A 141,280-nucleotide genomic window follows, 5' to 3' on the forward strand; every position below is an offset into this window, starting at 1 on the left:
CATTCTCAGACTGAGATAGATAGATTTAGTCACTTTTTCTGATCATAAACAAACTACATCCGTCTTTCTTTCATTAACCTGGCCAAACTACAGGCTTAATCTAAAATTTGACATAATTCAAGTTGTAAAAATCAAATCATCACAATGGCTCCTACTGTTTCAGTTGGCAGGGACTGTAGGAATCCTCGTACAGTATGTGCACTGACTGTCTGGGTGACCTATCAAGTTTTGTTCAGACTAGTGCAGATGAAAGATCTTGAAAATGAGTTGTCCTGGACAGATTTTGGTGATAATTACACTACAAATAGTGCAGGGTGTTCTTGCTTTACTAAGGGAATGCTCTGTTAATAAGCCCTGTTGGCATGCAGGTTCGTACACAAATGCATGTGTAGATCTAAACATGCATATAGCTGTCTTTTTGTTTGTTTGTTTTGTTTTTGTTTTTATTTTACTAAATCATGCATGTTTGTTTGTTTCTTAATTTTGGGAGGAGATCCATCGAAGCCTAAGGCTTCTTGATCTATCCTGTCACATTTGTTTTATGCTGCTGTAGTATATGTCCAAATAAAATAAAATAAATACATGCAAGCTATAAGTATAGGCTGCAACACTCTTAAGGATTATGTGCAGTGTTCCATCGACTTCATAAAAACATAATACAGGATGATCTTTCACCTAGAGAAACACACACTTACATAAAGTCACATACACAGTCACCAGTTTGCACAATCTGCTATAATAAAAGGCAGTGGGTATTCTTAAAGCTTTACAGACTGCAGAGTCTACAAGTGACCACCAGGGGTTTGCAAAACTTCTCCAAAGCTCATTGGTTACTCAAATGCTGCATTCAGAAAAAGCCAATCAGATTGGCTGGTATGGGTTGAGTGGCACGTGGAGGTCCTCCCCACCAAGGCGGAGTGAAGAGAGGGATGTTGAGGGGGAGGGGAAAAAGGTCTATTTACAAATGAAGTTTAAAGCAACATCACCAACATCACCGGACAAGGAAAGCAAACCTAGTCTCTGAACTGGAACTATTTAAAATCATTTGAATATTTAAGGTTGGCATCAGTACATGATTAATTTTATGACTCTGTCACAAGAGGAATATATGCAAAGGAGATAAGGTTGTCTCTTTCATGTTTGGTAATATTCAGCACCTGAATAAGAATTAAAAAATTAATATAATATAATATAATATAATATAATATAATATAATATAATAAATACACATACAATAAAAATTCCCATGGTAACATTTAAACATGTTAAACATGCTCTGTTTATGGTCCATAGTCTATACAGTGGGTGATACAACAGGTTAGTTGCAAACCATTCAGCTCTGTGCTCTTTTCTTTATGTATCTGAATTTTTTTTATAATTAAGCTCCAAGTTGACAGTTTAATGACTTAGCTGTCATCAGATCTTCATCTTTCCTTGCTGTATGAGGCCTGTATTTGGAGCTATGTGAGCACAGACTCGGGATCAGTTTACCATCCCCCAGCCCGGACTTTGAAACATCAGGGATGGTGAAAGTAGAAGCTGATCACGGATCAGCCTCAGAGCAAAGTCACCGTTTCTATCTGGGTGCAGGTTGACAGCTCCTCTCGCCCTGCCCCCACCCTGTTACCTAGAGGCCCGGCTTGTGGCTTGTGTAAAATTCTTATTGGCCGGTTTGTTTGGTGTGGGCGGGGCGGGGGGCGGGACCGAGAGTATTGTGATCTCACAATCAGCTGTTTTGTACGTTCTACATTCTGATCCGAGGATCAGCTGGAGGCAGCAATAAACAGAAGCAAAATCTGCAGCGGAAAAAAAAATAGAGGAGAAAAAAAGCTGCAGATGTTATGATCTGAAAACATCAGTGTAAAATTTTTACACGAAGCCCTTCTTCTAAGAAGAAAGCCTTTTATTTTTGTATAATGGTGTTTTAACTACCTCACTTAAAGGCTATCTAAAGCTATGCTTTAAGAATTGTTGTCGTTTCTACTGTGTGTGAGATCTCGTTTACAACTTGAATAACACTGCAAAGGCAGGTAAGCTACTCTTTCTTTTGCTTTACGTGTAATAACGGGTGTCTTTTGTGTCAAACTATGTGCTCAGAGAGGTAGCAAACTACATGTCGCTGCCAGTGAAGCTGCTGCATTCCTCACAGGCTTATCTACAGAAAATATCCATCAGACACCGGCCATCATGAAATCATAGAACATGTATTATTACGGAATTACATCGCTTTGTCTGTCACTGACTCATCACATAGGCTATCTTTGACTGCTGTGCGTTATAATTGGTAATGGCCTATTATTAGGTCATGAATAGACTTGAAAGCCGTATAGCGGTCCAAACCAAACGGTTTAATTAGGTGTATTCGACGTCCTATGTCCCGAAAAATGACACCAGCCTGCATACGTGTATTCCTACAAGACGCCAGTAGCCGTCGTTTTGCAAATTGCACCAAATGCTGATGTGGAGTCAAGACGATGGCGGATGTTGTTGATGTTTTTCTGGCACATACATTCATAGCCTATAGTCACTTATGCTGTTCAGTGAAGTAACATTTCCATTGTATTGTCGTGAGCCTATGCAGTCGATGTCTTTCGTGCAGAGTCGCTGAGCCACAACTGTCATTGCTTTGACCCCTCAGCTGCAGAGCTTATACGGATAATTCATGTTTAACCTGGATACCCTACACAGAAGGTCTCCTCTCGGCTGTCGACAGTCTGAGGTCGAGGTCGATGTACAATTTTGCTACATAAATCCAGGGTATCGTTGTGTATTCGAAATGTAAACAACGTCGCTGCGAGCAGCATATTTTTTTTTTTTTTTCATAATGACAGTGGATTCAATTCCAGACGATAACGGTCGACAATAGCAACCATTCACATATCGACTGATTTCTGCATAGTGTTGCAGACCGTAGATCACACATAACGAGCTATATAGGCCGCATATACGCTGTCATAATTTTATATTTTCGCTGTGTTTGCTACTCTGACTCCCCCCCCGCCCCCCTCCGGTCGCCAAATAAACTGGAGCCTCTCCGTCAGCGTCAGTGACGTAGGCGTGACGCCACATGCGTCTTGTTTTTATTTCTCGAGGCCCCTCCCATCCCGGTCCGCCCCTCCCACTTAAAAAAAAAAGACCAATGTAAAAATAAAGATTCAGAATTCAAGATCCTTTCTGTGCATCAGGATGCGCGTTTGTGCCTGTTAAAATCTTGCTTATGAAGTGGTTTTTGAATAAAAGCTCAAAATATGCACAGGGTTAAGGCATTCTCACTCTCTCTCAGGGTCATGAGTTGGAGTAATCCTGTGCTCACTGATCAACAAGAAAAAAATGAGCCAGAGTCAGCCTAGAGGGCTAATTTTCACCGGTTAGAACAGGGAATGATAGACTAAAACAACACGTGTTATCAAATTAATATTTACATGATAAACCAAACCAAACCAAACCAAACCAAACCAATAGCTTGAATAACAACAAATTGGGGAAAAAAAATTTAAGAGAAACCTGATCAAGAGAGCTGACTTATTCAGATTATCATGCCAACACTGTATTGCGTTTTCAGCAAATGTTTACCCATCTGCTTTTCCCCGTTTAACAGATGTTACTTCAAAGGACATTTATCATGGCATGTTAGTGGCTGGAAGTTGTTAGATAATGCTTATACACAACCTATGCCATATATTCATGAACTTTTTTCTCTAGGATGTAAGCCATATCAGTGGCTGTTTGTACTCTGTTGACAGTATCAGTGGCTATATTTACACCAGTCAGATAACCCTGAATTAGCCTGTACAGCCACCAAAAAGCTTATTGAGGATGTGTTGCATGTAGTCCACGTTGAGTGTGTGTGTGTGTTTTGTGGATGTCTGCTGCACTTTTGCAAAGCAGCCCTCAGGCCCTCTCACTAAAATTTTGTTTATCTGGATTTATTTGTCATGGTCTCATGACTTAAGTTTCTATTAGTCTGGGAATGCATTAAAAACAGTCTCAGTGTTGAGGATGGACTGCAGAACCTCAGTTCAGAGCAAATTCTTGGATTTTCTCAGCAAAACCTCACAAATATAACAACTGTGGGGCCTTTTTATTTAATTGACTGGATAGAATTTTTAAAACATGACCTGAAAATGGAGTCAGACTGAACCACCTAGAGTATTAATAAAATACAGTTGAGAGCCTGCTATTTACGGTAGAAGGTTCATGATGATTTATTTATTTATTTATAGAAAAAAGGCTTCTCCCCTTTCAGCCTTTTGCCCCATTTTCTTCCCACTTTTATGTCTCTCAATTTCTCTTGTTATTTCAAGCATATGCCCATTCAAACAGATTCCTTGACAATGACTATATTTGTTAAAATGACAGTTATTCCATTTTATGTTAGAAATCTCAGGAACCCTTTATGCTCGTGGTCACCATGCTGATTCTCCAAATAAGGACAGAAAGTGTCGGCTTCCCAAAAAGCTTTCATGCATATCTGTTTCCATGTCTCTTTGCTCCATGTATAAAACCCTGTTATGCTCTCTTTGTTTCACTTTCTAGCCTGTGCTACTTCAATTTTGCTAACCTCCATCAATTCATAGTTCATAGCTGGTGAAATAGATGGGTGTCAACAGCACATATTGTATTTAGATAAGGGTTTTTTTTTGGGTCAGGCCATGGAAAAAAATAGGTTACGATCTTGAATTTAAAGCTCTACCACTTTGAAACTAGTATACAAATAAACAAAGCATGTGGGAAGGGACAAATTTAAAGAGACATCTCTGAGTGTGTCAGCTGGAATGGGCAGATGTTTGTACTTTGTGATCTCTTCAGTCACACAGTTTAAGTAAATAGAACTCAGCCTTTGAACATGTAGGGGTTTGCTATGGCTGTTCAAACATCTGTTCAACATTACATCATCATATTCACATTTAGGTCAGGCACTTGTCCTTTGCTTCACTATCTTCTGTCCTCGCGTTTCTGTCCTTCTTTGCATTTTAGCATTGTGCACACTTACTTTGTTTGACTTTGTGAGAGTCTGGCTCTTTGTCTCACCTCCTTCTACCTCCTCCTCCGCTTCTTCTCCAGCCTGTCCATCTGTCCTGAGACTGTGCTGATTGGTTGTCTAAATGTCTTCATGGGGGAAGGGAGTGCAGCCATTGTCCACCAGCACCTTGCTTGCTTAGAAATTTCTTTCTCCATTAAACACATTTTCATTAATTGGGACATATTGTAGTTTAGTGTTCCTCTATGAATGTGTTTTACAATTTAGGTCACATGCTGTCAGGTGTCAAGTGGAGATATCATATTATATACCAACTATACATCAGCACTGCTGTGTTGAAATGTCATTAGGAAATTTTAACTAGGTCATTTAATTGGATTGAATAAATGTTGTTCATGACTTTTTCAAAGCCCATTGAACAAACCTAAAGTGTTAAATAAAGCCTTAAAGCTGCAGTATTTCTATATTAACAATGGATCAAATGGCTATGTGAAGCTGTCAAAGCTGACAAACCCATGGATAATGGAACCAAACCCTATAGTTTCCCTCAACTCTTAGAATTTTACAGCCCTGAATTTTTCTGCTTAGATTCAGCCTCACCTCTGTAAACATCATCCCAGATGACTTTGTTTTCAGTGAGAAAGCTCTGATAAATCATCCGTCTGCTACATGCTCAGAACCAACCAGGAGACAGACAATGTTAGCCATTAGCTGGTGGCTAACATACTGGAGAATTTAGCAACAGAAAGAGTCAGATATTTTCCTCAGAACTTGGTGGAGAGCGAAACAGACAGGAAGTCTTGGACTAACATTCTTCAGGTGGCCATAGATATCAGATAGTTTCCCATTTCTTGATTTCAATAGCGTTAATAGTGACAATATGTAAATTTTAAAAAACTTGTTCCTTCTGCACACAGCCTCCAAGCTGTTAAATTGTTTTGAATTAAAAAGGGAAATTTGTTGTCATCCGAGTTGACCATAAGATTTCCAGCCATTTCAATATGCAAGCTACCTCCAGCAATATTAGTGTGGAAAAATAAGCAGCTTCTGCTTTTAATGGCACACTCTAAGTGTCAACCTGTCATTTCAGCACATCAAAATCCTTTAAGGCTTGAGTCCAAAAAAAAAAAAGTTCTGACATGTAATATGTCCTGAAATAACCCGGAGAAACTTCTTACCACACACATTGCTCACTCACGCTGCTTATCTAATGTCCTCTGACTAACCACCAGGAAGTTAACCCAATAAGCATCTTCTCTTTTTTTAGATGTCTTTTGTAAAAACAATGTGTTGACTGTGATACACCTTATTATCTTATTACTACTAACCGCACCCCACCCCTCTCTCTGTCTCTCTCTCCAGGCCTTTGCTCCAAACCAAGTGAAACCTTACATTTGCACTACAGAAGCCTGTCCACTCCTGTTTGTCAAAACCGAGATCCAGCAAAGGGCTTCAAGTGAAAAAAAAAAAGAGACTCAAAAGATCAGACAAAGAATTGCATAAAACAGCAACAAGCGGTACATAAACACAAATAAGAAATTCAAAAAGGCAGCTACAGCTTTTTCTTTTGTGGACAACAAAGAGCACCCAAGTCATCAACACTTGACGGTACAAGCAGTCATGTTTCAGCGGCTGAGCAACCTGCTGTTCGGGGAGGTAGAAGAGGTGGCAGCCGAGCTGAAGGGACCCAACCCCTGTGTGACGGAGGCCGACGAGGAGGGATGGATGCTCGTCAACCTGCCTGGTGAGTCAGGCGGTGGATTGGAGGTTCTGGTGTGGCATTTTAAGGCCACACCCAACTGGGAAATAGTCAAATTATGTTTTATGTTCAAAGATTTAGGTAGCTGAGAGATACATCTGTTCTCTTTTGCATGTCTATAATACTGATTAACATTTAAAGTGTCGAAGTAATGATGGGGTGGTTTGAAGAATTAGTCAGGGCGTGGCGCAACTACACCCATATGGCTGCCATACCAGAGGTGTTGTCCGCCAGAAGATGGAAACACATGGTTCTCTGTGAACATGCATCTCCTTCCTCTTTGTTTATGATCTTAATCATGACAAAGGGAATTAATGAGTATGAAAATTTGCTTTGCCTGTTCAGAAGCCAACCAAACATCAAAAGCAACATAAAAGTACCTCTTAGCAGAGTCCAGATGAACATTATGTCACTGACATAATCACAACCTTAGAGGGTCAACACAACTAATGATGTGACTCTTTTATGTTTTGTGTTTCCTTACCCCCTCTTCTTCCTCTCCCCCAATTTTTTTAAACACCCTTACATTCTCCACACTGGTATGTGTGCGCGTGCGTATGTGATCCCTTTAAAATTGCCCCTTCAACCCGCATGACTTTTTGAAAAACTACCACACTTGCATCATTTTTGCAACTCCCCCCTTCCACCTGTCTTTATTGGCTGTCCCATCCCTGATTTCATCGCTGCCATGTGCTCAGAAGAGTCTGACTGCATGATGCAGGCAGATGATGAGACGGGAGCCCCATTGATTGCACAATCATCCCCAGACAGTAACCTATCACATCATCAAGACACACATACAAGGACTGAATGCCCGGCCCCTCCTATTCCTCACCCGTCTCACAAGCGCCGTAGAACACATAAAGGTCAGGCGCGAGTTGCGTTAGCATCATCAGACCGCCTGTCTTGCCCCACCACTAGCCCATCAGACTTGGGTGCCACCACACCCGTGACCCTGCCAAGGCGGGCCAGACTGTCCACGCCCTCCTCCACCCCATCGATGTCCCCTGGCTCTGGGAGTGAGTGTGGGGGCAGTGGGGGTAGCAGTAGGGCAGGCTCAGAGAGAGGCTGCATGGATGAGAGCTGGTTTGTCACCCCTCCCCCCTGTTTCACTGCAGAGGGAGCCACAGCAGAGGCCAGCCCCATGGAGGACCTGCTCATCGAGCACCCCAGCATGTCTGTGTACGTCTCCCCGAACAATTTGTCCATGGTCTCCAACAGCAACCTGTCTGTGGTGGGAGAGGAAAGCATTGTCAGCCTGGCGAGCAGCGTGAGGTGAGAAATAACACTCTTTGTGCTACCTCCATTTCACCTTCACCTCCTTTATCAGAATCAGCGTGGCTGTCACAAAAATCACACCTTCTCTCTTCTTGCAGCAGAGTGGCTGAACCAGCTGCTGCCCCCGCCACTCGCAGCACTATGCCCACCAGGGTGAGCCGTGGAGCAGCTGCCCAGGCTGGTGCTCTGGCCAAGGTCACTCAAGTGGCAAGGGTCCAGCGTAGCAAAGCCCGCATTGAGAGGCGCCATCTGAGCCGCAACCGCATCCAACGCCAAAACCGCACCAGGGAGCAGGTCCCTCGTCACGCAGCCCACGCCAGAAACACCTTCCTTCACCAGCCCAGCAAGCGTAACTTCTGCCACTAAACTCCCAAGCAGCCGGGGGATCGTATACTCTGAGGGCATTAGACACACACCCAAGACACACATGATAAAATAGTTTCACCCACAGCATATTTTCTTTAAATTCTTCACATTAGATCCTATTAACTCAGATACCAGTAAACCAGTAGCTCTTATCTTTTGGTTTATACACAAACTGACTTCACCTGGTAGTTTTATGCCCCGTTGTGCTGTTATGAACCGAGCCCTCTGAGTAGATCTGTGTAGATCTTTATTATACTTATTGTCCATTGCAGTATCCAAACAACTAAAAAAAAGTCTTCAAAATATTTACAAAGATTATACTTAGTAACAATAATATCTGAAAAACAACAAAAATTTTTTAGATCTATTGATTTTCTTTCCTATCTTAGTCAAATCTTTTTTTCTCAAGTCTACCATTACATCTCCCCAACACTTTGTTAAATTTGACGACAATGATTTGAAATTGAAATAACCAAGTGTACTTCCCTCTTTAATGGAGGAACAGACTTCTCTGGAAACAGTGCAAGACAGAGACAAGTTAAGTCTTAGCATCTTTTCAGCAGAAACAACTCATCATGTCTTCAATGCTTTGAATTTAAAGGGGACTCTAGCAAAATATGACTTCACTTTTATTTAGAAGAGGTGGAAGGATATACCGTGTGTGGCGAGAGTGAGAGGAAGATCACTACACATTTGTTTCTCTCCAGTTTGCTTTGCCAATATGCGAAGTGAAACACAAAGGCAGGGAAACATGGAGCAACCTGTTTCATCATAGGAAGTACAATGTTGTGAGATTTCTCTCTTCTCACTTTGTGAAGGTAGAGAGTAAGTAGACGATGGTGAAGGTGTGAGCAAAACAGACTAAAGAGTAAAAGAAATGACATGATTTAGAACTAGAACTAGAACTAAAATGAATGTGGTTAATATGAAATGGTCATAGGAAAGTGTTATGTAACCCTCAGAGCAGCCTGTGAATGAGTTAAATTAAACATCGGACTGTATTGAAGGGCCTTTAGAAAATGCCCCTTGATTTCATCTTTCTTTTAATAATGAATAAGGTAGTTTCTTTTTGTGCAGGATAATGAAAGGATAATGAAGGACAGTGAAAGGATGCAGGGTTTGCCTTTGGGTTACAGGGTCTGGAAGGTTGTAGTAAGTAAAGAGCGGTATTGATGGCAACTCTTTATTTTGTTTTGTTACACAGTTTTCTGCTCATTTTGACTTTTAATTTGTAATATTATTTTATGGTCTCTCTCTGTGTGGTTCTAGCAAAGAAAGAACAGAAAGTCCCGTTCCTGTCAGACAAACAGAAAGTACACATTTGGTTTTTAAAGCCAACAAATTAAAAATCACTCCCCATGGATCATACACAGCATGGTGATCATTAAATGTGTGATCTGTAAACTAAAGTTATGTGCCCAGCACACGAGTCATGTTCATCCACAGTGTGTGCTGTGATCTTACGTTATCCATGTGAACACCAAAAAGAAAGTACAATCTATTTACACATCAGTTCCTTACATTAAAAAAAAAAGTCACTGACTTCCAAGGACGCAATTGTTAGGGAAAAAAAAGGGGAAGTAAACATCTCCTTAAAGCCCAACAACAAGCATCTTCCCCCTACATCTTTCTCATGGACGTGCGACACATTTTCTACTAACATCTACTCCATTGTTGTCTTTCCCTTTGTCCTTAGCACATCCAGCTCTAACAGTGTCCACTTAAAGATCTAGCTTACTGATATGTGTTCAACAACAATAGTAAACAATGGTGCTGAAGTGTATACTAATGTTTGTAAATTATCTGAGACATGGATGTAAGTTTGCACTGTCATACATTTTGTGAGTCGAAGTTTTAGCAGTGTGCTGTGTGCTTGTTTTATTTTTTGTTTTTCTTTTGTGATTTTTTTTCCATTTCTTTTTGTTTTGATTCAAACTGTGTGTGAGAAGGTGTACTGACACGTTAAATGCTAGAAACTCTTTTGAAAAAAAAAAAACCTGAATAATGGTCGTTTATTTCTCTTGTAAATATTACAAAACAATTTATAACGCTCCGTTAGATGTCAAAGCCTCTCAGGATTTGAGTCCACAACGTTGTGTCCAATGGGACTGATGAGAATCCTCTCTCTGCCTCACCTCTGTGCTCATTAACAAATCAAGAGGGCACTTCAGTGGCCAAAAGTGATGTTTTTTGCCCCCAACTTCAGTCTCATCTTTGTTGAGACGCACCATACAAGCAGCACTAGACTAAGAGTTGATGTGCCATGGGAAAACACTGCCCTCCAGAGGGTCCACTTAGCACAGCACTTGTATGGATGCTGGTGAGGATACAGTACAATGACCTGATTTTAGCATCTGTACTGGTGTGTTGGAAGGACAGACTGAGAGTTTGGGGATTCATTTGGTTTGTTTGGAAAATGCAAATGTCTTTTCTCATTAAATCATCTACAGAAATAAGAAAATATTTATTTTCCCTTGAATCACATACCACAATTATTTGTTTTTTTTTCCATTTCTGCCAATATTCATATATATATATGTTAATTTATAATATAATTATGAATATTTTTGTTTTTGTTTTGTTTTCAAAGATGACTATTATGTATCCTGTTGATTCCTCTAAACAGTGAAGGGAATGCATCTGAGGTGATGAGTCTAATATGCACACGCAAATAGTGATCTCTCTGATATTTAGGCTTCCACCTACCCTATGGGCTTACTATTCTGTTTGTGCCTCAGAGGCTGAATTTTGTTTGCCTGTTGATACAAAAAAGTACATACAGAATGAAAACAGAATAACAATGAGAGATCACAGGTGGATGTGTGTGTACAAAATGTAAAGCTCACCACAGATACATCTGCCGGTGCAAATCTGTCTTTTTTTTCTTCAATTTTTTTTCCTTCCTTTTCTCACCAATGTCATGTAAAAAGGCAGTGAGTTCTCAGTATGTTGTGTGTGATTATTGATAGGTGTGCTTGAAGAGTGGATGTCATCCAACAATGGGAAGAGGGAGTGGTCACCCACTGTGTGGAGCCTAAATGACATGGGAGATGTGGGCAGGGAAAGGATGAGGCAGGAGACAAATAGTTTATATATTTAAAAAAAAAAAAAGAAAATTAAATTAAATGTATCAGAAAAAATACAATAGAATATGCTTGTATTTTCCCATATAGTTATTAGAACAGTTGTTCACTAATAGGATGTTTTAAATGAAAAATGTTGAATGTCTGGGGAGAATATGTTTTATGTTGTGCCCTGAAATGATGGCAGCTTAAAAACACTTGGGGTTTTGCCCATGTTACATCTCAATTAGTACACCCCTCCCCCCATAAAAAAAGAAATATATAGACTTATAAAATTTGGTGTATCTGATATCTATGGTGATTGTGCCTTTCACTATTTCTGCATGGTTTTTGTGATGTACTGATTTTTTCCATCCCCAAAGTGGGCGGTTGTCCACTGACAGGCAAGACCTATGCAAAAGTCAACGGATGGGTTTCCCAGCATCCATTCAGAAAACACAGGTACCCGCCAAAAAAACAACAACAACAACAACAACAACAATAAATACTCAGGTTAACACCTGAATCTTGTGTCATTATTTTCATGTGGGAGAGCAGAAGGGAATGGGATTAGAGCAAAAGGTGTATGATTTATTTTCAGTAGTTGTAGAAGAAGTATTCAGAACCTTTACTTCAATAAAAGTAACAAAACCACAGTATAAAAACACTTAGTAGTAGTTGAATCTTTAACAATACCGCATATTTAATGAAGTGGACTTTGTAATTTGCAAAGTAACTATAGCTATCAAATATATGTAGTGGAAAAAAGGATGATATTTCCTTTCAAGGTCTAGTGAAGTAGAAGAATAAAGTAGCTAAACGGAAATACTCAAGTGAAGAACAAGTGCCTAAAAAATCTAGTAAATGTACATTCCACCACTGTCTACCTTTGAGTGTGAATGTAGGTTGAAGTTTACAGTAGGCAAAAAAAGGGAGGAGGTGTACCGAAAGGAGTGGTAGTGGAGAGTAAATAAGACTGAATATGGGTGGAGTGATTTCATGTACAACATGGACTTACTGTGTATTCTCTCAGACTATAATCTTGACAGGGAGAAAATAAAAAATTAAGCAAACAGTGAGAGACATGTAATATGATGTGTGTAGAAAAGGGTGATAGCTGATAGAATAGCAGATAGTCTGTTCCTCCATTAAAGAGCAATAGAATCTATTGTTGCAGCAGAGTGGTCACCTTTGACGTTTCTGTGGGTTTAAGCAAGTCCTAATTTCCTCTTGTATTGTACACCACCACTGGATCTTCTGCTGCCTATTTATAAGCAGGGGAACAAGAAAAGAATAAGGAAAATTCCCACCATTAATGCGTAAAATCAAAGTTAACATTCAATTTGCTTTTTGTTTTCATACCAAAAGGCTTCTGCGCCCCCCCCATAAAACCAGTGCAACAAGACTAACCACCAGGGGGGACAATTATTCACACGTGATGATCTGGTATGAGTGGATTTTTGCCTAACAATAATTTTCTGTCAAACTTCTTATGATTGTGCCTGAGGAAATAATGACACTGCAATGTAATAGGGGTCAATAATAGTACCCCCCAAAAGATCCCCACCCCCCGGTGGCTAATCTTGTTGCACTGGTTTTTGGGAAGGGACAGGAGCTTTGTAATTGGAGCAGGTATTCAGCAGATCTGCTGCAACCTGTTTATCCAGTTCACGAGTTAAAAAAAAAAAAAAAAAACTTATCGGAGGAAACTTGGAGGGCTTGCCTTCTTGGAAAGTTTCCCCACTGCCTTGCAATACAACAATGCATGGGAACTGGTTTAAAGCACCTGTGCTGAAAGGAGATTTGGCCATCAGCTGTGGAGATGAGATAGGATCTCAATGCCCCCTATCTACCGTGAAGCAAGCCTGATATTGGTATCAATACGGCAATATTTTAATGAAAACTCTTTATTTAAAAAAATCTCTCCAAGTTACCCTTGGTATTGAGAGCACAGTCGAAAGCGTAATCTAAAGTATGTGGCTTAATACCATCCAGTCATTTCTCTGACAAGTCATACAGGTTGTGCGGAGCTGTAACGTGAAGCCAACTTCCCTGTCTGCGCTCGGGTGTCGTGATTCACGAGCTCTTGTAGCCTTGGTGACCGAGAGCTCCTGTCGTCTCACCTCAGCCAATTCCCTGTCTTTAAAGAAAAAAAAACAGTCAAAATAACACCTTGGAGGATGGCTTTTATTTAACCACGCGTGTTTTACAGCAGCGGTAAGTAACGCTGAGTTAGCTTTGAGCCGTTTGTAGCCGCTCGACTGTGCAGATTCAATGGAAAGATGTTGTTAGCTTGTGACGGCAGATACGCAGATAGCGGCACCTCTGGGTTAGCTCTGCGTTTGAGTTTTAAACGATAAGAAAAAAACAGAGAAACAAACCAAAAAAAAAGGCCCGCTGTTGTTTGAAATAGCTTGTTTGAAATAGCTGTTGTTTTAACACAGTTTATGGCGTTTCTGCGGCGCAGACAGACAGAGGCGGGCATAATGTGTCAATATTTACAATACGCAGCGTTTGCTTAGTGTAATGGCCGTGCAGGTTAAATCGGCGAAGGATATATCGCCAAAGGTTAAACAAACAAACAATTAAAAAAAAAATGCTCCTCCAAGGAAAATTCGTGTCGAAAATCGACTTAACTTGCACGCTCTGTTGTCCTCTGCAGGTGGCGGCTTACATGACTGGAAAAATGCATCATCATGGGAGCTGCACAGTGTCTTGGCCTATCAGAAATATTTACTAAGAAGAAGCAAGTGCAGTGATCTTGTTGTAAGGGTGCTAGTATCACAGAAGGATACTACAAACCCTTGTAGGATAATTCTGATATAATAATGGGATTTTAAACATCCCGTTAAGGTCGTGAGGTAATTCTTCATCGAATCACAGCAACACTAGTGGTTCGTAGATTTTATTTATTTTAGAGTTTTATCATCTGGATGACAGTGTAAGGTGTGTGGCTGATCAAGCCAGACAAGAAATATGGATATCCTACCCTAATTCCCTCACACCCTTAAGAAAAAAGATTAGGTTAATTGTGTGACTGCAAGATCACCAGTAGCCATGCACAGTCCTGCTCCTGAAATCATGGCAGGGTACCCAAGTGGATGCGTGGTGGATAAAGATGCAAATCCGGAGACAACCCTGGGGAGTGCCTATTCTCCCGTGGACTACATGAGCATCACCAGCTTTCCCAGGCTGCCAGAGGATGATGTGATGTCTGGGGAAAACACCCTCAAGTGTCGCAAAGATGAGGACAATGTCCTGAGTGAGCAAGATACAGGTCAGTCAGACACCATTCTACAAAATACCTTCCACAAACAGAGATGAATGTCTATAGGTTTCTGAACGTGGATTTATCAAGCAGCACTGTTTGTCATTTAAATCTTGAGCAGCTGTTTTCACCACTCACTGTTACAAATCATTTTCTAAAGGTTGAATTTGAGCCAGGGCTTTTGTCTAGTCTTTGCCTTTTTGTTTGTGCTGCATGTCCCAGACCCTGATCTTTTTCTGAAGTCAGCTCGCCTCCAACGCCTCCCTTCCTCGGCCTCTGACCTGGCCAGCCATGATGTTGCATCCCTGCAGGAGACCAACAGAGACCCCTTCACAGAAGACTGTGCTTGCCAGCGAGATGGACTGACAGTCATCATCACAGCCTGTCTCACTTTTGCCACAGGAGTCACTGTAGCGCTTATTATGCAGATCTACTTTGGAGACCCACAGGTAAGGCTGTGGGTGTGTTACCTGCTGATGTACTTTTGTAAACATGTTGCAATAATGTTGCTCTTCTTTACTGATTAGGGATTGTGGGTGATTTGACACGCTTCCTCCCACACAAGCCCAAGTCTGTCCAAAGACCTATTATTAACAGTCCCTCCTTTCTGCCTCTGTTCTTTCTGTTCATTGCAAGATCTTTAACCAGGGAGCGGTGGTGACAGATGTGGCTCAGTGTACATCTCTCGGCTTTAATGTTCTGGGGAAGCAGGGGTCCAGTGTAGATGCTGCCATCACTGCTGCCCTCTGTTTGGGAATTGTCCACCCGCACACCTCTGGTATAGGAGGGTGAGTGACAGAAAACACAATCTCTTCTAAACAGGAGTACCAGTGATGTTCTTAGACTTTGCTGGATACAAATAAGGAGACAACTTAATGCTCTGTTGTTTTTTGTAACAGTGGTGGAGTCATGTTGGTGCATGACATCCGTAAGAATGAGACGAGGGTTATCGATTTCAGAGAGACGGCACCATCTGCCATCCATGAGGAGATGATGCAGACAAACCTTAATCAAAATGTACGGTATTTTTCTGGAGTACTCTTTCTTATACCTGTCGCAGTTTATTAATAGAGCAGAGGAAAGTGTCACTGTTATTTTTATGTAACAAGGTTAACACATGCTCACTATTCTTGTTGTTACATTTCAGCCTGGCCTGCTCGTGGGAGTACCAGGAATGCTCAGTGGGATGTATCAGGCGCACCAGCTCTATGGCAGGTAGGGTAGCTATAATTAGTTCAATCTTTCTTAATGCTATCAGTAGTTGCAGTCCTTGCTCTGGCTTCTGGATCTTGTGCGTTCCTTTATTCTTTCATATTGTTTGTTTTGCTTTATGGCACTCCAGTGTTTCAAATGCTCTTTTACAAATAAATCATAATACAGTTGATTATTTTCCTTCATTTTGTCTGATGCTTTTGAGGCAAGAATAGCAAAAGCTGTTATTTATATCAACTCTGACAAAGCCTGTGCCTGTTTCATTGTTCAGAACTAAAGGGGTGAGATTTCTTGGTGAAAGTATCACCAGCTGTCTTAAAAGACATGTTTTTTTTTAGCCAGTGTTGGGCTGCAATTACTCTGATGCTGTGTTATTATCACTATCCTGATGCCTCAGCTGCAGAGGGTGATGTTACAGCACTATCTGGCTTGCTTTATCCATTTATGGAAATTAAGCATTATGCTGGGCTATTGTGGTTTATCAGTTCGGCAATTGTTTGAATTTTAAACATTAGTAAACCAAGCCAAACTTACACAGCCTTTAATTTCCCCAGGATGTCATGGAAAGATGTGGTTACCATGGCAGCAGATGTGGCCAGAAATGGATTTAATGTTACCCACGACTTAGGTAAGTATAATGAAATGTAGTATAAATCGCAGGCTGAAGACACTGTCACTAATATCACTGCTCATGCAATTAAAAACACGCCAGCGTTATCTCACTGCCTCAGTGTTGTTCCTCAACAACATGAAGTGAAGTCATATAAAGATTAGATCATGTCATCTTCCTTTCTTGTCTCTCCGTAGCTGAAGCTCTGGCTAAAGTTAAGGACCAAAACATCTCAGATGCATTTCGGGAATTGTTCCTCCCCAATGGCCAGGCTCCTCTCCCTGGATTGTTCACCAGGCGTCTTGATTTGGCAGCCATATTGGATGCTATTGCAGTTAAGGGGATATCGGAGTTCTACAGTGGAAACCTGACGCAGGAGATGGTGGCTGCAGTAAGTTTCCCCCCTCTCTCCAACTATGATTATATATGAATTATACATGAATTCTGCATAGTCTCCATGGGGAATCATTTTTATGCCTCAGACACAAAGTGCCTGTTGTACTTTGACTTCAGCTTTTTGCATTTTCTTTGGGGTGTGGTAATAATTCAGTATTGTCATATTCTGTCAAACTCATGATGTAAGGTAATTGTTACTCATAATTGTGTGGTCTAAATGATTTAAAGACAATACGTATTAGTTACAGTAATCTCACAAAGTGAGATCTGAAACCAAATAAGGAATATTATTTGAAAATGAGTTTAGTTTTAGTTTTTATTTAAAGTTCAGTTCAGCACAAACAAAATCAGCGTATTTAATCATTTGTTCTTCGCATATGTAAGCAGATATTGTATCCATATCAATATATTTTTGATTTTTGTCATATTATTTCAGATATTACTGCTGGATTACCCTTGTGTCAGTACATTTGTGATTCTAATACACAACTAAGCATGTATCTAACTATATGACGACAGTGTACAGGATAACTGGTCCACTTTAAATTTAAACTCACCATGCATTTTTAATAGGTGCAAGCAAAAGGCGGAGTGCTCACAGATGATGACTTTGGAAACTATAGCACAGTCTTACAGCGGCCAGCAGAGGTCAACTATCAGGGTAAATGCCTGTTTCATTTATTTATGTTGTCCCTTATTTAATGGAACTGCTAATACCTGAGTGCAGTCTTTCACAATCCTCAAGTGAAATAAGAGATTTCAGTTTCAAAATACTAAAAGTCAATTTTTGACCTAGATAGTTTTTTTTATATCAGCGCTGTTAGAGAAAAAAGCTGACATATTAGTATAAAAGTAACTTGACTTGACCTAAAAAAGTTCTACCACTGTTTCTTTAAATACAGTATGTCCTTCAAATATGTACTTAATAATGACCAAATAAACATGCACTTTGACGAGGTGAAGTGTGTAAACACTCCTGCCCTGAATATTTTGTGTACATAAGTATGGGCTGTTGTTAATGTTTCCATTATTATGTGTATTCTGTTTTTCTGTACTTCATCCTGCTGAATTTTACCACAGAAATTACTCAGTTTCAACAAAGAAATGATTCAGTTTCCTTATTATGATTTGTTGTTGTTTGAAGGACATCATGTGATGGCAGCCCCAGCCCCACATGCAGGCGTTGCCCTGATCGCTGCTCTCAACATCCTGGAAGGCTACAACATCACCAGCCAGGTTCCCAGGAACAGCACCTACCACTGGATTGCAGAGGTAGTGTACTAACTGTTTCACCACTATACAGCATTAACAGAATACCAAATGCCGCAACTGATGTGACATTTGTGTTGATTTACTATTACTTTCCCAGTCTGTGAAGATAGCTTTGGGCCTGGCTAGTGAGCTGGGAGACCCTATGTACGACTCTTCTGTCTCAGAGATTGTTGCCAAGATGCAGAGGTAGAGGTCATTCATCATCTTTACATATATTCATCCTAATTCATTGAGGCATTTTCATTGAACTCTGAACTTTGTCGTGCCCATCTCTAAGCAAATCACAGGCCTCCCTACTTCGCCAGATGATCAATGACTCTCAGGCGTTCTCTGTCAGCCATTACACTCCATCATTTACCTTGGAGAAAGGTGCAGCAGCTGCACAGGTCATGGTCATGGGCCCAGATGACCACATTGTGTCAGTCATGAGGTATGTCAAAAATTAACTCAGCTGCAATAGCACATTGTGTGTTTAAGTACATCCCTGTCATAGATAAGAGTGAATTGATATTACTGGACGCCTTTTAAAATAAGATCTTTTTTTTTTGGCCGTTGTAGCTCTCTGAACAAACCATTTGGCAGCGGGATAGTGACTCCTTCAGGAATCCTTCTGAACAGCCAGATCCTGGACTTCTCCTGGGCTAATAAAACACAGAGTTCATCACCTAACCCAGTAATTGCGCCTTTGTTTCTTTTGGATTGATTATTAATTTATTTCTCATTGAAAGACTTATTATAGCTTCTCTTGGTTCTCATGGTTTTTGGTGTTGTTCACTCTAGCACAACAGCCTCCAGCCTGGGAAGAGGCCCATGTCCTTTCTGATGCCCACAGCAGTGAGGCCAGCCGTGGGGTTGTGTGGCACATATGTGGCTGTTGGATCTTCCAATGGAGAGAAGGCTCTCAGTGGCATTACACAGGTTATTTACACATTGGAAGCATTAATTACATTCATGACTGATTGTTAGACTTTTATCAGTGTGTAAATACTCGTTTCTAGAATTGTATTTTGGATTGGTCCTGTTGTTCAGTCAAATTAAATATTTTCAGGCACATTCAGCTGGTAGGACACTCCAGGGTAGACCCGGAACACACTGCAGAGATTACATATCTTTTCTGGCCACGGAGATGGATGGATGGATTTACTTATGTTGTATAATTCTATCTGTCTGTCTGTTCTGTTTTCTGATCCTTCACAGGTGCTGATGAATGTTTTGTCTTCACGTAAAAACATGAGTGACAGTTTAGCGTATGGAAGACTCCACCCACAGCTGCAGCCCAACACCCTCCTGGTGGACTGTGAGTTTTTCCAACTGTTGATCTGTTGTGTAGTTTGGCCCTAATATATGATAGAGTTTTTTCAAAAAGTGGGGGTTATCAGATTACAGTTTAGTGTACACTATGCAAATCAGATGAGTTGGTGGGAAGGGTGCAAATACCTCTGTTGTCATCAAAAACAAAGGTGGCATACAGTGTACAGTGGTTACAGGATTACCATGGTACAGTATAATGTTATGACTCTTCTGTTCCAGATTCATATTTCTCACTGACCCCAGGAATGATAAATATCAGTTTCTGATACATTAGCGAGGTGATTCAGTACAGAGGAAATATCAGGATGTTCCTGGATTTGAAGTTTTGGATCTGGTTGAGATCTACATATAATATGATAATAGTTTTAAATTCTCAGTTAGGGCTATTGGACATGCGCTTGGCTTTGAACATGATATACTGGGACCTGTGTGACTGAAAGTCCTCATAGACATACAATGTAAACACACTGTGATTCCTATACCTGCAGTGTGAACTCAAAATGAATGGTATTTTCCTTTACCAGATCAACATTTGAATAAAGGTGTAAAGTAAGTCTTATTCAGTTTTAAATTTATTTTTAATTGTTCATTCTACCCACTAACCTTAGATCATCCTCCCTCTCCCACTTTCTCCTCCTTTCTTACAGCTGAGTTTCTGGAGGAAGACGTGGAGCTGCTGCAGGCCAAAGGTCACAAAGTTGAGAGAATAGATGTTCTCTCATTGGTGGAGGGCACCCGGAGAACCAATGACCTCATCATTGGTGTGAAGGACCCTCGTAGTGCTGATGCCTCTGCCCTCACTATGTCCAACATGCCCTAGTGTGCCCCATATTCTCACACATAAAGAAGGGGTAAGAGTAATACTATGACTGTTAATGAGGGAGTAAGGAGGCTGCTCAGAAGTAAACAGCAAAATACTGTTGTTTAACAGAAACAAAACATTCAACAAAAAGACATACATCTTTCTCTTAGATCACTTTGTAGGATACTAATAGGGATCCACCAATACATTTGTGTACTGACACAGGAAACCATCAAACAGCACCATTTCACATACTGGTGTTGGTCTTCCTTCTTTCACAGCCTCAAGTAATGTTCTGTCCCCATGTAATATCCATCCCCTTAACAGCATCAGTCAAAGTCTGCAGTATATATTATATACAGCAGGGTGTAGAAATGCAAGGCATGTTGATAATATCTGATGCTTTCCGGTTCAATTTAAAGAAAGCAATAAACTTAAGAGGTGTAGGGTGGATATACTTAGTGGATGTAAGAAAAAGAAAATAGGAAAATGTAATGGATTCTGAAGCCATTCTTAAAAAATGATGTTGCACTCTGAATTTATGATTAGGAATTCTGAAGTAAATTTTTGGCAAACAAATGGATTCTCTGTAAGAATAATATTCATATATTAATATAATAATATTAATCAACCCTCTGCTTTCTCATACCTTAACTAGACGATCCTAAACTGAACACTGACGCTGAACCATTTACTGTCCTGCTCCTTATATGGTGTGTCACTGTGACTGGATGTTGTTTGGTACAATCACTGGAATTTTAACTGTTGCCAACAGTCAGTGGCTCCATGGGACCATGTTAAGTCTAACACATTATTTACATAATACGTCCACTACTCAGTTGATTTCCTTCAACAAAAGGATTTGCTTCTGTTTAACAGTTGTTAAATATCACTAAACCTACAATCAGTGTATTTATATATATAATTTAAGAAACTTGATTTGTTGCATGAGTTTGTTCTCATTTAAAGCTTGTGGCATAGAGCTTTTTTAGCTTGGGGATACTTGTTTTTAGAATGGGAATAATCTGGTTCTTTAGAGATGGATTGAATGTAATTTGTCTATTTTTATATGAACATTAATTTGGCTGTATACATTATTTCTCCTGGTGTAACACAATGCATTTGACCAGCAGATTTTAGATAAGGCTGTCACGTTTATTTTTTATTTTGTGTAATAGTGTATTTATTTAAGGTATTTGAATTAAGAACCAACTGCTTTTGTAAAGCATTGCATTCTAAAAATGGCTGGAATGAAGTCCAGAATGGCCAATGCTGACTGATCAAACATTTCCTCAATGTTATTGTCTCTCTTGTTGGGTACCAGTGCAATATGACTATTGTTGCTTGTTTCCTGATCTGTAGAGTACCGTGCCTTAAGGCACACATTTGCACAACACCTGATGTTTAATTCCATGTGCATTTGTATTTGATTTTAATAAAAGTCAGCACTGTTCAAATCCAAGAAATAAAATGTTTGCACACATCCTAACGCTGGAGAGTGTTTGTCATTTTGTTCTTACATTTGGACCACCTGGCCTACTTTAAAATAATTAAGTGATACTGCTCTTACCAGATATTAGGCTTACATATTTTTGGATGACTGGACATTTAAATCTGAGGTGATGTATTTTAGCAGTTCCACATAACCTATTTATGTATTAATGAACAGTTGTGCCCAATAATGTGCACATCAGTAAAGATTTGGCTGCATACCTTCATATAGAATATTGCAACGAGACTCAAATTTGAAATTTGAATTTGAGTTATTTTTGAACTACTTAATTCTTAACTTTTACTGAAAGGAATGATACGCCTTCCTCAATTCGGGATTTTATTTTGGAACGCACTACCGGAAACGGTATTTTTCCGTTCTCCTGGCTTGAAGTCGCCTCTGACTTGCTTGTGATTCATGTTTTGTTAGCTAATCTGGCTAGCAGATGTCGACTGGTTGGACTTATTTTCAGATGAATATATGTGGTAAGGCTTTTCTTGTGCGTAATTTGCTGCTGATGATATTTAGTATGTCAGAGTTAACGAGTAGGGAAGCTACTCAGCTGTGGCCCAGTTCACTGATGATGAATTACCTGCAGTTCTTCCCAGCTAACGTAGCTAGCGTCCGCTAGCCGGAGCTTTCGGAGAAGCCAGCAGGAACCGCCTTGACGTTAATTTTATCTTCTTTCATTGTGCACTGTCTGTTAGAAACGTATTAATTTGAGTTGTAAGTAGTCCTCATACCGGCATGAAAATGCAAAATGACACAGAATGCGGAATATTTTTCCTCGCCCTGCCGATTTTGAGCGTTGAACGTTAGCTTACGTTTGCGTTAAGGCCCTTGCTACCGCTGGGCCGATCATGTTAACCTAGCTGCCCACCGTTTATGGTAGTGTATTCACTCTGTGTATGTGACATTTATTCAGATCACACAGAAGTTTAGATAACTCGACCACCTTCAGTTCCATTTGTAAAAAAGGTGACACGTCTGCTATTATAAGTTTAGCATCACCGGTCACAGTGATGTCACGCAGGTGTGTCGTGTGTTTAACGTTATCTTATTTACTTTATGGGGATTTACAGTAAGAAATATATAATGTTTGAACTTGTCTCACCTGAAGCTTGCAGGGAACGGAGTGCAACTGAAAACCTGTGGTTAATTATCCAGCATTTGATTTATCAATAGTGTGCTTTGAATTTCTGACTGTTTCCTCTTTACTGCAGCAATAGTGTGGTACAGTAGGTGTTTATAAGGTGCAGTAGTAATTTGTGTGTCTCTGTCATGTGGAATTTCAGCATGAAACGGTTCAAACGCCACTCCTAGTAAGAGGGGAGGATGGCACATCGATGCACTCCACCTGAGCTGTCCCAGAGGACAGAGTACCTGGAACCAGATAATGATTCCGACAGGGACTCTGGTGTTGGGGATGATGCAGGAGAGGATGCTGACAGTTGCCATGGAGCCGCAGTAACACAAGAGGAGAAAGTCGACAAGCAAGATGGCATGGAAGAAAACAGCGGGGAGGGAGAGGATTTTACAGTTTTCGTTGCCTTTCAAGGGAATATGGAGGATGAGGACTTCACACAAAAACTTGACACTATCCTCAGTGGGATACCTAACATGCTTGATATTGGTTAGTGTTATTTTTTAACCCTTATTTATGTTGGAACAGACAGCATGTGTTTTTTGGCAAAACAAACAAATAGGCTACACATGACCTGCTGTTAGTCTAGGACAGGGGTGTCAAACCTGTCCACAAAGGGCCGGTGTGGCTGCAGGTTTTTGTTCCAACCAAGCAGCAGCACACCAGACTTGACTCATTTAATCAACTGATCTCAGTCTTCAGACAGTTGATTGGTCAAACTGTGTGCTCTTCATTGGTTGGAACAAAAACCTGCTGCCACACCGGCCCTTTGTGGACAGGTTTGACACCCCTGGTCTAGGAGTATGTTCACAGATTTCCATCCTCTGCCTAATTGAATACAATGCTTTAAAAGAACATTTGCCCCTTTGGATCTTTCCATGTTTTTTTGTTCACAGCATTGAATTGCAGCACCTACAATTCAGTTTGAAACAGTAATTAATAAAAGATGATGCACTAATGTCAAAGTGTGATTATATAGGCATGTTATAGTTAATAGGGTGACAACTTCCATCTGTTATTTTGTGTTTTATATTTGTACCAAATTTAGTTCAGATTCTGGAGATTTGATGCTGAAGAATATTTGATTCTTTTGATCAGTGTCAAAATATCTGAAGGACGTCCATGTAGACACTTTGTTGTAAAATAATTTATAACAAATTTTAACGTACCCCTACTTCTGTGTGCTGTTGTATATACCAGTATAGTTTTGTATGCCCATCCTTTCCTTGTACTTCTCTAACCAGTATTATCTGGAATTCTTGTTCATCTTGTTTGCACTATAATTGCAACTTGTATTCATTCATTGCCCCTCTTCAAGGCTCTGAGAGGCTACAGCCACAGCATGTGGAGCCGTGGAACAGTGTGCGGGTTACCTTTAACATTCCTCGGGATGCTGCTGAGCGACTCAGACTGTTGGCCCAGAACAACCAACAGCAGCTCAGAGACCTGGGGATTCTCTCTGTGCAGATAGAAGGTAACAGCACAGCCTTCAATCCCCTTGTCACTTCAAAACACAATTCATGAGACAATGGCTTTGTTCTTTTCGTGTGTGGCACTTCAGAATTAAGGACATAAACTGAAATTGATGTTCCCTCTGTTGACGCTCAGGGGAAGGAGCCATCAATGTGGCAGTCGGACCAAACAGAGGACAAGAAGTCAGAGTGAATGGACCAATTGGAGCACCTGGCCAGATGAGAATGGATGTTGGCTTTCCAGGTCAGCCTGGTCCAGGTACTAGTTTACAAAATTGATTACACATGGTCTCTGTATATCAATTACACTGAAATTGTACTTTTGGATAGTGGTAGTGATTTGTTAGTTATGTTTCTTTTGGATAAGGGTACTGTAAGTAGGTAATATGCAGACATCGATTGTTTCGTACATCAATAAAGTCAAAATTAACAAGCTGAAAATGCAGTAATTAGTTATTGGCTATTTAGTATGTAGTCACTTGATAAATATTATGTATTTTCCTGTTGCACATAATGATTTAATATGTACATATTTCCATAAGGAGGAGTAAGGATGGTTAATCCACCAATGGTTCCCACTGGGCCTGGCATGGCAGGTCAGGCTATGGTACCAGGCAGCAGTGGACAGATGCACCCTCGTGTCCCCAGACCGTCTTCACAGACAGGTTCAGGCCTTTGTTTCTTTGTGCATCAAATGATACATGTTATTTTAAGTATGTTATGGCTTGGACAGTACAGTAATAGAAAAAATGCATCTTCCTCTCTCACAGATATGATGGACCCAATGATGCCAAGTATGCCAGTTCAGCAGCAACAGCAGCTTCAGCACCAACAGTCTGCTCCCCATGGCTCAGGCCCCATGCCTCCTCAGGCTGCCCATCACATGCAGGCTCTGCAGGCTGGGAGACCACTCAACCCTGCTGCACTGCAGCAGCTACAACAACAGCATCACCAACAGCAACAGGCCCAGCAGCAAGCTCAGCTCTCACAGCTTGGACCTAGACCTCCATTCAATCCATCAGGCCAAATGGCTCCTGGCTGGAACCCGGTTCTCCAGCAACAAGCAGCCCAAGGAGGCCCTGCCTGGAGAAAGCCCCCACCGCAAGCTCAAATGGTTCAGCGCCCACCCTCCCTTGCTACAGTTCAGACACCCAGCCACCCTCCGCCCCCTTACCCATTTGGCAGCCAGCAGGCTGGGCAGGTATTCAATGCCATGGGACAGGGACAATTACAGCAACAACAGCAGACAGGAATGGGTCAGTTTGCTGCCCCCCAGCCTAAAGGCCCACAGGGTGGCCCTGGTGGTGTCACAGGACCGCCCAGACCCCCTCCACCCCTTCCACCAACTTCTGGACCACAGGGCAACCTCACTGCCAAGTCCCCTGGTTCTTCCTCATCTCCTTTCCAGCAGGGTTCACCAGGGACTCCTCCCATGATGGCTCAGAGACCTACAACTCCACAAGGTTTTCCCCAGGGTGTAGGTTCACCAGGAAGAGCAACCCTCGGCCAACAGGGTAACATGCAGCAAGGATTCATGGGAATGCCCCAGCACGGACAGGCTGGGGCCCAAGTTCACCCAGGTTGGTTGCTGTTGTTAACTGTTTCTTATTTGAATGATATGCACATTAAAATGTGTTTTTGGCCATTGTAAAATAGTATTCTATGTTAAAGTTATTAGGAAATGTGCACTCTAATGTCTAAAATAACAAAATCAATCAATACTTATTACAGGCATGCCGAAGCGTCCCATGAGCTTTCCAACCCCAAACTTTGTCCAAGGTCAGGTGAGTGCTAGCACTCCAGGAACACCTGGTGGAGGAGCCCCTCAGCAGCTACAGAGCAGCCAAGCGATGACTCACACAGGTAAAATGTCTACAACACTGCAGATGTCTAGGGGTATGTCTTAGTTAAATGGTGTGAAATGATTAGAGACCTATACTATACAAACATTTTTGTTAACAATCCCTTCAGTTTGATTATTACATAAGTGAAATGGTTGTCAGGTTACTGGTAATATAAACTACTAACATCATGAACCTTTGCCACAGCTTCATCTAACTTTTGTTTAGATAAGTAATGTTTTGAGTTCACCATAGACTTGTTGCGATCAAGTAGTGTAAGACAAACCTAACAGTGGTCTTATCAATCTTTGAATTATTTGATTTTAAATTGGAATGCCACTATAATATTTTACATATCTTACCCAAGTTACTCATGCTATTTCTGTCACAAGTGGTCCATTGCTTCATCCAACATGCCATGGGTTGACACGCAGTTAGCAGAAGGCATAATTGCTTATTACCTGTTGTGAGACCCAATATTTATTATATTTTTTTTTTCCTTCTCCGTTTTACATTAGGAGCTCAGCCGTCAGCCTCCACACCAAACTCAATGCAGGGTCCACCCCATGCCCAACCCAATGTTATAGGTGTACAGAGTAACATGGCTGGTCCACCCCCTGGTACAACTGCTGGGCCTAGTATGGGCCAGCAACAGCCTGGCCTCCAGACCCAGATGATGGGCCTCCAGCATCAGGCCCAGCCCGTGTCCTCCTCCCCCAGCCAGATGGTTCAAGGCCAGGGTGGAGGTCAGACTGTCCTCTCAAGGCCTCTCAGTCAAGGGCAGAGAGGAGGAATGACCCCACCTAAGCAGATGATGCCTCAGCAAGGCCAGGGGGTGATGCATGGGCAGGGTCAGATGGTTGGAGGCCAAGGGCACCAGGCCATGCTCCTGCAGCAGCAACAGCAACAAAACTCCATGATGGAACAGATGGTTGCCAACCAGATGCAAGGCAACAAGCAGCCGTTTGGAAGCAAGATTCCAGCTGGAGTCATGACTGGCCAGATGATGCGTGGCCCTTCTCCAAATGTCCCAGGTAACATGGCTCAGTTCCAGGGTCAGGTTGGCCCGCAGCCGATGACTCCGCAACAGCAGCAACAAATGGCTCAACTCCAACAACAGCAGTTACAACAGCAGCAACAGCACCAACTGCAACAGCTTCAGCAGCAGCAGCAGCAGCAGCAGCAGCAGCAGCAACAACATCAGCAGATGAATCAGCAACAACCCCAACAGGTTCCTATTGCTGGCAATCCTAATCAAACGATGGGCATACATGGGCAGCAGATGAGGCTTCCTGCTGGTCACCCCCTTATCCAACAACAGTTGCAACAACAACAGTTACAGCAGCAACAGAAACAGCAGCAACAGGCCATGTTGCAACAACAACAGCAGCAACAACAACAACAACAGGCAGTTCAACAACACCCACATCCTCTGGGAGATCCCAGTAGTGGAACAGGAGACTTAGGTGTCCAACAGATGGTCCCTGATATGCAGGCACAGCAGCAGCAAGGCATGATGGGGGGCCCTCAGCACATGCAGATGGGAAATGGCCACTTTGCAGGTCATGGCATGAACTTTAACTCGCAGTTCCCAGGCCAGATGCCAATGGGGGCACCCTGTGGACAGCCAGGTGGCTTTCCTGTCAGCAAGGATGTTACACTGACTAGCCCACTGCTGGTCAACCTGCTGCAGAGTGACATCTCAGCCAGCCAATTTGGGCCAGGAGGAAAGCAAGGAGCAGGGGGAGGTAATCAGGCCAAACCCAAAAAAAAGAAACCGGCAAGAAAGAAGAAGCCCAAAGAAGGAGAGGGACCACAGCAGGGAGAGGGACTTGGGTAACAATTTGTATTTAATACAGTTTAACTTTTACCATGGCAGACAGTTGAAGTAAGCTGTATCACTGTTGCATTAATTCTTTGACTCAGCCTCATCTATTTGTTCTCCTTCTTAGGGGTCTTGATGTGGCTGGTGGCATGGAGGATTCCGAACTGCCAAACCTGGGCGGTGAACAGAATTTGGGCCTAGACAACTCTGGCCCAAAACTCCCTGATTTTACCAACAGGGCTGCAGGTAAACACAGAATAAAAAAATTCTCCAATTATTTTGTCTCAGACGCGGAATCTTTAGTTGTAGCGACTTATCTATTTTTTTTTACTTTTCATCATTTGTACTTGTATCTGTTTTGTGTCCCTCTCTACACTTCAAATAGGCTTTCCTGGCCAACCTGGCGACCAGAGAGTATTGCAGCAGGTACCCATGCAGTTTATGCAGCAACAACAGCAACCGCAGCCACAACAACAACAACCACAACCACAACAGCAGCAGCTGCAGCAGCAGCAGCAGCAACAGCAGCAGCAGCAGCAGCAACAACAGCAGCAACAGCAGCAACAGCAGCAGCAGCAACAGCAACAACAACAACAACAACAGCAGCAGCAGCAACAACAACAAATTCAGCACATGCAACAGCAGCAGATACAGCAACAGCAAATGCAGCAACAGCAACAAATGCAACAGCAAATGCAACAACAGCAAATACAACAACAGCAGCAACAATTACAGCAGCAGCAGATTCAGCAACAGCAGCAGATGCAACAGATGCAGATGCAGAGTCTCCAGAATGCTCAAGGGCAGCAGGGGATGACAGGGCCGCAGACTCAAGGTCAAGGCCAGCCCCAGATGCACCCTCATCAGCTGCAACAACCACAGCAGCAGCAAACTCAACAGCCAAACCTGCAACAGCAGGTATTATCATTATTATTATTTACATTGATGACAGTGGTTGATATCAACACAGTGGTTAATGATCTATTCCCATTTAATCTTCATCTTCATTTTAGCAACAGCAGCAGATGATGATGATGCTGAAGATGCAGCAGGAGCAGGCAAAAAATCGTATGTCCATCCCGCCAGGAGGCCAACTCCCTCCTCGGGGGATGGGAAATCCACCTGAGGTCCAGAGGCTTCCTGTCTCACAACAAGGCAACATGCCCGTAATGATCAGTCTTCAAGGACATGGAGGGGTACCACCGTCACCTGACAAAGCCAGAGGGATGCCCCTGATGGTGAACCCACAGGTAAGGGCCAAGGTCAAGTGCTGTGGCATATATAAAAATGATATTGGCATTTACACTTCAAACTCCGAATTTCACTTGTTTTTACAACTTTTGTATTTGCTCACCGTTTTAGCTTGCAGGCACTGCGCGGAGAATGTCCCATCCTGATGTAGGTCAGGGTCCCCAAGGCACTGGATCTGAGGAGGCCCCTGCAGGGGCTCACCCTAAACAGGACAGGCCCGGTGGCCCAGAAATGGGGGTGCAGCCTGGAAATGGCGCCCAACAGATGATGGCCAATCAGGGCTCCAACGCTCACATGATAAAGCAAGGCCCTGGTCCAACGCCAATGCCTCCGCACACTGGAGCCAGTCCCCAGCAACAGTTACCCACTCAGCCTCAACAAGGTGGCCCCATGCCTGGCCTTCATTTCCCTAATGTCCCCACAACCTCACAGAGCTCCAGGCCCAAAACCCCCAACAGAGCTAGCCCCAGGCCGTACCATCATCCTCTCACTCCAACTAATCGTCCACCCAGTACTGAGCCCTCTGAAATCAACCTTTCACCTGAGAGGCTAAATGCCTCGATTGCAGGGCTGTTTCCCCCCAAAATCAACATTCCTCTGCCTCCCAGGCAGCCTAACCTAAACAGGGGATTTGATCAGCAAGGTCTTAACCCAACAACTCTGAAAGCCATTGGGCAGGCCCCTCCCAGCTTAGCTCTATCAGGCAACAACAACAGTGGCAGTGTGGGTGGAAATAACACTAACAACAGTCAACAGCCTTTCTCTACTGGCACTGGTGCAGGGGGAGCAGGTGCTAAGCAGGACAAGCAGCCTGGAGGGCAGGGTAAAAGGGCTAGTCCTAGCAGCAGTCGGAGGTCAAGTCCAGCTTCTAGCCGCAAATCAGCCACCCCAAGTCCTGGAAGGCAAAAGGGGGCAAAAATGGCCATCACATGCCCTCCCCACCAGCAGCAGTTGGTCAACCCTCAGGGGCAAACTATGATGCTAAGCCCTACCTCAGTACCCCCAAGTCCAGTATCAATGCCTTCACAAGTGACGGGGGGCATGGAGACACAACAGACTCAGAGCCCCTTCCATGGAATTCAAGGTAACCCTGCTGAGGGAGTTAGGGAAAGTCAGGGAATAATGGCAGCAGAGCAGCGACAGATGCCTCAGCCTCAACCCCAACCACAGCCTTTGAGGGAATTATCAGCCCCCAGAATGGCAAGTCCTCGTTTCCCTGTGCCTCAGCAGCCTAAACCTGACATGGAACTGCAGGCTGGCACAGTTGATAGGCAGATAACACATGCGGCACCTGTGCAGGAGTCGGAGGTCTCGCCTGCTCTCAGGGCAGCTCCAACCTCCCTCAACCAGTTACTGGATAACTCGGGTATCCCGAACATGCCTCCTCGGCCCATACAGAATAATACTGCTAGGGATGTCATGGGCAAGGACAGTCCCAAGTCTGCTTTGGATCCAGACAGACCATTCCAGAGTAATGCCCAGAGTACAGATGGTTCAGCCTCCGTTCCTACCACTGCCACTATAAATGAGCCAGAAGCTAAACCCAGACCTGCTGTTCCAGTCCCTACCAGTAGTCCTAACTTCCAGCCTGCTTCAGTTGCCAGCTCACTCCCTAGCACTATTGTGAACTCCAGTACTACCCTTAGCCTTAATCAAAGCCCCATCACTAGTGTTGGTGTCAGTCCCAGTCCGAATGTAAACCCAACAACTACTCTTTGTAATACTGTCAGTACTAACACTAATACCACCCTGAGTGTAAGCCCCAACCCAGTAACTTCCAGTCAGAGCACTTCTGCCTCAACTGTTAGCACCAGTTCTGCTCTAACCCCAGCCAGTTCGGCTCTAAAACCAAATCCCAGTTCTAAACCTGTGACAAGTGTTCACTCAGTTATACAAATCCCTGCCTCCTCTAGCAACATTTCCCCCAACCAGATCACTGTCTTTGTTACATCTAACCCCATCACCTCTGCCCCCACTCCTCAGGCACCAACATCTATGGTTTCCACCATGGTGGCTGTCCCTAACAAGAACGTTAGGCCGCAGGACATCCAGCAGCCGACTCATGTCCCCAGACCTTCTCATATCATCACCGCCCCACTTCACTTTTCTATCAACCCACTTTTTCAGGTCCCAGGTGCATCTGTGGCTCCTAATACCACAGTGGTATCACAGTCAGTGACCATGGTGGGGCCTCTCCAAGTGTCCACTACAAACATCCAACTTTCTCCTGCCCCAAGCTCCACCCAGTCCTCAGGGGCTAACATGACCAGCACTCAGCCTGCCAGAAATGCAGTTGGACAGGTCCAGATTGCTACTAGTATGTCCTCGCCATCCCTAGTTGGTACTCTCACAGCTCCTCAGCAAGTTAACCCAGGGGCTCTCAAAACAGAAAATCAAGGTGAGGCAGGCTCTGCTCAGAAATCTAGTCCCCCAGTCCAGCAGCCATCTCCCCATCCAAGCCCTTCAGCGTCATCTCCCTTTCAGCCACCCCTGGCTTCTCAGCCTCCTTGCTCTAGTCCTGGGTCTGTGAACGCCATTCGAAAGACCCCCGTGTGTCCATCTCCAACTGCCCAAGTAAAAAGCAAACCTGCACAGGCTGCTGCTGTTGTTTCTGGTTCAGCTGACTCCCAGCAGAGTCCTGTGGAGAGGCCTGTGCAGGGACCCACTGTGGCTGTGCCACCACAAGTCTTTCATCCCCCTGCTAATCCTGCCATTCAGATTGAAGCACCAGCTCCCCATCCTATTGCTGCTGCTCCAAACAAAATTACTCCACCTGTGGTCTCTTCTCCAATCACAGTTCCTGGCCAAGTTGCTGTTGCTACTCAGATTGTCACCCAGGCTCTAGTTCCTGCACCAGCTACAGTGTCAAGCCCAGCCTCGGCTGTAAGCTCTCAAGCTCCTATTGTCACTGTAGTTAGTACTACCACAGATGCTGCTTCTGCTACCTTGATCTCTACGGTTGCTCCTATACAAAGCCCTGTACCGTCCATTGTTCCGATTGTTGCGTCACCTGGATCTACACAGGAGGTTCTCCCCACCGTATCCTCTCCAGTTGCTAACCCCATCGGAGTTCCACCAGATCAGTCTGACCCCCCAGCTGTGGAGCCTCCAGTGCCACCAGCTACAGCACCTCATGAAACTACTCAGACCACCGCAGGTAAACACATAATTATGAGCTAAAAGAATCATTGGGTATGTCTGCATGGATCAGGTAAACAGGATTAGGACCATATTCTGGTCATGATCCTTGGTCAGGTCAAGCTGATGACTACACATGCCTCAAGTCACTGCTGTGGTAAGGGTTAGTTATTACATTTGCAATTAGTGATACATGTTTCTTACAAATAATTTGCTTTATATCTTCAGATGAACGTGTCAGTTGAACTAGTTCATCCTTTTTTCCCCAGCACCTGTTCAACAAGAAGTCCCACAGTCGCAGGAACCTGTTGCCAGTGAGAAGACAGGTAAGTGTGGTCATCCTTGTTTTAGAAGTTATGTCTGTTAAATAAAAAACAGTCAGTTCATATGATCTTCTATGTGTCCCGTAAAAGTAGAAGGCATGGAAATAAATCTTGTTTTTGTCCTATTCAGGTGAAGAGGTCTCAACAGGTTCTGAGCAGGGGTAAGATTCCTCATAACATCTGTGTTCTTTTAATTACTGTGTTGTTGATTAGCTTGGTCATGCTTAATGTGCTGGGGTTTATTAAGGTGTCCCTTACTACTGATCTCTGAAAAGCTGGCCTAGTCTTAAAACCGGTGCTCTTGAAGAAGAAATGCTTAGACATTTCTAACTCTACTGAAACTCAGGGAGTTCATTTGGTTGGCCAAGGGGGTACATGGTGAAAACAATGAGCCACGTGGCCCTCAGCACTTGGTATGTATCATTAGCATGCAACTAAATAAATATACTAATGCATGTCAGAAGTTTAAATAAAAAACAGCCTATCTCACAGAAAATTGTACTGCTTCTCAGACCTTTATGGCCACATCTCTTTTCCTGGGGATTGTCATAATATGGTGGGGAAGTGAAGCCATGTTTGTTCAGCACAGTTTATAGTTTACCGCTGTTTTTCCACTTCTATCACAGATGGGCAAAGAAAAGAAAGACGCCCATCAACTTAGTCCCAAGGTATGTATTTTAACATGTTTGCGCTGCAAAGACACAAGCAGTGATCATGTCGACGTAGTGGATGCTGTCGGGATGAAGACGGACAGTATCTGTGGTAGACGAGGAAAAACAGCAGTCCTGAGTGGTATTATATCTTTCTCTGAGTAGAGCAGAGTTAACTCGCACCCCTGCATGTTTAATAACACATCCTTGTGTTGTCCTTCCTTCCTTCTCGTTTGTTGTTTTTCTGTCTGGTCCTCCCAGAGCTGCTGTGGAGAAACCCAAGGGACCGAGCAGACGCAGCTCCCGGGCAGAGAAGGAGGTGGAGGAGGAGCCAGTAGCAGACAGTGGCATTAGGAAGAGATCAGCCAGGCCTGGAACCAGTGCTGCTGTAAAAGGTAAACACACAAGAAGCTTTAAAAGACAGAATATGTCAGTGTACCAAAGCTATACACATGGCATTTACTACTTTTTCCCCCTAATACATTTGTATGCACTTTTTAACAGAAACTGGAGCAAGCCCCACCCAAGCCAAACGAAGGAAGTCTAAATAGGCACAGCTGCGGTTGTGGTAACCTGTGAACTGTACTGTAAATGTTTTTGTTTTCGGCTGTGAATCATTTGATATTGGTTTCTCTGTCCCAGATTATGAGTTTTCATTGGAGGAGGAAACCATGTACAGATTGTTTTAAAAGGAATTATTCTATTGTTTTGTCCATGCTATTATGTGAGATTGTAGTTAGAATGTGTGCATACAGTATGTGTTTGTGTGAATGTGCTTTTTATATTAAATGCTGGATTAATCATATGAAGACTGATAATGGAGCTTGTCACGATTGTATAATTATGTTGTAAAACTGAATTAAATTTTCTACTGCTTTTGTTCTGTGAAACTGTGTAATATGATTTATGTGTTTTCCTAAGGCTGCAATAATGTCACACAGCAACAGGTCGTCTGGATTTCAGACCACAGTAATTGTGCTGATGCTTAATCAAAGAGAACATCCAGGCAGGACTGTCTTACAAAACCTGAATGCAGGCTACCAAAAGAGAATAATCTGAAGGAAAACAGCAGAAAACCACATTCTTTAAAAAGAGATGAGTGGACACAACTTGTCAGCACCTGTTATACAGCTTAGTATTGGTATAGAGACTTAGCCTAGCAATAAACCTGATCATTTTTAGCTTGCTTATAAACATTGGAGCACTTCCATCCCTCCATTTTCTCATGTTACTGAGGAAATGAGACAAGATGAAGTCATAAACGTGTTACAAAAGAGATTTATCAAGCTACCATTGTATATGGTTACACTGAGAGGTGATTTACATCTAAAACCAAGAGTGAATACTAGTTTGCACTGTAAAACAGAACTGTTGGGCTTTAACCTGCTTGTACCTAATTTCTCAAAAGCCTTCAATGAGCTGCCTGTGAAGTAAAGCATTACCTGGTTTTCTTTAGAGAAATACATAGTATTACAAAAAAAATTGAATGACCGACTAGTATATTATCATCATTATTATTATTGATTACTACCTAGTTGGCTGTGTACAAGCACGGGGAATTGGGGCCCTAATGAAACTGCACAGGGCCCAAATGTTTCGTGCATTGGTTCAGCAGAAACGTGTATCATCTGTGATTGTAATGAAATAACACTGAGAGGATTTTTTTTAAAGAATAAAGCGTCCACATCTGCTTCTTAGCGGACATTTGGATGCTGGTTCAGGTGGGGACCACGCGGAGCATTTTCTGTGTTCAGGTTGGTGTGAGCATGCGCAGTCGCTAAACGTTGGGACTCCATTCCAGTGTGTCAGTGAGGGTTCCCTGAGCCTCGCATCCCGAACAGCTGTCTACTGTGTTAACTTCACCTGCTTTTTACAAACAAAAACAACTTGACCATGAGCGGGGACCATGGACACGGAGGCTCTCAGGTAGCTCTTTGCCAATAATTCGTTGTGTCTTTTTGCGGTCAGTTTAAAAAAAAATCCATGGCAATAACTGACATAACTGACAATATATTAGTCGTCATGATAAGAAATAACGGTTAAGAAACGTTAGTTAACGTTACAAGTTAAGCTTCTGTCATTGTCCTTCCAGTGAAAACTTTGAAATTACGTGGAGCATTTGCATGGTATTGTAGCAAGATATAAACGTATTTCTAGGGCACATCTGTATGCCAGTTGAAACTTGAATAACCGAGCTACCGGCATTTTCAAAATTGAAATATTAAAAACATCATTTTTCACAATTTTCAGGTCAATTCTGGATCCAAAGGAAGCGGTAGGTCCTCTGATGAGGATTTTTATTCATACTGACTCTGATTTCCAGTCGGAATCGTGATCTGTCTACTGTTAGTTTTTAAAGGACAGAAATGGCGTCCCAGAGACTAAGTCCCTTCTCCTCCACTCTCTTGCGGCTATTGTTCAAAAAGAGGGTCTGTAATGTGCACTTGCGAGCCTCGGATTTTTAATCTGATAAGGTATTCCGAAAGGGCCTGGCATCGTGTTTATTATGCATGCTTTAGTTTGACAGTATGTACGTGCAATTATAACGAATTTTGGAGCCGAAAGTAGCAGAATTGGGGCTGAGGACTTAGTCTCTGCGCCATTTTCTTTTTCTTGTATGAAGCAGCCTGGGCGCCGATCAGTGAGCCGACTGTCTGCCGTGATATGGAGGCGAGAGCTGGGAGCTTATCGCCTCTCCCTGCCCGTATCTCACCGCCTGCTTCACTCTTCCTCCATCTCTGTGCAAGACACATTTATCTGCACCGCCGACAGGGAATCCTCACGACATGAGTGTAAAACTTTAAGTCGCAGAAAAGAAAGTTGCTCTACATGATTAAAAGCATATTTCTTGAGCAGTCATTTTTGTTCAAATTATTATAGCCTCCACACAAGAGTATCCCTTACTCTTAGAAAGTTGAGAGCACTTTTTTTTTGTCTCTAGGGCTTAATTTGTTGCCTGATTTGCTGGAAAGAAAAGCAATCTGTTTATAACTGGGATGTGTGTTACTGTTTAATGTGACAATAGCAGATAAGGCTGTTATTAAACTGCCATGACAACAGGGTGCCATGAGGTGATGATCCAAGCCAAGCCAGGTCTACCTCAGGAGGGATTTCACTCAGCAGGAAGTATTTTTAATAAGAAGACTCATGTAAAATTGTTATAGCCTAATCATTTCAGTAGCTCCACTGAGAGAATGAAGACTGATTTATCTCTTATGTATTATCTCCTCATATTTTCTATTAAAAAGAATACATCACAAGCTGGATAACAGCCTCCTGAAAAAAAAGCCCCTGTTGTGTTAAATAATAGAGGTGATGAATATTGTGAGAATATAGCTGGAGTATTACAGTGATAAAAACTAAAGCTAGGGTAGGCAAATCCGGCCAAATAAAAAATATTTGTCCCCACAATGACAGCTGTTTACTATAAAAGTTTTCCTTTTATAGTTTGCATCAAAGCTTTTACATCCTTTCTCATAAATCTACTGTTGATAGATTTACTACTGGTTGCTGATAAAAAACCAAACAAAAAAAACAAAACAAAAACCATTTACAACAGCACTTTCAGTCAACCATAAATGATTATGGTCATTTTGCCAAATGAGTATTAATTAAACTGTTGTAGCTCTGTTAGTTCTCACTTATTCATGGAAAAATGACACCTGCAATCTTAAAACAAACTGATCCTAAACCTGCACTAAAGCATGCCAAGGGAATGATCATCTAGCAGTATCAAGTTCCTTTTCTTCTCTGGGGCAATTAGCATCTTCAGCATCACCTCAGAATATGGTTAACCTGCAAAAAGTCACTGGGTGTGAAGCAGGGCACTCAGGGCTGATTGGAGTGTGACTTTCAACAGAAGCGTGAAATATAGATAAAATATGAAGTATTTTTTTCTCTGTCAGCTCACGTGAATACACTTTCTAGCTCAAATAGAAGCAAGGAACTTCTAAAAATATGAGTGTGGACAACTAAATGTAAAAGATAGATTCTCTGATATGCACAATAGGCAAACATATTTTTTGTTCTGACTTTTTTAATGCTATTAAACAAGCTGATCTCTCCTTTGTGTTGTAGACACTCACAAACATAAAGACAGGCACAGAGACAAGGAACACAGACACAAAGATCACAAGAAAGACAAGGAGCGAGAGAAATTCAAGCACATCAACAGGTAGGATATCTGCATCTTCTCTCCTTTTTTGTTTTGCTGTGATGACATGACACTACTCGCATTGATGAAATTATAATTTTTCAGTGTTTCCTCTTAACATGTACTTATCCTCACAATACTTTATTGTTCTTGTCTTTTTTTTTTTTTTTTTTAACCAGTATGAATTCTGGTGGTTGTAGCTGTCATAACTGAATCCTAAATGAGAAGGATAATGACAAATGTCTGTGCATTTGGACACAGATTGTGCCAGCATAGATTTTATAAAAGAGTCAAGCTTTTCAACAAACATAAAAGAAGCACAAAGGGTACTGCTGATTTAACTGAAAGTAATAGAAGCCTGCCATGTTAAATCAGCAAACATACATCACAGGGACTCCCTAAAATCTGCTTTTATGAATGACATCTGCGGAACATTTGTAATTTGAACTAGTGTGGACGTTTGCTATGGTTTCCTTTTGTCTGGCTGAAATACTTGTGGGCTGCAGTGTATTAGCAGAGTCACGACTTTGGCCATTCCTTTTGGCAGCTATCCACAACGCTGTCACCATCTCTCAGAAATTGTTACATTTGTATTGCTGGTGGTTTGCTGCTTTGTCGATGACATCTTTTGTGTCTATGCATCGGGACCGCGTCTGACCTCTTGCGCTTGATCTCTGAGCTCTGTGGCTTCTGTGTTACAGCGAGCATAAGGAGCACTCGGAGAAGAAACACAGAGACAAAGAGAAGCTGAAGCACAGCGACGGCAGCTCAGACAAGCACACGGAAAAACACAAAGAAAAGGACAAGGAGAAAGAGAGGAGGAGAGAAGAGAAGGTTTGTTCATAGTCAGTCTACTTTTTATGAAAGGCTGTACAGGCCTGTGGCGAAAATATTACATTCTGTTGTTATTACAGAATAAATATATTGTTACATGAACATAAAAGCTTTGTTTTCTCATGATCATAATTATTTTGTGGTTTTGATATAACTCTCGTGTTTATTGATGTATTCCAGTGTCTTCCAGAGATTGTCCTCATGAGAAAACAAAACAAAAAAACTAATAAGCACACAGATGGCTACTCCAGCCTTCTATGAACTTTAACTATAAGTAAAAGTTTAAACATTGTTGAAGTGTATTTTGATTAACAACCCGCAGGGAAGTCTAATATTTTTTTATTGTCTCTCACAGATCAAATCCTCCCATGTAGACAAGCCTAAAAAGGAGAAAGAAAATGGATACATAGGGTAAACAGCATTACTTTGTTGTATTTGATATGAAATGAAATTAAGTAGTTATAAAGCAGCCTTGGCCATAAATCATTTAGGAGAGAATTAGCTGTTTCTTGGTTATGATTAATAGGATTTTGCTTTGCTAATATGCAGTTCATTATCTTCAATGTCTTACTTAGAGACACGAGCCCAGCTGCCGTTAAGAGCGAGCCTGAAGACGACAACGGCTTCTACCCCTCTCCCCAACACAACTTCAAACGAGAGTATGACTGTGAAGAGTGGGTATCATCCAAGTCAATCCAAATCACTGTAGTTACATTTAAGAATTGATTGTCTGTAATTCTGCATTATGAGATACAATTTGATTATCGATATACTGTTTGCAGATTTGAATACAAGAAGCCCAAAAAAGTCAAGACGGAACATGACAAAAAGGCAAAGAAGAGGAAACATGAGTACGAAGAAGATGAGGAGGAAGAGGTTCATTTTGTTTTTGCACATCGTTTTGATGAATACATTGTCATATTCTCCAGGCTGGAACTTCACTGTTTATGTTCTCCATATTTATTCTGTTCTCTCCACTTGTTTTAGGACATCAAGCCCAAAAAGAAGACAAAAGAAAAGAAGGCAACAGATGGAAAGAAAGCCAAAAAAGAAGAGGAGAAGTGGAAATGGTAAGATAATTTTAGGGACAAATTGTTCTTTTCCTCAGGAAACAGTTAGCTGTTATAAACAGTCACTCAGATACCATATTTTTCTTTTTTCTTACCAGTTGTATTTTGATGTTTTGGTGATTAGGTGGGAGGAGGAAAGATATACTGATGGCTCCAAATGGCGCTTCCTTGAACATAAGGGTCCGGTATTTGCACCCTCGTATGAACCCTTGCCCAGCAAAGTCAAATTTTACTATGATGGTGAGCCTGTCTGTGTAAAATAAAAAATAAGTTGCAATACATTATTATCTTCGGTCAAGGTTACCAAGCAGTTATTCTGTGTTTGTAGGTAAGCCTATGAAACTTAGTGCTCCTGCTGAGGAGGTTGCTACATTTTTTGCCAAGATGCTGGATCATGAGTACACCACTAAGGACATCTTCAGGAAGAACTTCTTTAAGGACTGGAAGAAGGTGAGGAGATAAGACACAAAAAATATTCAAGTGTGTTAATTTGAGGACACGAGCCAGAGTCTTCAGAAGGTGTGAAGTCCAAGCATTTAAAGTGGGCATGCTTCAGATATCTTCTCTTCTATTTTAGGAAATGACATCAGAGGAGAAGTCAAGGATCACTGACCTGAACAAGTGCAACTTCAGTGAAATGAATGAATACTTCAAGGCCCAATCAGAAGCTAGGAAACAGATGTCAAAAGAAGAGAAACAGGTAGACCTGCATTCACGCACACTCTCCCAACCCTGAATAATCAAGAGACCTCTCGTTGCACTTTCATATTTTCATGCACTTTACAGAAAATCAAAGAGGAGAATGAGAGACTCCTGCAGGAGTACGGTTTCTGCATCATGGACAACCACAGGGAGAGGATTGGAAACTTCCGCATTGAGCCGCCGGGCCTCTTCCGAGGGCGAGGCGACCATCCGAAGATGGGCATGCTCAAACGCCGCATCAGACCTGAAGACATCATTATTAACTGTAGCAAGTGCGTAATCTCATTACCGCTGTTATCACTGACCTCTCTGCCTTTAATTTCTCAATTTTTATTTAATTTTAGGCTCCATAGGAAGAACACAAAACCTGTGTAAAAGCAGATGTTTGATATTAGTTTGAGTTCTGAGATTTTACCGCAAGCTGGCCCTGCCAGAAGGCCCTGAGCTTATACGAAAGAACATTGTGAGACTAGTGTGTGAATTACAAGGGCAAGGTGTGAACATGTGCTTGTGAAAAGAGAATACATTACGGGTGCTTGTGAAGGGTCGGTCAAAAGGTCACATTCACACATACATCTCACGCATGTAGTCCTGTTCTTAGCTTCAACTTCTTTTTTTTCTTCTGCTGGCCCTTTATCTTCTCCTCCACCTCCTGTCATGTTGTAATTGTTGGATTTATTTATAAGAGAGTGGGAATCATTTTCTTTTTATCTCTGTCATTCCATGTCTCCAGGGCAGTGTGTGTATGAGAGAGCGTTTACGGAAAGGCTAATTTGTTGCATTCAGTTGCCATGGCAGGGATACCGGCGAAAGAATGTACGTGCTGCATGTGGCATGTACAGTACGGCAGATACTCAATTACATGCCGGCACTGTGTCAAAGGTAGTCTTCCTGTCCTGCTGTGTGTGCGCAAACAATAATACTACTCAGGGAGAACATGTCAACCTCCACATACCAGTTACAGTGGGGACATTTCTGATAACTGTAGCTTATTGTAGTTACTATAAGGAATGCACAGTAATCAGCGCACAGGTAGAAACCCAGCCTGAGTGCAGTTAGATAACACCGCACCCAGAGAAATGCTCCAAGCTGTGGGAAATGCAGTGCTTACATAGGGGAAAAGGTGTCAACATGTTTCTCATCTGTTTAAATCTGTTTCCTTTTCTCTAGGGACTCCAAGCACCCTAAACCTCCCCCAGGGACAAAATGGAAGGAGGTTCGCCATGATAACAAGGTGACCTGGCTGGCGTCTTGGACAGAGAATATCCAAGGCTCCATCAAGTACATCATGTTGAATCCTAGCTCCAGGATCAAGGTACCTGTGGTCTCAAGACTGAGCCTCCAGCCGCAATCTTGTCTTAATCCTAACCCTGAGGTTATGTATTTTCCCTTGATGAAAAAAAATAGCTGTTTGTATATGTTTGTGCAGGGGGAAAAGGACTGGCAGAAATATGAGACCGCCCGACGGCTGAAGAAATGTGTAGATCGCATCCGAAACCAATACAGAGACGACTGGAAATCAAAAGAGATGAGGATCAGGCAGAGAGCTGTGGCGCTATATTTCATCGACAAGGTGAGTAAAATACAGTGGTACTGCAATGATAGAATACGAATACTGATTATAATCTGCAATATTTTAACTAGTTGATGAATCTGAAAAGAAGTGGTGGGTGTAGAATGGAATCTACCATCAAAGCAAGGTGACGTGACCTGCTGAAATTTACAGTTTTAATTTTTTACGGACCAATTCAGTGAACTTCATCCCACTGGTACAGGTGAACCAAGGGTAGAGAATAAATCCTGAGAACATGTTTTACCCCTGAATCGAGACAGTGATCACAGTGGATGATGTTTCCCTTGTAGCTGGCACTGAGGGCGGGTAACGAAAAGGAGGAAGGTGAGACAGCGGACACAGTTGGCTGTTGCTCGCTGCGAGTGGAGCACATCAAACTGTACCCCAAAATGGATGACCAGGAGTACGTGGTGGAATTCGACTTCTTGGGAAAAGATTCCATCCGCTACTACAACAAGATCCCTGTGGAGAAGAGGGTAAGAGAGGGAACGAATAAGAGAGGAGAGGAATGGAGGGACAGATACATTAAAGAGGGTGGTGCTGACTGTGCATTTTGACAGTTCTGTGAATTTAGTGTTAATGAGATAAGAAGTTGCTACACTGAGGAGCATGTTTTACTGAAATCTTTCCGCCTACTCTGCCTCAGAAGGTGGTCTGTTTCCTGCTATTACCGGAGTGTATTCACACACAGTCACACTCCCATACATGCACACGCTAGACATGTGCTATTTTCAGTCACAAATTCTTTGCACATCTATTTGTAAACACTTCCTCTGTCCATCCCTACTTGCATAAAGAAGTCCATACAAAATACACACCATCCTACAATAAACCACCTGCACTTTTCATTATGAACAGAAATATTATAGCACCCCTATCTGGCAGAATTGTGTTACTGTATACAACAACACTGTTAACTCTAAACTCTTAAATGTAAGCGACTTCATGCTCAGTAAATCTTTGCTGATTTATTTACAGGTTTTTAAAAACCTTCAGTTGTTTCTGGAGAACAAGCAGCCGGAAGACGACCTCTTTGACAGATTGAACGTAAGAAACACACACGTCGATGCTTGCATCCAGGGCCTCTCTCTAACTGAACTGTTTGAATTAACAATCGTAATCACTTGTGTCACTCTGTGTCGTCTGCTTCTCCCACCTCTGCTGCCTTTCTCTGTGTCTCCTGCAGACTTCTATTCTGAATAAACACTTACAGGAGCTGATGGATGGACTGACAGCCAAGGTCTTTCGTACCTACAATGCCTCCATCACCCTGCAACAGCAGCTCAAGGAACTTACCTCCCGTGAGTGACAGCAGCTTCAGCCAGTTAAAAAAAAGGCAGCTCACCTGAATAACAGACATGTAGTTTCTCAGAACAGCTAGATGTAATAATGACTCATTATGACATTTCACAGTTTTATTGTAATTGCGGAATTCAGCAAGAGCTCTCTGAAATGCAAAAGATGTCTTATGAGGTGGATGAGATGACTAATAATTGTGATATGATTTGACACAATTTGCCCCTTGATTCTGGAAAGAAGTCTTCCTATAAACAAAAATTACACCGGACTAAACTGTGAGATCGCATTACAATTTGTCAATGTCAGTATAAGACTGAAAGATAGAAGAAGAATTGGTTTGGCAATTGCATAAACTATAATTAGAAAAAGTATTGTTTGGAACCAATGCACATTGCTGTCTACTCCAACAGGCGATAAAATCTATACAAAAAGTCAGTAATCACTCTCTTCATGTTCACATATACATGTATATGTGTAACATGTAACAGTTTGTGGGTCGTGTTGTGTTTGTTAGCAATGGAGATGCTGTGACACCAGGATCTCTTCGAATTTTATATCTGTTTATTTTGTCAAGGGCACCTAATAAAGCCAAACCTCCATGCAAATAAACCTGCTCGCTCCAGCTCTTCTCCCGCACAAGAGTGGTACAAAGGGCCTCCTAATAAAATATTCAGCATGGAACATAATCTCATGCACAACAAAACATACCTGACAGGGACAAACAATAAAGCAGAACTGTCACGTAAATAATACCAGCCTGCTCCAGGTTTGCCACAAAGGAAAGAAATGAAGTGCAAAATGGGAATGTTAGCTTTGTTTTCTGTGACATAGGGGAGAGGTAAAGGTGTGAAGTTGAATTTCATCTGGGGACTGTTCAAGAAGTTAAGGAGGTGGAGCTTTGATCTTGGACCTTACACATATGCAGTATAGACATTACACACTGGGGGCCTTCCCAGTCAAGTAATAACAAAATTTTGACAGATTTTCTATATTTACCTTAAGAAGAGGTCACTGTACAGATGGTCCAGTTACAAATATACTATACCTGTATGTAACTAAAACTTATTGTGCCTTTAAATACATAAGCACCCCAATGTTTGGATCAGTGATTTCAAATTTCAATGGTTTTAAACTTCTCCTACCTTGTTGTGTTGTTGTTGGGTCTCCAGCTGAGGACAGCATCCCAGCTAAGATCCTGTCATACAATCGAGCCAACCGGGCGGTGGCCGTCCTCTGTAATCACCAGAGAGCTCCACCCAAAACGTTTGAGAAGTCCATGCAAAACCTTCAGACCAAGGTAAACCCCGTGTTCCACATTGCTTCGGTTTTGTTGTCCCCGCACAATCAGTGATGTCTTGGTGTCAAATTGGCTGCTTTGCAGAAATTTTATTTTTTTGTGAAAGATGAAGATATTCCCTGTCTGCATGATGAAGATTATTTTCTTCACTCAACGTGTGTTTGATGTGATTGCAGATTGATGAGAAACAAAATCAACTTTCTGCAGCCAGGAAGCAGCTTAAAGCTGCCAAGGCTGATCACAAGGCTTCTCATGATGACAAGAGCAAAAAGTAAGCACACCTGAGAGTGTCACAGGTTTATCTGTTACTTACTTATGTGGGCCATAAGGCTATGGCTAAGGCCATAAGGTTTTATCTGTGTATTTCCTAAATATCAAGTTTATGATGTTTAGCGTTTCAGTTTTTCAGTCCATATGTATCATTCTCCCTCTGTCTCTCTCTCGTCTCTGTGTCTCTGTGCATCTTGATCTTCTGTATTTCTCTCTTTCTGTATCTGTATTTATTCCTTCCTCTGTCTGTTTTTGCGTCTCTCTCAGGGCTGTGGAGGTGAAGCGTAAAGCTGTCCAAAGGATAGAGGAGCAGCTGATGAAGCTCCAGGTACAGGCCACAGACAGAGAGGAGAATAAGCAGATTGCTCTGGGCACCTCCAAGCTCAACTACCTGGACCCACGCATCTCTGTTGCATGGTATTTATATGATACGCTTGACGTTGTTTACCTGTGTTTATTATCCGCCAACTATTATTTGATTACCGCTGTCACTACATAAAAAAAAACCTGTGACATTAAATGAGTAAACCACCTACTGTTTAATAGGCCAGCTCTCTCTGGGTGGGTGGGTGTGCGGGGGTGCATATCTACCTTGGTGAAAGGCAGGAAATGCTCTTGCATTGTAGGAAAAGGAGCAGCACAAGCAAAAAAGCTAACGGCTGCAGTAGCAAAATAAGAGGAAGAAAAGCGTGTGAGTGCGACGAACAATGGGGTTTGTTTCTAAAAGCCAGGGAGCGTCCCCAAACAGCACTCCTTCCTCCATGTGGGAAGTCAATGAGAAGCTGTCTGTGGCTGAATGGAGGGCCAGACCACAGAGAAGGGGAACAGTGGTCCGCCCTCCCTAACCCATGCCCCACAGCTATTTATGGAGAGCCTCCTCCTCAAGCACAATGGATACAGGAATGCTCCATGTTTTTGCCTGGTTGTAAGGCATAAGTAACGGGGTCCCCCCTTATAGGGTGGTGCATGGGAACCTGGTCTACACTGTAGCTGAATGTGTGTGAAGATGTGTTACAGAGATGAAAATGTTGAGTTGAATCAGGTTGATTGGTAGCCGGGCTGGCGTATGTTTTCGGTCATGCAGAGGGTATAGTAGGTTCAAACAGTAAAGAGACTGGCTAAAATAATCTGTTGTACTTGCTAGATCAGGTGACTTGGCTGTTGAGAAACCTCATCAAATTAATTACAAATATATTACAGTTACACCCTCTGCCGGGGAAATTAACTGTTTTTCTGTTTAGATAAGTTTGATTCTCATAAGAAAGCTAAATATGTTCACGTGGGTTTACATACATTTGTTATATATATATATATATATTTTTAATATTAATCATTAGCAGTTCAACCTGAGCTGTTTCTTCACCACATCTTTCAGTAACTCCTTCGTCCCTGCTACTTTTATGGAACAGTAGTCTCTATTAACACTGCACTCGACAATCAAGTTCACTTAGTGTGATTACCAGGATTTTATTGTAAACTTCTTGTATCACTTGTATAACTATTATTGCATGGAGTTCATGCCAGTCCTTGGTTTTAAATACATTGCTCTATTTGTTTAAAATCTGTGAAATAGTTGATGTGCACCTTGGTGCGTAATACTAGAATATAGAAATGATCTTCCTGCTTTTAAAGTAAGTTAAAGTCACAAGAACTGAAAACATTTAACACCATGGGTTTCTCAGCCAAAGCGTGAACTCCCACTCTAGGTTGAAAATGGTACATGGTTGAGCCAAGCTCTTCAACGTGCCTTTTTCACTATGGATATTTTGACTTGTCACTGAAGAAAAAGCAGATGTTTTACTTATAACATTAACAGTGGCTCTGTTCTGTCCAAGTGTCCCAGAAAGCCATAACAATGTAACGCAAGAGACCGTCCTCACTGCAGAGACTTTGGCATGTCCTAACAGGAAAAGCACAGTTGTAATCAATAACTTTAATAAGAAGTGCATTCCATTTAGGTGAACTAGTTTCAAGGGTTGGTGTTAAGCAAGCGTGTTCACTGTCATGACTTTACTGGGACACTTGAAGTTTTACCGTAAGTTCAATATACTGTACGTACGGACTGTCTCAAAAGACACCGGATTATAGAAGATGTTATACTAGTGTGGTAATACATGGTGGACTCTTTCCTTCAGTATAAAAAGTTGTAAGTACAAGCAACGGTTGCTAATAAAATCCCTACAACATTAATGCAGTACATATGACCTAAATAGTTTTTTTTAATTTTCTTTTGACCTCTGACTCATTGTCTAGTCTTCATGGAATTTCCCAGATGTGAATAAAGAGTAGTGGATGCAGACAGTAGGTGGATGAGCTCAGTCATTTTTAGTGTTTAACCGGTCCATCTTCCCTCCTCTTTCAGGTGCAAGAAATGGGATGTTCCCATTGAGAAGATCTACAACAAAACCCAGAGAGAGAAGTTTGCCTGGGCAATTGACATGGCTGAAAAGGACTACGAGTTTTAAACGCACTTAATGTGGTACCTTTTCTACCCATGCCTTTGATTGTAAAGATGGTTTGTAGTTGATGTCAATTGATTCCACTGTGTGGTTACTGCAGGGCTGCGAAAGAGGAAACTAAGACATTTTTTTGGAGCTGTGACCACAGATTAATAATTGTGCTGTATATATATATATAGATTGGTTATGAATATAGGAAAATAACTCCTCAGCTATTTGACTAAGCTGTCAAGAGGCGTCACTCTTAAAAAATAAAACAAAAAAACACAGTAGTGTGTATGTAGCTGCAGGTATCTTCCCGTGATCAAACAACTATAAAGACATTAGTATTATCTTTTGTCAGATACGACTGTACTGAAATTTTTAAGCCATCAGATTTATTGAGAAATTCTATATTCTCATAGAATAATGAATTAAATGTTTGTATGGGAGACTGTGAAAAGGGTCATGAGAGAGATAATAATATGATGAATTTCAGCTTGTGGAATTTTAGTGTGAAAGATTGGCACAATAAAATGAGCCTGATTGACTGATGACAGTGCAAAGAATAGAAATCCTAGCACTATTCTCATATGATTATTAGCACACAGAATGTCATCTTGTTTCTTTCCGTTTGATTTAGTTGTTTATTTCAGGGATGTACATATTTTTTTGTCATTTTTCAGTAATGATTTTTTAAAACGTGTGCTGTATGCGTTTGCTGTATGCAAAAGCTCTTCATTGCTTGTATGCAACTCGTGTGTATGTGTGAGTGTGTGTGTGTGTCAGTTTCCAGTTTTACAGTGAGCAAGATATAAGATTCCTCTTGGTTACTTGAAACAGCTAAAGTGCAGTGTAATGTTTTATATGTCAGAGATAAAAAAAGGAAATGTTTTCTAAGAGGGTTGTGGATTTTGCCAAAAAAAAAAAATCACAGACGTTTATCATTGTAGTGTGCTGTTTTTTTGTATTGCTGTGATTAAGCAGAAGGTGTCTTCTTTGAATTGATTTGAAATGATTTCCAAATGTGAATGGATATTCTAACTTTTGTCATTAATATTTCCTGCTATTTGATCATTTATCACAAAACTTCTGAGCGGCTGAATGCTTATTCTTTTGAGCTTTGTAGTCTTCAGAATAAAACATCAACCTGGTCCCTTTTGTCCTTACTAACTTTTGTGTGTGCAAATGGGATTGAAACAGCAGACTCACTCATTCCCTGAGTATACAAAGAGAAACATAATCCTGTCAGAGGTAATCAGCAGCAGTCAAATCAAATTCACAATACTGTCTAAAAAACAATTCACGTATCAATATTAATTTCTATTTTCACTCATATTCAAATAGTTATCTGTTACTTTACAAGTTGTGATAAAGGTTGTATTGAGCTCATAATAAAGTACAGTCTAAGCAGAGGAGCTGCGTCTTTAAGAGGCCGACAACAGGCGCTCCTACTGGAGGGGTGAGATGAGTTAAACAAGTGGGAGATATACGAGGTTATACCGGAAATAGGGTCATTGTCGCAAAATAAATGCAGCACGTCGTTCTCTGCAACATACAACTCTTAATAGTTACATAGATGTGGAATTTCAAAACACGCTATATGTGAGAAAAGACACATAGCGCTAAATTAAAGTTGAAGATCGTGTTTTAACTAAAGGCAATTGATACAGCTTTAAAGATGGCAAAAAAATAGAAAAAATAAATACTTAGCAACACGTGCCAAAAACTAAAAAACTGTCAAATACACTGACAATTGTTATAAACCGAAGCCTCTGGCTGATGTGCAGCCACTGATGTTAGATGATGAATGTTCCCAAGATACAGCCTTAGAAATCCGCATATGCATGAAGCAATGCCACTGTATTGTGAGTTTCAAAAATGCATTCATGACAGGGCGTCAATGAGGATCAGGAAACTTCATGTTTCCTTCGCTCAGCATGAGATAATACTTTAAGGATAATTTTAACTATAGTAACCTTTACTTACAATTCAGATTTTAAAAATACAGTATGATGTGTACTTTCATCCACCTGACATCTCGTTTGAGTCAAGGAATAATGAAGTTTGTGAAACTGGTTGAAATTTTTATTATTATTTTATTATTTTACCCAACACTGTTTACACCAAATTTCTTTTACTCTAATGTCTTTGACAGTATAAATTTCTAAAGTGCTAACTACACCAAAAGCAATATTGACTTTGCAGAAACTCTTTGTTATAATGTAATGCAATAATCCTCACTGTCAGAAAACAGTCCAAGTTCTTTGACCGTTCTTTTATTGTGAAAACCCGGAGCGGATGCCTGGTGTTTGACTCTGGGCTTTTGACACCACTGGTGGTCGGCTTTGGGGGGAAGGGCCTACGCTGGCTGGGTCTGAGAGCAGACAAACTTGCGTAGTCTTACCACGGTTCTCCCTGTCTGCCTGCCTCTCTCTATGGACGGCCAGAGGGGAGAAGAGGAAACTGGGATTGTTGTCGGGACCGCAGCGCTTTTCCAGGCCCTAGCGATGATTTAATCACGGAAAACCGGGGTGCGGGGGGAAAAAGGAGAAGGAGAAAGACGAAGAGGAGAGAAGGAGCAGCATCAGTCGTTGGAGATGTGCCGTCGGGCCGAGATTGCGGCGGTAGGTACAGCACAGCAGCCCCTGCGACGTGTTGTTTTCCAGTTGATATTTCTCCGCCAACGGTAAGGCGAAAAGAGAAGGGGGAGAAAGGAGAAGATTAGCCACAGCTACCTGGGCTTTTTTTTTTCTTCAGGGGTGAAACCAGCCACGATTTTACCCTCTGGCCCAGCGAAATGCTAGCAAACGCCGGCCCCGTTTCCACGCTGTGAAAATAGCCAGACGTTTCTTGTTACACTGTTATCCCACTCTGCTGCCATTCGCCACCAGTGTTATTCCCAATAATGTGAAGTCTCATGTATCCAAAGGAAACTTTGTTTTCCTCTGCAGCAGGTTCCAGGCGTGTTTTTTTTCTTCTTCTTTTTTCGTTTTGAATCAGTTTAAATCAGATTAAGCCTCCCCGCTGCTTCATAAGCGGTAAGAATCATGTCGAAGAGAGAAAGTTATCCGGTGTGATTAGCTTGATCAACACGTTTACTCATTGACAGGCGTCTTTATTTTTTTTTAAGTTGCAGCTGTCATTTATTCACATCAGTGCTAGTTTTAAATCACAGTACTGTTACTGTACACAACAGTGAGAGTAACCTTACCTATAAAGAAAAAATCACTAAGATCATATATGTTATGAAATGTTTAAATTCTGTGCTCTGTATACCAATAGACAGTTTCTCTATTTCTACATGATAATGGCCACTTCTCCACAGATTTAATACAACATAGCTACGTTTTACGTTTATGTATATGAACATTCGTTCTGTGTATCAATTTATACTGTAGGTTTTGTCTCATAAAAAATAAAAATAACTTGTAAAACAAAATATGCAAACCTTGCATGTTCATATACAAGGCCTACAAATTGTACATTTTGAAATACACTATATATTTTTTTAATATTATGGGTCATTCATGGCAGAATATAACCTTTTGTGGTAACATTTCCTGTGTGATATCTCACTGCTGTTTCATTACCACTGCATCTCTAAGAAGCATTTATGCATCTTTAAGATACAATAGCCTCAAAATTATTATTAGTATTTTTCGTCAATGAGATTTTATTATAGACACATTTTAAGTTTTTAGAAAATACTCATGCAACAGGTTTATATATAAAATATATGTCAAAATATAGGTAGGAGTATCTTTCAGAATAAACAGTGTTTGTTTATAATGTGTGTACATTAAGATGCTGGAAACTCAGTTTTTTCTCCGACACATCTGGCAGTAATTCTGCAGGTATATAAACAGTATATGTATGTTAAAGTTTCCAATATTAATTAAAACACGTGAACTCCTTACTGCGGTATTATGTGTATACAGCACCGACACACTAGAAGTCCCTGGGGAATTGTTGTTTCACGGGTTTCCCCTTCTCTTCTCCTGCTGTAGGTATCCCTGTCTAGTTCTGCACTGAGCAGATTGTTCTGAAAGGAAACGGATAACAAACAGGGGAAGTGAATATGGCAGGGACCTCGGGCTTCTTTTCCAACGGACCTGTTCCGTGGATGGACAACGACACAGAGATGAACAACCTGTACCGAGACCTGGAGCTGGGGACAGTACTGACACTGTATTATTCAAAGAAGTCCCAGCGGCCAGAGAGAAAGACATTTCAAGTCAAGCTGGAGACCCGGACTATTATCTGGACTCGGGGCTCGGATAAAATAGAGGGAGAGAGTGAGTAACGTGAACACAAACACAAAACATACACACAAACAGGTAGTGATGCTCCTGAGTACTGGCTGTAAAATGACGGTGTTCATGCCAGAACTGGTTGGTTTACATACACGAAGAAATATGACAACTACAAAGTGTTGTGTGAGATGCTTGAATGGCTTCACAAAAGACTCGGTGTGCGCACATGATGCCATGACATGATGGTATCGTGCACAGCTGGAGAATGATGTCAGTTAGGACTGAAGAAGTCATTTACAAAATCTTTTAGAGCCTAAACAATTGTGCGTCATTTCACAACATTATTGATTAAATGTGTTAATATTGGTAATGTGACAGTATTTAAAGGAACTATTGGTGCTTTCAGAGGAGCCACATGAGAAAATTTAGAGAAACAAGGATTAGTAATATGGAAATGAAAGTGAAACAGGTAGAGGTATTAATTGCATTTTACATGAAACAGTTGAATAACAATACAGTTTTTATTACCTAACTGTGATGCAGCCTCCAAGACCAGAAAAAAAACAACATTCAAGGTATATAACAATATTACTGAAAAGAAAATACCAGTTAAGCCTCTCAATATCAATATTGCTCGTTTTATTTCAGCTCTGATTGCTTAGTGAAAGTTGCTCTTCTGTTTCTCTAAAATGTGTTCTAAAATTCGCTAAAATTCTAAGTTTTATTTTGTAGCATTAAAATAATGTTTTGAAATAGTGGTTGTGGATAGTAAAGGAACAAGCAGTGTTGTCCAGAAGCAGATACATCACATCTCAGGTACAAATCCAGGGCCAACAATAAGAAGAAAAAAAAAAACGCTTCCTGGAAAAGTTTTGTTGCATTAATAGGAATATACTGTAATTTACCAGGAATACTGACGTTCAGGTTAATCTTTAACAAAACAGTGTGTCTCACTGAGGATACGCAGGGCTTCAGTGAGTCGTTAAGTTGTCTGTCTCGCGGGTAGCAGGATGCCTTGTGCACAGCTGCACTCTGCTCCGGATGCAGCAGAAAGAGCACACACACACACACACACACACACACAGAAAAAAAAAGACAGAGGGCTTAGTTCTTTTTTTTTTCTAACACAGCAGTATCATCTTCTCTGTGATGAACAGTTTCATACACATGTTAGCTCATAGCTGCCATTTGATACTCCTGGTGATGTCAGATTGAGCCTAGGCGGCTCATTAATGTACAGAAATAGAATATGAGGGGTTTTTTTTACTGGAAGCGTGTGATCATTTGGGAACGATTTGGCCCGTTGTATTTACCCCTATCAATGTTAGAGAGAGAATGATGTCCATTAACTGTAGAAATTGCACTCTGTTTGTTGCTAAGTAGAAAGTGCCGAGAAGCGTACCGGTTTGTGCCTTGCTCAGAGTGGCTTTTGTGGTGGTATGTGATGCCAAAATACATAGGGGTCTATAGATACATAAAGTCTGTTATCTATCTAATCTGTCTTTCTCGACGAAGCTTGCTCTGCAAGACTGCACCTCCTGAAAGGACTAGAAGGACTTGCCCTAGTATAACAATGGAACCCTAAGCCTAATACCGGGACTCTCCAGCAGTCAGTTTGAACTGGAGAAGCCTTTTGGAAGAGAGGTGAAATGTCTTGAAGAACCTCAAGCAAGTCCAGTTATCTTAGTAAAATATTTAGAAATGCAGTGACCTGGATGACTGAGAATCTTCACAGAGATATAGGCAGGGCATGTCATATGTCAATATAATGTCTCGGAGTATGTTACTGATAACAAAACAACTTAAACATGAATCATCAGTCGCGTTTGAATGACCCGTCACTTTGCTACTTCATCATTCTGAGAGAGAAACTCGAATGTTAAAGTGAGTTAACCGATGGACTTTGATATACTCTGAATGAGACATTTTTAGATTTTCATGAATGAGCTTCCACAGGTGTTTATACACTCGAGCTATGATTTAGTGGTCTGCGAGGTTTCTCTACCATCTCAGGCCTTGAAGCCCAAAACAGCGTCAGATCCTCTTATATTTACATGCATAGCTCAGAAGGGCACTTTAGTTTGCAGGCTTTCATTTCAAAGAAACACTGTGCGAGCTGATTTCAGCGATTAGCGCTGAATATGGCATCTGTATACCATGGTCGTATTAGACCACTGTTGGCAATGTTGCAGATCAGTCAGCAAGACTGCTTTACAGTGATACTGGTGTTCACATGAGTTTTACATCAGTGTAATAAGATTCCTTTAAGGAGCTCTGAACAGTTGAATTTACAGATAATATGCTGCCACTAGAGCTAGACTGATAAATCTGCCAGGCCAGTGTCTTTGCTGATATTAGCTTATTGTAGATATGCACTCAGTTGGCAGTTTATCAGGTACACGTCGCTAAAACTAATACATAAATAGCATTGACAATATATATATATAATATAATATATATATACTGATATCATCATATAAAATTACATATACCAGATAAAAGGTTTTATATAGCACAATTTAAACCAGACAAGGAGAAGAGTAAATGAAATGAGCTCAGCTTTAGAACATGTTGTGCTGCACAAAATAATACAGAAATGCAAGATGGAGCATCTCCACTTCTTGCGGTTAGTGATGATCATTTTCACAGTTTGTCATGAAGTTATTTATCAAACATATGCAATGTGCTGAACACGTCAATAGCCTTAACACACCTTAATAATAGCCTTATCGCCTTAATATCGCATGTCTATGATTCATACACCGGTAGTCTTAATATAGGTCTGTGTTGATGTAAGTCTTCTCTGACAACCAGGACATTTGAGCTCTGTCCTCTGTCAGCCGTCTGTCCTGCTCACACTGAGCCTTCCCTGCAGGACAAACCGAACCAGTTAGTTAACGCACGACTGTGGGACCAAATCAACTTTGACACACAAGATTCCAGACTTTTCACACCGCATTAATTAACGATGGCATGCTACAACTACTGCAGAATCGATCCACTAATACCACAGTGGGACAATGCACATACATATAATAACTGCAGCAGTCGATAGTTCTGATTATTTATGGATTTGCATACAGCTGAAACAATTAGTCAGTTAATTGATAAGGTGATCAACAGAAAAATAATTATTCAGTTCAGTTGTTTTTGGTCACTTTTCAAGCATAAATGCCTAAAAGCTCTTAGTTATTGTTGTTTCTCAGTTGTGAGTGTTTGCTGCTTTTCTCTGTTTTTATATAATTATTGAACTGAACATATTTTGGTTTTGGGTTGTTGGTTCAACAAAACAACCTTTGAAGATGTCACATTGGATTCTGGGAAACTGGAATGGACATTATACCCTGTTGCCTGACATTTTACAAACTGAATGATTAACTAAGATAATACTCAGCAGATTAATCTATAACCTGTAATAAACATAGTCATTAGTTGTAGTCCTCATTTTGAATGGTGACCTGAGCCCATGAACGTGAGGTGTATTTGGGTGAGAGGATTTTGGGAAACTGCGTGTTGCGGGTTGACCTGACCAATTAACCTAAATCTCGTCAGCTACATCCTGGAAATTTTTTGGAAGATGAACCATGTAAATAATGAAGAAATTGTCAGGTGTTTTTTTTTTTTTTTTTTTTTTTGTTGACTTTACAGTAATGTCAACGTGGATAGAATTACGTGCGCACATCTTTGGAAACTGTCACCATTCTGACCAGCTTTTTCCATACCTCCCATAAAGGCCGCACACATGCTGGGTCACCTCAGACGTCTGATGTCACTTGTAGCTGACACACCGTTCCTCTTTTCAGTCACACACACTTGGCTGTCAGCCCAGTTTATTACTGAAAAATATACTGACTAATTAGTTGGACATTAACCCGTAGGCAGCAGCGGGGTTGCACAATCAGCATCTGTCTGTATGACAACATTGTGGAAAAAAAAAGCTTAGGTTGTTGCTGGAGAACAAGTGCAGCTCCGCAGTTGAATCACTCCACTTACATGGTGTTGGAAAGGGGAACAGAATCCATGTAGCTGCGTGACAGTAATTTGTCAGGGGGAAAGTCCTGTGTGTACTTTTATCCAACATAATATCAAAGGAAACTGATATGATCAGCTGACGTAGAAGTTCACACTGAAACGGTGTCATGCTGTGGGCAGCACAGTCCCTTGAAATGTGCGATATGAACTACTTCAGCTGCTACAAGTTTTATTTTCAAAAGCTAGTTATTCCATAGTCAACGTGTAAGATATTAAGCACATCTGTGTATTTTATAATGTAGTCAGGGCTACAACTAACCACTGTTTTCGTTATCAAACAGTCTGACAATTATTTTCTCTTCATTTAAACTTGTTTTCCGTAAAATATTAGGAAATAGTGAAATGTTGTGCTATAATGTCCCATAGTCCAAGATGATTTTTTTTTTTCAGATTCCTGCTTATAAAGATAATCAGTTTGCAAGCAGGCAGGACAAAGAAAAGTAGCAAGTCATCGCATTTGAGAAGCTTGAACCAGCCAATGTTTGGAATTATCGCTTGAAAAACGATGAGCGCTTAATCAGTGATCAAAATAGTTATCGATTCATCTGCTGCTTGTAGACTAATCGTTGCAGCTCTAAATGCAGTTCACACCTCAGTCCAGCAATATAATAGCGCAGGATTATTTCTCAGTATTGTGCAAGTTGTAATTGTCCTTCCTCTGCAACACACACCACTGTTGTAATGCACTGTAGGTCTGCGTATCCATCAAACCTCTTTTTTGGTTGTCTGTAGTATCAACCCGTCAGCTGATGAAAGTTGGCATTAAACGCCTTGTCAGATTTCTAGTCTTGTTTACTTAAATTCTTTGATTAGATAGTTACTGATTTAAATCATAGTTTTTCCAGCTTTATAGAATAACACAGCTGCAGCCGACAGTTATTTTCACTACCAGTTAACTTTTGGATTATTCTTTGATTTAATTTATCGTTCAGTCTGTAAAATATCATGATAGTTTCTTAAAGTACACGGTGATGTATTCAGATTGTTTATTCCTTCTGACCCATCATCTGAAGCCCAAAGCCATTCAGTTTTTATGGTGTTTAGATTAATATAATGCAGAGAAAAGCAGGACTTTTCAGAAACTGGAGCCAGCAAATGTTTGAAATTTTTGCTTGATGAAAAGATTAAACCAAATTGTCGGTAAAGTGGCTAGTTGTTTCAGCACTAAACTTTGTATTTGTTTTCTGTTGGTAAAGGTTTTGTATGGCTTCTTGGTTTTAAATTTCTATCACATTTGGTTCTAAAACTTTTATTGGCAATAGATTTTAACTATTTCACATAAAACCAGCCCTTGTGTTGAGTGGTAGAAATGGTGTGGAAAGGAAGGACGGAGGGCTTGAGGAAGCGTGGGAGTGTGTTGGAGGATATCTCCTCTCATCTCCTTTGGTAAGGTTACACCTCTGGATATCTTTTTATTTCCTGCGTCTGTCTGAGGCAGGCTCCAAATATTTTGACTCAAATGCCTAACAGTGTTTTGTAACAGATCAGCCTGTCAAAGCCGCCTTGATATCAGCGGAAGTCTGCTGCCCTGTGTAGCGGGTAAAGTAAACTGAGGTATGATGTATAATTGGAGTGCTCAGCATGGTTAATTTTTGCACAAGAAGACATACCGTTTCTTTTCTTTTTTTTTTTTTTTTTTTTTAATGCTTGAGAAAAAGAACATGCACGTTCTCACCTATAGCAAGTACAGATGTGGTGTGTAGGCGACCAAAGCACAGGATGTGTGGTTCGGGTGCAGGAAGAGGAGCAGGAACTGACAGAAGTGTGTGTGTGTCTGTGTGTGTCTGTGTCTCTGCGTCTCTGTGTCTCTGCTTGTCTGTCTGTGCTGTTTTTGTGTGTGTTTAACAGGAGAGTCCTGGCTGTAGGTCTTTAAATACTGCTAATGTAATGCTGATTGGAACCTACTGTCCTACTGTCCAGCCCATACTGTCATAGAGTTTCTGACTGTTTCTAACTGCTAATTTATGGCGTCAAGACAAAATTGCACCAGCTCTTTTATCAATATCATTTGCAGTTTTTTTCCAATAGTCTAGTGTAGGGGAAATTAGATATGCAATAGTCTCAAGGTTTGAACTTGGTATATCAGTGTTATGCGATGGGTTTTGAAATTTCTATTGTACACAACCGAGCGGTCCCATCACAAACTTGTTTGTGTGACTGTCTGAAGGTCTGTTGTTTGGAGATTAGTGAATGGTGGTTTTGGTTGGCGAAGGGGAAACTGAGGTTAATTTGGGGTCGTTAACTTCATCATCTTCTTCATATGAAATCAATATCCAGCTGTCGGTCTAAAGTATGTATTCACTAGACGTGGACCTATATGTGGTTCAGGTTATGGCCTCAGTTTCACTGTTTCATGTGGTCCTTTGTGGAGGCTTTGAAATTCATGCTTTATGAGAGTGACGGCCTCTATAATGGGAGGTTTCTGATAGACAAAAAAAAAAATTGAAAAAGTTTGAAGCTAATTCAATATTATTATTTATTGAGCTGGATTGGTGTTGTGAAGAGACGTATCTTTTTATAAAATTCTGTCGTCCAGGTGCATTTTTGCATTTAAAGTGTGACTAAAAATAACATGATGAGTTTTATCTTATGTAAGGCCTTGCTGTTCAGTATCAAAAAGATACTGATTATGCCTTTGTAAAAGGTGTAGATTATTTTGTGTTCTTTCCCAACTTTTTTGCACATGTAGGACTAAAAATAAAACCACTGTAGATTTGTTTCACATTTGCCAAAGAAAGCAAACTCGTGATCCACAGTTTTATACCCGTAAAACGTTTTTGCAATTTAGCCCATAAGGCGCATACAATTTTATATTCAAGAAAACAACCGTGTTACTGATTTGTTGAATGTATATAAAACTTTAAGTTCCCAGGATAAATTGTGAGAAGCACTGTACTCTAATACCTAATTGAACTGAAATTGAAATGAATGGATTCTGGACTCTGTTAAGTGAAATCAACTTGAATAATCAGTGCCAATATCCAGCCATATGGTTAAAAAAATATTCAGAATGATGAACATCATTTGATTAAAATCATGAGTTTGAATTCATCCATGCTGAGAAAATCAGAATCATGATACGATCGAGCTTTTCTGGGGGGAAATAGTGGTTCTCTGCTTTGCTAACTGTCTTATGTGTGTCTGTCTTCCCAGTTGACATTCGAGAGATCAAGGAGATCCGTCCTGGACAGAAGTCCCGGGACTTTGAGCGCTATGTGGAGGACTCGACAACACGGCCGGACCAGGCTCACTGCTTTGTCATCCTGTATGGCACCGAGTTTCGCCTTAAATCACTCAGCCTGGCAGGTACGCACAGACACAAGAGAGAGGCTTACATACATTCAGATACAGTGAGCATGTTAGTACCTCTGTGCTAATGCTAATGTTAATAAGGTCATGAACTACAAACCTCCGTCAGTCAAGCATTTGTACAGATATTCTAACTCTTTGTATTTATTAATTGTTTGTGTTTGTATTTGTGGAACTTGTATTTATGAGTAACTGTATCTTGTATTGCAATACTAAAGGAAAAGCAGGTGTTGGCTGGCAGTTCAAAAGTTGATGGAGTTTTAATGCCACTATTAAGTCAAGTCAGTTTTATTTGCGCTGCCTAAGATCACAGATCACAAATTTGCCAAGAAGAGCTTTATAATCTGCACAGTATTCACTGACACTAGTTTTGGGCAAGGAAAAACTTCCCTTTAAAAAAACAAAACATTTAACTGGAGAAAAGTAATAAAAAAGCTTTTCAAAATTCATAAAAAGTGTGTCATGTGTTGCTTTTTCCTCAGCAACGACTGATGAGGAGATGACCATGTGGGTGAAGGGGTTAAACTGGCTTGTGGCCGACACGCTGAAGTCACCGACACCGCTTCAGATAGAAAGGTAAACAACTCTAATGTAAATACACACCACATCCAAACCTCTTACTTACTAGCATTCATCATTTCTGTCTTGGTTTTTTTTGTTTCTGTTTTTTTTTTTGCATTAAATTTCTTAATTCTCTCTTTTTTTTTTAGGTGGTTACGCAAGCAGTTCTACGCAGTTGATCGCAACAGAGAAGACAGGTAAGTCCGTTCGGTTAAAAGATGAAAACTGCGGAGTTAATCAGATCACCCTCACAGGAAATAGGCGTAATTAGATATAACTCAATTGTTTGGTGCACCGGTTGTGCACCTTTTCCCCAGTGGAACATCTAGAGCAAGTTGAAATCAGGCTGCTAGTTGTCTGTGAGAGAGCACTCTTGAGGTGTAGTGTAGGACCTAAGCTCTCAGCCACACACCAGCACCTCTTCCTGCAGCAGGAAACAGACTGCAGAGGATGGAGGAGATGTACAGAGATGTTTGTCTGTTACATCCCTGATGAAAGAGCAAGCTTTTGTTACGCTGTTTGGGTGTTGTCTTCTCTGGCCAAAATTCCAGGCTGCGTAGTGAAAGTGTATTCAGTGTATCTTCATATGCAAGTTAGTAGAAGTCTTTGCGCTTTTTGTACGTGCATGTCCATGTTTGATTTTTCAGCAAAACGTGTGTATGTGTTTAGGATATCCTGTAAGGATCTGAAGAGCATGCTGGGCCAGGTCAACTACAGGGTACCTAACATGAGGTTCCTCCGAGAGAAACTTCCGGTAACCACCTCCTACTTATCACAGACCCCCTTCCACTCCCATCTTTCTTCCCACTTCCCTTTCAATGTGATGTTGCGAGAGGCTAGAGATTTATGATTTGTCGTTAACGGCCATTTTGCTTTCCCTCTCGCCTCGCTGCTTGTTTTATAGGACTCAGAGCTGAGAAATGGAGACGTGTCCTTCAGTCAGTTTGCCCAGCTCTATCGCAGCCTCATGTTTGATGCTCAGAAAAACGTAAGTGCAGTCATTTTATGTATCCACAGATAGTTCTGTCCCAGCACTTTTATCCCCCAGCTCCCCATCTGATGCCCTGCCAAGGCACCCTTCCTCCCCCATCTGTCTGCTCTCAAATGGCTGTGAGATCAATATGAACCAGTTAAAAACCCAACAAACCCCTCTGGTGGAGGCCATTAGGACACACACACACACTCACACTGATGAGGAGGCAGGCAGGCTGGGGTCAGATTAAATGGACGACCTCAGTGCCCCCCATGACTACACACCCAGCCCCCTACGTGATATCTATGTTTGTCTACAGTACTACTACCATACACACTGAACGAACAGCACTTTCATTAATTAACTGAAATTTTCCTTTTTGACCAATCTTTCAGATGGAAATCCCATTTCTGCAAAGGTAGGTCAAAACGAAACACACACACACACACACACACTGATTCTTCCTGCAGCGTCACGGCTGTGTGTTTACTGAAGTGAACCATTACTTTCTCTGCCAGGTTCATTGACAGACCAGAACAGAGGATCTCCCTAGAGGACTTCAAGTGCTTCCTCCTGGAGTCTCAAAAGGTAATATCTGCGGCAACATTTAGTCCATTGCAGGTCTGTTTCATTTGCATGCTCCAATACATTTGTGTTTGTATGTGAATCCAGGAACTGTGGGCTACAGACAACAACAAGGTTCAGGAATTCATGTTTGGCTACCTGAAAGATCCCCTGAGGGAAGTGGAGCAGCCTTATTTCCACCAAGACGAGGTATTCTCACTTTTTCCCCCTTTTTTCTCACTTCTTTTCTTGCTCTTTTTTTTGGGTCTTTGCTGACTAATGGAAAATTTAAACATGTTTTTGCCAGTTATGTTTTTTCCGAATAACCCCCCACCCCACCCCCACCCCACCTCACTTGTGTTGTTAGTGTGGGTGGCAGATGCTCAGAAATTGACATGGATAGCCATGGTCTCAGCCTAGAGCACCTCCTCCCACACAGATAGAAAAGGTTATTGACTGTGGCAGTGTGTGTGCGTGTTCTGCAGAAAGCGAGGGATGCTTTTTGTGGTCACCATAAACCTATGATTGACTAGAGAATAGAGGAAGCTGGTGCGAGCCAGCCTGCACGAAGCTGGTACTGTCTTTCTGTACCTGAGGTTATATTGTGTTAGATGGTGGGTGTACAGGCTCTGGCCATGCTGAGAATAACACCTAAAGAAGAAAAATTGTCAGTAAGAGGAAAATTATTATTGTTGACCTGCACTGGGAGGTCTGTTAAAGGCCACAGCGAAGGGTGAAGTACATAACAGTGCTGCATGAGCTGCAGTGTTTCTTTGTTCTGACAGGACAGAAAATACCACCACCTCTGTTTTGGAAAAGACAGAGTCCAAATGTTCGCCCTCTGGACTTGCAGACCGTAACCCCCTCAGACTTCTGTCATGCATACTGTGACTTATCTGAAGTGCTCATCGTCATCCTGTCAAGTCTGCGGATAATTGCTGATATGCACAGTAGAACTCACATAATATTCTATTCGCATCAGATCCTGACCTGAGGACTCTTGCAACATAGGTGGTCTGATTTTTGAAAGATTTTAACAAATAAATCCAGCCTATTAAGGCTATGCATATTCTGTGCGCGGAGAACACCACTAACCTGTACACTGTGTCCACTTGTTAGCTTACGTTTTCCATCAAGGAGCTCCTCTATGGTTTCCCAAGCATTCACAAATGTTTAATACTATTTAGCAGCTACACGTGTGCCACTGCAGTAGCTGTTTATAGCTTAGATGGATTAACGCATTGAAACAAAGAATGTAAGTTGAGTTAGAGATTTGATTGTAAATTCATTGAGCTTTTGCTTCTTAGGTTTTGAGAGACCACTACTTATAAGAGGCGTTTCATCACATGTAAAAATGACACAAAATTATTTATTTAGAAGAGTTTTGGTGTAGACACAGACCCAACATCCTTGTGGTCCACGGCTGGATCAAGTGTACAAATGTGTGTTTAACTATCTGTTAAAATTCTGCTCAGTGATGCCGATGCTCGGTGAACCTCCAGGTCTCAATTGCTTCTGGGTGCTTGGACCCTGTTATACTTGCTCTGGTTATATTGTTATTTTTGTATTTTACACTGTCCCATCCTCTGTAAACTCTTATGAATTAGCGGTAGTCTTCAGAGTGAAGTCATTATTCAGTGCACTTGTGGACCCTAGTCACTCGGAGGCCTCCCCAGGAACACATCAGTTTAAATTCTGACTCATTCTCATCGTTCTCCTCTTTCCTGTGTAGTTCCTGACGTACTTGTTCTCCAAAGAGAACACCATCTGGGATTCTTCCCTGGACCAAGTGTGTCCTGAGAATATGAACAACCCCCTGTCCCACTACTGGATCTCCTCTTCGCACAACACGTAAGAGCGGTGGGATGGAGGGCATTTATGCTTACATCTAGTTCAACCAATTGTAATTATGGCCTGGGAACACTGAAGTCTGGCATCCTCTCTTGAAACCTCTAACCAACGAGGGCTTTTGAAGTGACCTCATACATCAGATAAAAGTGTATTATTTAACAATTATGTCCCAGAATGAGATCCAGGCTTGTATTTTGCAGGAAAATGTATTTTTCCTCCCATTGAAAAGTGTGTGAAAGGCTGTTCAAATGATAACCTTCTGTTCTAACTGTGAAACAATACTCACTAGAGCAGTGGAATGAAAACTACCATGCTGCTTTGATTATGTTTGAATTGACCATCTGAATGAGTAAGAAGTGTTTACTCCGGTCAACAAAAGAGAAAAAGACCTTTTGATTTAGCGGTATCAATGTGTTTAGGCTACCACCATAGAATGTGTGTGTAATTATGGTACAGTCCCTGGCATGTAAACCTTTTGAAAGACGGGTTAGATGTGTGTTTTTACGTGTGTACTTTGACGTTACTTGATTATTTTTAGCTACCTGACGGGAGACCAGTTTTCCAGCGAGTCTTCCCTGGAGGCGTACGCTCGCTGTCTGAGGATGGGCTGCCGCTGTATTGAATGTGGGTAAACACACAAACACACTCTAGAGTTTTACCACACTACAGTAAATCACAGCGACTTGACTTTCAACCTTGTAATTAACTCTTTTACCTCTCTTCTCCAGCTTTTAATTCAGCAGCCACACCCTTATTCACACAATTCCACACTCACTGTTACATAACAGTGCTATAGATTAGCTTTACACCAAAACCTTGTCAAGCAGGTTTCTATGAATAGGACTATCTTACAGTGAGTTAAAGAGTCCCTTTGCTTCATACAGAAGTAAACAAACACGACAAACTTGTGCATCTACATATTTAAAGGTCTTAAAACTCTTCTGTAACTCTGTAATACATGTGCATTCATGGATGTTTATTTACTTCCGTGCAGTATTGTAGGAGAACTGACGTTGCATGCTTGTGTATTTGTGTTTATTTTTAGTGGACTGCTGGGATGGTCCAGATGGAATGCCAGTCATCTACCACGGACACACCCTCACAACAAAAATCAAGTTTTGTGATGTCCTGACTACCATCAAAGAGCACGCTTTTGTCACATCCGAGTGAGTTTCCATGAGGCGATGTGATGATGATAGGATAAGAGATGACGAGGATAAAGATATGGCCCACACACACACACACACACACAGATGTACTAGACAAAACAATCTGGGCAGGCTGCAGTGACATCACTCATCAGCTTAGCCTGAGAGAAAATAAGAAAATCACACTTAAGTTTCTGTGAAGTTGCTACTCCTAAGTTCGAATCTGTTGTCCCCCCCAGCTATCCCATCATCCTGTCCATAGAGGACCACTGTAGTATTGTGCAGCAGAGGAATATGGCCACTTACTTTAAGAAGGTGTTTGGAGACATGCTGCTGACCAAGGCGGTGGATATTGCGGCAGACGGCCTGCCCTCACCCAGCCAGCTCAAGAGGAAAATCCTCATCAAGGTCAGGAGGCACCTGGAGTCATGAGAAATGATTTGACCTTTTTTTTTTTGTTGTTCCATTTTTTTCTACAGGAAAAAAGAATAAATAAATGTTTGCAGTTTTCTGATAGAATTATGTTTCTGATCGTACTCCCCCTTCCATTTCTGTCTGTCTGTCCTCCTCTCCCTTCATCCTCTGCAGCATAAGAAGCTTGCAGAAGGCAGCGCCTATGAGGAGGTGTCCACCTCCACTCCCTACTCAGAGAACGATATCAGCAACTCCATCAAAAATGGCATCCTGTACCTGGAGGACCCTATTAACCATGTAAGCATGAGCATGTTCACCAGGTATAAGTGGCGTCTGGATGCTGCTCGAGGAAGAATGACTAGCTTCAAATCCATTGCATAGAAGTAGCTTCTATACAGAGCTTGTTTTGTGTGTTGTTTATATTCTTAAGTATTTGTTTTGCAGCTCAAATACTCATCATTATTTTGCAGCTTACTAGATTGTGATTAACATTTATTTTATAACTGGGTCATGCTTGACTTGATGAACTGCTTTTCTTGGTCTGTTGAGTTCTTTGTACAAAGGCACTTTCTTGCTTGCTTTGGCCACTTTTCAGTGCAACACATGGATCTTCTGAATATTTCATCTGATTGAGACTCATTTGAAGTATCTTTCTCCCTTCATCCTCCCTCTCTTCTCCCAGGAGTGGTACCCTCATTTCTTTGTCCTGACCAGCAGCAAGATCTACTACTCAGAGGAGACCTCCAATAACCAGGGTAACGACGATGAGGAGGAGCACAGAGAGGTTAGTAGGCCTGATCTGCCCGTGTGATACATAGAGATGAGAAGTGCTAGTTCTGACTGTTCTAACATGTGATTACTTTTGGTTTGTTTGTGCACTCAAGGAGGCACGTTTGATAGCTATGAGCTGAATAGCATCTCCCTCTTCTTCTATCTCCCAAGGTGTCCAATGGTATGGACCAGCACGTGACAGAGAAATGGTTCCACGGGAAGCTGGGCGCAGGGCGGGACGGGCGGCAGATAGCCGAGAGGCTGCTGTCTGAGTACTGCCAGGAGACCGGAGCTCCTGATGGCTCCTTCCTGGTCCGAGAGAGCGAGACCTTTGTGGGAGACTACACACTGTCATTCTGGTATATTGCACATGATTTTGTATTCAGTAATGGGCTATAAATAGGGCAGGACTACATTAACTAAATTATTGGTAATGGAAATGGACATTAAAGTTCACTGCATTTAACTGCACTGCATTCAACCGGATCTTAAATGCTAAACCTCAGAAACTGACTATATTATTTAGATATTTACAGTCAGTATTTAATCGGTACTTACTGTTTGTAATCTATATATATCATATATCACAATAACATGTTATTTTATCATAGTGTGACTTTTATTGAAATTGAATTGTTGCCTGTATGGGGCCTTTTATTATCACATTCTCTATAAGTTAGTGGGAAACTCTCCCTTACTCATTCTGTGTGTTCTGTAGGCTTAACTCGTGCAAACAGCACGAGTGACACACTTGCCGATCAATCAATGTCAATCTCTCCATCACTGATTGAGCGTGGTTGTTGTCACGGTCTGAAGTGTGATCCTTCACCTTCTGTCTGCTAATGCACAGGCTCTGCATCACTGGAGCAACCTCAAAGCTAATCAGTCTGCGTGTATGTGATTCTCACACAACGTATGGAAACATTGCATGGGTACTCTTAGATGGCAGCATGTGCAAGGATAACAAGGGGGTGGTGTTTTTCAGAAAGCTTTCACTTGGTCATAGTGATCTAATGATGGCCCTCTCTTTTTCTCCAATCTCACTCATCTCCGCACCAGGCGTTTGGGGCGGGTGCAGCACTGTCGTATCCACTCGCGTCAGGAGGCAGGCAGCCCCAAGTTCTACCTGACTGACAACCTGGTGTTCGACACGCTCTTTGCCCTGATCACCCACTACCAGCAGGTGGCGCTACGCTGCAATGAATTTGAGATGAAGCTGACCGAGCCGGTGCCTCAGACCAATGCCCACGAGAGCAAAGAGTGAGAAACACTGACCTTAAACGATGTCCTTTCTGTTGTCTCATTCCAAAAAGTGGAGATCTGTTGCTTTTTCCCATTTCTTGCTTTAACTCTGAATAACATTTTATTTTACTTCATTTGACATCAGACTGGCAGCGGACTCCCTCATCTAGCATGAAAAAGACGTGTAAAATGAAAAGTTGCACCCCTGCAATTATCTCCCGTCTGTCTTCGTTTTCTTGTGTGCCCCAGGTGGTACCACTCCAGCGTCTCCAGGAGCCAAGCTGAGAACATGTTGATGAGGGTTCCCCGTGACGGGGCTTTTCTCGTCAGGAAGAGGGCAGAACCCAACTCATATGCCATTTCCTTCAGGTAGCTCAGTCCTGTTGCTGTATTAGCAGATACTCGTTTATATCTTAAGCCATTTTCTTCTCTGTTTTTTTTAATGTACCAGTATCGGGTAGAGAAAGACTGGTCTAGATCATCCTAATAACTAATATTCACATGAATGCCAAGTAATTGATATCATGTGGTTTCTTCACAGGGCTGAGGGTAAGATAAAGCACTGTCGTGTGCAGCAGGAGGGTCAGACCGTGGTGCTGGGCACCTCAGAGTTTGACAGCCTAGTAGATCTCATCAGCTACTATGAGAAGCACCCCCTGTACCGTAAAATGAAGCTGCGTTACCCCATTAATGACGACACACTGGAGAAGATAGGCACCGCTGTAAGTACCACTGAACACTCTAAGGCACACTAACTAGAGATTAATAAATAAGAAGTATTATGTAGGTTAATAATTAAATTGACAATGTAATGCACAATATATTTCAAATTGAATGGTTTGAGTTCTGTGGTAAAATCCAATTAAAGCATAATCTGTTCCCCAATAGGAGCCAGACTACGGGTCACTGTATGAGGGCAGGAATCCAGGCTTTTACGTGGAGGCCAATCAAATGCCAACATTCAAGGTGAGTATATAGTATGGGGTTCATATTTTGAACCGTGCACCTTTGGACCTGTCTGTGTTGGAGACGGTGGACTTGTGTGTCATATCCTTCTGTCTTGTCTTTTCAGTGCACGGTGAGAGCCATGTACGAGTATAAAGCCCAGAGAGACGATGAGCTATCCTTTACCAAGAACGCCGTCATCTCTAATGTGGACAAACAGGAAGGAGGATGGTGAGTGATTGGCATAACATTCATCCAGGAAGTAGCTTTGAATGATCCATTTAGACCATGGATGATATTTGTGGAGTGAGGGAGAGCCAAGGCATATGAATGGGATGAACGATAGAGGTATGGGGCTGTGAGATTAGCTAGAAGTTAATTTTTATCATATTGATCTAGCACATTTTTAGGTCACAGTGTTATTAAAATTTACTACCCACCCCCACACCCATGTTGTCAACATTTTACCACATCTATTTTTCTCATAGGTGGAAGGGTGACTGTGGAGGGAAGAAGCAGCTGTGGTTTCCTGCTAACTACGTAGAGGAGATCAGTCCATCAGCAGCAGAACCTGACAGAACTGTGAGTTTATATAATTTTTTTTTTTTTTTTTTTAAGCCTGACCAACCTGGCCTGAGGTCAGGCTTTGTCACTCATCTGTCGGTCATCCGCTGTCACAGAGACACACGTGTAATGCGGATTATAACTTCAAAAAGGACGACAACTTTTATTCTAATCCTCCTGTTTTCTGTCAAGCAGGAGATGACAGAGAACAGCCCTCTGGGAGATCTGCTGAGAGGAAGTGTGGACGTGTCTTCCTGTCAAGTTGGTGAGTTGCCCCTCCACTTCCTGTTTCAACTCTGTGCTGCAAGGCTGCAGAGCAGGCAGTCACCTTGCCAGAGGGTAACCTCATTTTCTGGCTGTCACTTGCTCACACATAATCTCCTTACTCTTTGTTTTTAATTGCAAACGGACACCATCACCACTTTCTCAACTTTTTTTTTTTTAAATCCATTATCAGCTGTCCTCCTCCGTTATTAATTCCTCTCCACTCAGTTTTATTATTACTCTTGTTTTTCTCACAGCTCTGTATCTGTTATTTTATTGACGTTCTCCAGTCCGGTCAGTACACACCCATTAGTGTTGGCACATGCTGTCATGCATTGTTATGGCCTTTGCTAATGAGTAAATACCTGGGCCTGTTTCTGTGCGTTTGGGCGGCTCTTTGGCTCCATCTAGTGGTAGTGTGGGAAAGATCTAATTATATCTTCTTGAACACTTTGTTCCAAGGTTTCTTTCACGTGAGCAGATGCAGACTTGCATCAGTTGAAGCCATTGTTTGCTTTTCAAAAATGTGATGACGCTGAACCTTGAGGCAGGGCTGCTGTGCTCAGAGCTCAAAATATTAGAACTTTATCACCGTTCACCTCTGACCTTTTTTTGTTGTGAGCTTATCCAATCAAATTGTAACATTTGTCCTCCTCATTCATGTTTTTCTGCACTTTTTTCTAACCCCTTTCATCGTCTTCTCTTCAGCTATACGTAATGACGGGAAGGGCAGCAGGTCCCATGTCTTCTCCCTCATGCCGAATACCTCCTTGCGGACAGGTCCGGTGCTGGACATTGCTGCCAGCAGCCAAGAAGAGCTCAAGGAATGGGTGGTCAAGATTCGTGAGGTCACCATGACCTCAGAGGCCAAGGTAACTATACTGTATCACGTGGCTGACAGGAAATTTAGGCCAAGATAATGTGCCCATGCTGCATGCTGTGGGTTCAAAGGGCCAGTCATTACTTTTGTTTGCCTTACAATATCCATAACCTGTGTTTAGGAAACACTGACTGAGCACTGAGCACATGCTGTGTATGTCAGCAGACTCACGCAGTTCCACAAATTTTCACCTGGAAGCGGTTTGGTTTTGCGTGGTGCAACCACCTGATCAGTAGTTGTTGAGGGATGAATAAAGCTTCAGGCCAGCGTCTGCGTCAGATTTAATTTTATGAAGGTGAAGAACGAGAAGTGGTGTGTGTAACTGTTGGTGCAGCTGCATTTAATTTTGACTCTGTACACAGCTGGAAGAGGGGAAGATGATGGAGAGGAGGAAGAAGATTGCACTGGAATTATCCGAGCTGGTCATCTACTGTAGGCCTGTGCCGTTTGATGAAGATAGTAAGGACTGCACACATTTATTGGATGGCGAATGTGTAGTGTAATACACACTGGTGCATAGATGTGACTAATTTCATAACTATGACATGATTCAGTAGTCACAATACCAGTACAGGTAGGTCAGTTCTGACCTCTCTCCCTGCCTCCTGCAGAGATTGGCACAGAGCGGGCCTGTTTCCGGGACATGTCATCCTTCCCCGAGACCAAGGCAGAGAAGTACGTCAACAAGATCAAGGGAAAGAAGTTCTTGCAGTACAATCGACTACAGCTGTCCAGGATCTACCCCAGAGGCCAGAGACTAGACTCCTCTAACTACGACCCACTGCCGATGTGGCTCTGCGGGTCTCAGCTGGTAGCGCTCAACTTCCAGACAGCAGGTACTGTAGCTACCTTCTTGTCAGAGCAGATAAACAGCATGGACAGAAGATCTCATACACCTGCTCTCTGTTTTGTTTTGTTTTGTTTTGTTTTTGTTTTTTTTTTCAACTTCTTCTTTCTTCCCTCTCCCACGTGCAGACAAGCCCATGCAGATGAACCAGGCCCTGTTCATGTTGAACGGAAAAAGCGGCTACGTCCTTCAGCCGCCCATTATGAGGGACGATAACTTTGATCCATTTGACAGACATACAGTACGAGGCCTTGAACAAGTCACTCTAGAGATAGAGGTACAGCACTGTGAGGATTGGACTGCGTGTTTGTGTGTGTGTGTGATGCGATTATGCAAAGGTTTTCAAACCGTGAGGCATCCTTCCCCAGGGGCCTTGATAGAGGACCTGAGGGGTGGGGGTGCAGAGGGAGAGCCTTGAGGTAACGACACTAAGGTGAAGTGAAAGGAACATGTTTATGCCGGTGTTCTGTAAATAACAAGAAGATTAGGTATTGTAGTTTGGCTGCTGATTTGGCCCATTCATCTGCATGGTCATCACTTGGGGCAGTGGCTGTTACACACAGCTAATAAAGGCTACTGAGGTACTTTAAAACCCTTATCGCCTGATTGCCGCAATTGGCATCAAAATTAGTTCTCCCTCTCTGCATCTTAACTCAGTCAAATCTGAACACAGACTTGATACATATATTTTTAGATTCAGTGTGACTTGCGCTTTACAAGTATATTGTTATCTCTGATGTCCATTGCATATAAACACACACAAATCATTTCAGAAATCACAAAAAAAAAAGGGCTGTCCTCGCCAGAACTAACCCGCAGTGACTTTAAAAACCACAGGCGATCGTGTTTGCATTTGTATTTCTGTTCTGAAACAAATGAAGTATAAAGATTTAAAGAAGTAAACTGGGTCTCCTCTCCTCTGAAGGTTTTGGGCGCCCGGCACCTGCCCAAGCACGGACGTGGCATAGTTTGTCCTCTGACCGAGATCGAGGTGTGCGGGGCAGAGTACGACAGTGCCAAGCAAAAGACAGACTCAGAAGGTGAGAGCTGTGCTAATTTTAACTGTGGGCTCCTCTGCTGGTAAACTGATACTGAAGCAATGAGTAGGTACTGTTTATTGGACACATTACCCGTGTAATTTCCTGTCTGGTCCAAGAAAAACAGGAAGTTGTACAAACAACTAACCCATGTGTGGGAATAAAGAGGGAAAACATTACACTGTGTGGACATAGTTCTTGGTCACAGCCAAAGTTTTGTTCATGTATTTGCAGTCATTGGTGGCAGACAGTGATAGTGGAGTTACTAAGAAAAACTTAAAAAAATTCTAATGAGATTACAGGGCTTAATGTTCTGTGGGGACAGTAGTCAAGCTACTCTTATATTTATTTTCAATCATTCTGTACCTGGTGTTGGTTTATTGTTCAGAATCCGTGTACATTCCTCACCTCTCTCTTTCTCTTTCCTTCTTCTCCACCAGCTGATAACGGTCTGAACCCCACGTGGCCCCGAAAGTCATTCCAGTTCACAGTGTGCAACTCTGCTTTTGCCTTCCTGCGCTTTGTGGTTTATGAGATTGACATGTTCAATGACCAAAATTTCCTGGCTCAGGCCACATTCCCCATTCATGGTCTCAAGACAGGTACACACAACAATAATGTTCCCTCTGAGACAACAAAACAAGCCTGTTTCAAATCTGTGCTGTAATGAAAGCGTTTTGTCTCTGCCCAGGTTACCGGTCAGTACCTCTGAAGAACAGCTACAACGAGGATCTGGAGTTGGCTTCTCTCTTAGTCCACATGGATATCATCAGAGGCAATGTGAGCAACTTAAACCATCATGTAATGAGCAGTAAACTTCACTCTCACCTAAATAACACAGAAAACAAGTCTTTTCACTTCGGGGAGACTAGTAAACCTTATATTTAACATGCGGGCATCAAGAGCATCGATTTTCTCATCTAACTCTCAGCAACAAATATTTCCCATATTTCCCAAAACATAAAACTGTTCTTTTAAAATGAGCCTGTATGTTAATTCTACAGGAAATGATCTAAAGCTCACGTTTAACTATTAAACCATGAACACGTGAAGAGTTGAGGCCCCAGGAGTTGACTCATCTCTCTCCTCCTCTCAGGATGAAAACGGGGAGGTTCTGAGCCCGTTTCTTGCGGTCGGGGCCACGTCAGTGTCAGCATCTGCCCAGGCAGGGCGGGAACGTTTGGGGGATTTGAGTTCTTCGACTTCCTCCAGCATGTCTGCTCTGCCCCAGTCGCCAGCCCAGGCCATGGCCTACAGGGGGAGGGAGGGGTCCTTTGAATCCCGCTACCAGTCCCCTCTAGATGACTTCAGGGTGTCCCAGGAGACACTGTTGGACCACATGGACCCACAGAACAGAAGGTAAGTGTTTGGTGTGTTGTTTTCGGTGTGTGCCGCGAGTTCTGACGCGGTAGAAGATTCCAGACATCCTCCTGTCTTTGTCTTCACCTCAGGATGTTGCGGAGGACCAGAGTGGGCGGAGAGAACCGAGTCTAAGTCCAAGCCAACCAGGACGCATTTCTGTTGCGCACCCCCACCCCCACTCCTCCTCCTTCTCCTCACCCAGTCGCCTCTCCCCGTACTGATGATGTCACTGACTGCTGTGAACACTGTTTCCATGGAAACGCCCACCACCGCTTTGGCCTACATTTCAGGCAGCTCTCCCTCCCTCCGTTCTCCAACACCCCTCACCCCTCTGTCTCCCCTCCCTGCCTCCTTGCCACTGGCCTGACTAGAAGAAGGGACTCGGACATAAGAGGAGGAGAGGGGTGGGGGTGGGAGGGGGGTGCTGAGAGGAAGCTGACCGCCGCGGACAGGAAGAAGAAACGGACATTCACAGGAGAACAAAAACAAGGCTGAACAAGTTCCAGCTCTGGACTGGTCGTTTGCGGGGCGGGTTGTCCTCTCCTCTGTTTTTAGGTGTGCACAACAGCTGCTTAGTTAGGAGGCTAAGAGGAGGGAAAGAGAGAGCTCTAAAAGGTATCAGTTTGAAACTGTTTCTCGGTTAAGTTTCTTTGCTCTTCTCTATTTGGCGTATATGAATATATATATTTATTCCTGCGATGCTGTTGGTCAGAGAACAGCAGCAGCTGACCTGCTCTCAAAGAGCTCCTGTCTCCATGTTTTTAATTATTATAATTATTTAAACCTTTAAACATTCATAATGTGACTTTTCTTTTTTTTTTTTTTTTTTATGTATATGTGTAAAACACGAGGGCTCTCTACAGCTATTTTTAATGTCTCTCTCTCTTTGCTTTGTGGAGGAGTGCGTCTCCAGTCTAACACCCTAATCCTGGAGGGTTATTTAATTCTTTTTTTGGAAGGCATCAGGAAGAAGTCATAACCTGTTTGTATTGGAAGCAGTGGAGAAAAAGGCAGCATCATATGTCTACACACACACACACACACACACACACACACACACACACACACAACCCACACACACACACACAGCCATCCTTTTTTTTTTTTTTTCTTACATTCCAAAAAAAAACTGCACATCATTCCATTTTCCTGCGTTGCAGGCGCCTTTACAAGCCAGTCTGACACATTCAAACATCAGTCTCCCTCAGCGATAGTCTTACTCTTCAGTGATCATGTGCGTAAGGAAAGTTAACACCTTACTGTGTGATGAAGCGGGACCAGGGATACGTGTCGACCCTGAAATGGGGGTTGTGTTCTCAGCTTTGAATGGTAATTGTGTTCAAAATTGACAGATTTATTTCTCTTTCAGATTTTTGCTTTTAGCATCTTCCTGTGTGTTTTTTAGGCGTTTTAATGGCAGCCCAGTTGTCTTGTCAACCAAGAGATAGTACATAAGTCTGCAAACAAAAATGACATAACTCATAACTCAGCCGGATAATGTGGACAATGGTGGACAGTGGTTTGGGGAACACAATTATGCACTCACATGCTAAAACATTTTTTTAGGGAACATGGTAAGTGGTTCAGATTTGTCTGTATACCATAAAAACTGTAATTATGGGAACTTGAGATGGAGATTGTTGTACAATTACATGTTTAACTGTGCAGCCCTGTGTTCCCAGGATTTCTAATTGAATGTTTTTGGAAATGTGGATATTTTTATCGACATTTCAAGTTTTAAAACAAAATGATGGCCCCTTTATTCATTGTTTTAATTTGCTCCCAAGAGCTACTATAACTGACACAGCTCTGTGGCTGGAGTGAACGTAAAAACCGTCACCCTTTTTAATTCAGAATCTTTTTGGAAGTATGTTTTAGTACCAGACGCCAACAGATGTCTCCTGAAGTGATTTTAAAGGTGTTTTACTGCGACCAGTGAGTTTTAGTTTTAATTTGTCAACATTTCTACAATAGGAGTTTCCCGTGTTGGATGTAGAAAAGAAAAGCAGTGAGCAAAGGGAGAAGGATTGCATTGCCGGAGTAAGGCGTAAGGAAATCATGCCATATTGTTTGCCCTGCTGGTAATGTTTTTGCAGCACCCTCACAGACATAAGGGACCTTTTGTGTTTGTGCTGCCACGATGCTCTGGTGGGTTTTGCCACAGCACTAAGCTGCTTTTCAGAAACCTGTGAGGATTTTAAATCACACTGCCATGAGATACAGTTACATTGCCACTGCCCGTGAATTTATTTGTAGTGAAATGTGCAAAAAGTGGAGACTTTGCGTAAACGGCTGCTGCCAAATGCTAACGCGCCACAATTCATCATTATCAACTTTAGATCCTCATTCTGGCTTCTACTCATAAACGTTATTCTAACTTGGTAATTAAGACTGCTTTTGAATGTCGGTGCCCTTAAATGTGCAAACGTACGTGCAGGGAGTTCTCATTTCCTGTGTGTGTTTTTTTTTTTTTTTTGTTGTGGAGGGACAGGCTGAGTCTAAGCTTTAGACTTTTTTGTAGCTGTGTTTCTGTGGCTGATGGATGAAAAATGTGCCTGGGGTGGGGGTAGGGGTGTGGAGTTCTGGGCCTTCAGTGAGCCCATATAACCGATGGTGTTATCTTTCCAGGTTTGTATCAGAAACAGTGTTTTCTCTGTTCGTATGTGATGACTCTGTGATTTAAACTCAGTATTCTCACTCAGTGTTTGACCACTGAGACACACCTAAGCCATATGGTATGATTTAAAGTAAAAGCAGGGACAGGAGTGAATACTTAAGGTGTCACCGAAAATTTTTTGGCATCTTTTTTTTTTTTCCTTTGTGTGTGTGTGTTTGCACGCCAATATTAATCCCAAAGCTCCTCCATATTACTTTTTTTTTTTTTCCTCCAGTGGTCGATGTATGGTCTTTGTGGAGAGCTCTCCCTCCAAATGCTGCATTTCTCTTACTGCTGACCTGTCTGCTCACGTCTATGTGCCTCCGTCTGTGTACACATCACATTAAAGCCACATCATTCACCTGCCCTGCTGGGCTTAAAGCACCTGCACAGCCATGGTACACCCACACGGGTGTTGTCACTTATTTTGACTGGTGAAGCTTCCTGTCAGCACTGTGTGAGCACGTACCGACCATGTTTGACAGACGTGTTTGACTGACGTGTTCCTGACTCTCCTGTTTGGTTTGTCGTACTTGTTGTGGCGGGACAGCAAACCATAAAGAGGTCGACTCCAGCAGAATAACTAAGAAGACCTGTGTGGCTGTACAGGTCATTTGTTTTTGCTTTTTTTTTTTTTTTTTTTCCTCCAATCTTGTCTGTTTTGTTACTGACAGTCTCATTTACAGTCGCCTTTCTGTAATGTGCCTAAACTATGGAGAGGAAAAGTATTCATTTTAATTTTGCCTTTCATATGAAACATATTCAAGCCTGAAAAGTAAATAAAATACTTACTACTTTATACTACCTTATCATATATTCTTTGCCTTGTAAAGGGGATTTAATGTCGGGTGCTTTTATTGTCAGTGAAAGGAATTCACCGGGTAGAATTGGTTTCACTAGCTTCAGTGCACCACAGGAAGTTTCAGTCTCAGATGTATTAGCAGCGCGAGAGTAGGTGGAGTAAACCGTTGCAGTATTAAAATGATTAGCTGATAGAAAATTTTGTCAAATATTCGTCAGTTTCTGCTTCTCTATTGTGAAGATTTTCAGGTTTTTTTTTCTGTCATATGTGATAATAACCTGAATATCTTTGGGTTTTCGACTGTTGGTCGGACCAAACAAGCAATTTTAACACATCACTTCAGGCTTTAGGATGGTGTGATGGCTATTATTTGCTATAAATAAGGGGAGAGAGAGTTTTGTTCAGGTTTATAGACTCAAGGATTGATCAAGAAATAATCAGCAGATAAATAAACACAGTAGGATAGCATTATTTTAGCTCATAGTCAACATCTGGCAGAATGATAATGGTTTTTAGTACCACCACCTCCTACGTCGTACACCAGGGGTCAGCAAATAGGCTCAACCCAGCGCTTTATTAGAAACACCTGCTTCCTCATGCAATTATCTAATCAGCCAATCATGTGGCAGCAGTGCAATTCATGAAATAGTGCAGATACAGGTGAGGAGCTTTAGTTAATGTGAACAATGTGATCTCAGTGACTTTGTGGCATGACTGTTGGTGCCATTTTCAGTGTTTCTGAAACTGAGGCTCTCTTTGGATTTTCCCACACAACAATCTCTAGAGTTTAACACAGAATGGAGCAAAAAACAACCAAAAAAAAAAAAACATCCAGTAACACGGAAACGCCTTGTTGATGAGAAAGGTCGGAGGAAAATGGCCGGACTGATTGGAGCTGACAGAGAGGCTATGGTAACTTGACCACTCAGAATGAACAGCATGTCAAACCTTGAGACGGATGAGCTACAACAGCAGAAGAAAACACATCGGGCTCCACTCCTCTCAGCCAAGAACAGAAATCTGAGCCTGCAGAGGAACAACATTGCCTGGATTTTTTGAAAAATCCACATTTATGCTGAGGCACGCAGATGGTAGAGTCCGACATGAATCCATGGACCCAACTTGCCTTGTGTCAACAGTCCAGGCAGACGGTGTTGGTGGTGTAATGGTGTAGGGAATGTTTTTCCTGGAACACTTAATACCAATCAGTCATTGTACTGAATGCTACAGCCTGTCTCAGGATTGTTGCTGACCATTTTCCTCCTTTTATGGCCACAGTTTACCATCTTCTAACGTTTACTTCCAGCACGATAATGCAAGCGTCGTCTCACACTGGGAACAATGACTTGAGTGAACTTCAGCGGCCTCCCCAGTCACAAGAACTGAATCCGATAAAACACCTTTGAGATGTGGTGGAGCGGGAGATTGGCAGCATGAATGTGCAGCTGATAAATCTGCAGAAACAAGGTGATGCACTCATGTCAGCGTGGACCAGACTCTCAAAGAAAAGCTTCCAACATTTTGTGGAATCTACAGCACAAAGAAGAAGTGATGCTGTTCTGAGAGCGAGGGGAGGAACTACCCAGGATTACTGTGGTGTCGTTGTGCTGGGTGAGTGTATATGCTGTGTCCTGCTCAACAACACTAAATATGTAACTGAATTATCAGTTTATCTTTTAACAGTACATTACAAGGGCCTGTTTATTGGGAATTACACAAGCCTTGTATTAACTCTGACTTCTACTGTAGATTTATGAAACATTATGTGGAAGTTTTGATTACTATTAAAGGACAAGGCTGGTGTCTTTCCACATTTTTCTGACTGTCAACAAACCCTCTGAACAAGACCAACTTTGTTAGTCTGTCTCTCAGTGCTCTCAGATTTCCCTGCCCCGTCTGGAACAATCAGCCTGTAGTCGAGTCAGATTTTATTTATACAGCCCAATATCACAAATTTGTCTCAAGGGCCTTTCCAGTCAGTACAGCATTGGACAGATAGTCTTTGTCCTTAGGCCCCTGCATAGGCCCCGTTCACATTTGTTGTGTTTGTGAGTATTTAAAGTAGCAGGACGATGTAAGTTGGATTGACTGAACATAAACTACAATTCCCATGTTCATTGTAATGAAGCAGCAAATTAAAGGTACAAAGGTGTGGCTCATTTATGTGCTTTTTAATCGTTTTTGGACAAGAATGGAGCTCTGTGGCATATAGAAATAATATTTCATGCTTTGGCTACACAGACAATACCTGTTAATGGAATGGAATCAATTTATTGTTGCTTTTGGTCTTTTTTTTTTTTTTTAATGGGATTTGCTGACAGCAAGAAAAACAGAATATCACCAGCATTATCCTTTAAACACCATGTGAAAGACCTCATAGGCCAATGACACTCGGAGCCACAATTTTATTACATTCTGTTTATTCTGCAAATACCATCTGTAAAAATTATACATCAAGCCTAAGTATGGAACTCTGGTAAAAGTTCACAGTTCTTTTACAGTCAAATTTATTTCATAAGAAAGTTCCATAAAAACAAATGTACGTACACATCAGTGACGTAAAGAAGAAGCACTTGATGCTACAACACAAACCAGATTCCATATAGTCTAAATATACTGTGTCGTCTTTTTTTTTTTTTTTTTTTTTCTCTTTAATTTTTGTTTTAGACACAACAGGGTGCTTGCCCTCTTTGGATGAAACAATTCCAGACCTTTTCCCGTTCTGAACAATTTTATGTTCTATTTAACCAAAGAGTATGCACAGATAAGAAATGAAAAGTGAGTACAAAGAGATGTCCAAAAATAACTTCAAGACACAATCAAATGAACATCAGTGCTGTGTTTCACGTAAGATGCTAGCACGTTTAGGGAAAGCTGCAAGCACAAAGTCAAAGTGTGAGAGTGCATGGTGGTGGGGGAAAAAGGAGTATGAAAATGACACAATGGAAAAATGAAGGTTCTTTTGATTTACTTTAAGGCCTTGGCAAGCACCCTGTAGCAAAGAGCTGTGCAGTTTTTCATTCCCAAATCCGAACTGTGAACAGTTTCTCAACACAATCCTCGTCTGACTGAAGGTTGACCTGGTCGATAACCGTCCAAACCCAACCCCCTGATAAACATCTGCTGAGGTCTCATTCTCCACCACACTTCTCCCTTTTTTTCCTCCTCTTCTTCTTCCTCCACATCTACCCTCGTCTTTTTAAATTTTTTTTTATTTTTTATTATTTCTTTCCATCATTCCAGCAGGCAGGCGGAACAAACACGGCAGAAAAATGCTTCGCCCCTTCCTCCTCCACCACCACCACCTCCACTCCTGCACTTCAGTTTCTACTGGAACCTCTCTCTGAAGGGAAAATGGCGGACGGGAGGATACTGGAGGAGGGTGAGAGAGTATGTGTGTGTAGCAGAGCGGTAGACAAAACAGGAGAAGGAAGGCAGGGAAACTGGGTGGGTGGGTGTATGGATAGATGGGGGGGGGGGGGGGGGGGGGGGGTTCGTGGCTTTAGCGTCCATCTCACGTAGCGGGGGAGGTCATGCCTACCTCTAGGGGTGTGAGCGAGAAGGAGAAAGAGGGATGGGTGGGGATGGTTTCAAGGTCCATTTCCATCCAGTGATCCTGTTACAACAGCATCTGCCATCTTTTACTCAGGCTCCCAACAAAGACCACCTGCGTTGTGAACTCCATCCTCAGACAAAAGGCCTCTTCAGTCGGTTCCTGTAGTGATTTAAAAAGAAAGAAAGAAAAAAAAAAAAAGAAATTAAAGATCCATCAGCCAGAAAACACACTCCAGAAAACATGTATAAATTTCCCTCCAAGATTATACAGTGCTCTGGTGTCAGGCACGTATTTGTTTGAAACAAACACCTGTCACAGCATGCCTCATTAGTCATAATTATGATCATTGTGTTTTTGTATGTTCCACCTTAACACTTCTGTGTCACCTGAGAGACAATTACACACATTACTGTGGTGATTCATTCCCCATTTATCACCATTTAAGCCAAAAAGAAAAATCCTTCTGCAGCCTAAATAGTTACCCATACTTGATTCTTGATTTTATAGCAGGTCTAGTTCAGGGCTTAAATTTCATTGGTGGCTTAATCACTTAGTTTATCCAAATAAAATTCATCCTCCAAAAACACGCCCCCCCCCTCCCCCAAAAAAACAAACATTTTATTTTAATCAATTAAACACTTCTCAAGCAAAAACAAAAAAAAAACCTGTCTAGTTCCAGCTTCTTTAATGTGATGATTTGCTGCTTTTCTCATATCATATGGGCAGTAATGCATTACTGAGTAAGACGTTACAGTAATGTGACTACTCTTTTCAGTCATGAGTGGTGTAAGGGATTACAATTTGAAATTCAGTGACATTACAGTTACTAATCCCAGAAACCCTTTGACATTCGGGGGAGTCTTACCAAGACTTTTTTTTTTTTTTTTTTTTTTTTTTTTTTGTTTTAGAGTTGGATGATGTATAATTGAGCAGCTGAGTTAGGATCTTCTGGAGAGCTGTGTGCAGATGGTCAGTGAAACCCTGAAATTGTGGGGCTGCCTGCTTGTTAAACTGCAATGTCTTGTCTTCTGTTTCATGTTTTAAACACAAAAGATGCGACACATGGTTGTGGAGGATTTGGAATTGCCTAAAGGCACCTTTGACGGAGCTGACAGCTGAGTAACGAAAGTAAACTGCGACAGTACTTTTGCTGCTGAGTAACTAGTAAATGTAATTCGTTTTCAAGTATCTTGCCCAACGCTACATCTGTGACAGTGAACTGAATATCTTGAGGTTTTGTATTGATAGTTGCATAAAAGGAGCAGACTGAAGATGTCACCTTGTGCTCTGAGAAATTGCAAATGTCATTTGATTGCAGATTATTCAATAGTGAAAATAACAGCCATAGTCTGGTTACAGTGTGTTACACGCTGCATGTATCGCGCTAAAGACGACTCTACACATGAAGCCTACCTTTAGTAGCATTCACAGTCTTGTCAGTTTTGGCGTCCTGTGCCTCTGTGGCGAGGCCACACACCGACTGCTCCATTTTCTCCTCCGTTCCTCCTCCTCCTGGCTGCGACTCCAGGGGGGAGGATCCCGTTGTTGGTGGCTCGGCCGTCACGCCTGGTGCAACTGGTCTTGGTTCTGTCGAATGAGCAGCAGCAGTTTGTTCCTTCTGCTGGGGCAAAGAGGCCTTAGTAGAGAACCAGTGTCGCACTAAGTCCACTGTTAAACCGCTTGCCTGAGCCAGTTCCTGCAACTGTGCAGAAAGAATAATCTGTGTTAGCTCAAAGCTCCACATTAAAAGAACAGGCCAATGCCAAGGTTTGGCAAGGAAGAAACTGATTCAGTAATATCAGCGACACAGCAATATTTTTCTAAAGTTAACTAGCCATTTTATTAGGTACATCTAGACAAGCTAATGTGATCTGGTACAACAACTTGGCCACATATTCTTCCTTTACAAAGCTTTTAATGGCCAGGTTTTGTTCCAGGGTGTTAGGGCACCTATATGTTCATTACTGACGTTGTGGTCAATGCATTTCTCATTTTCCCTCCTCGTCTTTGTAAATCTTTCCAAAAAATTAGAAAGACCTCTCAGTATAACGCATTATAGTTCAGCACCGCCGCAAACTACAACTGCAATAAACAGAGGTTAAACACCTTTTTGACAGCGTCAGTCAAAACTTAACTTTATCATCTTTATTAAAGTAGAATTTATGAGCTGTTGAATTGGATTTCATTAGATTTACTCAGTAATATAAAAACCCCAACGTATTAGCACTGTAATACTCATCCTGACCTCCATGTGAGAGCAAACACATAATCAAATACACAAATACACAAATAATTTACCTACACAGAATAATCAGAAAAAAAAATCTCTTAACCTTTTTTCTTTCATACTTATTGATACCACAGTTTTGCACTTCCGTGCTGATATGGCACTTTAATATCTCAGCATGGGATCAATTAAGCTGATCTTGTTGGACATAGGAAGTCTTGTCATGTTTGCAAGTGACCCACTGAGAGCAAAGACAACTGTAAGCTCCTTCACGGGCTAAATAAATAAAAACAAACTTATTTGTGTTTCAATGCACAAAAATCAAACAAATTACCACACACAGCACAAAACGAACAAAAGAGTAGCTGGTAATAAAACACATTCAGCTCAGCTCTTTTCCGGCAACATATTGAAATCTTGAACTAACATCTTCACTCAAGTCTCGCTCAAAGTGGATAAAATATCCATTTTAAAAACGCATCTCTTGCAGTTTAAAAATAAATTTTAATGTGATGCTTGGCTGAATTTTGTCTGTGCAGTCAAAGAGCAGGTTACACTGAAAGAACTGATTCAAAAAAATTCAAACTCAGAAATCAGACATCAGTGAAACACTGGTAGATTTTTCTCAAACAAAAAAAACAAAAAAAAAGTAATTAATTTGTCAAAATCAATCGCATTTAGTTAATTTACCAAAGCAGATTTATGGAGGATGCTGCCAGCCCTGATTTACACTTACATGCATTTAGGAAGTGAAATTCAGAGGTTTTTTTTTTTAAATCACTTGTGTGGCTACAAAGCAATTTGCATGTAAGCCCCCAAAATAAACCTCCGTCCAAAACACAGAAAAACAACTGAAGCAGTTTTGTAGCAGTTAACAATGTGCATTATTCAAAGCGTAAAACAAACAAACAAAAAACTATAGCGTCAAAAAGAGAGACTTCGTGGAGTAACCTGTTTTTTATTGTAGCCTCTCAGGTTTTAGTTGTTCAGAGCTATTTAATTTTTCTAAGAAAATGTGTAAACACTACTTGTTTCTGCCAATACCTGTGACTCCTCCAGCCTGCCGTGGATGCTGAGGTGGGCCTGGAGGACCTGTGTGTTCCCCTTCTGGAGATCCTCCTCCAGAGCCATGGTCTGGTACGCCTCCAGCCACTTCAGCTGGCCGTTCTTCTGCACGTAACGGCAGTCCCCAAACCAACGCACTACTTCAGGTCTGGGCAGTCCAGTAGCTGAGATGAGTTCATCATACTGAGTAGCGCTGGGCCACTGGGTCCGAGCGTAGACTTGTTTGAGCAGGTGAAGCTGCTCCGCTGTCTTCTTACCTCGGATGGCTGTGGGTTTGGGTGAGTGGGATGGTTTGGGTGTTGGGGTGGAGGACTGGGATGGTTTGGGGGTGGAAGATGGGGTGGGGCCTGGGGAGGACGTAGGTGTGCCGCTGGACTGAAGCGGTAAAGCAGGGTTATCCAACGCTTCACCCTCCGCTTTTCCATTGGCCTCCGTCACCTTCAGCATCTTCAGATTTATTTTAATAGGGTTGACTTTCAGTTCTCCTGAACCGTCCTCTCTCTGTCGTTCCTCCCCATCAACCTCCATGTCCTCCTCCTCCTCTCTCATTGCCCGCTCTGCCTCCTCTTTCTTCTTCTCGGCTGCCACTCTCTTCCTCCTCTCAGCGAACCAGCCGTGGATCTCCCTTCTGGTCATCTTGGTCTCAGATCGCAGTCTGTCCACTTCTTCTCCAGGTGGGTCGGGGTCCTGGGCAAAACTGGCCTCTAGTGCCTTTACCTAGACATGGTACAGGTATGGACATTAATTGATTAGCTGCTCAACAAGAAAATGAATCCGTAACACTTTAAGATAATTGTCTTAAACAACAAAACATTCTCTGCTTCCAGCTTCTCCAATGTAAGGATTTGTTACTTTTCTCAGTTATATTTCATTGTAAAGTAAATATCTTTGTGTTTTGGACCACTGGTCAGACAAAAGAACACGTGAAAATGTCACCCTGGTGTCTATTAATTTGCAACAAGCATTTTTCACTATTTTCAGGCCTGGTATGTACTAAATGATGACCTGATTAAAGAGTAACCACTGATGTGTAAAATCATCTCAATTTATCTGATTAATTCAGACTTTGTGCAGCTCCTTCTGGACCCACAAATGGTTTTGTATAACTATTTTTTATACATATGTATTAGTACTGTCCAAGACCTGTAGACTTTGATGTGTAAAATCCGTTTTTAGTTTGCCTTTAATTGAAAAACAAAAATATTCAACAGGTTAATCAGTGATGAAAACAGTGGCCAGCTGCAGCCCTCGAACTGAGTAATCACATGGAAATCATTTTGTCAACCTGAACATTTTAGCATTTTATATTCGCGGCTTGTTATTCACCAAGAGCCTCACCTGGTGGGGTTCTCGCTCCTTGTAGCGGATGGCTGTGAAATCAGGAGAAGGTGGTCTCGGGGGTCGGCGGGAAGGTGTCGTGGGTGAGGTGGGTGTCTGTGATGCAGTTGGACTCAGGGGTGCAGAGCTGTGCTGGGGTGTTTTTGCACCAGAGTTGCTGCTACCTTCAGACAGGTCGACAGGGTTGGCACTGCCTGCGGCGCCGCTCCCTGGCGTACTCGAAGCGCTCCCTGTTCCAGCTGCAGTGCCAGACTTACTCTGTGCAACCGTGCCGGTGCGTGTACCTTTGAGGTTGCGAAAGTGGTAACGGCGGTCGCTGAACCACTTGCGGACCTCTCGCACTGTGAGCCCAGTCAGAGCAATGAGGCGGTCGACCTCCTCCTGGTCGGGAAACTGGCTGACCTGAAAACTATCCTTCAGAGCGTTAAGCTGCTCTTGAGACTTCTTGCCCTTGTAAAAGTTGGGGTCGAGGAACGCATTAACAAGTGTCCGGGAGCCAGGTGTGCTGCTCGGAGGAGCTGCAGGAGAGGGAGAGGAAGATTTGGAAGCAGGGGAAGATGCCTCCTCCATTTTGATGCTTGGAGAGTCACTGGTGGTGGGCTCAACATCATCTGTGCTTGTGTTAGTTGTGTCACTTTTGCTGCTGCTACCATTAGTGTCTTTGCTCCTCTGTCCATCACTGCCAGTTTTGCTGTTACTGGTATTAGGTCTGCTGTCTGCTGTGTTTTTGCTTTCTGTGGATACTTTGTTGTCACTCTGCACAATGCTGGTGTTGTTGGCTTTACTGATATCAGTGTTCTTAGCATGGCTGGTAACATTACTATTGCTCTTGTCATTACAGTCTGCATTAGCACTGCTGTGTTTACCATTGACATTGCTCACCCTACCATTATTGTGATTACTGCTTCCAAGACTAAGGTTAATGACACTAGCTTGACTGCTACCAATAATGCTGCTAGTGCCCCCTCCCCCACTCCTACTACTATTACTGCTGCTAATGGTGTTGCTCCCAGCACTGCTGCTGCCCACTGTTCCCACCACCATGCTGATGCCTTTGTCTGCCACCAGGGCAGCGGCAGGTCGGGCCTGCATCATGGGGCGGGCTGCTGCCTGGGGCTTAGGTGTGACGGCCAGGGCCACAGGAGCACTGCTAACCTGGATACCGTTGGCCATTACAGGCTGTGTGACAATTACCCCTCCTTGGCTGACAAGAGATCCCTGCAGGATATGAGGGATCCCAGTGGCTCCCAGTGACGCAGGCAGGACTGTGATTGTGTGCTGGGCTGGGCTGTGGTGACTCTGGGTCTGGTTCTGTGAGCTGGAGGGTGCTGTCTGGATGATGGTGTTGAACATCTTCCTCCTGGCCTCCTCGATTTCCTCAGGGGACCAGCTGATGCCCTGTTTAAGTCTCTGTGCCGTGAACCAGATCTTAATCTGCTCTTCGGGGAACTTTGTGACCACAGTCAAGTAGCAGAGCTCAGCCTTTGTGGGGTATGGGAACTTACTGAAGGAGGTTTTCAAGAAGGAAGAGGAGTCCATGGAGGCACTGTAGGTTGGGATGCTGCTCAAAGGAATCATCACCTGAGAGGGGGAAAAAAAAATGTGCCAACAAGAGCAGGGGATTATTATGTTATTTGATCTTCAGTTATCTTGAAAACAGTGGGACACAAAGTGGAAATAAAAATATTTACCTTGGGGAGGTTTTTGGAAGAAGAAGTCGAGGAAGTGGAGGAAACATCTGAGGAGGCTGTGATTGCTGCAGATTGATGAAGGCCTCTGTTTTGAACAACTGAGACCACCTGTAGGAATCAGATATAAAAGAATCTAAACAAAGATTCCAACTCAAATCAAAACAGACTTTTCCAAAACAGCCAAACTAAAATATAAAAAATTAAATAGAAACAATTACCTACCTGTGTGATGGGCGTTTTGAGCATTGGTAATGCTCCAGAGCCGTTGACTATCTGGATTGCTGAGGGCAATGTGACCTTGGAGGTTCCATTGTGGACTATTGTGGGGACATGAGTGACCGTCGTTGAAGCAGTCTCTTTTCTCTCGACCTCTCTAGAGGAAGAGATAGAGTGAGGGTCTGAGGAAGACTCTTCGGAGACTTGGTGGGACACCACTATCCGTTTAGGCTCCGATTTGCCCTTCAGCATCCTCATTATTGGCGTTTTGGTGATGGAAATCTCATTATCCTTCCCCGACTCTGTCCCAGTTACCAGATTCTGCTCCACCACAACCCTCCTGTCCCTCTTCCTCAGCTGTAAAGTGGTGTTCAGAGTGCTGGGGTGGACCCTCGCATTGTGCAGGGCCAGCCCCTCAAACTTGGGCGCCGAAACCCCACAGCTCACACAAAAGAAGCTGGGGTCTGCACGGAAGTCTGGGTGCCCGGTGTACACGTGATCCAAGAACAAGTTAAGGTCATGGGTTTCAAAGTTACATGGCTTACAGGTGTAAGTGCCAGCACCGTCTTTGACAGCGTCCCCTGCCTCTGGTTTGGAAGACTCTCCAGGGTCTAGGGGGCTGTGCCTGCTCCCTCCAGAAATCCTAGACTGACGGAGAATAACAGGGTCCTGTTCAACCTCCTCTAAAGGGCGTATGATCTTGCTAGGTATCATACAAGGAGTCGTAGACTTCCTCTTGCTGGCCATGGTGTAACCACAGAGTGAGGAGGGTTGGTTTAATGGGTGTGGGTGGGGTGTGAGTGAGAATATGAGTTGTTTCTGGTTTACTAGAGACCAGCCGTGGGGGAAGGAGGACAGCAGGACTTGTCCATAGGTCCACTTGCAGTTCTCACTGCAATTTTGAAGTAAAACCTGGAAATGAGAGAAGAGAACATGTTTTAGTCCAAGTAGTCAGTCACCATACAATATGATACACCCATAACTCGTTGGATAGGTTTGCATAAAATGTTTCCTTTCAAGTACAAATGAGGAGATAGGAGAGAGAGAGAGAACAGGAGAAATAAGATGAGATATCTTACCCTATTCTGTACAAGCAGGTTTCTACTCAGCTAGGCAAAAATCATGCAGGGCTGGATGCTTTCAAGTAAAATATCAACAGCACAGGTAATAATAAAGGCCCTGTAAAAAGATTCAGCTGAAGCCCTTTAAATCCAGAGCTGCTCGTAAATCTTTAATTAAAAAAAAAAAAAAAATTTCAAGTCTTCCCCTCAACTCTCCTGGCTATCTCTTTTATGAGGGCATTCAAACAAGCTCAGTCTGCTTCTTCACTAAAGGCTTTTTGGGAGAGCTCCTGTCCTACCCCCTTCTTTCCCCTCCCCCACACAACTCTGTCTCACTTCCCCTCATTCAGACACACCCCCACAGAGAGAGCACATTCTGTATTTTTTTTTAATCCAGTGTCTCTGTAGCTTCACTTAACACCTTCATAAAAATTGCCACAGAAATACTCGCTTGTGAATGCGTTGCTTAAGATAGGGTCTACTTGACAATTGTGTAAGTGGGTGGTTCAACAGATGTTCCTTGGAAAGATGGCGTTCTCTTTCCCAACAATGGTACAGACAGAAACGCACAACCTGGGCAAATGAATAGGAATCTTAAAATTTTCGATTCACCTCTTGATCCCTTGTCTCCATGCAAAATGGCGAAACTTCCTGTGAAGTTTTCCCCTCCCTCTTTCCTTTGCTCCCTCTCTCTGACAGAGAGGTAGTGATACAGTATTGGAGGACAGCTCTAGGGCAATTACTCTCCCAATCACTCTGCGCCGACATGACACCTCATGCACAGAGAAGCGAAAACTCACAAAAAGTTCAAAGGCTTGCAGAAGTTCAACAGGAAAACCTTTAAAACCTCTATAAGTCCAACCTCTCCCTATGCAGACACATTTTTACTAACAAATTCAAACCAAACGCAGCTTTTCTAGTAGACAGACCCAATCTAAAATAATCTTGCCGTTCACATGCACAAACAGACCATTTCCATGCAAATAGTAAACTTGTGTGGGACTAGTTTCAGACTGAGCATAACCTCTTTTTGCAAAATGTTGCTGCAGCACCACCATCTCTCTCAGGTGAGCAGAATACTCCAAGTCACTCTAATCATACAATAAATCAGCCTTTCTCCAATCAAAGTTTGTTCAAAGGCAAATGTTTTCTTTCTCTTGCACCCACAAACACATACACACACACACAGCCTAGCTTTGCCACAGAAAGGTCATGGTACATTAGCTCAAAACCCAGTTAACCCTCACAGGCCTGGGGTGTGACAGATGCCCTTTCACACACTAACCGAGCAAAGGTATACAGAGTTCACTCCTCTGCGTTCAGAAGCCTCCAACCTCAGTTCCAGTTTGAGTCAACAATAGTATCTTAATCTTCAGTTTATCTGCAGTCTACATATCTTCACTAACTTTTTGTACTTTCTTTTTAAATCAGCACCATAAGTAATCAAGCAATAATGTGATCCTTTTTTTAAGCCTGAGATGAAAGCTTAATTGGATTATGGTCATCTCTGCCTGTTTTTCACCACTGACAGACCTCTCTCTTTGGATCAAAGTGTGAGGGGTTAACAGGCAAATGAAGTTTGCTACTGTGGAGGGAACGTGATGCCCCTTGTTCCCCCGTGCACCCCCCAGAGAGAGTAACTGCCCTTGGCTGGGGTTGTTGTGCACCCCTCCTACTCCCCTGCCATTGAGTTCTGCATCAGGGGGCACTGCTCTGCCAAGGCAGGCTGGTCACATGACCAACACAAAGGCTTATGGGTGGGCAGTCTCAGCCATCCATCACGTGGTTCTGCTGGGTGTGGGTGGGCAAGCGAGAGGAGAGGAGAGGAGAGGAGAGGAGAGGAGAGGAGAGGAGAGGAGAGGAGAGGAGAGGGGAGGGGAGGGGAGGAGAGAGGAGGAGAGAGGAGGAGAGTGGAGGAGAGGAGAGGAGAGGAGAGGGAGAGCGAACGGGAGAGGAGAGGGAGAGCGAACGGGAGAGGAGAGGGAGAGCGAACGGGAGAGGATAGTGGGGGATGGGCAGCTGGTTTGGGGTGAGGAGGCGAGGGAAGGAGGGGTGTTAACTGTCGTGGAGGAAGCACTGAGGTGTTTCAGTGAGGAATTTTCCTCCCTGATACCCCCCTCCAACCAGCCAACACCACCTCACCCCACCCTGCCAACCCCCGCTCTTCAACGCCCCCTTCTTGCTCCAAACTACAATCACACAGTCCTCCCCTCCTCTCTCCCTCTCTCCCTCCCTCCCTCCCTCCTTGCTGCACTGCAAAGCCTGGAATGTTCCAACCAGAGCTCTTCAGCCAGTGGACATAACCTGGAGTTCAGCTTCAGTGTCTGCATGTGGGCACACATGCATTTCAGTGCCTCATGCAAAATAATTAAAATCACTAAGAAGGAAAATAGCGAGCACACAGGGTGTCAGAGTATTCATGCATATCGACAGCCGTTAAGACTGACAGATTGTGCTACAATACCAACAAAGTTTGTGTTTCACGCTGATGGCATGTGAGACATCAAAAACCACAACTGCATGAACACATCTGCAGATAAAAGTTGAACCTCACACCGGCAGAGGCCTCATACAGGTGAGGACTGAAACAATGCACAATGCAAGCTGGGCCATTGTTGGTGAGTCGAAATGGGCAGCTCATGTCTCAGCAATGCTAGGCTCAGACGAGCCCTGTTGACTCACAGGCATGAGCGCATCGGCCAATAACTTTAATTTAAACGTGGCACATACGTTGACTGACCATGTGGTGATGGTGGGTTTGTGTCTGTTATATGTGTCAGCATTTGCATGTGTGGGTTTCCTGTGAGATAGAGAGTGGAGAGAAGGGAGGTGGGGTGGGGTAGGCGGGGGCGCATGTGTGCTTGCGTTTGTGTGTGTATGTGGTGTGTGTGGGGGTGGCTGCCTGCATGCCTGTGTGTGAGGCTTGTTTACTAAGGTAGAGAGGCTGCCATTTTTCCTGTGTGTGAGAGTCAGAGATCTCCCAGTGACACACAAAGACAATGTTTTTGTCCTCCTGGTTCATAACCTATATTACCTACGCCTCGTCAATGGCTCAGCACGGCATGACCTCCTTTCATCCACGAGCCTGACTCTTGTCTAGGCCTGGGCTATATCCTCTGAGTACAGGCCAATAATAGCAACTCACACACACTAGAAATCCTACAGCTTGGCCTCGTAGCGTAGCCACAAGCTAACTGCACTACTCATCTTATTAACTAGCCAAGAACACAGGTGTAGTGCTGTTATCTGTGTGTGACAAATGCTCTCTTTACTTGGACAGAGAATAGGTGTACATCATGGGCAGTCCTTTCCTGGTTTGCTCCATTTCTTGCTTCTCCTCTCTGTCTTTTTTCCTCCCTCTTCCCCCTGTCTCTTCACCCTCACTCCCCCTCCCTCTTCCAATCGTCTCTTCACCCTCTGCTTCCCCTCCCTCCCACCCACCGTTCCTTCTTCTCCTCCCTCTCCGAGCAAGTTTGGCCCAGGGAGACAGGTCGGCAGCGCCACTGGTGTGTTACTGTCCCCATGGCAACCACCTCCTACCCCCTCTCTCTCTCCCTCTCTCCCTCTCTCTCTCTCGCTTTCCCTCTCTCTCTCCCACCAGCTCATTTCTCCAAAGCACATGCGTGTGGGTAAACACGCACAGACATGGTTACTCAGACCCACACGCATACACAACTCCTATGCCATCCAGTCCCTGGCTCTAGAGGAGCTTGTTTGTTCCACACACCCCTGTGAGTGGTATTTGGAGAGTCCCTGCCCTGCTCCTATTTCAGTGCCTCCCTCACGCGGTGTTGATGTCTCCCAGCTAGGTGTGGTCGCCATCGTCAAGGCACGCTATTGGTCAGAGCTGATGCCGTCTCTTCCTGTTAACTCAGTGCCCGAGTCCCTGTCCAGACATCTGCCTGGGCCACTGTTCCCTGCTCTCTGTGGCTCCTGTGTGTGGCCTGTAGCGGCCTGAGGCATGCAGGGCTCCTGCATTCACTGTAGGCAAAGCAGGCGTGGATACATAAACAGGCCCTAAATCCTGGCAGATGCTATCTCTTCCAGAGAGAATTGAAGATCCACCTCTGTCCCTCAGTGAATTCAAGATAATTATCAAGTCTGCACCAGAGAACAAACCCTTCACCATCTATGAGTGTGTTCCAAAACACAAACTCTATGCTTTTTTGTCCTCTGTATCAAAACACAAATCCTTCGCCGTGTTTTCTTCTGGCTTAAAACACAAGCACCTTGCCAGTTACTTCATTTACTCCCACCTTGAACAGACATGGCTCCAGCTAACCTCGTCCTGTCAATCAACTCCAGAATTTCTCATACCTCTGCTGACAACCACGGTTCACCACTCTGAAAAAATGCTTACACGTTTTGTGCGTCTGAACTTCTTTCCACACCCGTTTCAATTCTCTACACAATACTGGCAACATAAAGAAAGCCTCAGTGACAGCGTTCCTTCAGTGTCATTCCATCTGCTCCTGAGACCCATCTGGGCTGCTCTCAGGTCAGGGAGCGGAAGGCTGCGTGGGTTGCAAACGGCTGCATTGCTGTGACCACTGCCAGTGCATGCGTTAAAACTGGGTTGCTGAGAGGGGAGGGAGAGAGAAATGGCGGAACACCATGCTCTGTGCTGTCCAACCTAAAATGGCTGACATCACAAGCTGTTAACCAGCCAAGCAGAGCAAGAGGCTGCTACTGCTGCTGACCCAAACCTACTCGCTCTGGACGTGTGAGAGTGGATCACTCTGCTCTGTCCAAAGATTGTGAAAAGGTTCTTGAGCAGCAGCTGACTCTGTTTTTGTGGTCACACTTGGTGGAGATCTGCAAGTAAATTGTCATTACACGGGTCAAAGGGAGAAATTAGGCATAAACTCACCGATGAAAAGTCATCACTGAGGGGACAGATATACAGAAAGAATCACTCACTTTTATTACAACATCAGCTGATCATTTGATGTTTAATAAGAAAATTAGTAAAAGCTAAACAAAAAAGACCTGCGATATGTGGAATGAACAAAAGTACAAGGCCCAAACATGATTTCAGTAAGTGCTGTACTGATAAATCCTTTCATACAAAGCAGCTGAACCTGTGTCAGCTGCAAACTTCAAACTGAGGGAAAGAGAAGGAGAAAGAGGGGTGGGAGGTGGCGATGGGAAGGGGGTGGGGGGGGGGGGGGACTATTCAATGAGATGTACAGCCATTGAGCTGAGGCCACCAGCACAGCAACGCAATGAAATACACCAACATGAGGCACAACAACAATAGTAACAGTAACAGTAATAATAAAACTTTTGTACAGCTGTTAGGAACATCCAAGACTGATTATTCCTTCTATCCAAGAAGAAGTCTGATACAGCCAAAGTGAGTGTGTTTATTCCCATTGTGATCATCAATAATAGTACGCAAACTGTTTTATTCTAAGAGTAAAAGGTGTACCGTGGGTGATAAATAAATAGCTGGATTAAGCTGCATGGCTATGCCTGGGGCTCACGTAGGCATCAGACACAAATTAGCTGTCTGGGTAAGCTTTGCTCTAATCCCTGGAGTCACACACACACTCATGACAACACTGACATGATAAATAACCAAGGCAACAGCTTGCAAACGCATATAACGGAGCGTTAGGCAACATGGAATAAAGCATGAACTCTGCTTATAGTTTACGAAAAGTGTGACAGCCTTGATTTTAAACCGGAATCTGTAAATACCAAAATTAAATAAACATTTTTATTAGATCCTGACAAAAAAAATGTAAACAAACAAAAAAAAAAAAATAGACATAGGCCTATTAACACAAGCTTGTGGGAAAACCACAGTAAATTACATGTATAATTTTCATAGGGCAACTATGAAAAACAGTATTAGTCATAACTGATTGGAGGTCACGGTGATTTCTAACTTCTTCATTCAAAGCTCTCACTGAAGAAATGGGGAAATTCTGCCGGCTGCTAACGCGAAAATCTTACAGGTCTGACTTTCAAATAAACCGACAGCATCTAGTTTCAACTGCCATAAAAACAGTGCTTTTAAGAAACGTGAACAAATAGCGGTATTTTGTGAAACAGCACACAGTGGCTGGACTGTAAAGCTAGTCCCTGAGCGCAGCGGCGTCAAATATTTCCGAAAATGATGCGTGTTCTTCTTCCGCTCAAGTTAGGCGGAGTGAGTCGCAACTTAATGGGCTTGTCTACATTATATGTTGGAAACACTAACCAATTCAGAGCGGAGGAAAAGGCAAGCCCCCAGCCCAAAAAACTACTCTCTCTCCCCCCGTTGGCTGTCGCCATTTTAAGCAGGCGACATGCAGCTGGCCAGTACCGCTGAGCCAAAGCGCAGCCCGCAAAGGTAAGGCTTCACAATAGCTCACACAAGTTTGGGAAAGGTGAAACACTTGTATTAATGTGTATCATAAAACCACACTCACCTCGCTTTGTCGGAGCTCAGTGTATGCAGCGCAGGATTTAAAAAAAAGTTTACAATGATATGGGCTCACTGGAGCCAGAAACTGACGGGAGGTTTGGGCTTCACTGATGGCAACTTATAGGTGTAAGCCCCCTCTGTCCATCGGCTGGTGATAAGCGTGACACTGGAGCCAGACCGGTCCCTACAACGGCCCCCCTTATTTTGCGCTTGTTTATTTCGAGTGGCTCTCAGTGTTAAAGCAGGCAGTGAAGGGGAGGAAAATACGACGGACGTACCGAGGGAAGAGACGGACACGTGACGCAGACGTCACTGACGGTGGAGTTGGCGTGAGAGCTCGAGCTCCGCCGCGCAGAGAGCAGAAGTGAGTCAGACATCCCGTCCTGACTTTGACCCAGCACAACATTGGGGGTCGCGGTCAGGTTTTCGATATGGGCAAAACCGCTCACGGTCCCCGGCTAGAGGCGATGTTACAGCTACTCACACCTGTCCCCCTCCCAGGTGACCTCTCTTAAAGGGATAGTGCAGACATCATGTCAAAAGTTACCCCACGTTTACCACCTCAAGACAACAAAACAATCGCTGTTCACGTAGAGAAAGGGCTTAAACATGTACTAATATACAAAAATATTAAATAAACTATAACCTGTCATTCACAGACACGTGTCCTAATTAATCAGAGGCCGGTCATGCACCTTCACACCATCCATCAAACCTGCAAACATAAGAGCAAATTTTACTATCATGCACATGTAAAATATCACCAAATTAAACTTGATAAGTTTAGAGAAGTTTCCAAACGTTAAACTACCAGCTGACACACCCTCATAGATGGGAGGAGGAAATATTTGCAATGGTTACTTAACAGTGTGCAAGTAAATGCTGAATTAAATGTAAAAAATATATAGCAGTTTAAAGAGCCTACGGGAAAATGTATTTTGTCTTGTATGTCTAGTCAACTCTGGTTGATATAAAGGTGGTTGACAAACATTTTCCATTTCATCACAGTTCAACAGCACCACAAACTACAGCCTCCAAAATGATTGATTATTGCAGGGCTTTTATATTTAACTGGGAAGTTGTCAACAAGTGTTGACTTTGACTTCCTCAGACTACTTTCCTTCTCCATGCACCTCGGAAATAGACGAGGTTGCGTCAGAAGTCCATACTTTGGATGCAGTTGATATGCTCTAAAAATCCACCCAAGCCGTCAGAAAGCTGTCAGAATGGACTGCTGTGAAATGGCGGTTCTTGCTTTTCCAAAACACAACTACAATATTTCACATTTAAATCTACTCGAATGAAAGTAACATTTTAGAATAAAAAGGTGGTCCCCCTACAAAAAGCATATGTACCTGGGAAAGCTTCTCAGCTGCAGCAGCAAGGGCACGTGGTTACTTTGCACCTCATCTCACTGGAGTATTAATACCATTGCAGATACAGATTTCCGCAGAACACATCAGGTTCACTGTAACTGTAAACTGCAAACACATCATATAAGCCTATTCTGAGACCATTATTGATTTTCCATTAAGCTGTGTTTATTATGCATGCATGCAATCAGACTCAAATTAAACACGATGACACATCCCCCACATCTTCCTGAATGAGTCAGTGCTCAGTGGGTCAGTTTTAAGATTCAAAGGAGAAGCTAAATACATGTTCGTATCTCATATTTAGGGGATTTTCAGAAAAGACCTTTATAACTACATTTAATCCACAATGTGCAAAACCACAAATATGTCAAAATACATACAGTGCACACACTAGTGTTCTGGAGTTTAAAAATATCTTGAAATATAATTACGGTCTTTAGATTAGCACAAGTGAGTTTATTTTTTCATAAATGTTGTCATTTTATTCTATTTAATTACTAAAAGATATCTTAGATTTTTCTGTCATGCAACTAAATTGGTTTCACTGCAGCTTCATTTAGCCCGTGATCATATTTTGAATCCACTGTCAACTTAATTTTGAATGTTTTAACAACAGACTCTTTGTCTGCCTTTCCTTGCCATCATAGATAATTGCTTAAAGGTTCATATTTTATTTGTCCAATTGGTTTTAGGACTGGGGCTATGTGAGAGCAATTAATTAAAATGTTTGGCCCAATCCCTTAATTTACTCTACTTAATTAGTAATAAACCAGTTCAGTTAAAGTCAAATAATTATGGCTACCAAGTCATGATGAGGAGAGGATGGGGTCCGGTAAGACTCTGGGTGGAAAAAGCTTATGAATGAAGCCCTCTGCTGGACAGCTGGAAGAACAACAGAAAGACCTCTGACAAAAAGATCAAGAGGTCACATAATGAGAGGAAACATAGTGTAAGTGAGCATCCATTAAGGATCAGTATTACGCATAGCCATATCATTTCATGTCATTATTTCAAACATTTGTTCACTGATTTGTTCCTTAAGTAAAATGTATAAAGTCTGCATCTTGATTTGTTTAGTCAATAAAAAACAATGTAAAGGTCAGACAAACCTACTTAATGAAAATAAAACAATTTAACACATTTGTGACAGTGGCTCCAGCCTTTTTGTCTGGTGACCTCTTAAAATGAAGCAATGTTTTATCTGAATAACTGACAGCGGCCTGAGGATTTAAAACATTCCATTATTTCACAAGAAATGAATGAAGTCAGAAAAAAAGTCTAAATTTTAATGGCAGAACAATATATTTCCTCTTTCCTGCCTGATTAATCATGTCATTTTATATTTTATTTCTAATTGTTTTCTTCTTAATTTCTTCTTAAATACTACATTTATTTTTCGTCAGTAATGACATGTAATGTTGTATATATTTATTTAATAACAACAGCTTCCCAAGAAAGGACATTTGTAATGAAAGCATAAATTTAATGAACACACTGACATCAGTCCACGGCAAATGTCTGTCTGAATTGAACCACTTGATGATAAGAGCTGATTTAGGGGCAGAGAGAGAATGATAGAGATCCTTCAAATAAAAAAAAACACATTCAGTACCTACATGGGAGGGAAAAATGGCACTGCAATGCAAGAGCCACAGAGCGACACATTAAACCATACAGGGCTTGCGTTATCAGAACTCCACCACTGAGGGTCGCTGTGAAATTTATTGTATCTGTCAATAGAGGCGCAGAAACGTCGCACTCTCTCATTGGCTGTTGGTGGCTGGGGTCAAACAATATTGCGCATGCTCAGATGGCCTTCTACGGTTAGCGACTGAAATCTGTCAGATCAGCGGAGCGTACATTCCTCTAATACCTTCAAATATTTCATTCTGCTGTCAACTCCTGGTCAGTGCCCGAGACTTAAATCTAGCTCGAGGTGTCATCGGATTTGGATTCTAACTTTTCGACGTCCGTAGCCGAAGCAAACAGCAAAGAATGACGAGCAGTTCAAAGCGGAAAGAAGAAAGTCATCTGCTGAATGGGGGTGTAAAACAGTCCACATGGAGCAAAGCCTTCAGCAGTAACGCTGTTTGGGAAGAGAAGGTCAGTCACTCGCCCTTTTTATAGCCCAGCAATTGTATTGTTGTATTTGTGCTCCAAAGTTATAAACGCAGCTAATTTATTGCCATGTGTTCATAAAGATGGCTAAGTGGAGCTAGCTGCCATCCTAAGGATTAATATGGTTTGGCTGGATTGCCTTTCATATCGAAAGAAATACCATTAATTCTCTCCGGTTTGGGCTTTGTCCAAAACAAAGCAAGGGAGTCGACGACTTTTAAAGAGTTGCTGGGATTTATGTCTTCCTACTCATTGAACTCAAGAGACTTAAGATTCACATAATGTTTTCTCACACCAAAGCGTTTTGCTTTTAAGTGGTCTAGAGCTAGGCTGCAACCAACGATTAATTTAACTAATTGTTTTTCTTAATTTTTTTAAGTTGATTGTTTAGCCTGTTGAAAAATGCCCATCAGTTTCCCAGAACCCAAGGCGACTTGTTCAAATTGCTTTTATTGTTCGACCAGTACAGAGATAAACGGGAAAAATACCTCACATCGGAAAGACTAGAGCTAGAAAATGTTTGACATCTTCACGTTACTTTCATGATTATTGACAGGTAATTTTTTGTGGTAACATTACCACTCTTGCTTACTTTCTGATGTTGTGTTTAGATCTATTACCCCATCAGTTTATGTTTCCCCAGCCTTAACCCCAAACACCTAACAGTAGCAGTTTAACCTGAATTAAGCTCTTACCCAAACCACAGAGGTCAATGCTGCAGGAGATGCTTTTTGAAGGAGAAACAGACTTTGACACAAGACCGGTGACACATTCTCTCTGTTTAGTCAAAACACTAGATTATGCATTCCTGCTGTGAACAGTTAATCTGTGTTTTTAGGAACTAGAGCTAGAGTAGCACTGAGTACCTGCATCAGGGCTTGATACGGATATACTTTTCCATCACACTTACACACAGACCTAAAATGAAGTTCTTATTTACAAAACATCAGAAAAAGAAAATGAAATCATGGATTGTAATGCACCACTTGTTTAATGTTGGTTGTTTTCTTTGAGTCAAGTTTCTGTGTTATTGTGCTTTTTGCAGGACGAGTTTTTAGATGTGATTTACTGGCTCCGACAAATTATTGCAGTAATCCTTGGTGTGATATGGGGTGTTGCACCGTTGAAAGGATTTCTGGGAATAGCCATGTAAGTGTTCTCTACATCCTGTCAAAACCTCATGTCTTTCACTAAGCCTCTTCATATTTGATTTTCCCAAAAGAAAACACTGAAACACTGAAAATCTAACATCTTTGTGTGTTTGCCCTGTTAGATTCTGCATCATCAATGCTGGCGTCCTTTATGTATACTTCAGCAGCTTTCAGCAGATCGATGAGGAAGAGTATGGTGGCACGTGGGAACTCACCAAAGAAGGCTTCATGACATCTTTTGCTCTGTTTCTGGTGGGGATGCTAATATTTATGGAAACACATAGACTTTTAAGTTTAGTAGCTATTTGAACAACATTGTTACAGTTGTAAAAAGTTATTCACATACTTCAGTGGCATCTTATGTCAACCTATATTCTAAATTAAAAGAAACCTAGCCTATACATTTTTTTAAATTTGACCAGGATTTTGATGGTTCCAGTCCAATTTGTTGAGACAGATGTAATAGCCTGCTTCAAGCTTACACTCACTTAAAAGCTTAAGAATATAATATTTAATAATAATTATTCCACTCTATGCAGACTTTAAATGGTGGACATGACAGTGCATCAGTTTTCAGATTGGTCCTTTTGAATTGTTAAGCCATTCCATTCCCCACTTTTCATGATTTAAAAAATACTGATCCGAGCTGAAAAAAACGAGTGAGTATTAATGTAATGGTTTGTTTTGAGATTCATTACAGCAGTAACATTTAGAGAAATACCTCATGTGATAACAGATGTGACAATGAACACACTTTCAAGCTCTTAAGCCTGTCTTAAAACAAACTCCTTGTTTGTATTTCCCACAACTGTGCTTGGTGTGGTGCCAGGATAGTAACATAAAAAGGGAATTTTGTGAGGACTAACTTGGGAAGGGACCTACTTCATTTGTCTCAGACAGCTGAAGCCTCAAAGAACAAAGACTATTGATTATGTCCCAAGTCACTTACATTAGATTCGCATTAGAAAAGGGTTTCTCCTTGGCCGGTATGGACAGGAGGAATGATTAAAGTGACAAAAAACTGGTTTAGAGTACATACAGACGTGCAAATAGTGTTTTAAGATCGATTGAAAAATTGTAAACCTATCCTTTAATGTCTTGTGTATGTATGAACATACTGTAGTTTCATTTTATGAACTGAGTGTAGTGTATAATAATCTTGTCTTAATACACGTGCTACTCAGCAAATTATATTTCACCATATAAGTCAATGTTAAATGCAGTTTTTATGCTTATTGCAGGTTCATGAATTTTCCCTGTCATGCCATAACATGGCAGATGACAGTTTTAGCTTTTTGTGGAGCATGTGATTTGATCATTAATGTCTAATCTGTCATTATTGTTTTTTTTCTGTCTTTACCAGGTGGTGTGGATAATCTTTTACACAGCTCTACATTTTGACTGAGGGGAATCCATAAGACACTAAATACAAACATTTCTGTTGAAGCAAATTGTCAAGACACAGGAACTCCATGACTTTAGGGGTGTCAACGCTCCTACATACAGTATGACTCCTCAATGTGCAGTGCATCATGGGAATCCTAGTTTGAATAACAAGATACTGCAAGACCACCGTGATGAACATGTTTGAATACTGTCTATCTCTTTTAATTTGAGGGTTTCTTTTTAAGGCACTCTCCAGTACACTTCCCATTTGTTTTATTTCCTTCCTCACTTTATTCCCATCATCTCTGACAAAACGGTAAAGATACAGAAAGCAGTTCAGCTGAAATTTGTTTCAGTTCAAATTATATTGGAACAGTACCTTGATGTGAAACAGAAGGAGCTTTCTCTTGGTCAGCTTACTACAGGTCCTTTCTTCTGCGTTAGAAGAGTGACATCAACAGATTTTTGACTGTACAGAACCTATAAGTGCATTTATCCGAGTTTACTGGTCATGAGCTGGTCACTCAAATTACATGAACGGGGCAATAAAAACAGTCTTGTCACACAGTCATTACGGTTCAATCAGTCCATTTGTGTAAAGGCTTACCTTTGATTTAGGGACAAAATGCACCACATCAGATGTATTAAACTACCAGTAAGAGATTCTGTGTAATTAAATTTAACCCCAAAATTATATGTTTAATTTTTTGAGAAATGAATACGGGCTTGATAATTATATAAAAAGTGACATGATAGTAAAGCATTGTTAAGGTTACCAGCTCCAGTATGTCTTTTTTTTTTCATAAAAAGTTATGCTCACTAGATATAAACTAAGCATTTTTGAATAAAATCTGTCAATTGTTATTTCTTCTAAAGGGTCTGGTGTCCAAGTAAATGTGGGAAATTGTTGCTCACCACAGCTGAAACCTAATTTGTGCTAATTTTAACATCAATCAAATGCTGGTTGTAAGATACACATATCAGCCGATATCCAATCCCAATGCCAGTATCTGCCAGTGGTATCGATGCGCTGTAATGTCAGTCAGGAACTAATGACCATCTAAGTTATCTGTCCATCTAAATTAATTTCTCAATGCAAAGAGGAAGGAAAAATGCATGTTGTGTTCAGATGCAAATGTTCACAGATTTAAGCGAAAACCTGGTTTGTGCACTGCCATGATTTGCTGTTCGTATATCTAGATGTCATTTATTAATGGCATTAGTTAGAAGGGTAGAAATAATTTAAATTTATTGTTTTCTCACGTGTAGCTTCCAGATCAAAGTCTTACCTGTTTTGGAATTAATTTAAACTTGTCTGTACATTCTGTGCAATGTCCCTTTTGTCAAATCCACCTTGTATTACACAGATTTATTTGTACTTATGTTATATCTTGTTTGATGTAACATATTTCTCAGTATTTTATAGAGAAGAACTTTTAAAAACAGTTCTTGCAAAGTTATTGTAATGATACTGTTATATTAGATATGCAGCTGGTGTTTGAAAGGATTGTATTTTCTGATCAAATCTTTTGGGAATCATTAAACATGGGCTTTATTTGGCCTCCATTTTCAAAGAGATGGGATTTTTTTTATTGAAATGCAGAAGAAATTCAATTATGTCGCTTGATTCATTCGGGTTTTTAAAAAAAAAAAAAAAAACATTTGCATGTGCCTTGATGGCGTTACTAAGATGCAAATTTTCCTTTCACTATAATTCCTTTTACACTGCATATTATGGCTACACCTAAGGGTTATTTTCATTATCAGTTAATCTGCTGATTATTTATTATAATAAATCATAGTTAATCTATCTCATCAAGATAGCAATGTTTAAGAATAGGATAAAGATGATAACCCAGAATAATGTACTGATTTTCAGTGACCAAAATCCCACCACAGTATAATCGTATATTAATTGCTTAATCGTACCATACAGTGCACCTGTACGGAATCACCTGCATTGGTTGTGCCTCTCCACTCATTTATTTCAGAGTTGTCCATTTGTAATTAAATTGTGATAATTACACCAACTTTTCCTAGTATTTTCTCTACAATCTACACTATCTCATCAAAAACATAATTATATCAGCATTCGTTCATTGCATTTTCAGCCATTTGTGTCTGAAAATTAGTTCATGAATGGACTACACCCTGAAACTTCTTGGTCATTGTCCTGTCAATGAACCTGCACTTTCTTTTTGACTTATTACTATGACAACAATTTTTTTTAACCACTTCTGAACAGCCAAAGAGTCGCGTCAAATTGTAGCTTGCAGGTGTTTTCAAACGCACTGACATCACTCACAAAATCTCTGTGGAAACCACAGAACGTGACGTCATCGCCATAGATTTAAAAAAAAAAAAAAATGTGACGTAGAGGGCAAGATGGCGGCTCCCCTCTCCACGATGAAATTTTGGAAGCCGGGTAAGTCCGAAAGAAATGAATAAATTAGGCATTTGGTGCTAGTTTTTCGGATTTGTATTTATGAACGTAAAGCTGCTAACAAGAATCAGTTAGTTTCGGTTTGGCTGCAGCCTCGTTCACAGCAGCTGCGGGAAATCTGCAGCCCGATCAGTTCAGGTAACGTTGACTCTGCGGAATCAAAAGTATAACCTGCCAAAACAAAACACGTAGGCTATGAGAATACGATGCGATAACAGTGCCATTTTCATCGCTCATAGGTCTTTCATTTCATGGCAAGGACATTGCACTAAACCCTGGCTGCCACCCACTTAAATCCTCAGCCTGCTTGCATCTAAATAAAACATCTCATCCTCACCTTCACCATCTGCTCTGCTCCAGGGTCTGAGGCTCCGGGGATCTCAGAGGAGCGGGAGCTGAACACAGAGACCACTGGCTCCCCGATCATCTTCAACCCGCACACCGCCCTCTCCATAGAAAAACAACGACAGAAACTCCCTGTTTTCAAGGTTTCACACAACCGCCCTAGACATACCTGAATGTTGCTGACTTTTAATGGTTGTTATTAATGAGCTGTTTTGTTTCTTGTTTACTATCCAGCACAGAAACAACATCTTGTACTTGGTGGAGAGCTACCAGACTGTCATCATAGTTGGTGAGACAGGATGTGGGAAAACAACGCAGATACCTCAGGTTAGAATAATTAATCAATGGAACATTTTGGCACAATTAAAAAAATAAAAACTGCTTAAAATGAGTGAAAACTGGTGAATAATATTTGTTATGTCAACAACACACTCTCATTTCAAAGTCACCTGTGAAACAAATCAAAAAGCCACAATGCAAGACACTGGCGCATTGCACTGTTGCCCTTCATGTGATGTTTAGCAGACTCTTTTTTTTTGGCAGAGTTTTGACCACATCAGCTAGAGTTTAATTTATGCAGTGTGCGCTGTTCTGCAACATTGATGTCTCTTTTTCATGCTTTGTACTCCCTTTTTTTTTTGATCTGCCCTCTCTTTTCATCTGCCTCCTTCCAGTACCTGCTGGAGGCTGGCTGGGCAGCGGAGGGGAAGGTGATTGGAGTGACACAGCCCCGACGGGTGGCTGCTATCTCTGTAAGAGCTCTGCTGATGTCCTGTTACCACTCAGCCCCTTCACTGTTTTAAAGTCATTTCACTGCAAGAAATTTAGGTCACAGTGAAGGACACTTGCCCGCTTCGGAAACTATATTTTTACCCTCTTTCCTGCTAATAGGTTGCTAACCGTGTTGCAGAGGAGCGGGGGGCCCTGCTGGGACATGAGGTGGGCTACACTATCCGATTTGATGACTGCTCTGATCCCCATGCCACACGGATCAAGGTATTCCCCGCCAGATGTGTGTGTCTTTTTTTTATCTCCTTTGCTTCCTTTCAGTACTTAACTGTTCCTGTGTCCATCAGTTCCTTACAGATGGCATGTTGGTGCGAGAGATGATGGCTGATCCTCTTTTGAAAAAATACAGGTATGTGATTGTGATTAATCCATTAAATAGGCAGTTTTCACAGCAGAAAATGTTGACTTGTATTTTTACATGTAAACTAGTTTTTGTGTATCAAGACTGGGATGGACTTTGTAACTAATGTTCTTTGCTGTGCTGTTATCCTCAGTGTGTTGATGCTAGACGAAGCACATGAGAGAACCCTGTATACAGACATAGCCATTGGTCTACTAAAGAAGGTAACATCAGCTGTATTAAAATTAACCTGTATTATTTAGCTTTAACTTGTACTTGGCTTACCATGAAAACCATCCCTGTGACGTTTTCTCACTTTTCCCAATAGATTCAGAAGAAGCGGCGAGACCTGCGTCTGATTGTGGCCTCTGCCACTCTGGATGCCAAGGTGACTGAATCATTAAGATGAACAGATATGCTTGATTAGCGAGAAAAGAGAAACAAAGACAGACACTGGGAAAGTTGATGTCAGGTCAGATCACATTGTACTGACATCTGCAATACACTGATGAAAGAAAGACACAATCAGGGCATCACTGCACTCAGCTTTGAACAAGTCAGCTGAAATGCCATATCAGACATCTACTGTAGTTTTTGTTTAAAAAAGACTTTTATCTACACATGCAAATTATTTTGTTGTACCGCAGTACTAAGTTTCACACTTTTTAAAATGTCCCATTGAGGGCTTCAAGAGTATAAAAAGAAGAAATTCCTCCTCAGTGCTCTTTTTTTTTTCACCAATTGTGATATCACTTTGATCTGAAGAAATTCCACGACTTCTTCAACCTGAATGAGTCTGGGGATCCTAACAAGGACACGTGTGGCATTCTGACAGTGGAGGGACGCACCTTTCCAGTGGACATCTTCTATACTGTCAGGTACTCAACACGCATAATCCAGTCTTAGGAAACATGTTTATGTTATTTGTATATTTCTTGCATAATTTCAAAATGCCTTTTGTTTGTTCTCAGTCCTGTCCCAGACTACGTGAAGGCCACGGTGGAGACAGTGATGAAGATCCATGAGACGGAGGATGACGGAGATGTCCTGGCTTTTCTTACTGGACAGGTTAGCGGCTATGTCTTTAATACTACTCAACCTTTAATAACGGGCACTTGACAGATGGTTATAGACACCAGCGTTCCCTTTGTAATTTTTTTTTACTATGGTGTAGTACTATGGTGTAGTGTGGCCAGTCTTCCCTTTTTGTCTTAATCATCCTCTTAATTATCCTCTTATCATTTTCCCTTTCTTTCCTTAGGAAGAGGTGGAGAAGGTGGTGTCCCTTCTGCAGGACCAGGCAAGATCTCTGTCACGATATGGCATGAAGAAACACCTGAGAATTTTGCCCATGTATTCTGGTCTACCATATGCTGAACAGATGAAAGTCTTTGAGAGAGCACCTTCCTCTGTTCGGAAGGTAAATGCTGCCTTTATTTTTGTGCATTTTGGTGTAAACGTTTGCAGTTCTGTCATTTTCTATATGGCTCATAATTCCTTGTGGAAAATGTGAATAGAATTTTGAAAAAAAGACAAAAATATCAAAATATAAATACACCAGCATGTGTTACGCTTGCTTACCGCATTTAAATGAGATGTCATGGATATGCATTCACCACAGTCCTAATTTTTTGGCATGACTTAATATGGTCTCCATTACAAGTAATTCATGTTATGTCAGGATCAGAAATTAACACACTGTTCTTAGAGCACAGAAAAAAAACGCTTATATAATCCGATGTTGACATAAGAGGCAACAGTAGCTGCTAAAACCGTGACATTTAACACATCTGATTTACTCCTGTGTTGTTTCTTCCAGGTTGTGGTGGCCACTAACATAGCTGAGACCTCCATCACTATAAATGGAATTGTGTTTGTCATCGATTGTGCATTTGTGAAGCTGCGAGCCTATAATCCCTGCACTGCCATCGAATCACTGGTGGTCACTCCCATCTCCAAAGCTTCTGCCAGTCAGAGGGCCGGGAGAGCCGGACGGAATCGACCTGGGAAATGCTTTAGGCTTTACACAGGTAAGAGCGAGTTTGCAGGAATAGAAGAATGATGGTAAGTTAAGGATATCGTCGAAATATGCATTGTTAACTTTTGTGGCAAATTGTTGTTGTCTGTTATCCTCTTTGCTCCACCATTTCTGCCTGTTTTTCTATCACTCTTTGTCTCTCTCTCTCTCTCAGTTTCTTAATGCCTCTGTTCCTTTCCTCAGAGGAGGACTTTGAGAAACTGCCTGCCTCTACTGTGCCAGAGATGCAGCGCACCAATTTGGCCCCTGTCATCCTGCAGCTCAAAGCATTAGGCATCGACAATGTGCTGCGGTTCAGCTTCCTCTCTGTGAGTAGCTCACTTTGCATCCATGGGGTGGCTGTGATGTGTTCACCTACTGTGAAAGGAATTGTACTTTACATTTTAATTAGCAAGAATGGTGCCTTGCCTCTGGGGGAAGAAGTACAGTACATATAAACCATGAAACTAGTGCAGTCGTCTGTTTGTGCTTTTAAACATTCTCATCACATTCTGTCTTTCAGAGTAAATATTGTAATTGTTAGACTTAACATGCTTTTTCATTTACTATAACGTAACAGCCTCCTCCAGCTCAGACCATGGTTCAGGCTCTGGAACTGCTTTACGCTCTGGGAGGTAAGAAACAAGGTGGTCAGCGGGGCGGTGGAGTCCTTGAAGTGCAAGACTAGTGTTCAAAATTTTTTGTTGACAAGCATCTACAAGCTAAGGTGTCCTTGCACAAGATGCAGAATCTTAACTGTTTGCGTATCTGCTGGCAGGTTTGGACCATTACGGGCGTTTGACTGATCCCATGGGCGTGCGGATGGCAGAGTTTCCTCTCAGCCCCATGTTTGCCAAGATGCTCCTAGAGTCAGGAAACTTTGGCTGCTCCAAAGAGATTGTTACCATAGCAGCAATGATGCAGATTCAGAATATATTTGTTGTGCCACCCAATCAGAAGAAAGCTGCCGTAAGTGCAAAAAAAAAAACAGGCTTTCAAAAGGAGCATGTTTGGCAGAAATGCTTTGTCAGCATAACAATTATTCCGTTTTTGCTATCTCACCGTGCAGGCCCGAGAGCACAGGAAATTTGCAGTCGCTGAGGGAGACCACCTCACCATGCTGAATGTGTACGAAGCGTTCATTAAGGTATAGAGTGTGTGTGCATATATGCGTATAGCTCAGTCAGTGGCAGAGAAACACTTGGGGCTGTTGTGAGCCCCAGCAAAAGTCAGGGATAAAGTCGACACTAATCAAGACTATGCGACTTTGTCCTTTCTTTCCTGCAGCACCAGAAGAGCTCCCAGTGGTGTCAGGAACATTTTCTCAATTACAAGGGTCTGCTGCGGGCCGTGACTGTTCGAGAGCAGCTCCGCCGTCTCATGAACAAGTTTAAGGTGCCACGGACTTCCAGTGAAGGTACATGTGTCATGTTTATCTTATATAATGTGTGGGGTCATATCAGCTGAGTAGAGTGAGAGACATATTCCGGTGAACTTTCTCGTTTCCAGCTGTTATAAGACATAAATGTATGTCTCTGTCTTACACAGGTGATCCTGATGTGATCCTGAAGTGCATTGTATCTGGGTTTTTCGCTAATGCAGCCCGCATTCACCATTCTGGTTCCTACAGGTGAGAGAGCTCTTGCAAAGATGTTATTTCTCTGTTTGCACTCGTTCAAGTGACATCACACTCTTTCTCTTTCTTTGCTAGGACTTTACGAGATGATCGAGAGCTTCACATCCACCCCAACTCTGTGCTTTTCGGAGAGAAACCTCCAAAATGGTCTGTACATATTCCTTTCACACGTGACTGCAGCATTACAAATGCAATGTCTTGTACAATAATAAAGATAATAAGAAATATTTTTTTTAGTTATTTTATTCTTGTACACTTATGCAGATATTCAGGTTTATTTGCTTGAAAATATTTCCAAGAATTACACCTGAAGTATCCTACATTCTTTCCACTCCAGGGTTGTCTTCAATGAAGTGGTGCAGACATCAAAATACTACATGCGCGATGTGACTGCTGTTGAGTCATCCTGGTTGGTGGAGTTGGCCCCTCACTTTTACAAGCAGGCTAAGGTAGGCAAAAGAAAGAAGCTCCACTCTCCAGCTCATTATTACTTGGCTCCAACTCTTGTAAATGTTTTGTTCATGATATTCTCTGAGGTTCTGACACCACCATTAATGTGTTTACTTTAGTAGTCCACTAACAGTGCTACTTTGATTTTACAGTTTCCTGCCTATTTTCTCTTTCAGCATGGTTCACTTGCCAGCAAGAGATCCCGGGTCCTATAAATCCCGCCATCATTTCACATCGATAAGACAGCAAGACTCATCAAACTAAATGGAGAAGATTCCTCTCTATTTGCCACTGTGCCCCTCTCCATTTCATTGTATATAAAGATGTAATATATTTATTGTCCATGTCCACCTGCACAACCCCTCCACACTATGTGGCCATGCTAGAATGGGATTTTTTTAGTGCTGATGTTAACACGTGTGACTTGCTTCATTTAAAGGAGTCTGTCTTGCTTTTCGGCAGCGATGTAGTTTATATTTGACCTGTGAGAGTAAATGATGATGAATGTGAGATGAGTCCAGGCTGTGCCTGATGTGTGTTCATTCAAGCATGGTCATGTAGTTTATTCATACTTGTACATAGTCAAAGCATCCTGAGGTCCAGGGAACAACTCCTGTGCCAGAGGCCTGTCCATACCTGGTTCTAGGCATCATTATTTTTTTAATTGCTATATTTTTTTTTTCGGTTGCATGATGAATAATGGAAGACAATGGAATGTGAGGATGTTTACCTTTGAGAGACTTACAGTTGAGTTTTTTTTGGTTAATTTGCTCCCACCATAGCCTGGGTGCCTTTATGCTTTTAACTGGTTCACTTTGATTCCAATTTAATTTTGATCTCCTAAACTTTCTGTACCTTCTTACAGAATGTAGTAGTATATATTTTCAGTGGGAAATACATCTCTTTATTTTTTCAATCAACTTTCAGATCTTACATCTGATACTGTGAAAGGATACTGTGAAAGGACTGCTTTACTTTTGGATCTTAGTTTTCCACTCTGTAGTGCCACTTAACTACAGTCTAGCTCAGACGTAGTGGCCTTGTCACCACTCTGTGCCAGTTTTCTTTATCAGCCTATTTCACATTTCATTTTCAGATGGAATGTGCAAATACACCCAAGCATTGTAAATGAAAAGCTGTGAAATCAAAACTAAAAATGAAGTGCCATTTCTTGCTGTGACGACATAAAGTGCATTCAGACACGCATCCAAAGCCTCAAAGAAGCAGTAGCATTTATCGGATTCCAGCCATCTCTTTGGCCATCGTAACTGCCTTTCCTCTTATGGTTTGTCTCACTTTTGAGCAAGGTCGTATTGGACTTTTCATTTACTTGTCACCATCACCATCGTCTCTCTGGTGTTCAGTAAAATGGCCAGTTACAATTTTTGTGATTTCCATTCCACATAGGCCGCATGTATTCTACATTTCAGCTTTTGACTTTAGTTGTACTTTTTGATTTTGTCTTCAGAGGTATTTGGCTCTGAAAGCATCAGTGAGCAGTATATTAAAGGTTTTACTCTGCTGGGATGTACTTTCAAACTAGTAAGGTCACTGTCACCCAATTTTACTTCTGCCTGCATGGTCTTCTGTAGAACTTGTTCTTGAGGTTACTACTGTAGATTTAGTGAATCTGTAATCAAACCACAGAACAGCACACCGTACAGTAGTTAGGTAAATCAACGCAAAAGTACCACTGCATGTTAAATGGTACTCTGATGTAGACATATACACTCAAGTTCACCTCACAAATTTAATGCAAATGAAAACATTTGCGAGATAACTTGTTTATTCTCATTTGTGCTGTTACTTTTGAGTATGTATGCAGCCAAAGCAGTAATCTGTAGACCTGTGTAACTGCTCACCTCTGAGATAAAAACTCCTGTCACCTGCCGTTTCTCCCTCACATCCTCAAATAAAGCCTTATTGTCATGCACTGAGTATTAGCTTTTGATTTCTTCATTCACTGAACTACAACTGGACTGTTTTTTTATGTAGTGTATGTCTTTGCCAGGTGGTGTCACTATTACACCATAAACAGGACCTAACCAGAATGATTCATAAAGTCATCAGTGAGTGTAAGGGAATTTTTGGGTACCTGTAATGTATTAGCTCTCCATTATTGCACTGATTGGTTAATATGCAGTAAGTAAAATAAACTGCATGAATACCACACTAGACCAAAGAGATCATCGTGGACTTCAGGAAGATCCAGCCCAGTCACGCTCCTCTCCTCATCAACAACTCGGCCGTGGAGGTGGTCAGCAGCACTAAGTTTTTGGGGGTGCACATCACAGACGACCTCACGTGGTCGGTGAACTCTGCGTCTCTGGTTAAGAGGGCACAGCAGCGCCTGCACTTCCTGAGACGGATGAAGAGAGCCCACCTGCCCCCACCCATCCTCACTACATTCTACAGGAGTACTGTAGAGAGCATCCTCACCAGCTGCATCTCTGTGTGGTGTGGAGGATGCACTGCTGCAGACTGGAGGAATGTGAGGAGAGTGGTGAGGACAGCTGAGAAAATCATCGGGAGCTCCCTTCCCTCTGTGCAGGACATTGCTTCTCAGCGCTGTGTGTCCCGGGCCAGCAACATCATCAAGGACGCCTCACACCCTCACCATAGACTTTTTTCACTCCTACCCTCCGGAAGAAGATTCTGCAGCATCCGGTGCAGAACCACTAGGTTCAGGAACAGCTTCTTCCCCCTCGCCATCAGACTTTTAAACTCTTAGATTCTTAAATCCATAGACTGCACTACTGTCTCTTTCAATCACCGTATTGCACTTTGCACTGTTTTTTTTACTGTATTTATATTTTACCTGTGTTTATAGTCCTTATTTATTCATCTCTATTGCCTATTTCCTCATTTCACTGTCTACATGCCATATCCTTTATTTTTTTATACTGTTGCGAGTAAAATGCAACGAAATTTCGTTCTGTATACATTTTATACCTGAATGACAATAAAGTCTGTCTAAGTCTAAGTCTAATAATTTAAGAATACCGACCACACGCCACTGAAAGTTGAACGAAAAAAAAGAAAAAGAAAGAAAGAAAGAAGTAAAAAATAAAATAAAACGAAACAAACAAAGCTCCAGGATTTTGGGACACTAAAACACAACATGTCTGCACCGCTTCGTGCACAAAAAGTTAGTTTTGAGAGTATTTCAGTTTTGTGCTTATATGTCGTTCTTAAACACCACGGGCCAAATCTGGAGCAGGTAGAACAGAAGCAATAAAAGAGGGCATTGGAGCGCAGATCAAATTTTCAGCAACAGCACCGGAAGGAAGCAGCGACCACGTGGTTAGGAAGCAGCGACAAGGTGAGTACGAAAAAACGCGCTAACTCCACCTGCACGGTGGCGTGCGGGTAATGTCTTCTTGTCTCAAGCAAAGGAGTTAAAAATCGGTTTTTCTCCTACAATGGATGTAGTATTTTTTTCATCCAGGTGAGTGTTTTTCAGCGACCCTCTGGGTTTTTCCCCACACATGGTTGGTCAGTTAGGTCGAAACCTGGGGTTATCTCTATTACTAAAATCAGTAGGTAATTTACTGGGTGCACCTTGCTAAAACTAGTATTGTCAATTGAAACAGTCCTGCAATAAATCCTACCTTTATGAAATTTGTAATGTTTTGGCTTTTGTGGAAACTGTGTTAAAAGGGGTGTTGATTCATATTTCTGGTCAGTTTGGAGGCTGCAGTTTGTGGTGGTGTTGAATTGTATTGCCTTATACACCTTAGAGGTGTTTCCATTAGTTTGTCCACCATTTTTGTATCATTGATGGTAGGTAAGATAACAGAAACACCTGACATCTTACATTCTCTGAAATGATCAGTTGAATCAGCAGTTGCGAGGCATCATACACATACAGTGGGATTGTTGTGACAGTGGATTCTGCTGCAGGAGGCTGTTAAATCTTTTTTTGTGGAGTTTCAGTTAACACCATCAGACCTGTAGCAAACACTGTCTCTACTGCAAGCTTCAGTGGTCTGTTAAAACTATAGTTATATTTTGAACATGCAGTGGTAGTCTTGGCTTCAGTTGTAGCTCAGAAGTTTTTATAACCATTTATTTCACTTTCCTGCACAGTGCAGTTTGTTTGTGGTGCATACTTAATATTTAGAAATTGGCTTTTCACCCATCCTCTATTTGTCTTCTACATTGTTTGGCTTTCACTTCACTTGTTGATCACTGCAGATGCTTCTTGTCACATACCAAAGGGGAATAGAAAGCTTCTTGAGAAGGGGTTAGAGTGTGCATAGTTGAGTGATGGGGCAAAGGAGGGTAAGGGTAAATCCATATCTACATGCAGTAGTAGTCCTCACTGACCACAGCCACTGTGTTTTAGGAGTAGGAGTATGCAGACATGCATCCTGAAATTCACATAGATGTCACATCGATTATTTACAGTAGCTGACTTTCAAATTCTTCTGCAGCTATCCAGTGGAGGGCAGTAGAGGGACTGTCTCTCCAGCCAGTATAGGTAGAGGTGGGTTCAGATAAGTGAGCGTTTCAGTCGTTGTCTATCCCTGCTCTCTTGGGTGTTTGTGGCACAGCTGCTGACCTACACATTTAACATAAAGAGACCTTAAAATTATTATTATTTTTATTATTATTATTTTCAATCCACTGATTGATTAATTGACTGATTGCTGATCTGCTTGTAAACACTGACAAATAGCAAATGTGTCCACATTAATGAATGAGTGTGGGACTTCCCAGTGTGTATTCTGCAGTTGTGTTCCTTTGTAAACTGAATGTATCCCCTCAGGCTATGAATGGAAATCATTTTTGGCTATGTTTGGCTGATTCTCTTTTTGGTAGAATGTAGATGTAGTGTTCTACAGGAAGTGCAGGAAAAGACAAGCAATGCTTATCGCAACGCAGCCAATGTTGGTATCTCTATAGACTGGCCATAACTTTGGTATTATTAGTTACAGCGCAATTAAGTGCGGTAATTAGGCATTAACTGTATCAATTAAGAAGCAATGCAAAGTGCAGCACGCTCGTTAGTCAATCATGACTGAATGTCCCACTTACCTAAATATTTTTATATGCAAAATACAGTCTTTCACTACACATTCTTCTCCAGAGCTTGACACTTGCCTGGCTTTTTGAGTTGTCCTAATGTCAGCCATTATATGTGTCCAGGTTGCCCCCTGTTGGCTGACACTTTCACTGTGCTGGATATGTTTTCCTCTGCTTAAAATGCAGCCTAATTAATTTGATTCTGTCAGCAATGACATAGTGAATTGTGGAGTTGTGGTGCATTGTGTTGCGTTACAGAATAAGCTACTATACCGTGGTACTCTTTCTTAGGCAGGTGAACTCAGTTGAATGAGGAATAGAAACTTCACCAAAATGTGAATGGATGGAAAAGTGTACTGCAAATCCAGTGAAACAACTGTTTTTTCATTATTTAGGGCCACAAAATGGAATAAACAGGAGATAGCTGCTAAGAAAATCTGAACCTTACTTTATCTTTCAGTACATTTATTCCATCATTAATTAATTTTTTTCCCCTAAGCTAAATGTTTGCTTCATTTTTGTGTCTGTAATAGAGAACTATGAAAGACATTTGTTTTTTTGTCACTTAGAAATTGCTGCACTGCATCATTGCCACTGCAAATATAACAAAACTTGACCCCTGTGTTGTGAGCTTTGGCAGCCAAAAGCTTTGCATCCTGTTGTTGAACTCTGTCTGTTATTTAGTTAAGCAGTTTTTTATTGTTAACAACTACAACACAAACTGAGTTGCATGACCTGTCGAGTTTCTTATCAGACAACAAATTGTTGTTTATTAAACGAATCACCAATCATGTTAAGCATTTACAACATGGTTTATTTAATCACATCATCTCACGAAGGGGTTATGTCTTATATATCTTGTTAGTCTAGTATTATAGGGATCCTCTGAAGTCTCCTCTCTGCCCACTGTGCTTAAGGACCACAAAACAAGTAAGAGAAGAGAGGGTACATTTCCACATGTGTTTTTCTGTTCCACTCAGTTGCCCATTAGCGTTGTGTAACAACATACATGCGAGGTGACAGGCGGTGGTATCAGTGATAAATCAGGTGCATGTGACTCAGACGAGACACAGCAGTTTGGACAGGTTGTTTGTACGTGGTTGAGTGTTCCTCACCGTATTTCAGTGCTGGCAAAAAAAAAAAAAAAATCATTTACATGTTCTACCCAATTCAAAGAATGTTTAACTGTTTCTAAATGGTTTGATGGGAAAGCAAGTCATGTGTGAATTGTAATTACCCCTTGTTCAAAGTTTGTACATGTTTTGAAAGAAAACAGCGTGGTTAATATTTCTACCTTCAATGAACAACCAGTAATAATTGTTAGCTCTTAGTTTTTTGGAGGATCTTACTGGTTGAAGGGATTCACAGAGTATCTAAGATCTCTATAAGATGATATATATGCCCAGAGACCATATAAATTTTCTTTCCCTGCATGTTGTAAGACTGTCACAGGCAATGGTGAAAACCAATGAGCAGGACTGTTTTATGGCAATGTAGGATTTTTACATAATTTTTGCATTAATGTGATGGAAAATTTTGATTTGTCAGACATTAAATTTTCTGAATTAACCCAAAACAGACATTCCAGTCTTATTATTTTATCCATAAATGTCTTCTCAGTTAATTTTCTAGAAAATTGACCATATTACTATACAAATATTGTGATGAAGAATTTTAATAAAGGGTTAGTGAGATCATGATATTAGTGTATGCGCATAAGATTTGAAGTTAATGACATTACATTAGGAATCACTGCTTGAACCCAGTGATGGTTAAATATGTTATCATTTTTAATAACATGTTGACTTATACTTTTCTTTAGAATCTGTTACTAAGTGAGAAATAAGCTAGAATGGTAGTTACTTAGTGTTCTCAACTGTGTTTGTTTTAGGGTTGCAAATAATGATTATTTTCATTATAAATGAATCTGCTGATTAAATTTCTGAATTAAGTGATCAATCATCAGATATTCAGGACAGGAAAGAGTGTGTATGTATGTATAAGATGTATTCAGTTTACTTTCATGGAAGACTCAGAAAACCAGCTGGTTAATCAAATAGTTTTTTCTTGTTGGACTAATTGATTAATCGACTAATTGTTTCAGCTCTAGTTTGTTTAGCAGGATGGAATGTGAGAATATTTTTTTTTCATTCAGCAGCAAAATCATGAATAATAATTCATTATTTTACAAGTACCAATTTTCTCTTATTGTATTCATTAACAGAAGATAACATTAGGTTCTGGACGTGGTGAATGCATGTGATCATTTCCCAAAATATTTTCTATGGCATGAACAAAAAGATGTATTTCCAAGTAGCTGTATGCATGGGAAAAAAAAAGTCTAAGAGATTTCAAGCATGGGAGGAATTTTTACATTTGGGAGGGAGGATGCAATCAGTAGCACGGGACTCGTAGGGGCCTCCTCGGGTGACAAATTGAAAGTGTCTCGGTCTAGTTTATAGCCCTGATCAGGTCAAACGAAAAATATTGGAGGTCTGGGTGAGGAGACAGGCCCGCCTGGTGCAGATAAATGGACTGATCATTTCTTATTGAGAAACAATTCCTAAAAGGTAGTTTACTGTGTGACTGGGGAAGCGGCGAGCGGAGAGCAGAACACGCACCCACTGCTCCCTCCCTGACCCTTCCTCCACTGCCGGAATTAAATGGATAGAGAGAACGCGTGTTTCTGATGGCACTCCTCCGCCAGAGAGACACACCATTTGTTATGAAGTAGGGGTTCTGATGAAGTGTAGGGAGCTCCTCTTTCTTTTTTCCCCCCTTTTTTCATCCTTCCTTTCTCAGGCACTACAAGGCCGGCCTTCAGTCTGCTTCACATGAAATGGATGGAAGGAGCCGATTGAATTTTACACTCCCCTGGTCATGATTAATGTGTTTGGTGTGGGGCGTCTTGGCAGTGAAACTCCACTACCACTAGCTGGTGCTCAAGCTCCTCCGTGGCTGTAGCCTGGTAACTTTGCAGAGGGGTTACTGTGGGGCGGGGGGAGGGGGGGGGGGGGTAGGTGTTAGAGTGGGGCAGTTGTGTTCAAGAAACCGGTCCTCTCATAGCCCACAACCCCTTTAAACTCCTCTCCCCCTTGTGTTAATAGAAAATCCCTGCTCTTGCCCACTCGCTCATTATTACTTCACGGTCAGTTTCTCAGTATGTTCTGTACCCAGTGTTACTTGGCAGGCCGTGGTGTAAATGTCAATTTATCACTTAACCCATTGTTAAAGGGTGAGAGGCCTAATAAAAGATGCCAGGTCATGTTAGCAGGTTCCTTAACAGATCCTCGTGATGTCAGCTTACTTATTCAGACTTCATGCATGGACCTGTCATTACACCAGATTTTTAAGAGTGGACCATTTGTCTTTCTTTTTAATCGGTCTTTGAAAATGTTAAGAGGAAAGTTGTAAGAAATGCGTAAAGTTCAAGTACGAAACAACACAGAGAATTGCAAACGCTTATTTTTCTACTGGATATAAACTTCAAATAAACACAGGACTTTCACTGAGATAAGATAATTATATTATCCTGTGAATTAGAAAATGAAGCCAGTATCATGACCTGGACAGGCCAGAGATTTTCAAAGTATCTGGTGATAAGGGACCCATATTTAATGGCATTAATGGCAGTAAGGCTGGAAGGAACAGACTGGATTTACAGAAGTGCCTTAGATGAGAGATCAATAAAGAGGTAACTGAGTGGATGAGCCAGACTAAGCAGGAATAGGAGCAGGTTTAATTTTGCATAAATAATGTACAGTCTGAGAAGAGAAAGGGAGATAGAGGTAGTGCAGACAGAAACAGGGTCCATCATTCTTTTTTATCCTTTTTTTTTTCCTACAGTATTCAGATACAGTTTATTTCATTTTATCGCCAATGTCTACAGCATTTTTTTCCCCTCTATTTTGTCTCGGTTGTAATGTTGTTTCCTCACCATTGATGTTCATCTATTTCCAGATTAATTTTGCCATCCACTGTACACATATCAGATGTGTTTATACAGTTATAGCCCAATAGAAGCCCTTTAATTGGATTTTATGTTGCCCTGCTGGAGATCCCAGTGCATCCTCCTCCGTAGTCCAAACCCTGCTTCGATCATCAGGACTTCAGCCGATGATGGATGGAGCTGTCTCCCCCCAGGTTGTCATAGCATCTGTTGCTTGGTGGTCACTGCATCTTGCTCTGTCGACGCTTGCATCCACACAGATAGGTTTTCACCACTTTTAGGGGAAATGATGGGAAACGAGAAATAAACCTATCTTTCAGCACTGTCCTCGTATGGTTTGAAATAGTTTTCTTGCATATTATTGATGCCAAAGTGAATTTGTAGAGTTTTTTTTGGATATTTTTTTTTTATTAATTCTCATTAAAAGATCTAATCCAGGTTCTCTTTAGCTTGACCTAAACTGACTCTTATCAGAATAGGTGTCTGTGGTTGAAATGGCTTAAAGGTGGCTGGAAGGTCTGTCCTCTACTTAAGGTGGGGGAAGGGGTGGAAGTATAGTGGGAGGAGAGAGGAGATAACTGGAGATAAAAACAATGGGAGAGTGACGAAGGGAGGGATGGCTGAATGAGGGAGAAATCAATAGGAAATCAGTGTTTGGGGAGGGCCTGTCGTTTATCAGGTGACACGGTTAAACAGCGTTAAGGCACTAAAAGTGAGAAAAATATGGGCCATCCCCATGCTGGTATTGATCACAGCGGAATGGGGCGGCAGAAGGCCGAAGCCACTAATAAAATAAGACGTATCTGAGTGGGAATCAGCCAGGGATCGATGGGCACGGTGATCAAGGCCAAAAACATCTTCACTGGGATTTAAACTTGTTCTGCTGCCCCGTGCCCCCCTTGCACACCTCGGTGTTAGCAGGGGTTGATGTGATGGAAGTGGTGGGGTCACTTAGAGGCCTTTCAGGCTGGACTTACCTGTTCTAAAAAGGTTTGTGAAAGACAGAGTGGGGTAAAATCATAAGCTGGATGTGAGATCTTGAGGGACGGATGGCGGAGAGAAAATCTGCCCTTTAATTTACACATGCTTTAATTTATATTAAATGTAAGTACTCTTCCCCCGATCTATACTGTAATTTTTATCTGTGTGGGATGGTGACGTAATGTCTCATTTAAACTGGTCTTCAGATTCTTTCTTCACTACTTTTTTTTAAATAAAGTACACTGACATTGGATAAGTCTGTACCACCATTACACACCTGGATTTATATACTGTAGTTCCTCTCAGTCTGTCAGATTGGATGAGTAGTTTTGTTGAACTGAATTCTTTAGAGAGTCTCATTTTCAGTGGAGCCTGATGGACACTGTGGTGTTGGCTGTATGTTTGGTTTGCTCTCTCTGTTGCTGAAATGTGAGCAAAAGCACCGGTTTGGAGTTGTATGTTCAGTGAAGCATTTATTCTTTCTATTTCTGTGTGTCTTTTCCTCAGTCCTCACCCAGTACCTGCTGCTGAGACCATGTCCCCACCTTGGTGGAGTTATTTGAAAACATATTTTTACATATTTTTGGTATTTTTTTTTTTTTAGCCTTCAAATCAAGCTGTTTTTTTTTTAATCCAAAAGGGTGCTTTTCAAATTTCTACCATGCTGTCCACAGTAGATAATTTAAAAACACTGATCTCTGATTTTCCATTTTTTGGTTTAATTATAGAACAGATATAGCCTGAGAATCTTCTCTGTACCATGATGCAGCCATCACCATGCTTCATGGTGTGTGTGCTTCCAACCAGCTGATGACTACTAGGTTTTTGCTACAAGTTGTGCTTTGCATTCAGGCTGAAGAGTTCAAATTTAGGTTCGTCAGACAAGAGAATTGTTTGCCTCTTGCAGTTATTTATGTGCTGTTTATCTAAAGGTATGCTGTTTTACATGTATATGTCTTTTACTTGGGAGGCACCTTGTAAGTATGATTAAATTAATATGCAGACCAGGAGGTAAACTGAAGTGTGGTAAAGTGTTGTTCCAACATTGTTTCCTTTACACTGGTGGAGCCTTTTCTAAGTGTGGGAAATCTTTATGACCTGCTCTGACACTATTTTCCAACACAGTTTTATCTTGCAGATCCGCTGAGAGTTTGTTGGACTTCACGACTTGGATTGTGCTCTGACATGCACTATAAACTCTGTAACTGTACATAGACAGATGTGTGCCTTTCTGAATTCTGTCCTCAGTTGAATTTTCTGTAGTTGTATTTGGATCAGCTCAGTCAGGTTTATGAATTTGTATGCGCAACAAAGTATTTCTTTCTTTTTCCTTGTTGTTTCATTTAAATAAGTCCATCATAGCAATGAAAATCCTGCAACATCTCTCACTTGTTTTCCTTCTTTATATTCATTTGCACTCATCTAAATGCTGCTGTGTTGATGTCATCGTGCCAGAGGTTTTGTCCCACAATGGGCCATAACAAAGTGAAAAAAACCCCCATTGAAATCAGTTGTGGCTGTTTAACATCTGGCAGTAGGCATTTAGTGAGTGTAGAAAAGCATAGAAAAGGAGGGTTTCAGGATTATTCCAATTTATTCTTTCTGTTTTAGCATTGGAGCGGTGGTGTAAATAAACAGAATCTCTCTATACAAACCAGTTTTTCTAACTCCTTCCCAGTTCCTCTCCTCTTCTCTCCTCATTTATTGCACACCAGATGGTGCAAGAAGGATTCTCTGAAACAGATATAATAGCAGAGGTGCTAACAGAGGAGTTGATGCTTGTGGTCCAATGGGACGCTCATTCCAGTAATTCGAAAATCTCCTCCATTGTTTTTGTGTACATTCAGTTCTTCATAAACAGATGTCCTGTGTGAATGAGGACATTGGATGTTCTTTGTCTTTTCAATCCCCTCTAGACCATATCTGCTTTCTGTACTCAGTATATCTTTCAACATCATATACATAACACCACAAAAACATTCAGATATGTAATAACCACTGGCCAGCTGCTTTAGCTCTTGGAAAATTCTGGTCGCTGCTGGACGCTCAATCTTTCAGCGTGTTGATCCATGAGCAGCTATTCTGTTCACAGGATTTGCAAGGAAGTTTCCTGTGTTGAGCAAAAATGCCAACTGCCTAATGTAGTTCAGAGGCAGTGTCACTGGACAGCAGAGGGCTTGACGAAAAAATCTGGGTAGTTCAGAGTTTGGTTCAGGACAGTGAGGTTACATGGGCCATGGAAGGCTTACGAGAAGCAAAAGGAAGTATTAAGTATTGCCTAGAATCAGCATCAGTAAGAGACAGTGTATTTTCTTTTATCTCCACATTTTTCCAAGCCTCGTACTGCGGTATGTTTAACAAGTGCTACAAGTGCGAGGCGACTGAAGAGAGAGCAGAAGTGTGACAAATAGCAGCAGATCATGCAGAAAATGTGCAATGCTAAACATCAGTTACTGCACATGGGAGAAATAGTGTGTTTGTGCAGTGTTTGCTGTCCAAGGAGTTCTGGTGGGGAAGTTAAAAAAAAAAAAATAAAAAAAGGGTCGCTCTCACAGCTGGGGACTTGGAATTGAATACATGGCTTCATTTTCACAGTTTAAAAAAAATTATGTTGAGGAGGGCAGAAAATCTTGCTGGGGTTTTGAGTTTCTTTTGATGTGTCCTGATGACGATTATGAAATCCAATAAAAACTAATTAGGAAATTAGGAGGCAGATCAATAAGGTTTGCTCTGGTGGAGCATGCTGTTTGTGTGTGTGTGTGTGTGTGTGTGTGTGTGGCGGTCAGTTTCTCGTCGACCCCCTTCTGCCCAGGGAGTGTGTTTGCAGCTCTGACCTGGCCAAAGCAATTGTTACTGATACTCCTCTGTGGATTCAGTCTGCTCTACCCTCATATGGCTGTAATTTATATTTTGTTGACTGCCGGTTTCTTCGTCCGTGTGTAATGTGATTCTACGGGTTCTCATTTTTGCTAATTCCATCCTTCTAATGTTACACCTAATGTACCCTGAAACCTCTTTATTGCTTTTTATTGCTCCAGCTTTGCTTTACTTACTTAATTTATTTATTTAGAGTTGGTTTGACCACCACAAAAACAAGTGACGTAGTGGTGTTGCATTGACAGGAATGTGATGGAGAGTTGTATGAGGTTTCTGTCTCGCCCTTGTCTTGAAAGATGAATGGCTGTGTTCAGATTCTGTAGAGAAAACTGTACTATCTTGATTTTTACTCTTTCAGTGCTTTGACAAAAGTGATCAAAGAAATTTTAATATTCATGAAATTAGCATTGGTGTTTGTGATTACAGTTCCTCCCCAAACTCAGCTACACATGAAGTACATCAACAGCTTTTCACATCAAACCATAGTGTAAAAAAAAAAGAAGAGGAGACTATGACCAGTTTGGACATGAATACCGAAAGGTTCCAGCTGGGAATGGGGTTGAGGGGTATGGTGGTGTTGGAGTAGGGGTTTCGTTTCGAGGTGTATGGGTGAGAGGTGGGTTCAAGCCATGGGCCTGTAGGATAATAAATGAGTTGCTTGGCCAGGCCAGGCCAAGAGGATCGCAGGGTGTATTGGACAGTACCGACCCCTCCCCGCTTCTCTCTCCCACATCCCAGTCCTCTCCTTGGCCCTACTTGCCGCCCACCGGTCGGTATGGAAACGGGGCCTTATTTAGCGGCCGGACTCGTCCGTGTCTGTGGCTGGCGATTTGTCCTTGTCTAATTACGGCTGCTGGCTGCTGCCCGTGTGCACATGACTAATGGAGGAGCTGGGGACGGGGAGGGGCGAGGTTGGGAGCAGGGGGGGAGGCAGCGGGGGAGGAGGAAACAGTGGACGAGCAGACCGGCCGCTGGTGATTTGTGGACCAGGCACTCTGTCATTGCCCTGGACCCATTTGTCTTCAAGAGGAGTCGGGGAAGAAGAGGGGTGGAGATGGAGGGGATGGTGGCGGTGGCGGTGGGGGCTCTAGGGCAGAAAATGGTTTACAATGACTCCCATTTTCCAGCACTTTCATCCTTGGCCACAGCAGCGTGCACGGTTTGCCAGCGATGGGATGGAATGGGCGGCTGACGTGATGTAGGATATGACAGAAACCTTGACAGCTCGCCGCTGTTATTTCTTTTTAGGGGGTTGGCTTGATGGCCACCCTCCCTTTCCCCTGAGAGCAGGCCTTATCTGTTTTCTCCCTGTCATGTGGCGAGAGCAGAGGCTCTGTAGATTCAATGCTGCGCTGTCTGGACTCTAACTTGGAGACCAATTTTATCTCACATGTCTCAGACTATGCACATACATCACCCACAGCTTAGACGTTGGTTGCTGTGTTTTCTTTTTTACGTCACTGTTCAACGCTCAGCATGTGTAACTCATCCAGAGACGGCAGTGATTACGGACAGTCAATGAAATTAAATCGTGTTTGTAAAGTTGTATTTGGTAGTCATTGATTCTTTGTTTAGCAAAGTACATTTCAGGTGTATTTTGTACAAGCTCCTCACTCTCTGCCGGCCTTTTTTCAGCGTTTCCTTACAGTTATCTGCAGCTTGTTGAAGCCACCTGCGTCCCTTTTACACCTGGAGTCCTTATTAGACCCAAACTTAGGTTTCTTCCGCCGCACAGACAGGAAGGAGCAGCAGTGGGGCAGGAACTACTAACTCTGTATTGATTTTTGCAGTTTTTTATTTGCCCCCCCTTTGCTCTTTCTCCAGGTCTTTTTAAGTAAATAAACACCAGATTTGTCATGTTTGTCCAGGGAGAGGAGGGGCTCCGTGGAGGGGATGGGAGGCGGTGGAGAGAGGCCAGGCCCAGGCCTTGCACTGGGTCAGCCATGATTCATTCTGCCATCTCATGGATGGAGGGATTCGGGTAGGATTGTTGAAGGGTGCCTGTGGAGCCTCTCTCTGACCTCCCTCGCTCCTGTCCCTCCCCTAGTGCTCCTCGGCAGCCCCGGTCCTAAATCACTGGCTGTCAGTGTTTTGGCAGAACAATGGTGCAGGGTCTTCTGCTCCATCTCAGGCTCCAGCCGACTGGACACGGTTTCCTCCATCGTTAGTGTGAGCTCGTACCCTCTCTGGTCCTTCCTGGCCCTTGAGCCCCACAGGGCCCAAAAGAGGGTTGGGGTTAGGCATAGCCTGATGGTCTGATGAGTTGCTGGGCCTGAGAACTGTTGGTGTGGGGGCAGGGAGGGAGAGATGTTACCTCATGGATATTTTATCTTGTCTCTGTGCTTGTTTTTTATGCAGATCATTTTATTCTAGTCATGAGTTGTGATTGAAGTTGTGACAGTGGTTTGTGATTTGTATTGTATGAGAATGTAATTCTTAACCTGAGGGAAGAGGAAGAAAGAAACTCAGCAAGGGCTGCACTTATTAAATTAAACTAGAGCTGAAACAGTTCTCAGTTAATTGATTAATTGATGGACAGAAAATTGTCAAGAATCATGATAACGGTTTATCAATTAAGTAATTTATTGAGGATAAAATTCTACAGTTGCTGTTTACAGTTTCTCGCAATGTGAGGATTTGCTTTTCTTTTTCCATCCTGTGTAACTTCACTATCTGTGGGTGTTGGACTGTTGGTTGGTATATTTTCTGATTATTATTTTAATTTAATCAATTAATTGTAAAAATAGTGCACAGATTAATCAGTAAAAATGAAAATAATCTTCCTTTGCAACCTTGGAGGAAACATAGATCACTGAATTACTATCTCTGCAGTTGGTATCTCTTTTCCCCTTTGCCTCGATTGTTTTCTCTGACTTCCCGATTTGCCCTCCTCCTTTTACTGTTTAGAGTCAAGAGTCCGAGGTCAATCTATCAAATCTCCTAACTGAGGGTAGATCAATATGTCAGCAGCCCAACACTCCCTCAGCAGTTATGATGATGTTCGTGGTGCTGCGCCTGCCTCGGCTGCTGTTACTGCCGCTACAGCGTGCTGAGCAGAGGATCGAACCCGGCCTGTCAGGGGGCCTGACGGAAAGCATGAATCACTATTACTGGAGCTGCTGTTTGCTCCCCGGTGCTCGGCAGACATGTGCAAACTCTGATGCACCCTAAGTAGTGTACACACACACACACACACAGACACATACACATCTAGGTTGTTTTTACCTAAAAACTTCATATACAGGAATGTAACAGTGAATTAGACACACACACACACACACACACCTAAATGTGCACACTTTATCACTCAATTAAGTGTCAGTTGGTATTTGACCCATTAGCTCCTGGAACCCGATCCACCCTGCCCACCACCTCTGGACTTGTTAGCCCAGTGTGAGCTCAGTTCAGTGGGCCTGGAAGGGCTCCGGTTACCCCTCTAATCTCATTGGAAGGCTTTAGCCACGGCTAGCGGATGCCTGCATGTCCGACAGACAGCCCACACGTTAATAGCACCTTGCTTTGTGTTTACGGTTTGTGCGTGTGCGCTCGTGCACGTGCACAGAACAATACTTGTATGGATCTGTTACTGAATAGCGAGCACGGGACTGGGGAATATGATGTTGAAAAATGGTTTGTGTGCGTGTGTGCGCAAGCAGTGTGTTTGTGTGAAGAAATAATATTCTAGTTTACAGGATGCAATTTCCCCTTAATATGCCCATCCTAATGTAATTTGGCGTCTATGGAGTGTCTGTGCGCTGGGCCTGGCTGGTGTGTGTTTCTGCTGACTGCTCCTGTTTTGTGTTTATATGGATGAGTGGCTCTCTGGGAGAGCATTATGCATCCTTTTCAGCATTTAAAGATCATGTGCACGGTGGCGGCAGAAGCATTAGACAAACAAGGAAATATGTCTTTGATTAAAATATCTTTTATCTCTTTATTGATTAAAAGGCTTTGTTTGCTAATAGAATGTCTCTGCCCTCCCCTCTGGGCCTTTCTTTTCTTTCTTGTGCTTTCAGTTTTTTTTCAGTTCCCCCTATATAGCTAAAGATAAAAGAAAGTGGATGTTTTAAGAATTTCAACTGTACAACTAAACTGAAAACTGTAGTTATGTGCAATAACAAATAATTATCATACTATTTATCTTTAGATTTTTGCATTTTAGTTTTTATTTGTGAAGGAAAAGTTAACTGACAGCACCTTGTGTCACAAAACACTTGCAGAAAGTATGTGCTTTGGAAAAGCAGAAATCAGATGTGTTCCTTGTATTGCTTCTAATATTCAAGTTGGTGACCATCCAACTTTTCCCCACATTTTGGTGTTTTTTATTTATTGCAGACTAGTTTCTGGATGAATTGTTTAATATTCCCTCACAAAATTTTGTATACTTGTGTATTAATTTATTCACTATGCTCTACAGTAATTTGTTTAAAATTATTCATTTTGAAAATTTGTCAAACAAAGTAGAATGAAATGATTAGTTGATTGACCCAGTAGGCCATTGACAGAAGAATAATCATTTGTACTTTTGAGGATCATTTTATTGCATCAACCATTTATCAGATAGATAATGTTGTGCAACATTTGCACTCTACAGCTTCAGAATTGCAAATGTTTTTTTTATGATTTTATGAAAAAGTACTTTGTAAGTCTTTTTTCAGACGTACTAAGCATTTACAGTTGATTGTAAAATAACTGTTTTGATATATCTGTGATATATTGGACATGAAACTTCTGAGCTGAAACTGTCACAAAACACGTTTCACTACTTGCAGTTCAAAGAACAATAATACATCAATTATTTACTTATGAACTGAGTTGCTGGAATTTCCTTTTTCCACCAGTATGTGCACCTTGTAGGCGGAAAAAGTTGGCCCTGAACACTTTTTGAACCTTGACTTTCCTGAAGGGTGACATGTGACAGCGGGCTGTCAGATGCACTTAGACAAACACACTGAACGTCTTGCCTGCAATGGCTTGATATTCTCTGGTGGCTTCTAGACATACCAGGGTCAAGCCCTGTCTGTACCTCATTAGTCAGGTCATGAGACGAGCTGGGTGAGAGGCCAGGTCATGTCTTTAAGTCAGAGCATGTTTATCTGTGTCCCTGTGAACACGGTACTGTCAAGTTTTTTTTTGTCTTCGCTGATGACAAAGAGCATCAGAGGAGGAAGAGTAAGAGTGACTCAGTGTGTGTGTGTGTGTGTCTTGTGTGCTTGATTGGAAGAGACTGAGCTGAGGCTGAATGAGAACAGATGGAGATGTGCTCTTTAATTAACCCTGCAGAATCACAGTGCTGAAAACAGGCCTCGGTCCGTGAATAACATCCAGCACATCCAGGGTGTGTGTAAGGTGGAATGTTAGTGTACATGACTTGTGTGTGTGTATTAGTGTATGGAGTCTGCTGTGGAGTAGCCGGAGCATCGACCCGTTCCCCCATCCCCCTTCCCTAGAGCGGGGCGTTTTATTTCTCATTAGCGGGCAGCAAACTGCTGGGGGATGAAATTTGCTAACAGGAATTAAAAGTGCATTAACACATCTGAGAGATTCATTTCTGCTAATAGTTTTATTAGTGCTGTGACCTTTCAGTTCATTAGAGGACTGTGGGAGAAGGGAGGGGTGGAGAGTGGGAGAAAAGGGTGGATAAGAGGGTCTTAGGACTCACTGTACTTGGGTAGCCCTTTGAAAGTAGATACAATCACAAAACTGATATAGTGGTGGCAAATGACTGCACTTGTAAAGCATTTTTGATTTGTTGGCTGTGATTGTCTATTCAGAGATGTGTATCCTTCCCTTTCAAAAGATGCCCTGTCTCACATTTTTATAAGATAATGATGCAAACATGCCAACCACCTGATCTTCCAGCAACTGCTTTAAGATGGTGCCTTCTCAGTCTGAGCGGCCCGATGCTCACCTTCCTCCACTCAATTACCAGAATTTATAACACAATGTTTAACAGCTCTGTTAGCGCTTGAGTGTATCACTTATCCAGCCAGTTAATTGTTTATGAACTGTGCCCTCCCCCTCTCTCAGAAGAAGCGAGAGAACCAAGAAAAGAGCAGCGAGTGTGACAGGAATGGCACTTGGTGGAGGGGAATGGGTCAGAATAGTCAACACTGTTTTTAATGTAAAGTCCACCAATCAAGTCCAGCAGTCGGTAACAGTGTCCCTCCCAGATGCCGTAGAAAGACAGTGAAATAGTGTTTGAATTTACCTTACCGGGGAGGGCAGCTAAAAGCGAATTAATGTTGTTTTCTTTCTGTTTTATTGGAAAGCAAGTGAGGCAAGTTACAGTGCAATTTGCTTTCCCCTGTTCCCTATAATTAGCACCTTACAGAAATGAAATAACATTGACGAGAAGGTCAATAATCCTGATCTATAGTGAAATTAATCCTGCTATCGACACAACAAGCAAACAATACAATTAAGAGCAGAGGGAGGAGAGAGTGGGGAAAAAAAGAAAATAGAAGGAAAGGAGCAGGTCTGAGGAATAGGATGTGTTTTATCTCCTGGGTTCACTGTGCAGAAATCCTTTGAAGGTTTCTAATTAATTCATCCATTGTTAATGAAGGCAAAGTGAGGAACTAGGGATTATACATGAGGAGAGGAAGGAACACAATTAGAGATACCAGCCTAATGATTGCTTTTTTAACTTGCTGTTGTTTCTCCCTTGTACTTAGTTGACTTGCTGGGGTACGTTTATTGGCCATTTTTAAAGAAGCTTAACCTCTTCTGTGTGCCACTACACCGAAAGACATCTAGAAAGGTGGTTAAGTTAAAGTTTATAGGGCCTGAACTTTTATTAATGTTTGATTTTGGATTTGTACTCTGCACAGCAAAGTTGGAAAACTGTAAATATAATAAAAACTCATCAGCCTTTATTGCTTATGATCTCAAAAGTAAAATAAAATAAAAAATCAGGAGGGGCACAAGATATATGTCCACAGGTCAAGGTTTGAGTCAAGACTTTGTATTTAAACTTTGTCTATGACCCCAGACTAAGACACTGGCCAATAGAGATGTCCCTTAAAAGTTTTGCGAGCCAACACCTTTACTGATTGGCCTCACAGAGCAGTGCAGGAGCAGTGTGGCAAGCTGTAAACTTTACAAACCCAGTCTTGTCTTGAAATTGCCGAAACACAGAACTAATTGTGATGGGCGTAGAAACGGTTGATGGAAACGGAGGGCAGCACAACACCGGCCAGGCAGTGCAACTCATTTCTGTTGGCTGCTCCGGGCTCTGGCAGCGCTGTCAGCAGTGCGGTAGCATTTCAAAACTGCAATGACCAAGATGCAGATTTCTCAGACTGTGAGGAAATCTGATGTTTTCACCTACCAGATGATGAACAAACATGAGTTTTCAGGTAAAACATGAGTCATGGACAGAACTCACTCTACATTTGCAGGGGAGTGAATGATAATAATTTAATAAAAGAAAGTATGACCCAATGATCCATGAGCATCTGACCAATTAATATACTGAATATGACACACAATGTCATTATGTTGTTTCAGGACTCATAAGTACACAGGAAACAACAAGTCATGAAGGATAACTTCATTTGCAAGAAGCAAAGATGCATCATCTGTAATAACTAATTCAGGCAGTTTCTATACTTGTTGCAGGCTGTGAATTGATATCATTTTTTTAAATCAGTGTTACAACGAGAGGAGAATACACAACATTCTTAAAACAGTATACGTATCAAAATAACATCTTCTTGTTGGGTCTGATCCTGGAACACATATAAAAGCAGACCTGAAAACCTCAGTAGTCACACATCATACTCACATATCTACAAAAAAAACCCCAAAAACTTTTAAGAGGAGGCTCTGTCCTGTCAACCCACAGCAGATAATCCAATGCCAGTGACAGAAGGGGCATGGTGCTGTTTCCAGCTGAGTAGTTTTAACTGGCGTTTGGACTGGCCTGGGGATCCAGAGGGGAGCTGAGGCCGAGCGTGGTGGGCTGCTGGAAGGATGGTGCATCTGAGCGTCAGAGGGTGAAGGATTGCCTTTCAAGAATTACGAGCCATTAAATCAGAGTCTGGAAATCTCAAGGTTCCCCAAGACTGCTGCACAAGGAATCTGGGCTGGAGAAATATTGTTTATGGTTTAAAAGGCCTGGCGATGGATTTATAAAAGAAACATTCATCATTGCAGGAAAACGGAACAAAACATTCCGGAAATAAATACTCACTCTATAGGTATACTTGTCACCCAGACAGCACAATAACAAGTGAATTGGGAGGGAGATCCTTCATTTGCTGGCAGCTGGCCCCCAAACATGCTCTGTGTGAGTCTTGCGTGTGTGTGGGAACACAGTGGTTTGTTTGAGTGTCTGTAAAAATGTCTTACTGCATAATGAAGAAGATTAGAATTGTTGGTCCAAATGTCCAGGCGTGTTTAAATTTGCAATTGAAAGAATATTATGATTTTCATAAATTGATGATTTATACCAAAAGGTTTTATCCTTTATCAAACATCTTAACATTTATTTTTTCTGTCGTTTCCCACTTGATGTGCGAAAATAAGTGAGTCTTCCAGTAAACATAATTAACAGTATTGATTATCTCCGACCGGCCCTTCTCTGTGATAGAAAAATATGGCTTTAGTGAAGCAGCATTTTACAGGAAGGTGATGGGCTTTGGTCTCTGATATGACCTTGAGACAGTGTTTTAAAAAAAAAAAAAATCTATGCTGTGGTCTGGTTCAAGAGATGGACTGAACAGGTGCATATTGACTACATTAAGCTGGTTGAAAGTACATCCTGAATTTAGTTTGGGAAAAGGCCTTACAAGAAGATAAAAAGTCTTAAATTTCATTTACAAGGGTCTTGAATATTTTTCATGCTTGCCGTAGACACTTACATTAGATATAACTTTTTTTCTTGTTCTTGTGGGCTGTCGGGAGATATTATATACCACTCCACTGGTGTAACTGTGGATTTTGTATATAGGAAGGCACTCTGCATGTGTCTATTTTAGTGAAAACTGAAATTTACTTGAATTAGTTTGTTATTTCTAATCGATTCAACTATCCATTTTCTGTTCTTTAAATGGGTCTAAGTCATGTTAATTGATTAATTATATTACACAGAATTATCATCATATACAACTGGGAGGTACTGACAAAAACTCAGTCTACTGAAAATGTAAATAAACGTACTTAATTCTATGCCTTTATTGCCCAGTGGTTTTCTATCATTCTTTGAATGGTATGGCCCCGAAAAAAGTTTTCAGTTTCTTCTTATGTGATCTTAGTCTGCAGAAATCCTGGAATAGGTGCATGGCTCTGTTAAAATCTTTGGGTGCACATTGTCACAAGATGAAAATCTCCCAAAACTTCTACAATTTTAAATGAAATTGCTCTTATTATTTTAAAGCTTCTATGTCATTTAAACTTATGATTTTGATGTTTACTGTCACTTTGTTTTGCATGTCTTTACCAACTGCAGCGTTTTCACAGAAGCCCTTAGGGACAGCATGGGCAGTGGCCAGGCATTCGAGAAACTATTGACTGATGAATCTATAAGATTATGCATATTGACTGATATTGATGAGTGAGGATTTGATCAATGCCATGCTCTCATACACACTTATTCTCTTGGGGATTCTGTGATGAGGTGGGGGACGGGAGGCGGGAGTATCTATAGAATGAAAATGAGAGTACAGGAAGAAATGGAGCTAAAGATCAGATGACAATGATAGAGTGCTGTGACAGGAAAAAGAAGCGTGGGAGAATTCACTGTTTGAACTTACGCATGTAAGTGTGTGTTGTTAGGGCAGCATACGTGGGTGTAGAGATAAGTGAACCACTATGTAGGTATGTATGTGTCTCAGTGTCCAGGAAGGCAAGGTGGTGACAGTCAGCGGGCAGACGTGTGTATATGTGAGCCTGAGTGTGTCTGTGTGTGTTTGATGGATGGGCTGGCAGGGCAAGGCCGTGGATAAGAGTGCAAACAAACTGGGTAATAAATGACAGCGGCAGAGGAGCAGTGATGGGGCCCACTCCCAAGCTCCTGATGCATGCCGACCAGCACCGGCAGCCATTTGTATTAGAGAAATAAGGAAGCTGTCACTGGGATGAAGAGACAATGTTCATTTTAAAGAGGAGAAAGGTCTCTCTCTCTCTCTCTTTCTTTTTCACTCCCTCTGTCTCTTTTTCTCACTCTCTCTGCCTCACACACACACAAAAACACACTTGCACTGTGGAGTTGAGCTCAGCGGGGGACTAATCAGGGCGAGGTAGGGTGCTAATGTAGGCCATAATGAGTGGAGCTCTCAGTGACACATCACACACCACTAGCTCTGTTAGGGGAAGCACAGTGGTGGAGCTGCTGCTTGTACCACACACACACACACATATGCAGACACAAGCACAGGTGTAACTTCCAGCCTGGTGTCATCTGGGGACAGTACCTTCACAGCAAAACCATCAAGGAAACAAGGAAGAGGATAAGAAGGTGAAAGATAAGTTTCAGTGGATAAAGTTGAGGGTTGTCAATTACCTATGCTTGTGTACTGCATAGTTTCATTCTAATACATAATATCAAGCTGTCAAGCTGTTTAATTTTCAGATTAAGATTTTACACCCAAGCCTAAGATGAAATAATAGAGTATAATAGATTGCTGTAGTTCACACTACTGTAGGAAATATTATATAGTAAGATGTACTATCCACAACATTTGAATCATGATCATATATTAGAAAATGAATAACTCAAACTATGGTGCTTAAGAAGGACAGCTTTTACTTTTGGTCTTTTGACACACAGTTTAAGGCTCTAAAACGTAAAATTCCTCTGAAATTAATTTTTAAATGCAAGGTTTTTACTTGTAGAGTAGAGCATACTTCTGTTGTGGTGTGGCTGCTAAAGTAAAAGGTTCCATAATGGGTTGTGAGGAAGAGAAGAAGGTGAAATGGAAGCAGGAAAACCTGTGTTGCATGAGAGGACACTCCAGGACAAACTCGGTTTGCGTGTGTGTGTTTTTGTCACTGGTTTGTTATTTGCATTTGTGCTAAATCTGGGTGCGCAATCCTTCACCACCGTGACGGCCAATGTTCTGTGCCACCCAGACAATATAAGTACAGCATGGCAAGGCAATGGGGGCAGGCTGCATGTGCTTGCCTTATTTATTTATTTATTTGTGCGTGTGTGTGTGTCTGTGTAAGACTACAGCTGGGGGGAAGAGGAATTTGGGCCTGCACCTGCACCGGGATAATTAATGTGGACGAAGTGGTACCTAAATAAATCAGTGCCTCTTGCAGCCTCAACCGGACTTTTCTGTTTAGGGTCAAAATCTTCCCACTCTGCACTGGATTAATCATGCCCGCAAGCATAGACGAGGAGTAGGCGGCAGGGACACAAGCTGTATTTGTGTGCATATATACATTTGTGTGTTTGTGTGTGTGTGTGCCTGCGCCTTCATGTACCCCCCCACGGAGAAGCTGTAGGGCTTTTTTTTTTTTCTCCCCCCTTCTACACCTCCATCCTCAGCATTGTAATCTCTTAGAGGACAAACAAAACAACAGAAAGTCATAATTTTCACAGTTGTATAATGAGCCCCACCCTCCTCTGTACAGTGATGAATAGGTGAACCTTTTGTTTGCATTTGTCATGCTGCGGTGGCATTGTCACAGATGTGAGAACGTGTGGTGCAGAGGTGCAGGGGGTCAGTGCGTACAGAGATGGGTGTGGATACAGGCTTACGATGAGATGTGCGTGTGTTTGTGGGCCTCTAGCACTTTCCTCGCCCTCTCATTCTTCTCTACATATATTTGCACTGGAGCCTCTCTAGTCGAGTTGTCTCCAGTCTATGGAGCAGTTCTTTATCTCCACCTCCTTTTCTGCTATCTCTGACAGCACGGTCTGCTGTTCTAGTCCAGTGCAAATCTACGTCCTACTCTGTCCACTCCTATCTCCCGGACTGATACCCTCTGATTGATCTCATCACCTCTCTCATCTATTATTCATCTTACCTTTCATGTACTGCTGGAGGAAGGGCAAAAAGTGGAAAGGAGACACTACCTGTTTGCTGGGACCTCTGTTTGGCTAGTAGGCAGAGAAACAAGCCTACACACAATTAGGAAGTTGATGTTTTTGCCCTCTGACTCATTCAGCCCCAAACATGTGTTCATAGATCTCTGCAACCTGATTGATCTGAATAATGGAATGAAATAGCTTTGGAATTGCCGCCCCATGGGGGTACACAGAGATGGGCACAGGGACACAGAGACATGTACTTACGGCTGTTTGGGGAGGAAATTAATGGTGCATTTTTTGTTTTTATAATGTGATTTAATGATGCAATTCGTCTAATAAAAAGAACATTTTTTAACATTTACACGTTCATTTACACATTCCCTCCTTCACAGAGGGAAACCCAGTGGGCCAATACAAACATCTCACTCCTCTCACCCACTCAGAGCGCTGCAGGCCTTTTTATTGCATTGTGATGGATGATTTCAGTTTGGCATTTTTCACCACCGCGCAACATCCAGATACTCCCCCCTCCCCATTTGAGTGCATAAGGAGGCCATCCTATATTCACAAAGCCGACATCTAATGCATATTGAGTGTGTTTTGTAAAGGATCATTTGATTGTCTTGTAAATGAAGCTTTGCCTCTCAGCTGCTAATTTAGCTACATTCCATCTCATTAGAGAGGAGAAGGAGAACAAACGACAAAGGCATTCTCTGAGAAATGAACCCTTCTTTGACTTCAAACTGCCGTCACTGCTGTTACAGTGCCAGTTCGAATAATCTCAGATTACAGGGAGGTAAAGGAATGTTACAGCAACGGAACAAAGTTATGAAAAATGAAAATACCGACTTTCCGTCAGAGTGACAGGCTCTTTCTCTACCTTTATCTTACTCTTTTCCTTTCACCCCTCATGTTCCCCCCCACCTTCCCACCCTGTCCCTCTATCTCTTTAGAGGATGTGCAAGTGTATCTGGTTTCCTGAAGCGTTTAGCACCTTAGCCACAAAACCCGGACAGGAAGCCCACTCTATTTGCAATGTATCAATTGCTCCGAACAACACTCCCCTTACCTCCACCTCCCTTCATTCTGTAGCTGGCTCAGCACACGCTTCTCACATACCTCCACATGCAAGCACTCACGATCAAATTTGCAAGTGCACAGAAGGATTTTTCCTGTAACGTTTAGTAGCGCGAGTATACTGTAACCAAGCATGCAGACTTCATCAGCACTAACACCTTGAACTAAATGGACAAATGCATTCCTGTGTACACACAAACACACACTTGCACTCATACACACACACACACACGCACACACACACACACAGAGAATCTGACCTTGGCTCCAGTTAGTCCCGGGGTTCATCCTCCGGCCAAGCTGGCAAGTCAAATGGGTCCGGCAGCCAAGACAGCGGCCGCAGCCACTGCAAGGCTGCTGTCATCTGTTACACAGAGGGACAAAAGCAGACACAGTGTAGAGAACAGGAGAGATAAATCTTTAAAATGTAAGACTACGGGCAAACGATTGTGTTTGTCTGTATTTGTTGTACGTGTAAGTATAAAAACAGGTGTGTGGGCATCCACATTTCTTGTATGTTAGCACAAATGTTTGCATCTGTGTGCATGCATGCAAGTGTGTGTACGCCTGCACACACACACACGTACACGGAGATGTATGTGTGTGCATGCATACGTGTGTTCTAGAGCAGGAGTAAGCGCCTGAGGTGATGCCTTTGAAAGGCACTTTAGAAATTAAAGCAGTGCCACTGTTCTGTAATGGGGCTTAAATGATCCAGAAAACACAAGATATATTGAGCATTTAATGAAACACACAGCACACTCTTTAATTCTGCTCTCAGCTTCACGAGTGTCTGCCAAACCTGCTTTATGCCAATCCCACACATACACAGACACATGCACACTTATTACACGTTTTTTTTGTTTGTTTTTTAAGAATTGGTTTAAAATTTTAATTCACTTTTAGTTTATTTTATTTAATGCCAACCTTGTTTTTTAAAACCCATTTATTTTTTGATTAATGAATTCAACAATTGTATGGTTATAAAAATAATGATGTGGCTGACTATTATTTGAAATCATTCTGTACTAGTCCTAATACGATACCAGTACAAAAACGAGTACGGTACTTTTCCCGATAACTTACTTTGACAAATTTAAACCTAAATTCCTGCAAAACCCCTTTCTTTCATGTGACAAAAGAAGCCAAACTTCTCAAATGTCAAATATTGTATAAACACAATCACACAAATAAGAACTATGCCAGAATATAAACCGGTGAAACTGGGATTCTTGGAATCAGAAACTTTCCGACCAAAGAAAAAAACCAAACGTTTATTGTCCACTTTTGGTTCGTGGCAGTTTCCATGGTCACAGTTTGGTCCAAAAAAGTGCTGACGTTTGATAGTGGAGCCCTAAAATTAGAATTATATATATTACTATATATTTTTACACTGAATGTCCTGTTCAGCAGTGGCCTGATGTGGCCAGTTAAGGTGCACACCACGTAGTTTAATTCACAAATCTACCTTTTCTGTACGTTCCACTGTCGAGAACAGAGAAGCAGTCACTCTCTTCCTCATAGTCTGTGAATGTCCTTTGTGGTTTGGCCATACATTAATAATGTAAAGGTAATGATCTCTACACTAAAGGCCCTGTCCTGTCTTGTCTCCCCCCCTCCTTCTCTCACTCTCGATCTCTCTCCATCCCTCCCCCTGTCTGTCTGTAGACCAGCCAAAGGAAGAATGGAGTGGAGGGTCGAGCAGAAAAGAGGATAATCGCTGGCCAAAAAGGGTGAGTCAAAGAAACAGAGGAATTCCTGGCCGTGCTGTAGAAACAACGCAGGCACCGTTTTGCTTCATTGATTACTTGAGGAAAAGGGGAAGGAAGCAAAGAATCATTCTGAGAAAACATCTCTGCCTTTCCCCTCTCCCTTTCCTTTGCTTCTGAAGTTTGGTCGTACAGAATGATGGATGAGGAACTTGCACTGTGGCCTCCGATGTCCTCTCCTCTTCCTCTCTCCTTATCCTCCTCCTCTTCTTCCTCCTCCAGACACACACACACACACATATGCATGCACACCCACACTCAGATGCACAGTGTTAGCGAGTGATGGATGGGGAGCTGGCAGTGTGGCAGTAATAGCAGACACCCAGAACTACACTGCCACTTATTCATTTGTCTCTGAATTCACATCTTTATTTATATGTCTGTCCCCATACCAACATCTAAATATAGATACATAATGAAAAATTGAGCTTTTCTTACAAAAAGTGTAAAACTTTGGGTTTTTGTCTGAGCTAAAAATTTGTGTATGGGCCTTATTATGCACAATATACACAAATACAAATTCATTTATGCATTTACTGTCTACAGTGATGTGGATTATATCTTTATATTTGTTAAAAGTTCATAATTTACTGTATGATTATAGGATTTATATATAACCTGATTTCATTTGGTTTCTTTCTGGTTTCTGTCCTGTGTGTGACGCCTTACCTGAAACTCAGTGCTCGGAGCAAACACGTATGTCGTCCGAGTACAGGTCTTGGAGACTGTCAGACAAGGCAGGAATGATGGACAGCAGGCCGCTTACACAACATTACACATTATTAATCATTTTCACATTGTCTGAGATGGGGGGGGGGGGGGGGAGCAACAGCACAAAGATGAGACGGAACAGAGGAGGAGGAAGACGAAGAAAGAGGAGGAAGGGTGGGGGAGTGGAGGCAAAGAAGGAGGGTTAGAAAGCCACAAATAACTACCATCAATCATCAAGCAGTCAACATTTTCACATGTTAGGATTGCCTGTTATTGGCAGCAGCCAGGGATCTGCGTGTGCGTATAGTGTATTTTGTGTATATGTGTGTGTGTGTTTGCTCTGTATTGCCCAGCCCGGACTTCTCTCCCTTTTTCACTGTCTTTGCCTCTCCTTAAACTGACGGCACAAACAACAACAGTTGAGAAATCACCCTCGTCAGCAGGAAGCTGGCAGGTGTGTTAACTCCCCCAGTACCAAATTAGGATGTGCAAGATTGCAGAAAACGCCTCGGCTCTCATATCTCCCTTTTTAATCACAAACATTTACATGAGCCTGGATGGAAACAGACATTAGACGTTAGCCAAAGGTTTGCTTTGGATGCTGGGCAAAACCAGGGATCATGCTCCACCGTTCAAAACCCGGGAACTTTGCCTGCTAGCCTGAGAGAAAGACCTCAGATCAGCCTTTGTCTGGGGTGCTGTAACCTACTGATTTATAGAAATGTTATTGCCCAAAAGCTAAATTAATATGTTGAAGTGCATATTAAATCATCCAAATCTGATCTCCTAGGATTAGACTAAGGAAAATTCTTAAGTGATGGCCTATGGGAAGTTGCATAAAAAGCATGACCTTCGCTTGAAGTTTATAATAATTTACAAAACTGTTTTTTTGCTTAGTTGGATCCAAAATATTTAAGTTGTCTGGGCAAGTCAAGCCCCTGTGCTTTATGGAGGACACATGCAGTCTGTAAGTTTTGTCCATATGTTGTTACACTTTCACCTGCAGCATTTTGAATTGAGTGTAAGTATGTGTGTGTCATTGTCAAAAACACATTTTTCAATGTTCATCTTTATGGCCCTGTGGATTATGGAAAATCAACACTAGGGGGTGCTCAAGGTTTGTCCAGCCAACTGTTGAGGTTTCATACTGCTCACAGCTCCAGGTGTGTGTGTTTGTGTGCGTGCATGCGTGTTTGTGTGTTTGCGTGCGTGCAGATGTGAAAGTGTTTTGCACTTGCTGTCCAGAAAGCGATCCAGTTTGAAGCCAAGAGTCCGTCTTCCTTTTCTCCCATTACAGTCACACCACATCCTGCCACAAGACCTCTTTATCATTAACTCTGTGTCTCTGTTTATGGCACTGACTGGTCAGAGGTTAAGTTTCTGTTTTACAAAGTATTGCATGATAATAGAGTTAATAGATGAGGGTTTTTCAGGAATGGGGTCCATCACTTCATATTTAGTTACTTAATGCCATCGAATATGAACAAACTTGCTGAGTGGACATAAGTGAATGCACTAATTGGCTGTTTGAAAGATATCATTTCAGTCCTGTTGAGGCAGGTTCAGAATTAGCAAGATAGACTAATTCTTTTTTTACTGATGCACTTTTTGACCTCTTTGTTTTCCTCCCTTGCGCACCTATTAATTCAGGAGTCTTTGAGATGCATCTTCTCAGTTTCAACACAGAAAAGGAAGTGTGTTTAAAGAAAAGAAAAAAAAAATCCTGCTTCCAGACCTCTTAACTCTCTGTGCCGGCCACATTGGTTTCATTACTAAGATTGGGTTACAGACGGTCATTCAGTCATGCAGCCTGTAGCAGAAATGTGCTGTGATTTAGATGTCATCATAGCAGAACAACATTCATGCTGAAGTTCATGTGCACATTTCTCCGTTATGCCACACTGTTTAGACGCACTGTTTCTTGTTGTGGAATTTTCCGTGTTTGTGGCATCTGGTGGATTCATACATTCTCTTTTATTTCTGTTGACACTGTACAAACCCTCTCCCTGACCTCCAGCTCTATTGTTGTGGGACTCACTTGCCTGCAGCTGAAAAATATCATATTAGGATGATTGTAAATTAGATACATATTTTTTAAACAGAGGGCTACAAAATGGCAACATATTGAAATTGGCGCCTGCTGTTTTGTGAGGTCTTGGTGAACTGCACTTGCATGTTTGTCTCTGTGTTTGTGGCCAGACAGTGTGACTGGAAGAAAGAGGGCCCAGGGTACTATGGGGAGAGAGGACAGTGGCATGATATGGTACGGTGAAGCAGTTCCACCCCTCTACCACTGAGAATATTTGTATCACACTTTCAGGTTTCGGGTACTTTAAAAAAAATGAGATAAATAAAAAAAAGTTCCAGCATATTCTGCTTTTTGCTTGTTGCTTTTTTTTTGCTATGGAATATTTGCCCTATATTATTAAAGACAAATGCTTCCATAAATTTTTATTCCACTATAAATCATTTGTCTTGTTTTCCACATTTTGGGTTTTGTGAGGAAACACTGGAAATTATCCCAGAACCAGATCGAAACTACGGAAAATAAGATGTCTTATGTGTGTCTCTTATTTAGATATTTCAAGCTAATGTATTCATTTTTTGCTTTTTTTGCACATCCTTAACTTTAAAAAATTGGAGAAAGAATAAAAAATTTTTTATGCAAGAGTTGTTTTGCAGTACTATACATAATACAAATGTGTAAACAAATGCCTTGTATTTTTCTTTTTTCTTTTTTGGACTTAGTAATAATTTCCTAGCTCTCATTGTCAACTGGGAAATAGTTTAATCACTGAGCAAGTCATCCCAGGCTCTCCAGATGTGTGGCTGTGAGAGAGCGGTAGGGGAGACAGTGCTGATATTCAGACTCCAGATCAGAGAGACAAGTAATTCTAAACATGGATGCGTAGTAGAAATGCATGCATCTGTTCATTGTCAACCTGTAGGGATGTTGAGTGATGATGCACCTGACTCCTCTCATCTCCTCCTCTTTCCTCCTTCCTCCCCTCTCTTCTCTCCTCCCTCCTCCTCCTCCTCCTCTTCCTCCACCACCACAGTCACTTTCAGACTCCGACAGACACCACCCCACCCAAACGCCCCCGCCCCCCACCCTTCCTCAGAACATGAGGGAAAATCACGGAAACACACAGCCAGATTATTCACCGTGCACCGTTATTGAATATGTGACTAACACACTGAGAATCGCTCTGGGAAATCAGATTAAAAAATGAATTATTTATAAGGACATGGAATGCCGGTCCGATAGGGCAGAGAGAGTGGAAGAATACACCTACAATATACCCCAAACAACATTACAAGTTTGATCATGACACTTCCCACTGTAGTTATTCATTTTTATAATGCTCACAAATGTTCTCCTTTATATTCTGATATTGAAATATGACTCATGGTAAAATTACATGGTAAAAGTGTTTTATTATTTTTGTTTAAATGTTATTACCTATATTTTCTTCCGCTTTCCCTCCCCCACACAGTCTAAAAGACAGTTTGATATATTTTCTTGGAAGCTATAAAGCCTGATATCAAATCAGTTAAACCACTTTTGTTGCTATTTCTGCGTAAACTCTCACTGGTACATGAGTCACACATGAATGAAATTGAAATCCAATATATACAAATGTAGATTAAAAAAAGATACATGGATTAAAACAAACAGAAAAACATAAAAAAAATCCTTATTGATAATTATATTAATAATTGGGCAACATTATGCTGACAATTATTCTAATTAAAATTTTTATTTCAAATATTGAATTCAAAATGTATTTCCTTGAATAAAGTAACTAGAACTTGAATTTATTTCATATAAAACATATTTAGAAAGACACAAGTGATGTGATGCTGTGTACTGGGATGATAACAGGACAACAATTTTGGTCCTTGTGACATTAAAAAACAGTTACAGCAACATTTATTATCTCTCAACATCAACATTCAGTGGCATTTAGTGAGTTCTCAAATACCCAGGCCTGTATGTGTGTGTGCGTGTGAATACTTTTACATGCACACACACTACGTCCTTCAAACAGCTCTTCTCCCTCTCGTTCCTTTAAATGCCTTATGTGGATTTTTCCTCATTTCTAACTGATGTAAAGAGAAGCCTTTTTGGTTTTCCTCTCCAAAACATACTTTTTTTTAATGCTGGTTGTTTGTGCTGATTTTGTTAAGTATCACTCACCTGTATTCACCATCCTGCGTTTGAGATGTAGCGTGTGGATGAGCAGTTGCACCGTCAACTTCACCGGGACAGGCGGCTTCGTCACCCTCTTCCTAAGCGTCTTTCCCTGACCGTTTTTGGTTTCTGCACAGATGTAGATTCCCCTCTACTGGGCTGGTCTCTCTGTCGCTCTCTCTTTCTGTTCTTTGACAAGCAGCCAATGTGCTGACACGGGGAAGCGTTTAGGCGTACAGAGATGTGCCAGAGTAGTCCCTGTCTAAGTGATCACTTTTATCTGATCCTTTGCTATAAGGCTACAGTCAAATATTTTTCCATTCATTTGCCTCTTTCTTTATCTTTCTCTCTATCATTTTATATTCTCCCCTTCCTTTTCATTCTGTTGCACAATTTTTTGTCTACCTCAAAGTCATAGATATCCACACACACACACACTCCTGGCCTCCAATGACAGGTGTGGTGCTTGAGTCATGCAGGAATTCGCAGGTGAATGCAGCAGAGGAAGGTTATGTCAACACCTCTAGCCCCTTTGACACCCCTATCCCCTCTCTCTTTTGTGCCAAACCACACATTTGGCAGCCCCCGGGGGAATGCCGGGGAGTTTCCACTGTGAACACACAGAGGTGAGGTATAGATATAATTCACATTTTGGAAAGAACCCTCTAGTCTTTTCTCCTCACTGGCTTCCCCTTTGTGCTTTACTTATTCTCAAAAGGCTATTTTAGTTGCTTTTGTCTTAGCAGTTTCACATTTCCCTAAAATGCATAAGTGATCAGGGTACTGGTATTTGGAAGTTGTGGGAACTAAACAGACAATTCTATTCTTAAAAAATATTAAAAAAAAAACAAACAAATTAGTTTTTTTGTTCTTTTTAAATATATCATTGCTTAGTTCTCTTTGTCTTACAGGAAATGACTTCCTTAATGGAAACTTTCTTGATCTTTTTTCAAAGTGGTTCTTGTGCATCACTGATGTGTTAGTACTTTTAACCAGTGGACAACCTGCATGCCACTGGTTTTAAATGAAACAGACTTGTGAGAGAATGTTTGCCTTGTGGACTTTTTTCCCCACAGGGGGCACAAGGAGCACGCTGCAGCCCACTCAGATATAACGTCTGCATCAGAGCTCAGGGCTCATGTTCAGCCGAGCTCTCCGTAACCGTAGGTGTGTGATGAGAGTGGGAGGAAGAGGGGAAAGATGGGAAGGATGAAGGAGTACTCGCATCAGCAGAAAGTTGTTTTTCTGTGGCCTGGAGATTCTATTTAAAGTGGGGTGGTGGGGGTAAGGAGGGGAAATGGGGAGGTAGACTTGGAGTGGTCCACAGCCGGGAGAAAGAAAGGCAGGATGAAGGAGTATGGATGGTGGGAGGGTAGGATGCGCCGATTCCCTCTGTTTTTAGTTCTGATTGAGGTTTTAATGTGTGTGTGTGTGTGTGTGTTTGTATGTGTTTGTGTGCATTTGAAGAGGATCCATGAGGGTACCTTGCTGCGTGGGCGCAAATGTGTGTGAGTGTGTGTGTG

The 141,280-nt window shown here is 41.9% G+C and overlaps 8 protein-coding genes across 15 annotated transcripts; 7 read left to right on the top strand and 1 right to left on the bottom strand.

The window, feature by feature from the left end:
- Positions 1-1,763: 1,763 nt before the first annotated feature.
- LOC121190494 (tumor protein p53-inducible nuclear protein 2) lies at positions 1,764-11,552 on the top strand. Of its 3 annotated transcripts, none has more exons than XM_041051285.1 (4): positions 1,764-2,030; positions 6,344-6,725; positions 7,439-8,015; positions 8,117-11,552. In XM_041051285.1, the coding sequence occupies exons 2-4, from the start codon at positions 6,602-6,604 to the stop codon at positions 8,382-8,384; spliced, it is 969 nt and encodes a 322-aa protein (XP_040907219.1). In that variant the 5' UTR covers positions 1,764-2,030; positions 6,344-6,601; the 3' UTR covers positions 8,385-11,552. The 3 variants fall into 3 exon arrangements, with proteins under 3 accessions (XP_040907219.1, XP_040907226.1, XP_040907235.1); XM_041051292.1 differs by having other exon boundaries at positions 7,442-8,015; XM_041051301.1 differs by having other exon boundaries at positions 7,859-8,015.
- A 1,795-nt stretch (positions 11,553-13,347) lies between these two features.
- LOC121199264 (glutathione hydrolase 7) lies at positions 13,348-21,806 on the top strand. Of its 2 annotated transcripts, none has more exons than XM_041063791.1 (16): positions 13,348-13,663; positions 14,109-14,723; positions 14,961-15,163; positions 15,351-15,502; positions 15,614-15,731; positions 15,862-15,929; positions 16,481-16,554; positions 16,734-16,927; positions 17,506-17,593; positions 18,077-18,204; positions 18,302-18,390; positions 18,482-18,634; positions 18,763-18,877; positions 18,985-19,122; positions 19,402-19,501; positions 20,163-21,806. In XM_041063791.1, exons 2-16 carry the CDS (start codon positions 14,504-14,506, stop codon positions 20,333-20,335), a joined length of 2,013 nt encoding a protein of 670 aa, XP_040919725.1. In that variant the 5' UTR covers positions 13,348-13,663; positions 14,109-14,503; the 3' UTR covers positions 20,336-21,806. The 2 variants fall into 2 exon arrangements, with proteins under 2 accessions (XP_040919725.1, XP_040919716.1); XM_041063782.1 differs by having other exon boundaries at positions 13,356-13,663; positions 14,937-15,163.
- A 395-nt stretch (positions 21,807-22,201) lies between these two features.
- On the top strand, positions 22,202-34,343 carry ncoa6 (nuclear receptor coactivator 6). Of its 3 annotated transcripts, none has more exons than XM_041049794.1 (17): positions 22,202-22,294; positions 23,105-23,442; positions 24,272-24,427; positions 24,562-24,684; positions 24,968-25,090; positions 25,196-26,005; positions 26,157-26,288; positions 26,785-28,102; positions 28,219-28,337; positions 28,477-29,009; positions 29,105-29,341; positions 29,454-32,499; positions 32,750-32,806; positions 32,934-32,964; positions 33,430-33,471; positions 33,715-33,848; positions 33,958-34,343. In XM_041049794.1, exons 2-17 carry the CDS (start codon positions 23,145-23,147, stop codon positions 34,002-34,004), a joined length of 7,206 nt encoding a protein of 2,401 aa, XP_040905728.1. In that variant the 5' UTR covers positions 22,202-22,294; positions 23,105-23,144; the 3' UTR covers positions 34,005-34,343. The 3 variants fall into 3 exon arrangements, with proteins under 3 accessions (XP_040905728.1, XP_040905739.1, XP_040905748.1); XM_041049805.1 differs by having other exon boundaries at positions 24,562-24,669; XM_041049814.1 differs by lacking the exon at positions 33,430-33,471.
- Positions 34,344-35,242: 899 nt separating this feature from the next.
- Positions 35,243-48,243, top strand: top1 (DNA topoisomerase I). The gene is made up of 21 exons (XM_041054669.1): positions 35,243-35,379; positions 35,704-35,728; positions 37,531-37,627; positions 38,308-38,440; positions 38,796-38,851; positions 39,016-39,114; positions 39,223-39,316; positions 39,428-39,510; positions 39,635-39,750; positions 39,839-39,960; positions 40,088-40,210; positions 40,297-40,484; positions 41,383-41,527; positions 41,642-41,785; positions 42,076-42,261; positions 42,764-42,832; positions 42,972-43,086; positions 44,254-44,381; positions 44,558-44,652; positions 44,919-45,068; positions 47,014-48,243. Exons 1-21 carry the CDS (start codon positions 35,347-35,349, stop codon positions 47,114-47,116), a joined length of 2,304 nt encoding a protein of 767 aa, XP_040910603.1. The 5' UTR covers positions 35,243-35,346; the 3' UTR covers positions 47,117-48,243.
- A 1,239-nt stretch (positions 48,244-49,482) lies between these two features.
- On the top strand, positions 49,483-75,614 carry plcg1 (phospholipase C, gamma 1). Its single transcript, XM_041055276.1, has 33 exons — positions 49,483-49,716; positions 51,100-51,387; positions 58,531-58,683; positions 59,169-59,262; positions 59,397-59,444; positions 59,917-60,001; positions 60,152-60,235; positions 60,616-60,638; positions 60,739-60,808; positions 60,893-60,994; positions 62,517-62,635; positions 63,174-63,259; positions 63,681-63,801; positions 64,023-64,191; positions 64,372-64,494; positions 64,880-64,981; positions 65,140-65,327; positions 66,028-66,228; positions 66,460-66,579; positions 66,752-66,932; positions 67,099-67,176; positions 67,283-67,386; positions 67,644-67,737; positions 67,915-67,984; positions 68,692-68,855; positions 69,226-69,322; positions 69,475-69,699; positions 69,839-69,987; positions 70,636-70,750; positions 71,188-71,349; positions 71,439-71,527; positions 71,844-72,106; positions 72,199-75,614. Exons 2-33 carry the CDS (start codon positions 51,171-51,173, stop codon positions 72,239-72,241), a joined length of 3,939 nt encoding a protein of 1,312 aa, XP_040911210.1. The 5' UTR covers positions 49,483-49,716; positions 51,100-51,170; the 3' UTR covers positions 72,242-75,614.
- Positions 75,615-78,194: 2,580 nt separating this feature from the next.
- Positions 78,195-93,551, bottom strand: zhx3 (zinc fingers and homeoboxes 3). Of its 3 annotated transcripts, none has more exons than XM_041058462.1 (7): positions 93,415-93,551; positions 85,667-86,572; positions 85,445-85,552; positions 83,754-85,334; positions 82,395-83,132; positions 80,537-80,825; positions 78,195-79,282 (listed from the first exon to the last, which is right to left on the bottom strand). In XM_041058462.1, exons 1-7 carry the CDS (start codon positions 93,511-93,513, stop codon positions 79,272-79,274), a joined length of 3,732 nt encoding a protein of 1,243 aa, XP_040914396.1. In that variant the 5' UTR covers positions 93,514-93,551; the 3' UTR covers positions 78,195-79,271. The 3 variants fall into 3 exon arrangements, with proteins under 3 accessions (XP_040914396.1, XP_040914405.1, XP_040914413.1); XM_041058471.1 differs by lacking the exon at positions 93,415-93,551 and adding an exon at positions 93,141-93,371; XM_041058479.1 differs by lacking the exon at positions 93,415-93,551 and adding an exon at positions 86,740-86,783.
- A 2,758-nt stretch (positions 93,552-96,309) lies between these two features.
- On the top strand, positions 96,310-100,739 carry rab5if (RAB5 interacting factor). Its single transcript, XM_041065926.1, has 4 exons — positions 96,310-96,615; positions 97,676-97,779; positions 97,904-98,033; positions 99,145-100,739. Exons 1-4 carry the CDS (start codon positions 96,508-96,510, stop codon positions 99,184-99,186), a joined length of 384 nt encoding a protein of 127 aa, XP_040921860.1. The 5' UTR covers positions 96,310-96,507; the 3' UTR covers positions 99,187-100,739.
- A 793-nt stretch (positions 100,740-101,532) lies between these two features.
- On the top strand, positions 101,533-109,098 carry dhx35 (DEAH-box helicase 35). Its single transcript, XM_041064997.1, has 21 exons — positions 101,533-101,592; positions 101,971-102,098; positions 102,190-102,282; positions 102,630-102,707; positions 102,847-102,951; positions 103,032-103,093; positions 103,239-103,308; positions 103,413-103,472; positions 103,850-103,962; positions 104,056-104,152; positions 104,346-104,504; positions 104,904-105,114; positions 105,306-105,430; positions 105,682-105,736; positions 105,880-106,070; positions 106,171-106,248; positions 106,389-106,518; positions 106,650-106,731; positions 106,813-106,884; positions 107,075-107,186; positions 107,364-109,098. Exons 1-21 carry the CDS (start codon positions 101,553-101,555, stop codon positions 107,400-107,402), a joined length of 2,100 nt encoding a protein of 699 aa, XP_040920931.1. The 5' UTR covers positions 101,533-101,552; the 3' UTR covers positions 107,403-109,098.
- The last annotated feature ends 32,182 nt before the right edge of the window (positions 109,099-141,280 follow it).

The sequence above is a fragment of the Toxotes jaculatrix genome, chromosome 2 (assembly GCF_017976425.1).
Source record: "Toxotes jaculatrix isolate fToxJac2 chromosome 2, fToxJac2.pri, whole genome shotgun sequence".
Classification (NCBI taxonomy): Eukaryota; Metazoa; Chordata; class Actinopteri; family Toxotidae; genus Toxotes; species Toxotes jaculatrix.

What these genes read in the sequence shown, in the direction of transcription:
- LOC121190494 (XM_041051285.1), top strand. Translation starts at nt 6,602, where the DNA reads ATGTTTCAGCGGCTGAGCAACCTGCTGTTCGGGGAGGTAGAAGAGGTG. An exon ending in GATGCTCGTCAACCTGCCTG is followed by an intron (nt 6,726 to 7,438) that starts GTGAGTCAGGCG and finishes CCATGTGCTCAG; the next exon opens with AAGAGTCTGACTGCATGATG. An exon ending in AGCCTGGCGAGCAGCGTGAG is followed by an intron (nt 8,016 to 8,116) that starts GTGAGAAATAAC and finishes CTCTTCTTGCAG; the next exon opens with CAGAGTGGCTGAACCAGCTG.
- LOC121199264 (XM_041063782.1), top strand. Translation starts at nt 14,504, where the DNA reads ATGCACAGTCCTGCTCCTGAAATCATGGCAGGGTACCCAAGTGGATGC. An exon ending in CACATTGTGTCAGTCATGAG is followed by an intron (nt 18,635 to 18,762) that starts GTATGTCAAAAA and finishes TGGCCGTTGTAG; the next exon opens with CTCTCTGAACAAACCATTTG. An exon ending in CTCTCAGTGGCATTACACAG is followed by an intron (nt 19,123 to 19,401) that starts GTTATTTACACA and finishes GATCCTTCACAG; the next exon opens with GTGCTGATGAATGTTTTGTC.
- ncoa6 (XM_041049794.1), top strand. Translation starts at nt 23,145, where the DNA reads ATGGCACATCGATGCACTCCACCTGAGCTGTCCCAGAGGACAGAGTAC. An exon ending in CCCTGATGGTGAACCCACAG is followed by an intron (nt 29,342 to 29,453) that starts GTAAGGGCCAAG and finishes TCACCGTTTTAG; the next exon opens with CTTGCAGGCACTGCGCGGAG. An exon ending in CCCATCAACTTAGTCCCAAG is followed by an intron (nt 33,472 to 33,714) that starts GTATGTATTTTA and finishes TGGTCCTCCCAG; the next exon opens with AGCTGCTGTGGAGAAACCCA.
- top1 (XM_041054669.1), top strand. Translation starts at nt 35,347, where the DNA reads ATGAGCGGGGACCATGGACACGGAGGCTCTCAG. An exon ending in ATGGACACGGAGGCTCTCAG is followed by an intron (nt 35,380 to 35,703) that starts GTAGCTCTTTGC and finishes CACAATTTTCAG; the next exon opens with GTCAATTCTGGATCCAAAGG. An exon ending in CATGATGACAAGAGCAAAAA is followed by an intron (nt 44,653 to 44,918) that starts GTAAGCACACCT and finishes CGTCTCTCTCAG; the next exon opens with GGCTGTGGAGGTGAAGCGTA.
- plcg1 (XM_041055276.1), top strand. Translation starts at nt 51,171, where the DNA reads ATGGCAGGGACCTCGGGCTTCTTTTCCAACGGACCTGTTCCGTGGATG. An exon ending in TAAATCACTCAGCCTGGCAG is followed by an intron (nt 58,684 to 59,168) that starts GTACGCACAGAC and finishes CTTTTTCCTCAG; the next exon opens with CAACGACTGATGAGGAGATG. An exon ending in GATCGCAACAGAGAAGACAG is followed by an intron (nt 59,445 to 59,916) that starts GTAAGTCCGTTC and finishes GTATGTGTTTAG; the next exon opens with GATATCCTGTAAGGATCTGA.
- zhx3 (XM_041058462.1), bottom strand. Translation starts at nt 93,513, where the DNA reads ATGTCTGACTCACTTCTGCTCTCTGCGCGGCGGAGCTCGAGCTCTCAC. An exon ending in CGTGTCCGTCTCTTCCCTCG is followed by an intron (nt 86,573 to 93,414) that starts GTACGTCCGTCG and finishes TCTCATTTCCAG; the next exon opens with GTTTTACTTCAAAATTGCAG. An exon ending in AGGAGCGAGAACCCCACCAG is followed by an intron (nt 83,133 to 83,753) that starts GTGAGGCTCTTG and finishes TACCATGTCTAG; the next exon opens with GTAAAGGCACTAGAGGCCAG.
- rab5if (XM_041065926.1), top strand. Translation starts at nt 96,508, where the DNA reads ATGACGAGCAGTTCAAAGCGGAAAGAAGAAAGTCATCTGCTGAATGGG. An exon ending in GGATTTCTGGGAATAGCCAT is followed by an intron (nt 97,780 to 97,903) that starts GTAAGTGTTCTC and finishes TTGCCCTGTTAG; the next exon opens with ATTCTGCATCATCAATGCTG. An exon ending in CATCTTTTGCTCTGTTTCTG is followed by an intron (nt 98,034 to 99,144) that starts GTGGGGATGCTA and finishes TGTCTTTACCAG; the next exon opens with GTGGTGTGGATAATCTTTTA.
- dhx35 (XM_041064997.1), top strand. Translation starts at nt 101,553, where the DNA reads ATGGCGGCTCCCCTCTCCACGATGAAATTTTGGAAGCCGG. An exon ending in CCCATGCCACACGGATCAAG is followed by an intron (nt 102,952 to 103,031) that starts GTATTCCCCGCC and finishes TGTGTCCATCAG; the next exon opens with TTCCTTACAGATGGCATGTT. An exon ending in CACCTTCCTCTGTTCGGAAG is followed by an intron (nt 104,505 to 104,903) that starts GTAAATGCTGCC and finishes TGTTTCTTCCAG; the next exon opens with GTTGTGGTGGCCACTAACAT.